Consider the following 144179-nt stretch of genomic DNA (forward strand, 5'->3'; position numbering starts at 1 on the left):
CTTACGCTTCTCACTCAGGGGTTACCAATTTTAACTAAGTGCCAGTTTCTTATTGACATTTAAGTTAATTCCTTGTTTACAATCTGGAATCTACTATCGTCACCAACTTTTCTTCTTTAGCGCTCCTTTTTTCGTCGGTGACAAAGTAAATTAATAGGGTATTTCACGGCGATGTTTCAGCTATATGATAATCAATATAATTAGTGACAGTGACATAATTTGGCGAGAGGAGACAAATGATTCGCCATAATATTACCTGCCATATCACGAAGCCATGAAAATTCGTCATATTTACTTGGAAATTAAGTTTCAAATTGTGACTTCAGAGTTGTATTATTGGTGTGCGACGTACAGCACGCGCAGACTGGGTGTCGGCAAAATGATTAAGAAAGATTGAAAAGGTTCGGTCCTCTGTTATGAATTCGGGTTGTCCCTGGCTGAGTTACAGGGGCGGCGTCAGGGAAAAGATGGCAGGAAACACCACGTCCATAGTGCTTTAATAGTACATTATGCAACGAGCCTATAATGATAGTAATAATTAAGAAACGAGTATGGATATTTATGAAACGAGCGCAAGCGAGTTTCATAATTTTCATACGAGCTTCTTAATTACCATTATAGGCTACTGATAAATTGTTTGTGTTTGTAATTTGAAGTAGTTTGCATGATATGTATGATCAATTTCTGTATATCACAACTGGTTGAATTGTTTATGCCTTAAATTTAATTAAATTATTTTGTATTATAATATAGCTCAACTTATGAATGATCGTTTGCGTTTGTAAATTTAATAATCTGATTGACTATGTATTGTATAATTTTAGTAGAGCCATCGATGTAGCTCAGTCGGCAGACTCGCTGGGCTGCTGATCCGGAGCTGCGTTCGGGCTTGGGTTGGATCCCCCTTTGGACTTTGGTTTCTTCGGAGGTTTTCCCCAGCCGTGGGACTGAAGCCGGATGGTCTATGGCGAGTCCTTGGCATCAACCCCTTTGATTTGATTACCCACTTTGATTTGATTACCTGGTTGGGTTTTTCCGAGGTTTCCCCCACCGAAAAGGCAAATGCCGGTTAATATTTTGGCGAATCCTCGGACCTCATCTCAACTCACTACATCTCGCCAAAATGTAAAAAAATTGTACAAAATTGTAAAAATTGTAGAAAATTACTAAATTGTAAAATTATAAAAATTAGTTAAAATTGTAATTGTAATATTGTAAAATGTTGACATGTTCCACATCTTAAAGCTTCATTGCTCATGTAAGATCTACGGAATAAAATAAATGAATGAATGAATGAATTTCATACGACTTTTTATGCTCGACCATATTTCTAACTTGAAATTACCGGTATTCAGATGTAGGCCTATACATTTTATTTGTATCTGACAAGATCGGAAGTGACCTTGTTCTAGGTCGTGAATTGTGAGATGTGCGCAGACGCGAAAGTATTGATTTTTTCCGAGGAACAATAATGTCATTGACCTTGACGTAGTCCCGGTAAACTTGATAATATTATAATATTATAACCTTGATTATTGAATTCGACATTGAAAAACGAGATGACAAATTGAATTTATTTGAATATTATTTACAATTAATGCTAATTATTCTAGTAACAGAACATAACCTTCTGCGACAATATTGGATTTCCAGCCTCCGTGACTTTTCGCTAATTCTCTTTCGATTGCATATCCGAGAATAATGGATACTTGCGGTTTTATAACGGTGCAAAGCTGACTTGTCATTGGCTGAGCACATGTAAGCTGAGTTATCATTGGCTGAAGACCTGTACTTTAATGAGTAGTGTACTTTAATGACATGCATTAAAGGACTGCTACCAGGTGTATAATTAGTACATTTCGGCATGGTCGAGCATAAATCCCTCTTTTGTTGTTGAGAGCAGAGTGGGAAGTCACTAGACGAATAGGGTAATCAATTTCATAAAATGTCAGTAACTTACTGAGAAAAAAAAAAGAAAGGCGATTGCCATGTGTCATTTCCAAACTCTGAGATTTTCAGCTATAGAGTGATAAGCAATTCGTTTGAATTTTATTTTTTCTTCTGCCTTTTTTGAAGGACCACAAGGGCAGACCTCGAGGACCGCAGGTGGTCCGCGGACCATAGTTTGAGAAACGCTGCTCTAGAGCAAAGTTAAAATGTAAAGGTGATAGTGCATCTCCTTGCTTTAGCCCGCAGTGAATTGGAAAAGCTTCAGACAGATACTGGCCCATACGGACTCTGCTGTGACACATTTTAATTCATCGAACTAGTTTGTTGTTGTTTAGTCAATTGTCCGATCACAGGTCTGAACCATACAAGTGATACCAAGAAGATTTCACTTATTAGGCAATTAGGCCAGAAAATAATGAGGTAGAGTGGCCAGTTCCTTTCCCCCTCCATTGCATACATCGCCGACTAGCTACACTAGTCAGACTTCAGATGTTTACAAACAATTTTTCTTCCTCTGACACATATCGTCAAGTGAGATGTACTGTTTGATAATAGATATGCATATCAGCCAGAACCTCGATTGGAGGAACTGATTAGTAAGGAGAGGATTCCTATGTAATTAAATGTTCTTTTTGCGTGTGATAAAATATAATTAACAAAGTTAAAAATTCCGAACATGAAGTTTCAAGTTTAAAATCCGAATTCTATTACACAAAAAAATTATGCAAATACATATTTTCAGGAAATCTATTATAAACACACAAATCTTGGAGTTTTTTTTTACTTTAATTTTTTTACAAGAACTTTTAAATATTTTAAAACTAAATCAATTATATCACTCAGAAGTACGTTATATTTTTTTAAGAATTCTTGGTTGCTTCGTGTTTCTAAGCGCTGTGTGGTGTATCAGTGATCCATTTTCGCAATAGTATTGCCTCAAGTTCTGAGAACTGCTAGGTAGCATATCAGTGTTATTATTAGAGAATAAATTAACATGGACAAGGAGGAGAGAGCTTGCAACACATAATTAGGAATGTTTATTGTTGCTGAAGATGATTTCATTCCACGCTTTGTTTGTGAAACACAACAGATAAGAGCTCGGGTATGAACATTATTTAATTTAAACAAATCTCTCGCCTCTCGCTCGTGCCTATCAAGTAAGGCAATATATCTTGTGATTCCCTGTTATTGTGCTTCGTCAATCGATATCCTTCAAGATATACTGAAAGATGGTTGTTTAAAAAACAAATTTGGCTTTCCTATTAGCAAATCTAAGCTTTTTGTGTGACACCATAAAAAATTCGAAACATCCAAAAACCTGTTGTCTGAAACAGGGAAGTGCGTGCCGTGGAAATTAAACTTGACTCGCTACCAGGTTCAGAAGCACAATTACTAAGGGACAAATTCCAGAATGTGTTTGGGAAAAACATTGGATATAATAAAATGTGTAAAGTTGCTCAAGCATTGGAGGATGTGCCTGTAGGTGAAATTGAAGGTGTTCGTGTTTGTGACATTCCTCTCTTTAAATATGCACGTCTGACGTCCTGTGATGTGGAAAGATCGTTTTCACAGTGTAAGTCGTTGTTCAGAGATAATCGGCATGCATTTGTGATGGAGAATTTGGAGATGACCTTTGTTGTTCACTGAAATTCTCGGCCAACTACTAGCACTCTAGTGTGGTTGGTGAGTACCTAGGAACATTTGTTTTCAAGCTAAGTAAGGTATTTTTGTCATATAAAAAAATATATTTTTGTGCGAGATCGTGCGTATTTGCTTGGTTTCCGCACAAAACCAATCCGCAGAAAGTCTAAAATTCCACATTCAGTATTCCCAACCTAACACACATAACAATTTCCCTCTTCTTACCGCTTAAGTAACATATTGATTTTACTGCTTTAGGCGTTTAACATATTATTTTTAGAGACGTTCAATATAGTAATAATTATAAATTGGAAACTTAGGCCAACCACTGCAATTTCACCTAAATTGCACTGTTAATTATTGTTTTGAAATATTTGCAAACATTAAGTAACCTCTACAACTCCACTAAAGTTACTGCATTCGTGATGCAAGTAACATTAAGGAAGCCGTGAAAAAATCAACAAGATTCCAGACTCATCATGGCGGCTACTTTGACCGGCAAAATTAAAATTGCCGATGTTATTACTGCAATATGTTATATAAATATTATTGTTAAAATATTAAAATGAAAAATAAATCATTACATAACCTTACCGTTTGTTTTAAGTTCGCATTTATGGACTGGGCGGGGGGGGGGGGAAGACAGACGTATATCATGGCCTGCTGGAGTATAGTAAATACAGAAAACATTTTAAAGCAACAATGTTGAAGATAGATATTTTTGTTTTGCAAATTTGCCGTCATTGAACAGAAACCAAGATGGAGATTTCATTGCAACTAATTAGATATTCCTCTTTCAGGTATGTAATAAACGATCTTCGTACAAAATAATGTACGATACACGAGCGGTATGTTTTCTTTCAATTCTCGGAAATTAAAAAAGCTCATCTACGTCTCGCTTTTTCAAACTTTTCCTCGAACACGAAAACTTCGACATACCGCTCTTGTAACGCATATTACTATTTTATTTTTAGCAAATATTTTCATACTTTTTAGCACAAAAAGTAAATATATTTAAATTTTTTAGAACATAAAAATCCGCTCCCTACTGATTAGAATTTCAAACAACTCATTGGCGTCATATTAATGTGCGAATAGTTTCGACTATCAATTGTTTTGTTGCCTGGAGACTGGGAGTCATGGAATGAGGAAGAGATTGTGAAGCAATTAAGATAAGGCTTTGCCTTGTTAAATGAACACAGAAATGAAAAGAAATATCGAACTTTTATTTCAAATCTCAAACGCCCTTACAATCTGAGCCATGCTCACAATAACAATCACGAACAGCTTCCAGTGATCGCCAAAAGCTGTGTCGCGACACATGCCCCTGTCTCCACTCAAGCGTAACCATGACATCATATCCCCACCCTCTGTTTACAGTCATCACTTCGATATAAGTAAAGATATTTATCAGCAGCGGACGTACGCATGTAATGTTACAAGTGTGTAGGATAATATGTTTCGATGACTTTTCCAAAACAGATAGTAAGTAAAACCTTAATTTTAGGGAGCATGGAAGGAAAAGTATTTATTTTGTGCAGATGGCAAAAATATGAGATACTTAATTTGTTGTAAAATTTTAAATGAAGTATAAAAGAACAATGTATATTGTCATTATTTTTCTTGTTATGAAGACTACCACGCCCTTACCTGTAACTTGAATAATAAACGAACAATAAAAAGTAACGGCTTCTATGTCTTAATCGGGGTAAAATACTTCGACGGTTTTTTCGACGTATGTAGTGTAATTTGTATATTTCATTAATAAACAAACAATAAAAAGCATTGGTTTCTATGTTTTAATCGGTGTAAAATACTTCCACGTTTTTTTCTACATATGAGTGTAATTTGAATATTTCATTAATAAATAAACAATAAAAAAATATCAGCTTCTATGTCTTAATCGGAGTAAAATACTTCAACGTTTTTTTGAAGTATGTAGCGTAATTTACAACTTCGTGACCAGTCTGGTACGTTTTTCTAATTTCAAATTACTGCTGATGTAAAGTACACGCTCTTTCTATGTTAAATAAGGAAATAAATTTATGTTATTTTATTAATAATACAAAATAATTAATAGGAGGATAAAAAATTAACATGGATAAAAGTATGTATAGTTAATAAGTAGAAGAATATTATACTGGGTGTTCATTTCAAAGTGTGTCATGACGTCACTGTTGTGAGTCAGCGATTTGAAGCGAGTTTCAGCTTTTATGTCAGAGAAGTTGCCTATTAATCAAGGCGTTCAATCTGAACTTGAGAACGTGTACGGTATAACGTGAACGTCGTAGCAACAGATGGCGGTCTGTACTGTCTGTGTACTACCATAACCTCTTTCGAACTGTGTTTTGCGCAGGCAAGTCGAACACAGGGTATTTGTTATCATTGGTTGCGTACGCCAACATTTCACAATACAAATCAAATGCTCCGTGTCCATGTTGACCGTCGAAGTTAATGTCAACAAATACGTAAGTTATCGTCTTAACCCTCTCCCCATATCCCGACAGTAAGAAAAAACCCACCTCAGTACATGTTTCCAAACAGTTCACATTCCTGCCACTACCGGCGTTACCATACATATCGGTAAGTACTCTTAGAATGAACGCCGTACTTGGTAGGCAACTTCTCTGACACATAGGTAATATACCTCTGCGGAAGTGTAGGAAGATTGAATTCTCTAGGCTCATCGACTAGCCACATGACGGCATATAGCGAGCCATGACACACTTTGAACTGAACACCCAGTATTGCTTTCGTTTTTTGGTCACAGTCCGTACCTGAGGAGATACCCACTCCACCCCTCTCCCTGCGATAGTAGTGTGCGGGTTGCATTTCTATTACGTCACAATTTCGTGGTGTTTGGCAACCGCTCGCTTAAACGATTCACGATTGTCATACAAGCATATTATGATGAGAACATCAAATAACCTGTATGACGTGGAGATCTAAAATCTAAATAAAGAGGGGCTCCCTGTTACAAGCGTGTGGGCCCAGAGCGGCGCTGTACGTGCCGCTACGCGGGCCTCCTTTAAAAGAAATCGGTGCGACAATGAAGGTGCACGCGTACACGCACGCGTGTCCAGGCGATTAGCGCGTATCTACATGCAGAGAGCAGAGCCGAGGTAGGCTCCAGCCAGGCTGACCCCTCTGAATGGGAAGTTACTCGAGTGAAGTCATCCATCTCGCATTCGAAACGAAGACGCGTACGGTGCGACGGGCCGGGCGTGCGACGACCCGACGGATCACTGCGGCACCCACACCGTCTGCCAGCGTCAAGGTCCCGTGTTCTAATCTCCAACGTGCTACTGCAATTGTGATAAATATGGTGTTGGCAGGTTCTTCGGGGTGATTCAGTTTTAAATCCCGTACGATTAGAGAAAATACGGAAATTTTACTTGAAGCAAGTAAAGAGATAGATTTGGAAGTAAATTCCGAAAAGACTAAGTATATGATTATGTCTCGTGACGAGAATATTGTACGAAATGGAAACAAAAATTGGAGATTTATCCTTTGAAGAGGTGGAAAAATTCGAATAGGCTTACCTGGGAGCAACAGTAACAAATATAAATGATACTCGGGAGGAAATTAAACACAGAATAAATATGGGAAATGCCTGTTATTATTCGGTTGAGAAGCTTTTTTCATCCATAGGCCACTAGAGGTAACCCAAGAGTTGGAACTTAAAACTGAGACGATTCTTCCGACGCCGGGGTGGAATCCGGTGTGGCTTAGTGGATAAAGCGTCAGCACGTAGAGCTGAAAACCCGGGTTCAAATCCCGGCGCCGGAGAGAATTTTTCTCCGTTCCATTACTCTTTCATCGTTTTTTCATCCAGTCTCCTGTCAAAAAGACTGAAAATCATAATTTATGAAACAGTTATATTACCGGTTGTTCTGTATGGTTATGAAACTTGGACTCTCACTTTGAGAGAGGAACAGAGGTTAAGGGTGTTCGAGAATAAGGTGCTTAGGAAAATACTTGGGGCTAAAAGGGATGAAGTTACAGGAGAATGGAGAAAGTTGCATAAGGCAGAACTGCATGCATTGTATTCTTCACCTGACATAATTAGGAACATTAAATCCAGACGTTTGAGATGGACAGGGCATGTAGCACGTGTTAGTTTGGAGGTCAGAGGGAATAAGACGTTTGGGGAGGCCGAGACGTAGATGGAAGGTTAATATTAAAATGAATTATGAGGGAGGTGGGATATGATGTAGACTGGATTAATCTTGGACAGGATAGGGACCGATGGCGGGCTTATGTGAGGGCGGCAATGAACCTCTGGGTTCCTTAAAAGCCGTAAGTAAATAAGTAAGTAATTATTCTGATCCGTTTGAGAAGACATAAAATGAAATGACTATAAAATTTATAATGGGGGTGCTGTAGAATTCATTTCAGTTCCAAAGTGATAATGAAGCACTGGAGTTTGGTATCATCATTGTTACCGCATAAGAAAGAAAAGAAGTCACTCAGCAACGACCAAATAAACACAATGCCGTTTACTGCACAACAACCAGCAAAATGTGTCTTCCATGTCAGTGGGCGAGTATATACCCATAATGCAATCATGTGCGGACGTGAAAATCCGCATGTCTCATATGAATTGGAACGGCCTAGTCCTTGTCTGGTTCGCGGTAAGTCGCTATAATCTGTATGGGTCGTTTATCTTCGCAGAGGAAACAGTTCGATCAGGACCATACCTGGACATGTTGAAAAACTTTTTCGAACCACAACTGCAACAGGAAAACAACATGATGTCCCAACAGGATGGTGCGCGACCACATTGGACAACAGACGTCCGTGATTATCTGGATGACACATTTGGTAACAGCTGGAGCTGATCTGGCCATCCTTCTTCGAATACGAGTATGAGCTATTAAGGTTGAATAACTGTCACGTGTTGTTGGTTATTCCCCGCTTTACGTTCGAAATTAAGACATGCAACAAGATGCTTAATTAATGAAGCAAAACATGCAAGATGCACATCATGTTTGTAGTCCATAAAGCCGAACGATATTGTTTAGGTTGGAAAATTTTGTATTGTTATTAATATTAATATTAATATTATTATTATTATTATTATTATTATTATTATTATTAGTAGTAGTAGTAGTAGTAGCAGTATTAATTAATTTACCCATCCTTTCGTCCGTCCATCCATCCATCCGTCCGTCCATCCATCCATATGTCCATCTATCTATCCATCGATCCATATATCTATCCATCCATCTATTCATCCATCCATCCATATATCTTTCCATCCATATATATATATATATATATATATATATATATATATATATATATCCATCCATGTATCTACCCATATACCCATACATATATCCATATATATATATATATATATATATATATATATATATATATATCCATCCATCCATATATCCATCCATCCATCCATCCATCCATCCATCCATCCATCCATCCCATCCATCCATCCATATATGTATCCATCTATCTATCCATCCATCCATCCATTATATCTATTCATCCATTCATATATCTATCCATCCACCTATATATCTATCCATCCACCCATCCATCCATCCATCCATCCATCCATCCATCCATCCATCCAGCCAGCCATATATCCATCCATTCATATATCTATCCATCCCATCCATCCATATATGTATCCATCCATCCATGCATATATGTATCCATCCATCCATCCATATATCTATCCATCCACCCATATATCCATCCATCCATATATCCATCCATTCATATATCTATCCATCCCATCCATCCATATATGTATCCATCCATCCATCCATATATGTATCCATCCATCCATATATCTATTCATCCATCCATATATCTATCCATCCACCCATATATCTATCCATCCATCCATCCATCCAGCCATATATCCATCCATTCATATACCTATCCATCCGTCCATCCATATATCTATCTATCCATCCATCCAGCTATCCATCCATCCATCCATCCATATATCTATCTATCCATCCATCCATCCATCCATCCATCCATCCATCCATATATCTATCTATCCATCCATCCATCCATCCATCCATCCATCCATATATCCATCCATCCATCCATATATCTATCCATCCATCCATCCATCCATCTATCCATCAATCCAACCATTCATCCATCTATCTATCTTTTAATTAACGAACTAATTCATTCATTCATTCATTCATCTACAGATCTGTGAATGCAATAATGTGCGTTGGTTATAATAGTCTATTGCAGAAAAAATCACAGATATCAATCAATCAATCAATCAATCAATCAATCGTTAAGTCGTCCTTGGTAGCGTAGTTGGTATAGCGCTGGCCTTCTATGCTCGAGGTTGTGGGTTCGATCCCGGCCGAGGTCGATGGCATTTAAGTGCGTTTAAATGCGACAGGCTCATGTCAGTAGATTTATTGGCATGTGAAAGAACTCCTGCGGGACAAAATTCCGGCACACCGGCGACGCTGATATAACCTCTCCAGTTGCGAGCGTCGTTAAATAATCCATAATCTAAAATTAAAAAAAAAAAAATTCAATCGTTTATTAATGTCAAGAGCAACAGTTTGTTACAATCAGGGGCATATTTTGCGGACTACCGGGGCTACCGGCGGTAGCCCAAGGAAATTACAAAAGAAAAAGTTTATAATATAACATAATGTAATAATTTTGTATTATTAGTTTTACCATAGTAATTAAAATTAAAGTAATTGTTAGATTTATATGCGCTCTCTGCTCTCGAAAAGAAACAAGTTGTCAAGGCGGCATCGCTGGAGAAACCGCTTGCTACGTGAGGTAGCCTGTGACCGTTCCGCGCACGCTGTACTGTCCCCCGCTCCCTTCTGTTTCCATCATGCAGTGTAGGCCGGGCGAGTTGTCGCTCTCGTGATCGGTTTCTTCGAAGGCGCGAAGCAACAATACGCTTAGTACGCTAGCTCATGAATGTGATTTTGTTCTTGCAGTGCAGTATTTTATATTTGTGATTTGTTCGAGTGTCTAAGAGTTATATTAATTGTGAATTATTAAGTTTTTAATTTCCCAATTAAGTGATATTGTGAAAAATATGGCAGAACAAGTTTCTGGAGAGGTTTGTGTTGAAAATGACTGTGTAATAGAAGGTTTATTAAAAGTGCCTTTTAACCGTCGTACATAACAACGAGAAAGTTGAAATTGTGAAAATGGAAAGACCAACTCCTGAGTTAAATTTGTCCATGGACGTAAAAGAAAAACAGCGTGAGTACACACGCCATTTCACTTCAACATCATATGGTAAGTGGAATTGGTTGTGTGGTACTTCTAAACTGTCTAAACTATTTTGCTGGCCATGTTTGTTATTTAGCCGCGAAAGTAATGTGTGGTCAAAAGAGGGGTTTTCTAATATGAACTCCCTTAGAACGGCAGTTCTAAATACGACAAATCAAAAGCTCATATTTGTAGTAGCATGAACTTTGCAAACTTTGGGAAGACAAGAATTGATTTACAGCTAGATAAGCAAAAAGCTCTACACATCAACCAACACAATGCTCTTGTGAAAAAAAAAAAATCGGGAGATTTTACTGCGTCTTATTAACGCAGTCTGCTTTCTAGGAAAACAAGAATTGGCTGTTCGGGGTCATAACGAGAGTGTGGAATCAGACAATATAGGAAATTATATTGAATATTTAAGTTCCTTAAGTGAATTTGGCCATTTACTGGCCAATCATCTTGAGAGTTCAACAGTATTTCGTGGTACTTCTCCCGCAATTCAGAATGACTTAATATTTGCTATATGTGGGGTTATGATAAAGAACATAAAACCTTTTGTTGCCATTGTTGTTGATGAAACAAGTTACTGCTCTAATCAGAGTCAATTGTCCACTGTTTTAAGATACGTCGACAGTACTGCCAATGTTCAAGAACGGTTTATAGGATTCACAAATGTCAGTTCGGGCAAAACTGCTGCTGCTTTGTTTCAGCATGTGGAAGGTGTTATAGCAGAATACAATGTCGGCAATAAGTTAATTGCACAGACATACGATGGTGCTTCAGTTATGGCGGGAAATATTAATGGATTAAAAGCAAAAGTTCAAGAAAAGTATCCTCAAGCACTATTTGTCCATTGTTACAGCCATGTTCTCAATTTAGTTTTGCAACAAACTACTTCATCCATTCCAGAATGCCGCATTTTTTTTCAAAACACTGTCGGGTTTAGCTGCATTTTTCTCATCATCCCCTAAAAGATCAGAAAACTCAAGGAATTTATGAACAAGAAACTCCCAAAAGTAGCACCAACTAGATTGAATTTTACATCTCGGCTTGTAAAAACGGACTGCTTTCTTTAAAAATATCATTTGTAATGACTCTGAAGAAAACTGGGATGATGCTGTAATTGTGCAGGCTCAAGGATATTTGAATTTTTTTCACACAGTTTCAGAATATTTTTCTTCTTGAAGTCTATGCTAGAGTGTTCGCACATACAGATGTGCTCTACAATATTCTTCAGACAAAAAGTCTAGACATAGCATACTACTTGCAAGAGGTATCAAAGTTAAAAAAATACTATATCCGAGTTCAGACGTAGTGGGTTTTCGTCCATATGGAGTAATATGGAAAATGAAAATTCTTCAGCCAATACAATGGAACCACCATTAAAGCGAAGAAAAGGAGATGATGAATTGAAATACAGGCAGCTGTACTACAGCATACTAGATCGTATGCACATGGAAATTACTGACAGATTTTCTGATTATGGAAAGCTTCAGTTCACACATCTTCTAGATTCTCAAAAATGTTCTGCTTATAGAGAAAACTTCCCGAATGAGGCACTAAACAAATTATTTGAGTCCTATAACAGTCACTTTGATCAAGTACGTTTTAAAAATGAATTAAGTGTAATATATTCAGCAGAAGTCTTTGATTTTTCTAACAAACCTATCCATGAAATATTATCTGCCATATATGAAAACCAGCTGAACCAAGTTATTCCTGAAGTCCTTAAATTGGCAACATTAATTGTGACAATACCAGCTACGTCAGCATCGGTAGAAAGAACATTTTCTGCGCTGAAGAGAATAAAATCCTACTGTAGATCAACTCTTACACAAGAACGTTTATCCGGCTTGGCACTAATATCCATTGAAAAGTCATTTCTACAGAAACTTTGCAAGTGACCCAACTGTAATTTCAATGACGAAGTCATCAACGTATTTTCGTCCCAATCAAGACGTCTGGAATTCACATAAATATGTAAGGAATTTTATTATAGGGATTTTAAAATATATTTTATGTAATAATAGGGTCAGTGGTAGCCCAAACCACGCCATCAGTATACGCCACTGGTTACAATAGACCTAAAATGTACTAAATTACAAGAGATAGCTACATGAACACATGATTTGGGTTTATTACATAGATCTTGTTGTCTCGTACTACTATTATAAAGATGTAAATCTGTTCGAAAGAGTGCTACACAAGACATTTGAAAAAGTGAATGGAAAAAAAGAGGCGAAATTGGTGAAAGAACACGTCAGAAAATTTACTCCAATGAAAGGGATGCAAATGTGACTACAGAAGTTGAAGCAGTCGACACAGAAATGTATATAAATGTAATAAACATCTCTTTCAGATAGGTCAGGATGTAAATCTCTGAAATTCGTGACCACTTATGTGCAATTTTCGGCTTAGAGTTTTACGTAATGGATCCTGTAATATTAAAAGAGGTGTTGATTATATACTTCTGTGATGCTTGCAATTCATCAACGTCTAATGTGGAGTATGGTAAGAGACAGTAATTGTGTTACAGCAATGCAAACCCTCGCATTCAAGCACCGTATACTGGTATATCAAATGGACATTTTTCATCAGAAAATGAGATGCTGCCTTTGATGTGTTGCATTAAAACATCATTATCTCCTGCTACGCTTGTATCGAACCGGATATGAAATTCGCGAACTTCAAGATTGCGATTTTGAGAAGCATGGTTAATATATTTAATAGCAGGGCGTCTCCTTTGAAATTAGTTACCTTGGCAACGCCTCCACACACTTCATTTTCACAAAATGTTGCTAATTGACACGGATACGTCATTTCATCGTGTAGGCAACTTCAACCGTATTTGTCGTATGGAAATTTCAAGCAATATTTTAACATAAAAGCTTAAGTTCGAATACCATATTTACGTGTCCACATAGACGAGTTGTACCTTCATTTTCATCTGTAAGTGGTGCTTTAAAGTGTACACCTATCTTGATTTATATCATGCTGATAGGAGTTTCCTTCACGCGACACGAAAGTAATGTTTGAACTATCGCCACACGATTTGGTCTCAGTTCTGCTATTTTTGACGCTCTTCGGTACGCGGAATATGGATGGTTATTCTCTTGGAAAAATATCTCCTGAATGTTTTACTCGTATTATCAAAGGCTTTCTGTTATTTTCATTAACTTCTGACAAATAGTTTCTGAGAAAATTGTACTAGACGAAAGAAAAAATTAGAAAATGTCACTCCAGTGTTTAATTGTCAAGTGAAAGAAAATAATCCTAGTTATTTATTGTGGGGTATCAATCAACTTAGCAGTGTTTGTTTTATGATTGGTGAAAATTTTGTCTACCTGCTATAGATCTGGTAGAAATTCGATTTAAATTTATTTAAATTTATAGATTAACAAAAGATATTCCATGATTTAAGGGGTTAGGTATAGCTTACAGCAGTAATTTTTTTTTGGAAATATTCAACATTTTTTTTTCCTTCATTACTGTATCTTGTACAATAATGAAAATTAGTATGTGTAAAACACTGTCCTTCTGATATATATATATATATATATATATATATATATATATATATATATATATATATATATAAAATATTTTAACGATTTCACTCCAGTGTTTAATTGTCACGTGAAAGAAAATAATCCTAGTTATTTATTGTGGGTATCAATCAACTTAGCAGAGTTTGTTTTATGATTGGTGAAAATTTTGTCTATCTGCTATAGATCTGGAAAAAATTCGATTTAAATTTATTTAAATTTATAGATTAACAAAAGATATTCCATAATTTAAGGGGTTAGGTACAGCTTACAGCAGTAAAATTTTTGGAAATATTCAATTCTTTTTCCTCCGTAACTGGATATCTTGTACAATAATGGTATATTCAATACTCAAAATGATGGCAGTTTGCTGTGCAGTAATGAAGCATTTCCCTCATAATTCATAATCTTGTTGAATTTTTCATGTTCTCTCTCTCTTTTATTTTATTGCTGAAACTCATGTTTACAATATTATGCTATTTTCAACTAGGTACATTCCTTAATAAATAATGTTTTTTTTTTATTTTGTATTAGAAGAAAATACTGATATTTGACCATTTTTAAAATGGATTTATTTTTTATCAGACAATCTATTAAAGGTAGAGAAGTGACCTTATTTTGTGTTAGAAGAAAATACTGATATTTGACCATTTTTTTAAAATGAATTTATGTTTTATCATAGAATCTATCAAAGGTAGAGAAGTGATCTTGCATCATATTGTAGATATGACATGCATAAATACAAGCAAATAATTTCACCACAGAATGTTGGATAGTTTTTTAGTTATGTGGAAAACGCTTCATCACTGCACAGTGAACTGAATTTTGAAAAAAATAAAATGTAAATAATTTTTTTAAATCGTAAAAATATTTTTTTCATATAGAAGAAGGACAATGTTTCACACATACTAATTTCCATTATTGTACAAGATACAGTAATGGAGGAAAAAATGTTGTATATTTCCAAAATTTTATTGCTGTAAGCTGTACCTAACCCCTTAATAGAAATTTATATAATAAATAATAATTTTAACTCATGGAATATTTGAAATGTGGATATGAAGAACAATGGAGCGTGTGAATTGAACAGACAGAATAAGAAATGAAGCTGTTTTGGAAAGAGTGGGTGAAGAAAGAATGATGCTGAAACTGATTAGGAAGAGGAAAAGGAATTGGCTGGGTCACTGGCTGAGAAGAAACTGCCTACTAGAGGATGTACTGGAAGGAATGGTGAACGGGAGAAGAGTTCAGGGCAGAAGATATCAGATGATAGACGACATTAAAATATACGGATGATATAAGGAGACGAAAGAGGAAGGCGGAAAATAGGAACGATTGGAGAAAGCTGGGTTTGGAGTGAAATATCTGCCCTTGAGCAGAACAAGGAGTGAATAAATGAAATGGAAGTAATATATATCAAGAATTGGAAATAAAAGACTACCAACAGCAATACAAAAATACAGCCCTAAGGGATACAGAAGTGTAGAGTGTGCAAAGATAAGACGGAATGACCGATAATAGCCTACTCTAATTTTAAACAATAACAGATATCATGATTAACCATGATTAATGTAATTTTAAGGCGGAAGAGACCAAAATGGATGCAAACATTGATCGTTGTTGATGAGGACGAAGGACGAAGGACGACGACTACGACAACGACAACGACGTCAACGACAACGACAACGACGTATGTAAGCATGTATGTATGTATGTATGTATGTATGTATGTATGTATGTATGTATGTATGTATGTATGTATGTATGTATGTATGTATGTATTAACACTACAATTGGGTATACACCCGGTGGCAGTGATATATAATATACAATAATACCATTACAATTATTATACAATAATTACAGCAATAAAAGAAAAAATATATAATAAAATAAACCTAAACTTATTTCTAACTATAAATAAATAGATGCAATAAACCTAGGACTATAAATAAAAACTATTCTATAATAACGCCTAACAATGAGCAAAAGTAAACCTAATTCTCTTTTTTTCGTTGTTGGTAACTCTATAGCATCTATTAGACGCTTTATGGTTGTGCTAACAGATGGAGTTACTTGTCAACAATGTGACGCTGAAACGTGTATTCAGGTTACTGCCCAGCGACAGTCCTGATGTATTTTTATATTGTGATAATTATTAATATTAACCCGGCACACTCAAAATCACACTCATATTCATACAAATTTCCAGACTCTAGACACTCAGGTAATTTTTTCTTCTTCAAGAAAAATTCTAAACCTAACTTATAAGTACTTCTATTTCACCCAACTATTACCAATTTAAGTAATTACATATCACCTTAATTAATTACAAATCAACTTAATTACATATCATCTTAATTAATTACATATCACCTTAATTTATTTTCATATCAACTAAATTACATATCATCTTAATTAATTACATATCAACTTAATTAGTTACATTACAACTTAAATAATTACACTGCACCTACAATTACATTTTCAGTCTAATCTTCTCAACCTTTCCTTGAATGCATTGATTTTGAGAGGACCACCCTGAAAGATTCCGCAGGTAAGCTGTTCCAGTCTACTATTGTGCGGTTAACAAAGGAAAACTTTGCCACGTCCATGATGATGATGGTGATGGAATTCTAATATCTGAATAGATTCGAATGAGCAACCCTTGTGCAGACACGCTCTGCTGTGAGATAGGATTTCGTGGGATGGGAACTCGTCTGTAGGTCAAGAACAGAGAATTCTGTCTCGTTAACAGTCGATGCGGGTCGAAGTCTGCGTCGTATGTATATTTTTACCTTAATAACACGCTGACGACGTGTCAGCACTGAATTATTCATTGTAATAATGGAACTCGTTAACCGTGCATGAAGGAGACCAGTCTGATGATTGCTTGTTCGAGAAGCAATCTAATTACCTAAAATGAGCCTCACGAAAACTTACATACTTTCTCATTATTCGTTTAATTAATTTTTAAATAATTCTGTCCACTTATGTTGTTTCCAATAACATTTCTGTTTACAGTTTTTTTGTTGAACTGGCTATTATAAGAAACATAGGCTACTTTTATGAAACAATTTACAGTGCATTAAAATAATATATTACGGGTACTTTCATTTCGTGTATTGCATACAAAACTACAGTATTTATAATACTAAATACTCCATAAGTCAGCGGTTCTCAAACTGTGGGGCCCGCCCCCTGAGGGGCGCCGTAGCTTGACCGAGTAAGTCAAATACGAACAAGACAAGGATTTTTTTTTTTTGTATTTCATTTTTCAAATTTAAGTTTTGAATTTAAAATTTAATCACAAGAAAGCCATTGCAATAAAACATTTCTAAGACATAGACCTAATGACTAATATGTGTCTGCTTTGAAGTACACAGCCTGTCCAGGTGTGACAAACTCACAACACAGTCGCAATAGGACAACTAACAAGTCGCCCGCAGACGCGTTGCTTTTATAGTCGCATATTTTCAATCCAGAAAATTCGAGACTCATAGGTATCTGCCGCGAATATTAGTGCAACAGGGAATGACGTTACAATACAGCGCGACTGGAATACATCCGCAACGATAGCCAGTGTTGTCAATCGAGTTTAAATTTCTGCGTATTTTGTTATTCTCATCTATCTTTCTATCTTATATTATGGGAGGGGCGGGACACTTATACAAGGTAAAAAAAAAAGTGGCCGCGAAATACGAAAGTTTCAGGACCGCTGTCATAAGTAATGACTGAAACAAAATTATAGGTTTATTATTTAATACAAACCTGAAATAATGCGAGTATATATGAAGAGTCCACTGCAAGAATGATTGATGTCACTTTCTTGTCGAAAATGAACCAAGACTTTCAATGCATAGCTTAAGACATATAGAATGTACATACAGAGTTACAGAGTTACATGGCAATAACACTGATAGTCATTGTCCAGTAATGATCGGAAAATCACAGTTAACCTTTGAGCGCTAAGCATTTCAAACTTTCAATTGCTTCTCCTGCAAAATGTATTCCAAATGATATCCATTCTTGCAGTGAAAAAAAAAAACACACTCACGCACGCACGCACACACACACAGACACAAAAAATCATTCATCACTTGACAGGAGCTATATTTGTTACACAATTGCACTAAAGACGTTAGCAGAAAAGATCGACTATTGAAATGGAAAATGTTAACCCTACACACAAAAAATGCAACCACTTACATTTTGTACAAGTTAATCTACAACACAAGCGCGCAGCAACAACCAACTTGGTCCAACTTATGCAAGACGCTCAAATAGACATTGCTCTTGTGCAGGAGCCGTATAATATCCATAATCATCTTGCCGGAATACCAAAATCCCTTAGAACGTTTGTGAGTGGGAACGGAAGGAAACGATTGGCTTTAATCGTAAATAACAAAGAAGTCGAAGTACTACTCATCACACAATTATCGAATGAAGACTGTATCGTAGCCGAAATAAGCTACAAAAACTGAAATTCTACGGAATATGTTCATATTTCGATATCACATTAGACATCAACATAAACATTAGAGCAGTAGAGCACATTATGCAATTATCAAAGGGACAGGGGCTATTAATAGCAGTTGATAGCAACGCCAGGAATAAAACATGGCATGGCACTGTAACTAACCAACGAGGTAAAACTCTAGAAGATTTTTTGATGATCAGTAACCTACACATCATAAATGAAAGCTCAGAGCCAACGTTTGAAACTATAAGATGCAGTAGTTACGTGGACCTATATATAGTATATTTAGTAGTAATGAAGTGCTAACCAACTTCAACATTAAACATTAAGGGTGGCATTCATAGACATTTCGCAGCACGCGCTACGAGCGTACTAAGCTAGCCCCGGATATCCACTGGTTACTAGTACAGAATTCAAATCATATCCTATCGCTAACACTGGTTTATGAATACGAAAAACGCTGATCATCCACCGAAAGCCCGCGCTAAAAATGTCTATGAATACGGCCCTAAGTGTTAATGAAAATGTGTGTAGTTGAAACTTCGTTATCATATCACACCCTCAAGTAAAGATCATCTTGTCCCCATATTCTTCAAGACCACTTTCCACAACACTTTCTTCAATAATGTCCTTGTAGAATTTGTCCTCACGCAACTCAACACAGAAGTGTTTTTTTTTTTCAGTAGTGCATCAATATCTTTGAGTTTTACCGCTAGGAAGCAGTATTGTCAATTCAGACCTCAAGCTAAAATATAAATTCAACTTAAAATTACATAAAAATACAAAATAAGGTGTTTTTTACTTTAAAATTTCATGCTGATATTGTAGAGTCAGCGATGTCAGACAGGGACTAAACGGACCGGACCGCTCCACTAGACTGGTTTCGTGCTCCGGTGTTTCCACAGCCATAAGCAAGTTCAAGCTCCGATCTAGCTCCACAACCGGTTTTGGAGCTTACAACTCTGACACTACTGTTGTAGAGTTTCTGTGCTGGCATCAGTATGGAATATGAATGTATGAAGTCTTAGAACAAATCGAGTATTTGGGTCATCCAGATAAAAATGTATGACGTTTTGATTCGAAATTTCCATTCTTCACGTATGACGTTTTGAGATAAAATGACAATATCTTGTAAAGTTTTGGAACAAAATTCACATTTTAAATCTAAAAAAGAAAACTCCTAAATAATATTTGACACAAATACTTGTTTTAATATGTTGCAGTGTTATCATCAGAAATTACTGAAATAGATATCTCAATTTTTTTTAATTGTTGCACTTATGAAGCTTTGGAATTCACCGCTTAATAATTTTATCATTTTCATTTATTGTATTCCATAGATCTTCAACTAGCATTGCAGCTTTAAGATGTGGGACAAGTCAAGAGTTTCACAATTCCTTGGTGAGATATGGAAAACCGATGTTAAGGAATTAAATACGCTTTCGAGGGTAAAAAAAGTTGGTTTTTTAATAATTGTCTTATATTAAAGCTAGTTAGGCCGGTGTCTCAAAGCTACATTTTCAGCTGATAGTTATCTAAAAAGCCGATATGACGTCAGAATAATTTAATAAGTATCTTACATAATACATTGGATTTCACACCTTTCAAAATTCGTACAGTCTCTCTTTTCCATTTGGAAGCTCCACTATCACCAGGAAAATGGTCCCAAATTTTGATACCATGCTGTAGATGAGAATTAAAAATGCATAATACGCCATAAGTAACAATTTCTGGCTTACGTGTAATTTTAACTTTCGAAGCAAATAAATATCTCTATAAAAGCTTATAATTTTTTTCATAAATTCCCTGTATGAGCATTCAAAATAATTTTAGTATCCAAATACATATGAAGGGTACACGGGAAAAACGAACAATGTCACATTTTCATTAAGGGTGAGATAATGATCTATTTCAAATATATTACTGCTAAATTTATTGGTGTTTCTACTTGAAATGAAGGAAATGATGGTTGTATCCGTGGTTTTAATTCTCCTTTACCACTTTTGGTAAAAATAACACTAAAGTTTGTAGTAATAGAGTGAATTAGATAATGACATCACCCTTAAGAGCATTGTGATATTGTTCGTTTTTCCCGTGTACCCTTCGTATACTCTTAACAATTCAACCGATTTTATACATTCGTTGTTATTTAAAATAAATGTAATACATTCAGTATTTATATTCTTCACTTTTAATTTATCATAATTCAATCATAAAATTTTGACATACATTTTTGTTACACCCTGTGTGTAAAGTTACTTCCACAAGGAAGTTTTTATGTGACTTGTTAGTGTTACGACCACGACAGATTTAGAAACTCTGTATGGCAAACACCACAGAACATGCGTCGGTTTCCAAGATGCTGACGCTGATACTGGGTGACGTCTTCTTTTCTTGGGAACGTGACGCAAGGGATAGAAGGATCATCTTAATTTTCCTGGCGTTCAGCAACCAATTTGCCGTGAGCGAGTTTTGTAACCCACGCCGTATTTCACAGAGACATTGATGTCGCCCAGTCGACGGGGGCTGCAACTTCCGTCCTCCTCCTACTAATTTATACAGACGGTAATGGCCAATTTGTTTCTTCAGCTTCGTTCTTTTGTACGCACCGTTAGTAGCGACGGCACCGATTTTAGCCTACTTTCCCCCACAACGACGAGATATTCTTGGTACAGTTTGTTTTCCCTCACTTTAAGAAGTATGATGACAAAGAATTGTGTTGTTGCTAAAGCGGGCAATGCAGGCTTTCAATATCTTTGTTACCAAAAAAATGGTTTTCGGCACTCTGTTTTCCATGTGATGAACAGAGCTAAGAATTGTATGCCGTTACATTGTGCTTCATGTTGTCTTTTATTACATATCGGACTCCTGTGAACTAGGCTTAAAATCCTCCTCACGGGCCTCACAACTATTCATCTACACTCTGTGTCATTCTTAACTTTACTTACTTACTTACGGGGTTTTAAGGAACCCAGAGGTTCATTGCCGCCCTCACATAAGCCCGCCATTGGTCCCTATCCAGCAAGATAAATCCAGTCTCTATCACCCTATCCCAACTACCTCGAATCCATTTTAATATTATCTTCCCATCTACGTCTCGGCCTCCCCAAAGGTCTTTTTCCCTCAGGCCTCCCAACTAACACTCTATATGCATTTCTGGATTCGCCCATACGTGCTACATGCCCTGCCCATCTAAAACGTCTGGATTTCATGTTCCTAATTATGTCAGGTAAAAAATACAATGCGTGCAGTTCTGTGTTATGTAACTTTCTCCATTCTCCTGTAACTTCATCTCTCTTAGCCCCAAATATTTTTCTAAGCACCTTATTCTCAAGCACCCTTAACCTATGTTCTTAACTTTCAGCACCTAAAATTCCGTTCTCCACTGATGAGTTACAATGTACAATGAGATATTTTTTAAAGGTGTCGAAAGGAATCTTCTTCTTTCCACGAAAAAATATTTAAATCTTGAAAAACTTCTCTGGATGTCACATGAAGAAATTGGTGCAAATTTAAAACATTGTACATCATTATTCAATAGGCCTATAGGATGCCTATTTTTTTTGCAACCTTGTAAAACATTTCTTATACCACAAATTGCAGAATAACCAGGATTTTCTCTAAGAAAATTTTTTATTTAGGGGAGAGTTGGGTAGTATCGGACATCGGGTAATATCGGACAGTGCGGTTTTTTCATCTACCAACAGATGGTAGTACCTGAATGACATGGTTACGTTTCTGTATGCGACATCACAGAAAAGTAACCATGTCATTCAGATACTATCATCTGTTGATCTAAATGAGGGGTTGGAAAGCAATGGTGGTTTGTTAATGTTTAGGTGAGGGGTTTGGACTTTTTCCATTGCTGGTTGTCACAATAAAAAAATTAAGACACAACGTTTCGAAGGGTGGTTCTCCCTTCGTCTTCAGGTAGAAGGAAGTAGGGAAAGGAAAAAACCTATTGTTGGGATCGTTACGTACAGCTATTCTGTATGACTGAATATACAGAATAGCTGTACGTAACGATCCCAACAATAGGTTTTTTTTCTCTTCCTTACTTCCTTCCACCTAAAGACGAAGGGAGAACCACCCTTCGAAACGTTGTGTCTTAATTTTTTGATTGTGACAACCAGCAATGGAAAAAGTCCAAACCCCTCACCTAAACATACTATCATCTGGTGGAAGATGAAAGAAACTCACTGTCCGATATTACCCGATGTCCGATACTACCCAACTCTCCCCTACGCTGCACTTGTTCTGGAACTGATCCCAAAACTGTTCTCTTCATTTTTACAAACACCTCATGTACAAGTTTTAGGGCATCTAACAGTGGAGTCCACGCCTGCTTTAATTCTGGATCTGTTGTTGTAACATTTTTATTTGATTGAATGTCTTTAATGTTTATAGGTTTTGTTTTTTTTATTTCTTCCACGGATTACACGTAATTATTGGAACAACATTTTTAATAACGTGTTTACTACGACACTTAACCGGAGTAACGGTTAGCGCGTCTGGCCGCGAAACCAAGTGGCCCGGGCTCGATTCCCGGTCGGGGCAAGTTTACCTGGTTGAGGTTTTTTCCGGGGTTTTCCCTCAACCCAGTATGAGCAAATGCTGGGTAACTTTCGGTGTTGGACCCCGGACTCATTTCACCGGCATTATCACCTTCATCTCATTCAGACGCTAAATAACCTTAGATGTTGATGAAACGTCGTAAAATAACCTACTAAAATAAAATAAAAAATCTAACAGTGGAATATTTGTTGATTCCAGTTGAGCAGTAATATTCGATAAAATATAAAAATTATTTGCAACAAATGTAAGATTGTCCTCAAGTTCTTTGGATATGAGGGATTTTGCGTGTTCCATCTCAATAGCACTGCACTACAGGTTAGAAATGGACGCTCTCACTCACTACCTCACTGGACACGTAGCACCACAGTTCAGCACTGTTGCTGTAACCCAGGCATGCCAAAACCCTGCACATTGTGCAGTAGTCTCTGTGCGATGTGCACTTTCTATTCCCCTACCTGGAGGGAGAGACTCGCCTTGGAGGGGAACGCGACAGGGCTATACAGACCTGCAACAGCATATCAGCTTTTGTTTCAGTAACTCTGTTTCAGTACGGGTACTGATTTGGCTGTCTGTGAATGAGTTATGATAAATAAAGTGAGGAGTTCACAGATAACGAAGAATGGAAATTACGAATCATATAACATAATTGCTATAATGTTTTCCTCAGCCAACAATAATTATTTTAAAATGAAAGGTTTTGATCAGCCCATGTCGAGATAATAGTGTTGTGACAGTTTAGATCAGATTAATAAAGTTAATCAGTACTCTTACGGCAAAACGAACTTGACATTGGCGTTGTTTTAGAGTCTGTACTGACAAGGCCATCAAAGATTAGACGACTTACGACTTTCATTTCATAAACTGGTAAGTGATGAGAATATTGTGAGGAATACATTAAGGCTCTTGAGGTTGTAAGGAGCGAAGAAAGCAACTATTTGCAAGGCGGAAAAATTTTCTGAAAAAATATATAATGGCAAATTTTCCATCTCACGTCACTATATTATGCTAATATACTTACATTAATAAATCTTTAAACCTGACATAAATAGAATATCGTCGCTTCACAGCTTGTGAACTACACTTTTAATTTCTTTCAGTAACGCTTCCAACTTGTCAATACTTGCTCTCAACGTTTTCTAAATAAACTACATGTGAATTTAAATTCTAAGCTTAATTTATATAATTTATTAATATTAATGTTAATTTATATTGACATACAGCAAGGAAATTATTTCAGTGTAAAAGCTTCACAATGTCCTACTGCATGTAATTAATTGGGAGTATATTTTCTTTAACATAGGTGTACCAATGGTCCCAATAAATAATAATGCTTGACGAACAATGAAAGAATAGGGTATGTTATTTAAAATAATTAGTACCTACTACGTAAAATGAAATACTGTGTTCGTTTTTTGTTGTTTCGAAATTACTGCAATATTCGTTTTCTTCAAATACTATATGCAAATCATTTTAATAAATTATCCTTTACAAACCACTACTTTGTCAAGTGTAACTGAGTAAGCCTGAAGTTATTTGTACTGCAATTTTCAAATATAGACACTGATGATAACCGTGTTTTTTGCCTTCTGCTAAGTGTGTTTATAATGTCCAAATGCTTATTTAATCAAACCCTAGAAGCGCAGAAATTATTATTATACACCCCTCCAGCTAAGAAATGGTAAGAGCAACCCTTGAATGATGCAGTCCGCACAGACCGGCGATCCGCGCACAAAACTGCACATTCAGAGTCTGATTTCTGACATGCCTGCTGTAACCAGACGGTACAGAAAACAATTGGAAGAGTCCACTGCAAAAAGAGGGAATGTCGTAAATTTGTGAATGAGATCAAGGTTCAGTACTATAGATCAAAGGGAGTAGTAATACACTTTGTTGCAATGCAAGAAAAATGATAGTTCCAGATCTGCATCGTGTTGAAGAATTGGTATGCCACACAAAGAGTGGGAATGTCGAAGTTTAAATTGCATTTCCTGCAAAATGCAATACATTCGACATTCCCCATTTTTGTAGTGGACTCTTCAATTCTAACCCTCTTCCCTCTGACGTCATGTACAATACTCGAGTCTCATATACGCTGGTATTGTGTTTACGAAGGAATTGTTTCATCTCTAATTATAACTAAATCGGAAATCCTGGATTATGCATATATGTTCTTAGGCCTATATGTCTGTGGCCGGGAGGAAAAAGGTCTTAAGTTAAAATTTTATACTTTTCAGGAGAGCAGTAGAAAGACTGAAATTGGTTTCAATCGTAGAGTTTTTTAATTAAGAGGTTTTTCCAGGATATTATTTGTTTATATTTCTTCTAAAATAGGTAATGTTGCTCATTTAACAATTTTCTTGATTATTTCCAAAAATAGCCGCACTTAAGGCCTTTTAAGACTAGAAGCCAAACTGAGTAGAAGGGACTATTTAAACATAAGACCTTTTTCATGTGAAAATAGATGAGAAATATAAATTATTAGGAATGGAAAATGGGTCTTAAACAATTATAGGACTGTTTACCTTGGTGCTTAAAGTTTTAAAAGGAAATGGCATCAGTATGTGATAAAATGGCTAAAATACGATTTAGATCTTTTTATTAGGGAAGCATGGAAAGAAAACATGTGATAGTTTGTAAGGAATAAAGCATTAAATATTCTTAAATCCTTTATTCTGTATGTGCTCGATTCAAAAAGTACTTTGGATATTTGTTAACGCTCTATAAATCCAGTCAGGAGTCTTATTTGACTTTAACCGTTTTCCAGATTGTAAATAAATATAACATATTCCGTGTGATATATGCCCTTATAGTAATTGATAGAAATATCATTTCACATTTTAATTAATTTCTTTCGTGTTTAGACTTTTATTACAATAATGGAGTAAACATTCTAAAGCATCCATTTCAAAGTGGCATTCGTTTTCGGAATTCATACTAATCATTTCACGTGATCAAACAAAATACATTTTTAGGTTAGATCTCGTGATTCGTAAACTGTTTAATCAAAGCAATGAATTTCATGTTGTCAGACAAAATAAATTTTAATATTAGATCACACACTAATCTACTAACTACTAACATAATGTGCGAGAGGTTCAGGAGAAAAATATACTCTTTCACAAATTATTGAACCTTTTAGAAAACACCTCCCCAACATAAAGATGAGATGTGGTAAATAAGCAAGACATTGTTATAGTACATGGCATTGTGTGATTTTATCCTCTTTTGGTGATATCTATTATTAGTTGTCAACACTGAAGAGATGGTCAAGTTAGTCTTTTAGGGCCATATTCATAGACATTCTTAGCGCGGGCTTCCGGTGGATGATCAGTGAACTAACGTTTTTCGTATTCATAAACCAGTGTCAGCGATATGATATGAATCCTGTACAAGCAACCAGTCGATAGCCGGGGCTAGTTTAGCACGCTCGTAGCGCGGGCTAGAGAAATGTCTATGAATAGCACCCTTAGAAATTACTCTTACCTGATCCTCAGTATAACCCTTTTCCCTCTGACGTCATGTACAATACTTGAATCTCATATACATACGCTGGTATCGTGTTTACGAAGGAATTGTTTCATCTCTAATTATAACTGGATTATGCATCTATGTTTTAGGCCTGTATGTAATTCTTAATCGTTTTGAAATTCCTGTAAAATGACAGGAGTAACATGACTTAAGGCTCTATTAATAGACCAGTGCTGTTCGTGGATATCATTACTTTTCAGATATGTGGCATTAACGGTTTTAGTAGCTAAGTGTTCCACAAGCCATTTCAAACTATTTAGGAGTGCATTATTGCCCATAACTCAGAGCTGTAGTCTGAAATATGTTGAGTATTTGGAAGTCAAGTCTCCACTTTCAGATTTGTGTTTTATTTTATGGTGGTCATTAAAAGCACAGATTGCCCTCCGGCGGAGATAAAATGTGTTAGTTATGCTTTACTCAGCTGTCTTTTCGAGAAGAGACTGATGTAATGGAAAACAATCAATCCGCGTCAGAATTACAGTCCAGACCAATTAATCCAGAAGATGGATAACACTCCCTCCTCTGATATGACTTATTTGCCCTCGTGAATGTGTGAATTCATAACCTTCCATGCCATACAAGTGCTCTTGACTCATGGATTGTCGTAGATAAGCCCGTACCTTTCTGGTTCTCAAACACTGAGCACTAACTGCAATGTGTTGATAGTCACGTACAATTCCTGAAATCTACATTCAACGTAAGTCCCTCCCTGCTGATAAGACATCCATAACATATGTCAAGGTTATGTTTGCATTGCAATATTTGACATGTTTTTATGTATTCAGGGTTGTATCTGCAAGAGGCGCCATCGATATAAATTGTAATGTCTGTCTCACATTCTTCTTATGACGTTACGGTCAAAATTATCATTCCGTTGTGGGACAATACATAAAATTAATCATCGTCATCATCATCATCATCATCATCATTATGGATCATCAACAATAGTTTAATAATAATAGTTTTATTTTCCCTGGCAGAGTTAAGGCCATCAGGCCTTCTCTTCCACTCAACCAGGATCAAATCACATACAGAAAAATACATACCGGTATACAAATATTAACTTAAAAATAATAAATAAACATAATTAAGTAAAAAAAAAGGGGATTGAATACATATACACGATCAGTATTAACTTTCAAATAACAATAATAAAAAATATATATAATAAAAAAGAGACTGAATACATAATCACAAACAGAAAAATACATTCTAGTATACAAGTATTAACTTAAAAAAAAAAAGAATTGATACATATGAATATAATCTCAGAACTAAAGGAATAGTACAATCAGTATGATCAGCACAGCACGTGTTACATTGAGACAATGACAATTACCTAGATATTAATGTTAATGGAAAAATAAAGTAATGACTGTGTAAAATAATAATAATAATAATAATAATAATAATAATAATAATAATAATAATAGTAATGATAATAATAAATAAAAATTATACCTAAAAAACTAATTCTGTGCATTTAAAATATTTATGCTCGACCATGCCGAAATGTAGTAATTATACACCTGGTAGTAGCCCTTTAATGCACCTCATTAAAGTACACCTATTCATTATAATTCAGTTGTTCAGCCAATTAGAAATCACCATTGTAGCATTATGAAACTGCAAGTATCGATTATTCTCGGATATGCAATCTAAAGACAATTAGCGAAAAGTCACGGAGGCTGGAAATCCAATACTGTCGCAGAAGGTTATGTTCTGTTACTATAATAGTTAGCGTTAATTGTAAATAATATTCAAATAAATTCAATTTGTCATCTCGTTTTTCAATTCTAAATCAATTTCCAGGTTATATCAAGCCTAATGTTCATATTATTCTCTAGATTATATCAAGGTCAATGACATTCGTGCCTCTGAAAAAATCAATACTTTCGCGTCTACGCACATCTCACAATTCAGGTCAGTTTCGCTCCTCACTTACATAACCATAACATGAATACTTATGAATAATTTCAAGTCAGAAATATGGTCGAGCATAAAAGGTCGTATGAAACTTGCCTATAATGGTAATGAAGACGCTCGTATGAAAATTATGAAACTCGCTTGCGCTCGTTTCATAAACAAACATACTCGCGTCTTAATTACTACCATTATAGGCTCGATGCATAATGTACTATTCTAAACAGCCTAATTTTAAACAACTGAGGACTAAGACTACCCCTGATTTCCAGCGGCAGCGAATTCCATGAGCGGGCCATGGCTATTGAGAAAGAACTTGAGTACAGAGATGTCTGATGACGTGGTATTGAGAGCAACAGATTGTCCTGTGAACATGTATTACGATTATGATGTGAAGCTAGGAGAGTAAACCGAGATGCAAGGTAGTTTGGTGTGGAATCATGTATAATTCGATATAGCAGGCAAAGAGAATGTGTTATGATTATAATTAGAATTGCATATTAGGGTGAACTTCCACTTGTATGGGCAGTAAAAAATCGATCATAGGGAAATGTGTATTTAAAAGTTCGTAATGAATTATAAAAAGTGAATCTGATACGTTGATACAAGTTAATTTTATTTCATATAATATACGAGTTATCTATCTATAGAATACAATAAATATATAGATACATAAATAAATAAGTAAATAATTAATAAATATTACTTAAACTCTCCAGCAATATCTTTAGACTAATATCTACGCCGTTTCCAAGGCGTTGAATAAACTTTGTCAGAAGTACTCAGACGTGAACGTGTTTGTGACATGATGCTTTACCGATATGCGGGAGCTTGGATTCTCATCAAAACAATAGACCACGTTGTGTTGTTTTTCTGCTTTCTTTAGACTCAAACTCATTCTACTAAATAGGTGGAGCTGTGTTATGCACGAAAATATTGTTCACAGCTCTACCCAGTATCCTTAAGTTAACAATTTATTACGTTTTCATTGTGAATGAGGCATTAGAATCGTCTAATCATTATTGAAAGGAATCATCTTCCTGTCCCCTTATTTATCATCTCCACCATAGGCAGAAGTTTAGTGCAGCTTCCTGGGGACCCTCGAAGCAGTCAATATCTACGTCAGCGCATTGGTATCACCATTCAGCGCGGTAATGCAACAAGTATTCTTGCATCCTTCCCCGAGTCCTCTTATTTACTAGGGTTGGATAAAAAGTAATGGCAACAGTTCGGTATTTCTGACATGGCTTTATTCACAGGGGTACAACATTTACGTACCTTCTATATAGTCGCCCCCCTTATTTATTACCTTTTGCCAAATATTTGGAAGGCGTCGTACACCATCAGCGCGACCATCTTTGTTGATGTTCCGTATTGACCGCCCTAAAGCACGGATAAGTTCATCTCTGGTATAGTACCGGGTCCCTCGCAGTGGTTCTTTCACTTTGGTGAAAAGATCGTAATCGCATGGATCATATCGGGTGAGTACGGAGGATGTTCCAGAATCTCCCATTGCCAGCGACGCAAAAGGTCCTTGACAGCAGCAGCGGTATGACTCTTTGCATTATCATGAAGAATGATGGGGTTCTGTACCCCCAAGTGTCGTCATTTTCTCCTGAGGGCTGGACGAAGGTGGTGCTGCAGGAACCTGCAGTAGTAGTCCACGTTTACCATCTGCCTTGGAGGTACAGCGTGGTGCAGTATTACCCCATCAATGTCATACGCCACAATGAACATCACCTTCACAGCACTTCCAACAAGCCCTTCCCGAAACGCTTTAACCCATCGTGCCACTGTGCGATATGGCAACGCTGCATCGCCACATGCTTCACGCAGTCCCTGAAAACATTCTTGTGCACTACGACCTCGTGCCACTTCAATTTTGATCCAGGAACGTTGCTCTAGTTTTGTAAACATGATCTTAGGGCGCTCGCACTACCCCTATGAAAGTCAACGTTCTACACACTGCAGTAGATTGACAGAGTACTGTCGCTGCTGGCTACACTAACTCATCTGACAGTCCTTGTTCAAGTCCATACAGCTGGCAACTCTCGAACGCACCATCGTCACGTGACAGCAGTGTTGTCATTACATTTTATCCAACTTATGTAGATGAAATTTTCTTCCTTTAATTAATCAATTTATTTATATTCTATTATAGTATACATGTTAATCGGGTTATGTGAAAAATCAATATGAATTGTAAATTACTAATTTTATTGTGAGTCACACCAAAATTCTAAGACAATATCTAAATTTATATTTTTAAAATTGTTATTATGTACCGCCTACGTTCGTATTTGTAACTAATATAGATCAGTTATTGTGGTAGAGTGTAGAGTAAGCGAGTGTATTTAATTTGTGTCTTCATTTTGTATTTTTTATTGAATCAGTGAGAATGCCAATATTATGTATTACCATGCCACATGTTAGGTTTAGTTTATAGGTACCAGGGACAGAAACAAATTTGTCTATTTCTGTTTTACCGAATTATTTCATTTCAGGGATATCATTCCTAGATAAATTTACCCGAAGATATATAGGAAATGAATGAGACCCAGTCAATTGTTCAGCAGAAATTGTTTTACACTGCTGAAATCTTATAATGGACATTTTGCAGCATATCGTGGTTCTTTTGTATTCGTCGTAAAATGAAAATAGAAAAATACAAGAAATAAACTATTAACAAAATTCACATAAGAATAAACAAATAATAAACGGAATTTTGCAGTTATAACTTTAACATAAACAAAAGAAAAAGAAAATATTGTTACATCCTTTTAGATGCGGCGTGGACTCGTCTATTTACTGGATTATAACAACCGTCTCGTATTTTAATATTGTGAAACTTCTTGCACAGGCAACTTCCCAGCATAGAACTCTGTGTGTGAGTGTGTGAGAGTGTGAGTGTGTGAGTGTGTGAGTGTGTGAGTGTGTGAGAGTGTGAGAGAGAGAGAGAGAGAGAGAGAGTGTGTGTGTGTGTGTGTGTGTGTGTGCGTGCGTGCGTGCGTGCGTGCGTGCGTGCGTGCGTGCGTGCGTGCGTGCGTGCGTGCGTGCGTGCGTGCGTGCGTGCGTGCGTGCGTGCGTGCGTGCGTGCGTGTGTGCGTGTGTGCGTGTGTGTGTGTGTGTGTGTGTGTGTGTGTAGTACGTTAATTAACGCGGAATGAGCCGAGAACATACGAAGTATAATTCAAAGCATTAAATCCGAGAGGCTGCTTTATGAATAAATAGACATAACTTCTATAAATAAAACCAATAAATACACAAAAAATTCTACCACCTATTATAAATATTCTTTGAGGTCTGGATATGGATTTTTATTTATTACTAATAGCTAGATGCTAGAGTATAATAACAATAAGTAATATGTGTTCAGTATACAGAACGCATACGATGATAGATCTCAAAAGAGATTGCGATGCGGATCATAACTCTTTCTTCTAATGAAAGCGTTTGACTCGGACAATACTTCCATGATTCAAAGAAATCTGCGAACCGAAGCTGCAGTCAACATTTCATTCCGATGTGAAATGAATAAATCAAAGAAGCGGAACTAAATAAAGAGGTGGTACACATAACAAATTTTGTTTTGCATAATATTGCCTTCTAAAATTTTTATACAATTGAGTATGATACCAGAAAGATAATGAACTGAACAGATCCCTTGTAATTGTTTCTAAATTGTTTATAAAAATTATTTTGTTTATAATTTTGACATAAAACTTGAAACATGACATCTCAGGCAGTTTTTAAGATACAGCCGCAGCTTTTTCACTGTTTTATAGCTAAACTAGTATTTATTTATTTATTTATTCGTTCATTCGTTTATTTATTTATTTATTTATTCGTTCATTCGTTCGTTTATTTATTTATTTATTTATTCGTTCATTCGTTCGTTTATTTATTTATTTATTTATTTATTTATTTATTTATTTATTTATTTATTTATTTATTTATTTATTCGTTCATTCGTTCGTTCGTTTATTTATTTATTTATTCGTTCGTTCGTTTATTTATTTATTTATTCGTTCATTCGTTTATTTATTTATTTATTTATTCGTTCATTCGTTTATTTATTTATTTATTTATTTATTTATTCGTTCATTCGTTTATTTATTTATTCGTTCATTCATTCGTTCGTTTATTTATTTATTTATTTATTTATTTATTTATTTATTTATTTATTTATTTATTCATTCCTTCCTTCGTTCGTTGGTTCGTTTGTTCGTTGGTTCGTTTGTTCGTTGGTTCGTTCGTTCATTTATTCATTTATCATTCATTTATTTATTTGTTCATTCATTCATTCATTCATTCATTCATTTATTCATTCATTTATTTGTTTGTTTATTTTGCTTATTTATTTATTTGTTCATTTATTTATTTACTTATTTATTTATTGCTTTGTTTGTTTATTAATTAATTTATTTATTTACTTATTTATTTATTCTGGCGGAGTTAAGGCCATCAGGCCTTCTCTAACACACCACCAGAATACAAAATAGAGATATACAAGAAACACCTGGAGAGAGAGGAAAGAAATAAGAAGTAGAAGTAAAATTGCAGATACTAATATAAAAAGCACTAATGCAAAAAGAATGAGAGAAATAATATATATGTATATATACAGTATATATAATACAGTTTAGTCTGACATAGAGCTACTTTTTATTTTAATTTGCATTAATTAAGTATTACCGTAGGCTATATGTGAAGTATGTTAATATACTTTTTCCCTCGCTGTTATTTATACTCGCTTTAACATCTTTGGTCATATCGCGAGTTAATCTTTTCAGTGAAATCCGAAGGCCTGTGTACTATTGTTGAGACTGGTTCTGTTGTTGTGAACTAGATGGTGACTGTATATGTATTACTGATTTGTTATGAATATGATTTCCGTGATGAATGAGGCCGGTCTTATTCAGGGATGTTGTGGTCCGAATTTCCTGTCATTTGCCTTACGGTTGAGGGAAAACCCTGAAATTCAACCCGACCTGGAATCGGACCCGGGCCCTTTGCGTAAGAGACCAGCATGCTGACCTCTACATCACAGAGGTGGTCACTAATATTTTATGTTCCATAATTATGTTAAAAAATTCATACATAATTATAAACTATGTTAATGTTATTTTACTCATTGTCAGGCACTAGGGGACATTTCAAGCTTCAAAATGACACCAGTATCTTCTTGGTATCACCACATTTGGCTGAGATATCATGTTTCAAAAAATTAATATTCTAAAATTACTATTTACTACAGGAAATAACCCACAAACGTTCAGAGCCTAGAAGCCTCCAGCATCATATGTCACCCCTTCAGCAGCTTCATGTTGGTCCAATTTCAGCTTATTTCTGCCTCTCAAACACCTCCTCCTTGTTTTAACTTCAAGTGTTCAATGTTTTTTGGCACTTTTGTCCTTATTTTCCACCGATGCGACAACTCCTGCGATGGTGTTTGTCTCAGGGTTTACGCCCATCCTCCTCAGAATTTCAATTTCTACTTCTGGACTCTTATTAAAATGACACACAGTATTACTGACCTGTATAAACTTACTTGGGGCACATTTTCCATATTGTTCACACTTTGGGTTTTTGCATGTAATAACCTTGTATGGAAAATTTTATTTATTTATTTATATTTATTTATTTATTTATTTATGGTGATACTAAGAAGATATTGGTGTCATTTTGAAGCTTAAAATGTCCCCTAGTGCATGACAATGAGTAAAATAACATTAGTATAGTTAATAATTATCTATGGATTTTTTACACAATTGTACAACATTAAATATTAGCATATTTTACATATATGGTTAATTTTTAATTAACGCAAATAAAAATAGAATAAAATAATAGCTCTATGTCGGGCACCAAACAATAGTTTTAGCTATAAAACAGTGAATAAACTGTGGCTCTATCTTAAAAACTGCATAAGATATCATGTTTCAAGTTTTACGTCAAAATTATAAACAAAATAAATTCCAAACAGATGATTTTTGTAATGTTTAATTTCTAGTTCACTAGAGCGTGCATCGATTTTGGGACTAGAAAGAAGCATATTTTAGAAGCAATGCTGGACGAGGGGATTGACAGCTGAGGGCATGGCTGATGACGCAGCATCTTGGAAAATGGGACTTATCTGGAAAACCATAAGGCATAAATCGAAAATTCTTGTAACAAATTAAAGGGGAGAAAATTCCCTATTGAAATAGTTATATTTTAAAAGTTCTAATTTTTCATCATTTTTGGGGTTTTGTAGATTCAGGGCTCGTCATACAAATTTTGAAACTTTAGGTCTAATGAGTGACACTCATTAAAAATGTGCCGTTATAATGGTGCCGCGATTCGAAAACTAATACAATATCATTTTCTGTAAATCGACAATTCTGAATTAACAAAGTAAAAGCGCCTTAAAACACTTGAAGATTTACTACTGCGGCCGAGGACAACTTCGGCACTTTGTCTCCTTTGACAGTGCGCACAATTAAGATGTAGGGAAATAGAGTTCCAACTCTTAATTGCAGAATTTTACCTTGGGGGACACTTTTATCGATCACTGCTCTTATCGGGCTCTTGCAATCGCAGTTCTTTTACTTGTTAACGTCTGTTGGAAACTATAAGAGGTAATGAGATAATATGGTTGCTTTAGACAAGGCTAGAGAAAGCAAAGTTGTTTTCTTCTTCTTTCTCTTATATCTTTAGGAGTGGGAACAGCTCGAAAATGCCGTCACTGGCTTGCATAAGCTTACATCAACAACAAGCATCCTCATGGGGGCAGATAAAAAAAGTTATTTCTTTTCTTCCAACGTATTAACAATTTCAAAATAAGTTCTTATACAAATTTTGGCCACTAGAGCGCAATTACAAGGGCCGTCCAGAAAGTAAGTTTCTCTGATGCCGTTTACAAATAGGAAACACAATTTCATGAAAAGATTAATTTGGAACAGATAAAACAATTGTTCAGCTATTTTTCAACATATACTCCACCGGAATTGACACATCTATAGAATTATTTTGACTTATTTACCTAACAATTCCAGCTTAATATCATTCTTGTCCACACCTGTGGAGTAACGGTCAGCGCGTCTGGCCGAGAAACCAGGTGGTCCGGGTTCGAATCCCGGTCGGGACAAGTCGTAAAATAACCCAATAAAATAAAAATAAAAATATCATTCTTCTTACTGCTAAAATTTAACACAAATTTGGAAAATATATTCATTATTTAAAAACATATTTCATTTCATTTCAGTATCACAAATTTCTCAATCTAGTTCCTTACACTATATATATATATCAAGGAGAGTCGGGTAGTATCGGACATCGGGTTATATCGGACAGTGCGTTTCTTTCATCTACCACCATATGGTAGCACCTGAAAGACACGGTTAACGTTTCTCTATGCGACATCACAGAAACGTAACCATGTCAATCAGGTACTATCATCGTGTGGTAGATGAAAGAAACTCACTGTCCGATATTACTCGATGTCCGATACTACCCGACTCTCCCCTATATATACACACAGTATTTGGGCATACAGACAAATTTTCTAGCATTGGCATTAGTGTCAAATTATCAGTAAATTGTATATTGGTAAACTTTTATGGGAAAAAGAATTCATTACAAAAGTTGCTAAATCTTAGTCAAGTCCACACCTGTGGAGTAACGCCGAGCGCGTCTGGCCGCGAAACCATGTGGCCCGGTTTTGATCCCCGGTCGGGGCAAGTTACCTGGTTGAGGTTTTTTTCCGGGGTTTTCCCTCAATCCAATATGAGGAAATGCTGGGTAACTTTCGGTTCTGGACCTCGGACTCATTTCACCGGAATTATTACCTTCATCTCATTCAGAGCTAAATAACCTGATATGTTGATAAAGCGTCGTAAAATAAAAAAAAATCTTAGTCAATTTTAATGTGATTTCAGCCAAGCTTTTATAGGTGATATATTAAACATCTGTGTGTATCGCAATAGCCTTACTTCATTGTTTTGTACAGGGTCATCATTTTATTTTTACTTCAATTTTTATTGTACCTACGTTTCTAAATGTACTTGACTCTCACCCCTTTCACTAATGTCCTTGCTAACGTCAGTCACACAAACTTACGGCCGCAGTGAAATAAACAGTACAGAGTACAGTGTGTTTCACAAATATGTTGCATTTTCTATAGGAGAAAAAGCTTATATTATTGAAGTTTATTTTCACACAGGTATGATGTGTAGCATAACTGAATTTATGTGTGTGGACTGAGCACAAGTGAAGATTAGAGTTACCGAAAGTACGGTACCCTATAATATGGTACGGTACTTAACAGCATTATTTAAACAAAAGTTTTGTTTTACTGTTTGTAGGTATGAAGGACGATGATGGAAACTGGAATTACAATATAACCGAATGTGAACAACAGTTTTTATTTTTCTTTTTTTCTTCACAATTTCCTGATTATATCATTACGGAATATTTTCGTAGAAATGTCATTAATGTGGTAGATAAATTTAGAGCAACAGAGTGCAAGATGGCCAACAAAGGTGACAGAAGATGCTGTAGAAGATGCTAGAGAAAGGATGCAACGAGGTCCTAATAAGTCGGTCAAGAAGTTAGCTGTAGAAATTGGGGTTTCTTACGGAAGTGCTCACAAAATTCTCAGGAATAAATTAGGTTAGTAATATGCTGAATAAAATAGACATTACATAATGTATATAACAACCTGAAGACTAGAGCTTGTGAAAAAAATTGTTACTATTCTACTGTTTTTTGATAAAATACTGTAAAGTAATGACCAAACTGAAAATCGTAATACTATTTTTCCCTGTAACATAAATGGATACACTACTTTTCTCTCCTCCTATAGCTAGTAAAATGATTTGTTTACATATTGTACTAGCAACTCCAAACTTCTGTAATGGAAGGGGGGGTAACAGTGTTTCCGAGTATAGCCAGGTTAATGTTAAAAATGTTAGTAAAAATAAAGTGATGTCCCTGTATAATATGGTTAGATTTATTATTATTATTATTATTATTATTATTATTATTATTATTATTATTATTATTATTAGTATTATTATTATTATTTATTTATTTATTTAATCTGGCGGAGTTAAGGTCATCAGGTCTTCTCTATCACACCACCATACAAAAAACAAATGCAGAGAGAAGTGGTAAATAATAGAAATGTATCAGATTTGCCCTTTAGGCATATCACAGTAGCCAACACAGAGGGGTATTGTGGTACATTGGTTTTGTTTTAATTTTGTCCATTATTAGAAATATAAAATAAATATAACTCCAAATCTTTCATATATGAAGGGGCGAGAATGAGATAGTCCAAAGCCACACTTTTAACGAAAATAGTTTTTTGTGCGAATTCATTTCTTACACATATGGAAAAGCTACTAGTAAAATATTGTAAAAATTACTCAACAAATTATGTAAGTATATGCAGAAGAAATTATGATACCGCACCTAATAGCATTGGACTCTAACCTTTAACATGCTCTCACCCCTTCATATGTCTAAAGTAGCACAGACTTAACTTTCCAAATATAATAATAATAATAATAATAGTAATAATAATAATAATAATAATAATAATAATGATTTATTTAACCTGGCAGAGTTAAGGCCATACGGCCTTCTCTAACACTCAACCAGGAGTAAAGACTGTGTTACAAAAACACCACAAATTTACAAATTACACTACAATTTTACACACAAAACTGAATAAGATAATAATAATAAAAAATAAACAACAAATAAGAAGAAATCAGACATAATATATAACATACAGAAAGAAAGAAAAAAGCATAATAATATGTGAACAGCAGGTCAAAATAAATGAGGCATACAAAAAAAAGACAATTATTCATAATAATAATAATAATAATAATAATAATAATAATAATAATAATAAATAAGAATAGTAGTAATAATGATGATAATAATAATAATAATAATAATAATAATAGTAGTAATAAAATAGTGCAGTACAAAGTATACAGTGAATACAATATTTCTAAGTACACACAATAAGGAAAATTAAGATTATATATAGCTCAAATTATCACATTAGAGATATAACATTATCGGAAAATATGAAAACAAAAATATAAAATAAGTTGAATATCATTAGAACATAAAAAAATGTGAATACGTGGAAACATGCAATACAATACTTGTCATAATAGTAAGTTAGTTTGGCAACTCGTCATAACATAATTTTCTAACTTGGATTTGAAAGAATTCAATGTTCGGCAGCCCTTGAATTCAGGCTGCAGAGAGTTCCAGTGACGAGAGGTAGCAACAGTGAAGGATGAGGAATACAGAGACGATGCGTGAAGTGGAATTTCTAGCGTGTTATCGCGTTGTGATCGAGTATTAATATTATGATAGCGAGAGAGAGTATGAAATCGAGCGAATAAATAATAGGGGGATGAAGAGTGCATAATTCGATATAAGAGAGAAAGTGAGTGCAGATTTCTCCTCTCATGTAACCTAAGCCATGATAACTTCTTGAAAGAAGGTGAGATATGATCATAGTATCGAACATTACAAATGAAGTGGACGCACGTGTTATGAACACGCTGTAGTTTCTGAGCGGAATCAATCCTGAGATCACTGAACAAAACGTCGCAATAATCGAAGTGAGGTAGAATGAGTGTCTGTACCAGCGTCTGTTTTAATTTAGATGGATAATGATACAATCTTTTTAGTGAATGGAGAATAGAGAATGCCTTCTTACATATATATTTAATATGCGTATCCCAATTGAGATTAGATTCGAAATGTATTCCTTGTGCATGCTTTGATATAAAATTTATTACAGCAAAAGATTGATTTTTTGTACCATAATAGCCCTACTTGACCCTGCTGAGTGAATGTAAATTCAGCGCACAAATTTCCAGGATTTTTTTAGTAGGTTATTTTACGACGCTTTATCAACATCTTAGGTTATTTAGCGTCCGAATGAGAGGAAGGTGATAATGCCGGTGAAATGAGTCCGGGGTCCAGCACCGAAAGTTACCCAGCATTTGCTCATATTGGGTTGAGGGAAAACTCCGGAAAAAAACCTCAACCGAGTAACTTGTCCCGACCGGGAATTGAACGCGGGCTATCTAGTTTCGCGGCCAGACGCGCTAACCGTTACTCCACAGGTGTGGACTCCGGGAGTTGTAGAGGACACCCAACTAAACAAAATGGTGAAAAGGCATCGATGCGAAGAAGAGTAACCTGTTCAAAAAATCATTCTGTACAACAGAAATTTAATCTGAATTCGGGCCTACAGACACCCATCCGTTCCCGTTCTAAGAGTCTGTAAGCAGACAAATGTAGCTTCGTGAAGGAAACATCGCAAATATTGCGTATAGTAGCAAGCGCTATGGACGCTTTTGTCTTTCGTCCAAACAACTGCTGTTTTATTTCCACAAAGAATCGTTATGCCCTATATAAATAGTTTTCATTTCGCTCTGCAATACACAAATGTCTGCAAGGATGCCATTGTACTGTCTGCAACTGAAAGCAGACATTCCCATACGGCACCTCTGTGCTGCTTCAGAATACCAACAACACAGTTCATTTCTCCCGTCGCGAGTCAACATTCTGTAGATTTTAACAGACTATAGACTATTTCTTTACTCAAAACAGAGATTGCAAGTCAGGGGAAGCGTTACTCCCAGGTTTTGGTAGCCACGACTCAACTCCATGAGACTCCTTGGATAGTGCAACCGCTTTAAAATGACCTTGTCTTAACTGGGCTAAACAAAATCCTTCCCTAACAATATCTACTTTTGTTCATCGATGGAAGTATCATAGAGCCAATTGGCTAGTATATATCCATCGATTCATAGAGTCATTCAACCTAAGAGCCAACTGGCTAGTCTCTGATATTGAGACAACTCATCCTGCCTAAGGTTTTTCCGTGGTTTTTCTAACGCGCTAAGACAAATGTCGGGATGAGCCCTAAAAGAAATGGGCCACGGACCTGCACTCATATCCCCATTAATCTCCCTAATTACTTAAATTAATCAACTAATTACATCTCTCCCCCTCTTCGTAATTGAGCCATCATATAGCCAAATGGCTTGTCTCAAAATTGAGACGATTCAACAAGGCTCATGACAACAATCACCTCCTACATAATAGCCAAATTGGCTAGTCTCTTATACATGAGACAACTCATCTCGCCTAAGGTATTCCGTGGTTTTCCTCAGGCGTAAGACAAATGTCGGGATGAGCCCTATAAGAAATGGGCCACGGACCTATATGCCCTTCCCCATATATATTCCACCCTTATTATAAACGATGTATGCCCTTGTTCAGATAATATAAATAGTCTATTAAATATACGAGGTCACTCAATAAGTCTCAAATTGAAAGGACAGGGACCTCTCAAATTGCAGATTAGATTTCACGGCACTTCTTCCGACGGCCTTCACATGCTTTGTCATCGAACAACATATGACGGCCTCTTGCCATTCTAACGGCAAACACCAGCCAACTCCTCCTCGCCCCGTTCCGTGATCAATTGATTAATGTCAGCCCCCCTCGCGTACGTGGTATCTAAGAGGTTACGTCCAATTTCGGCTACCCCTTCAAAATTTTCTAGAGCTCCTTCAGGGGAGCAGCGTAACCCGGAGTGAGACTAGTGGCCAACAGGCTTGGAGCTCACATATTTAGTTTTGTACAGCCCCCAACCCACTTGCAAGGACGCGTTTTGCGTACCTTTTAAATTTTCCTCCCAATTCTCCTTCGATTTTTCGATTTTTTTTCGAGGGGAAGCTACGAAAGTCTGGGGATCGTCTCGCAACATCCACTTCGTCGTACAGAACAATTACACTGTACAACATGAAATTTGCCCTTTTTATAAAAATATGTTTATTTGATGTACAGGGACATCATTTTATTTTTACTTGCATTTTTATTGTACCTGCATTTCTGAATGTACTTCACTCTCACCCTTTCACTAATGTCCTTGCTCCCGTCAGACACACAAACTTACGGCCGCTGTTGCATTCGAAGTCTTCAAGCAGTGAAGTAAACACTGCAGTGTACAGTGTGTTTCATAAATATGGTTGCGTTTTCTGTAGAAGAAAGAACCTATATTAATAATATCGTACTAAAAATTATACTCAAGAAACGATAAATTCAATTTCAGAGAATATGCTTCAAAATGTTTTTAATAATATGCGTACTGAATTGAAGCCCCCATTGTAATGAACGGCAACCATTTTCAGCAACTTGTTTAAAAATTCAGATTAGCTTTTTTTGAATTGAGGTGGCTAGAAGCAAAGGAATGCTAGTGACATTTGTAATAACATGAGTTAACTGCATCTAGTGTAAGCAAAAGTATCTAAAATTTTAGTGGCAAAGGGATATTTTAATCGCATCACACATTAAAATTTAAATAAAAAATTTCACCGATTTTACGAAAGCTTAAATATTTAAACCCCATTTTCTCAAAAGTAACAAGTGCACTTACAGCCCTTTACTTATGACCCCCTCAATTTAAATGCACTCTCTATATTGTATGATAACATCAATAATTAATATGCTAAATAAAGTAGACATTACATAACGAACATAGCCGCCTGAAAAGTTGAGTTTTTGAAAAAAAAATGTTACTACTCTACTGTATTTTGATAAATTCCGTAAAAGTGATGATCAAACTGAAAATCGTAATATCGTATTTCCCTACAACATAAATGGATACACTACTTTTCTCTCCTCCTATACCTAATAAAATGATTTGTTTACATATTGCACTAGTAACATCAAACTCCTGTAATGGAAGGGGACAACAGTGTTTCCGAGTATAGCCAGGTTAATGTTAAAAATGTTGGTAAAAATAAAGTGATGTCCCTGTATTTTGTTGTCGCAAAAACGAATCTGCAGTTAGTTCTTTTCCAGCACGTATTCTTTCTCTAAAATAAATATTTATTTAAAGTTAGTGAAATGGTGCACTACTTTCACCTTATGGGATGCAACATGTCACTGAAAGTACACTTTACTGACAGTCACCTGGACTTCTTTCCAAAAAGCCTTGATGCTGTAAGCGATGAACATGGGGAGAGGTTTCATCAAGAAACATCTACCTTCGAAAAGCGCTTCAGTGGAAGGTGGAATGAAAGTATGCTGGCTAAATATTGCTGGTCACTCATCAGAGATCGCAGAAGCTGTCTACAAACGTAAAAGATCAAAAAAGAATTTTTAATATGTGAATTTTGGCCAAACAAAGGTTGCTTCATGTGCTAGTGTAACACATTTGTGTAAATAAGTGAAGTGCGTGTACCATAAAAATAATAATAATAATAACAACAATAATAATAATAATAATAATAATAATAATAATAATTTATTTTAGCTGGCAGAGTAAAGGCCGTAAGGCCTTCTCTTCCACTCAACCAGCAAAATGTGTATATACATATGCATGAACTTACAAAGAATTCAACAATTTGATTTAGATGAGAGTTACATGTATACAAGAGTTATTTACAAATTAAACAACAAAATACTATTAACTATTAATTAAACACTGAAATAAACTGTGTAGCAGAATTAAACTAAAATACATAGAATGTTAATATATTTCAAATAATATTAGATAATAGAAAGAGATTATTATGAGACAACTAAAATACAGCACAATCAGGATGATGTCTAAAGAAAAAAGTAACAATGTAGTCAGTGATATTTTAAATCAGTATGATGGTATGATGGTGTGTGTTAGAAAATTTTGGTTTTCAGAAATGAACTGAGCACTTCTCATTTAGTTAAAATTACATAGCTTCATCTAAAGGACAGAAACAAAGTTTAAATTTGTTGTCCAGTGTTATTGGAAATATGACTATTTTATAAATTCTAACTTTCAGTTTCTTTCAGAGCAGACTGGCTGAGAAAAACTTCTCAAGCGAATAATTACAGACATTTCCCATATTTATTCTGTGCTTAATTTCCTCCCGAGTGTCATGTAGTATTACTGTTGCTCCAAGGTATTTTTTCATTTTTCAATCTCTTCAAAGGGTAAATTAAAAATTTTTATAATTCCACTTCTTACTATTTTCTGGTTATGAGACGGACATAATCATATACTTTGTCTTTCGAGATTTACTTCCAAACCTATCGCTATACTTGCTTCAAGTAAAATTCTCGTGTTTTACCTAATTGTTTGTGGAATTTCTCCTTACATATTCACGTCATCCGCATAGACAAGAAGCTGATGTAATCTGTTCAATTTCAAACCCTCTCTGTTTTCCTGGACTTTCCTAATTGCATATTCTAGAGTAAAGTTAAAAAGTAAAGGCGATATTGCATATCCTTGCTATTGTATTGTATTGTATTGTATTGTATTGTATTGTATTGTATTTATTTACATTCCATGGTATTCGTACATTGCTTCACAACTAGAGCACGGAACATGTCAAACGAAAAAGAAAATCTTAATAGTACTACTTACTTACTTACTAGCTTTTAAGGAACCCGGAGGTTCATTGCCGCCCTCACATAAGCCTGCCATTGGTCCATATCCTGAGCAAGATTAATCCATTCTCTATCATCATACCCCATCTCCTTCAAATCATTTTAATATTATCTTCCCATCTACGTCTCGGCCTTCCTAAAGGTCATTTTCCCTCCGGCCTCCCACTAACACTCTATATGCATTTCTGGATTCGCCCATACGTGCTACATGCCCTGCCCATCTCAAACGTCTGGATTTAATGTTCCCAATTATGTCAGGTGAAGAATACAATGCGTGCAGTTCTGTGTTGTGTAACTTTCTCCATTCTCCTGTAACTTCATCCCTCTTAGCCTCAAATATTTTCCTAAGCACCTTATTCTCAACCACACTTAACCTATGTTCCTCTCTCAAAGTGAGAGTCCAAGTTTCACAACCATAAAGAACAACCGGTAATATAACTGTTCTTACAAAGTCTTAATTATAGTCACTGTATACCATCACGATATATCGCGATATACATGAAACTATCTTTAACTAACGGTAATTTTAATTGTTTAATAAAATTAACTTATCACACAAATTAAATTTCAGAAGAGTGACAATCTTCATAGACAATAGAGAAAAATTACGTACTGTAATAATTTTTGATAAACAGATTGTAATCTATGTACTGTAGGTACCTCAAAGTACGCACATCAACTGACTAGAACAGTGACGTTTGGATATTCAGAGCAGCGTTCATAACTGACAACCGATATAACAGAATTTGATTTTTTTTTACCGGTATACCTCTCTTTGAAGCAATGTTATATCGTATTATGAAAGATAACAGACATGAAGCAAGAATATAAAAAACATTGAAGGCTTGTTTAACATTCATCCTCTCAGAAATGTTACCGTCCACAGGAAGCGTCGCCATGCTAACAGCATTACCTTTGTTGACCCAATCGAGCCACACGCAGCTCCTCCAAATCTTATTAACGGTAACGAACTGCTGCGAACCAAATTTTATTCCGTGTAGCAGACTACGTCGAACAGAGGACGATGAATTTAAATTGGAATCCTTTTCCGTCAAACGATGCAAAGTAATTGGGTCGCTATGTTAGAGTCCATGTAATTTTGAAGATGTCAGTGTATTTCTTGCTCTAAAATAGCATTTCGATGAACTGTTGGTATGGTCAAATGTAAAAGCATCTACTTTTCACGTTTATAGCCAGAAATCCATACGTTTTTTTCCATTAATCTGACGTCCGTAGGTCCATTTATAGCTATTCTAAGTCAATATGTATTCATGAAAATGTTAAATACAGGGACATCATTTTATTTTTACTAACATTTTTAATATTAACCTGGCTATACTTTGTTGAGAACCGAAAACACCGTTTGCTACCCACTTCCACGACTGGAGTTCGATGATACTGGCGTAATATATAAACAAACCACTTTACTAGGTATAGGAGGGAAGAAAAGTAGTTCATCCATTTACGTAAACTACGAAATATCACGCTTTTGAGTTTCATAATTTCCATTAGATTTTTGTTTAATCCAAATGCAGTATAGTATGAACAATAAGTGTTTTTACTCACGAACTGAGCTGTCCATGCGAAAGTATTCAATATGCAGCGTATATTATACAATCTACAGCACATTAGCGTACAATATAGAGAATGAAGTTAAATTGAAAAATAATCATAATATGGATATTTAAACACATTTTTTTAAATGGTGGCCGTTCATTTTAATACAGGCTTCAGGTCTAATGTGCATATTATCGCACTATAGACTATTGTACCTAATCCCAATTACCAGTTTCATCCTTCGTACTAGTAACTCATGTTGAAATAATTCTGTACCTTCTCTATAAAAGAGTACCTTACGTATTGTAAATTCAATCTTCACTTCTGTCCGATCCGAAAAGATAAAATTACTCAGACATGCTATCTACTGTTCGTCCAAGTGGTTATGTCGCAGGGTCGTAGAAAGGGGGGGGGGAATTCACGTGACAGTTAATTACTTAACTATGCCCTTTTATTTAACTTATTTTAAGGAGTTTTATGGGTATAATATTACGTAGATGTCCAATTCCTAACAAAAATTAATGTTCTTAGAAAAGAGCTAAGACAGCCCAGCCACTACCTTTACAAAGAGGCGAATAGAAGCAAGTGGAGGAAACCGGGATGCGACGTAGGCAAATGGACGACAGTACCTGTGCGAAAATGATTCTATATTGGAAGCCCTTTCGTCATTGAAAAACGCGAACAAATTTTTGGAACGTACTGTTTACTATGACCGTATGGCTACTATGACTGTATATGCGGTCTTGGATCTGTATGGAGGACGGCTGAACTTCATTAGTAGAAGGGGTGGGAGTGAAGTACATTAAAAAATTCAGGTACAATAAAAATTGAAGTAAAAATAAAATGATGACCCTGTATATCTTGGCCATAATGTCAGAGTTGGAAGTGTGCGAGTGTTTCTGTAGCCGGCATCCGACGGGATGAGCGCCTTCTTGAATCACTAAATGGTTACTTACGCATATTAAATTATCCCGGCCATTTCCATGGCGCTACAGCCCTGAAGGGCCCAGTCCGAGCAGCCGGCTGCTGGACTCACGCCCACATGCCGAAGCAGAGGTGGACGATCATCCAACCAGAACGGAGGTATTGTGTAGTTAGCACGATGATCCCCCCAGCCGTTATAGCTGGTTTGCTAAACCGGATTTTCGCTACCTATCGTAGCTCCCCAAGTGTATCACGATGCTGGGTGGGCACCGGTCCCATGAGAAAATTTCTTACCCCATGAGGACTCGAACCAGCGCGCATTCCGTAACGTGTCTTAGACCGCGATGCCACGGCGCGGGACATCCCGGCCACTTAGGCCTAGTCACTCGTAATGAGTGCACCTCTGTACTAGTGCGTTGGATATTGTGCCACTGTCACATATTTTGTGACACAGTACATGAGGGTAGGCCATCAAAGGGAAAACTGAACAGTGGCGATTCCTCCATGAAGGATATGAGGATGATCCTACAGTTTAATTTCGTGCCTCTGAGGATAGAGAACATTTTAATTACAGATTTTGATTTTTAATGCGTCCCGACGTAATAGTTTTTTTTTTCAAACTTCCACTCTCTGTCGTGAGTTGTCGCCACTGCGCATCTCAGACCTTAGAAATACTTTCCGAGGAACCATCCAAATATCTTACAGCAAACGGTTTTTTCTAGCAGTGAAGTTATGGACAGGGGAGGGTGCTGAGGGCAGGGCATGGTTTAACTTTAACCTCGTTTGAGGATGTGACCGTATATCCTAATACTACGACCCTTCTTTCCGGGTGGTGGAGACCCTGTTAGAGACTGCAATAAGAATTTTCAAGTACCCTTGTAGCCTTCTTAAATGCATTTCATTGGTCGTTTTAAAAGAACAGAATAAACGAAATAGGCCTAATAAATAATTTAAAATGATACAATACAAAAAATAAAATGAATAAAAACCAAAATTACATAACAATAAATAAAATAAGCTTTAATAAAACACAAGAAGTAACAGGACTTTCAGATGACAGAAATGCCGAAAGAATATCTGAAGTTGTATTTGATTATTTAGAAGAATTTAACTGTAGCAAGAAATTAATTGCGTATGCTCTATTATTCATCTTGATTACACAACTTTTAACATTATATCACTTCGGAATATGTCTTTCTCGTGTTAAAATATATCGTACCTGGTCAACATGTTTCGGTCTATTATCGACCTTCTTCAGAACTGTCTGTTCCTGGTCTTGGCGCCTTTTGTTTTGTTTCCTGTGGGGGTGTGTTTGTGTAGTGTAATGTGGAGTCAAAGAGTGTGTGTTCTGAAATTGAGTTGTGTGTTGAGAATTTCATTTGGGTGTGTTTTTGTGTGTCTGTATATTTCGTTTTGTTCTAGTGTGTTTAGCTTCTGGCTTTTTGTTGGATGTGTAGAATTTCCATGTATGTATTGATGTCTCTGTAGGTGTGGTTAGCATTTGTGATGTGTTCTACATATGTGGAAGTGTTTTGTAATTTTGTTATGGCTGTGATGTGTTCTGTGTAACGTGTTTGAAATGATCTGCCTGTCTGTCCTATGTAGACGTTGTTGCAGGTGTTACAAACTCAAACCAGGTACGAAAGATTTTAACACGAGAAAGACATGTAATACATATTCCGAAGCTCTATTATTATTATTATTATTATTATTATTATTATTATTATTATTATTATTATTAGTTTCTGTCTTGGTCATCAGTCATCAATCTCATATCCTACATACAAAAAATATCACGAGTCGCCACTGAAACTCAGACATATAACTTAAACTGAGGGAATTTGATCCGGCATCGGAACTGGAATCCGGTGTGACTTAGTCAGCACGTAGAGCTGAAGACCCGGGTTCGAGTCCCGGTGCCGGAGAGAATTTTTCTCTGTTCTACCCATCCTTCATCATTTTCTTTTTTATGTTTTTCAGGCCAAAACCACCTATCTTATATTTTAATTTAGAAATTGTTGGCAAAGCGCGAAGTATTCTAGTATATTAAGTAACAGAATGGTATAAAATATCTGTAAGATCAGAATAAAGACGTAATTTTCAAAATTGACTCATATATTTAAAGCCTGCAATTTTTCTCCTTCCTGTAAAAGTAACTGAAATGAAATAGCAGGTTCTGAAAATAAACCATTTGTATATGTACGTTCTTGTAGTCTATATCCGTGTATGAAGCATTTGTTCAAAGCCATTGCATTACTCTTCAGCACACAGCCAGAAGAAATTCCTACATAGAGGTCAAAAAGCGGGTCGAATCCGCAAGTGGCTGGAATTTGCGAGAGTTGAGGCACTCCATTTGTATGACAAATTGCCGAGCGCTTCACCCGTTTGGTATCTGCCCTGCAGTGAGATAGCCCAGTTCCGTCAGATATGAAACTTGACGTGAGCTGATGCACATGTTCAGTGTGGGCGCTCTTTTTGCGAGGGAGACATGGCGCCAGGTCCAAGTACGCAAGCGCGGGGAATTAGTGACGACGTGTTTATCTCAGGTCCACTGGGCATTCATCAAGCATTGATCTTGACGGATGTAGTTAAGTGAGGTGTTATGCAACTTAAACGACCTATTCTGCGGCTTCCCGCAGTAATTTAAGATTGGATTGGATATAATTTGCGTTTTTTTACAATTCTTTCTTATAATAGTCCCATTATAGTAAGCGTATTGGGTAAGAACAGTACGTGCAAAAGTTTCTTTACCCGGAAATCAAGTACGATCTCTATCAATTGACGAAGTGGTTAAAGACTTCGTCATTCTATAAGCTACGGTTCCGCTATGGCGATCATTGCCCAGCGAACAACTTTGACTATCATCGCTCAGCTTTCAACGTCAGCTGAGCGGTTTTCTTTACAGCGAACATCGACGTCTTTGCTGTCGAAAATATTATGCAATTAGAATGTTATTTTTTATTTAACGACGCTCGCAACTGCCGAGGTTATATCAGCGTCGCCGGTGTGCCGGAATTTTGTCCCGCAGGAGTTCTTTTACACGCCAGTAAATCTACTGACATGAGCCAGTCGCATTTAAGCACACTTAAATGCCATCGACCTGGCCCGGGATCGAACCCGCAACCTCGGGCATAGAAGGCCAGCACTATACCAACTGCGCCAACTAGGCCGACATGCAGTAAGCAAAATTGATAGCACTAAAATAAAATTTAATAAACTTTTATACACAAGGTACAACAAGAAACAATCTTTAAAAAAATAATAAAATATCCCACAGAGAAATTTCACGTCAAGACGCAGTTTATGATTTGGGAGAGATGGATTACATTTATATTTATTATTGGATTAATATATTTAATTTCATGCTAAGCTTATAACGTAAATAAATTACACCAGTATATATATATATATACTTATTACTTACTTACTTACTTACTTACTTACTTACTTACTTACTGGCTTTTAAGGAACCCGGAGGTTCAATGCCGCCCTCACATAAGCCCGCCATCGGTCCCTATCCTGAGCAAGATTAATCTAGTCTCTATCATCATACCCCACCTCTCTCAAATTCATTTCAATATTAACCTCCCATCTACGTCTCGGCCTTCCCAAAGGTCTTTTTCCCTCCGACCTCCCAACTAACACTCTATATGCATTTCTGGATTCGCCCATACGTGCTACATGCCCTGCCCATCTCAAACGTCTGGATTTAATATTCCTAATTATGTCAGGTGAAGAATACAATGCGTGCAGTTCTGCGTTGTGTAACTTTCTCCATTCCCCTGTAACTTCATCTCTCTTAGCCCCAAATATTTTCCTAAGAACGTTATTTTCAAACACCCTTAATCTCTGTTCCCCTCTCAAAGTAAGAGTCTAAGTTTCACAACCATAGAGAGCAACCGATAATATAACTGTTTTATAAATTATAACTTTCAGATTTTTGACAGCAGACTAGATGACAAAAGCTTCTCAACCGAATAATAACAGGCATTTCCCATATTTATTCTTCATTTAATTTCCTCCCGAGTGTAATTTATATTTGCTACTGTTGGTCCAAGATATTTGAATTTTTCAAACTCTTCGAAGGATAAATCTCCAATTTCTATGTTTCCATTTCGTACAATATTCTGGTCACGAGACATAATCATATACTTTGTATTCACGTCATCCGCATAGACAAGAAGCTGATGTAACCCGTTCAATTCTAAATCCTCTCTGTTATCCTGAACTTTCCTAATGGCATATTCTACAGCGAAGTTAAAAAGTAAAGGTGATAGTGCATCTCCTTGCTTTAGCCCGCACTGAATTGGAAAATCATCAGATGGATTACATTTACATTTATTACTGGAGAAAAAATATTTCATTTCATCCTAACCTTGTAACATAAATAAATTACACTAGTGTACCTCCTAGAATTATAAGGGATACTAAGTTTGGAAGAATAATTATCTTGGATCATTTAACTTTGGGGATGAGTTCAGGGTTCATTTTATAGTACAAAAGAAACAGCTAAATTGAATAAGTGAGATACATTATTGTACTTCTGGTATTTGTAGCAGTGAACCTACAGTGTAAGCTGCAGTGAATGGAGGGACGCTATAAAAATGGTGGGTAATGTTGCGGCTGTACGCGCTATTCCGGGCAGATCCATGGATAGTAAACTTTGCCGCCACTGCTTGAACGAGATAGAAACTGTCGCTCACGTTCTTGGATCTTGCCCGCATGGTGAGACATTGCGCAATGCCAGGCATCACAAAATCAGGTCCGCAATCGCTCAAGCTCTTCGCGACAAGGGATATACCACCCATGAAGAAATCCCTGGTCTATCGGAAACAGGAAGCTGTCGGCGGGTTGATATATTAGCCTTTAACAACACAACAGGCTATATAATAGATCCTACTATCCGCTTCGAATTGAATACAACTCAACCGGAAGATGACAACAATGAGAAGAATCAAATTTATGGTCCAACTGTTCCTTATTATTTACATATCTATAGGTTACAAACTATTGAAATTATTGGGTTATTAGTGGGTGCTAGAGGCACGATTACAATAAAAAATTATTAATTTCTGCAAAGAGTTCAATCTTGAATCCTCTTTGGCCAAGACTGTTTCTTTGATAGCTCTAAAATATTCAATCTATCTTCTGAGAAATCGCATATATAAAGTAAATTAATAACACAATAATAATAATTATATTTCTCACGAAAACATTTTCATAAAATTGTACGTATTTATTAATACTTATATATTTGTTATACTATGTCCTTCAGGGCAACGTCTATTTTAGTAGAAGTTTGTTTAGATACTTACATAAATTATTTTACAATTAATTACATTGTTCGTTATAAATTTATTATAATTGTAAGAATATTAAAGCTACTGTCCGAAATATTCAACTTGAAAGCAGTTCTAAGAAATACTTTATTAGGATTTTAAAATAATCTCAAGTACACTGGTAAAAAAAGAAGCACATTACAGAATGTTTTATTTCTGAATCAGATGTGCCACAAATTTCTATGCTTTTCCATTATATGTCAATTGCTTAAAGAAAAAAGAAACAAAATAAACTTGTAAACTTCTGACACACATAACGAAAAAAAAAACTGTCTTAATTTGCAAAAAAAAAAAAATCAAATCTCATTGATTTGACAAAACAAAACAAAAACACATCTTGAGTCAATTAAATAATGTGTGTGGCCTCCACGAACTCGTAGAAATTCCTGGATATGACGTGGTATGCTGGAAATGTTCAAAATGTTCTCCTCTTGCTTCCACACACGCATACACTCGTCGGATCATGGAATTCTTGGCAACACGTAGCCTTCTAAGATACAATGGGTGCAACAGCTGACTTGTATCGATAACATCATTCGGTTATCTAACAAAATGAATATTAAGTTATTATCGGTTACAAACTTAAGTTAAGCTGTTGGATTGTACCTCGAAAAGCGTTGAACGTAAACTTTCAATGTTATAAGTTTCTGAATTGATTAAAGTTGCAACACTTGCTATCAAGCTGACAATATCTAACAGATGTTTCATTATGTTCTTTCATTAATAACTAAAAAAAACTAAGAATTTTCAGACATATGTTTATATTAACATTTTTTCTTGTTTTGGTGTGAGGAACATGCCTCCAAGGTTTGTCAAAGTATTTCTGAAACACCCTGTGTAATATGGAACTAGCGTTGGTTTACGAAAATGATAAGGTATTTTTGCGGAATGGATAAAAATTTATAATGAAGGCTGTGCTAGTATCCAAAACACCTATTTCCGAAACTGGGCAACGGTATAACATAACTACATGTAGGCTATACCGCCAATTTTTAAGGAGATAATAATGATGGCTGTGTTGTACGCAGCAGTTAAGGCGCAGTTTCAACGCTTCGCAAAAGTAATGTCATTACAAGTGCACGCTTGTTATTATGTTAGGTTAGGTTTAGGCTTAATGCTGACAGCTATTCGCACGAGTCCCACCATTTGTGACTATGGGCTATCCCATCTCAAATCGACCGAAATATAGAGAAAATTGGCCTTGCAATATTTAAATACAATGAAACTTTTTCTGTCCGTAGACAACTGTGATATAATGCTTTGTGCAAAGTTTGAGGCATCAGAACTTCATAGTGTTTAAATTAATAATATTTAAATTTATCGTATTTTCATAAAATTAGCAACTTTAAACTGTTGTGGCTCTGAAATCCTTTCACCCAATGATCAAAATAATGATTTATTGTGATACTGAGAAGTTAAAGTTTATATTGACATGTAAACAGTTTTTCTTACTGTTTATGGAAATGGAGAAATTTAGATTTTTCTTCATTAAGACGCTTTTGGCCACGAAAAAATATTTTTAAAATATATGGTTAGATTCCGCATTGAAAGTACAAATAAACACATATTTTTTACTGGTGGTACGTTCATAAGAAAGTATTGAAAATATCAAAGAAAGAAAATAAATAGTACGCGCGTGAACTAACCAGCTGACTGTGAGACGGGAGGTAGTCGAGACAAGCAAGGCCAGGAGACATAAACAGGTGATGTTTCGTCTAGTAGCGCATAGCTGGGCTAGCTTTATCATAAGTTTTCATAAACACAGGAGTAAAATGACGCCCAATGCTCGCTTATCTTCAGATCTCAGCCAGTGCGTGCGGTATTGGTGCGGTACTGCGCCGTTAAGTCCAGGCGTGTGAAAATAATTTATTTAATACCCTCGAAACTTATTGCTGAGACACTAAGCAAACAATGCCGAATCCCTCTTAATAATGCAAAGTTTTTTCTCAATATATTTTTTTTTTTTACATTTTTACAAATGGCCAAAAAGCCTAAAAGCAAGTAAAATCAGATTATCTGTCTCTCTGTGTACAATAAAAATAAGGATTACTTCTTAACATAACCTACCAATGTCAGCTTCAAAATAAACTCTCGTTCAGTGTTATGCAGTAAATGGTTCCAGAGTTCTGAGCGGTGAAAGAGGCTTGTCTTTATAAAATACGCTAAATTTGTCGCTCAATAATACGAAAACCGTTTGACTTTCGATAGTATATTTTTGAAAATGCACTCCCTCAGCATCTTGTATAAGTAGGGGAAAAATTAGAGTATAAAAAATGCGAGGTTTTTTACTGATCGATTTCATATGGAATAGCCCGTATGTAAAGTCTAGAAAAAGTTGAGACGTCGAGGCACGACTCATTAAGGGCTGTAGAGCCGAGGAAGAAGGACAAATAATGGACCAAGACTAATAGAAATGCGAGCCAGCGCTTACGTAACGTGATGCAGAAATTGTATCCGTGGCTCCATACATCAACGCCCACTCGAGAAGTCTCCTTGCCTGCTCCGGTGCTCGACGCGGAGGCCACCGCGCATGTGACGAGCTGCACGAGCTCCCTAATTGACGTAAGTGGATTACTTGGCTATCATGAGACTCTGATTGCGGCCTTATCAGTTCCATCTGGGATCCAACAAGCTGTTTAATGATGGGGTAGAGTTAATTCAAATCAATCGCCGCAATCAAGGACGATATAAATCACACGTAGAACGGTCACGTGTTCGAATCCCGCTACGAAAATATAGACTGCGTTGCTAGATAGATAAGATCACACTCGTTGTAAAAACATTTTTTATTTCATTTACAAAGTGGAAAAAGAAAATCTTGTTCTGAAAAAAAAAAAATCAGATGTACTGTATGTCTGTCTGCGACAACGATTGCTCCTAATCTTGAAGTACTGGATATATGAAATCAATCAGTAAAAAGCTCGCATTTTTTTAATACTCTAATTTTTTCCCTATTTATACAAGGTGCTGAGGAGAGTGCATTTTCAAAAATATACTACCGAAAGTCAAACGGTTTTCGTATTGTTGAGCGACAAATTTAGCGTATTTTATAAAAACAAACCTCTTTCAGCGCTCAGAACTCTGGAACCGTTTACTGCAGAACATTGAACGGGAGCTCATTTTGAAGCTGACATTTGGTAGGTTATGATAACAAGTAATGCTTATTTTTATTGCATACAGAGAGACAGATAATCTGATTTTACTTATTTTTAGGCTTTTTACCCATTTGTAAAAATGTAAAAAAATATGGGGAAAAAATCTTGCATTATTAAGAGGGATTCGGCATTGTTTGGTTAGTGGCTCGGCAGTTAGTTTCGAGGGTACTAAATAAATTATTTTCACACGCCTGGACTTGAACGGCGCAGTACCGCACGCACTGGCCGAGAGCTGAAGATAAGGGAGCGTTGGGCGTCATTTTACTCCTGTGTTTATGAAAACTTATGATAAAGCTAGCCTAGCTATGCGCTACTAGACGAAACATCACCTGTTTATGTCTCCTGGCCTTGCTTGCCTTGGCTAGCTCCCGCCTCACAGTCGGCTGGTTAGTTCACGCGCGTACTATTTATTTTCTTTATATGATATTTTCAATACTTTCTTATCAACGGTGCACCAGTAAAAAATATGTTTATTTGTACTTTCAATGCGGAATCTAACCATATATTTTAAACATATTTTTTTCGTGGGCAAAGGCGTCTTAATGAAGAAAAATCTAAATTTCTCCATTTCCATAAAAAGTAAGAAAAACTGTTTACATGTCAATATAAACTTTAATTTCTCAGCATCAAAATAAACCACGATTTTGATCATTGGGTGAAAGCGTTTCGGAGCCACAACAGTTTAAAGTTGCTAATTTTATGAAAATACGATAAATTAAAATATTTTTAATTTAAACACTATGAAGTTCTGATGCCTCAAACTTTGCACAAAGCATTGTATCACAGTTGTCAACGGACAGAAAAAGTTTCATTGTATTTAAACATTGCAAGGTCAATTTTCTCTATATTTCGGTCGATTTGGGATGGAATAGCCCATATGCAGTATCTGAGAGTCAATTCACCAGTGAATAATAAACAGGGTGGAAGTAAAATAACCTTGCAGACTGAAAGAGACGACGGGGTACTATGTAAATGAATAGAAAACCTGCATTACGTTTTATGATTAAATGCACGGTTAATTAGAAAATTAAGTTTGAAGTTTCAGAAGTCCGGCAACATCGCCGCTAAAACACTCTACTCGTATACAGATGTAAGAGGTCAACGAACTCGGTGATTCTCTGTACGTAAGCTGCCAAGACGTTGCCACGCGTTCGCTTCGTGCAATGGTTTGAATTTATAGTCGCGACGCTGTTATTCCCGGCGTGACTAGGAAGTGAAGGCTGTATAAAGTCTAGGTAGGTAGTATCGTTCGCCATTTTTGTTCTTTCGTTGCCGAGCTACCACACGAGGAATCTATTTGCCACACCGTTAAACATTATCATGTCGTAGCTCCTATGATAATAAATCAAACACATTGTAATTCAGCTAATAATTGAGCGGCAAATAACGTTCTCGTGTGCTTTCTGCGAACGCCAACGAAAGAGCCAAAATGGCGGGCGATTATATTAAGTATTTATCCAGCCTTAGGAAATGCATAACGTCTTCATCAGCAAATCACAAGACGCACACGTTTAAATGTAGCCACCTGCAACGCGATTGGCTGCCGGAAATTAGAGCGACGGGACTATAGATTTAGTAATAATTCTCATTAAGCTTCAAAACCAAATATTTTTCAAAAGTTGGCGCCACTGTTAACGGCAATGGAAAGTAAAAATAAACGTAGCACAAACACAGAAGATTGTCATCAGGTTATTTTAATTGGAATGATTCACATAAACAATGACATTAACATTACCGTTGGACGTTAATATGAAGGTTTGCAAACCATAAACTTTCATGTTTATGCTTACGTGATTTTAAAACAACATACAATCACACAGAGCTGAAGTATAATAACTATAAAGCCTATGATGAAATGACGTCGTTACTATGTTTCTATGGTTACCAAGTATCTTCATAGTTATGTTTATGTTTCCATCGTGAATGAAGTCACGATTTTTTAGTTTTAAGGTAACGTTTATATTCTTAAACTAACGGTTACGTTTTCATTACGAATTAGGCGTTACACTGCCCAGAATATGGGCAGACAAAATTAACCAAAATAATGGTTCATTTATTTATAAATAATGCATTATCATTATTATCAAACTTATTGTTGTTTTATTACAAACATTCTTGCGGTGACCTCTTATTGGCTAATTTCTGTTGGTTAATACAATAATATGAATGAATTAATTAATAGTAATAATAATAACTACTATTATTACTATTATCATCATCATTGTTAATGTCTGCTCCTCGCAGACCAGCGGTAGAGTGCTTGTTTAATGATTCAAAGGTTCTGGGTTCGAGCCTCCTTCAAGTTTTCATTTTTATCTCAGTCAATAAATTAGTATTAAATTGTAACAAAACTAACATAATTCAATTTAAATCCTGTCCAAATTCAACGTCGCAAATTTCTAGCGCAATAATTAACAATAGATTCCTATTAGAAACAACAACAACCAAATTTCTTGGCTTAAAAATGGATAATGTGTTAAATTGGAAAAATCATATTAAAGAAATTACCCCCAAACTAAATTCAGCTTGTTTTGCTATTAGATCTATGCAAAAGATAGTAAATATCAATACCTTAAAAACCATATACTTTGCATACTTCCACTCGGTAATGAGTTTTGGAATAATATTCTGGGGAAATTCTACAGATAGTAACAATATATTTCTATTACAAAAAAGAGTAATTAGAATAATAGTAGGTGCCAAATCTAGGGAATCGTGTAGGACTATTTTCAAAAAACTACAAATAATGCCCATGGCTTGTCAGTATATCTTTTCATGAATAGTATGTATGTAATCGTGAAAACTTTGTAACTAATTCAACAGTTCATAGCATAAATACAGTAAAAAAAATGACTTTCTTACTCCATCGGCAAGTCTATCGTGCTATAAAAAAGGAGTGCGTTATATGGCAGTAAAAATTTTTAATAGCCTCCCTATCGATATAAAAAATGAAACTCAAAACATAAAATTATTTAGGGCCAAATTAAAGAAGTACCTAATTTCTCACGCCTTCTATTCTGTTGGTGAATTCATGACATTCAATAACACTTCATGAAATTGATACTAAAACTATGTGTTGTACTAGTAGACTATATTGTAAATCTCGTCTGTATATATTTCATCTAGACTGTGACTATAAAATAAGACTCTATAATAGTATTAAGTTTTTTTGACTTGTTCCATATTCTAGCTGTAAGCATGTATGAATACCATGGAATGTTAATAAATACAATAAAATACAATACAATACAATTGTTATTTTATTGTGTGTTTATATGTTTACATGTGCAACAACTTACATTCTGTTTTTCATTTCAAAACTTCCCATCTTGAATAATTTTAGATATGCAGGGGAGACGATTTTGAGGAAAAATGTCGAGTTAGTTTTCGAGATAAACATTTTTCTGAATTCTGATTAAAATATCTGTGCCAGCCACTTCCTACATCCATCCATCCCTCACTCTTGAATTTCAAATTGCACTCTTATCTTCAAACACATCATTTTAAAGCGGATGATAAACCCTATCTGTACACAAAAAAAAAAGATAATAATAATTTTGTCCATCCAATTTAATAAATTAAAGTTCAGTTGATATTAGACCGTATTATGAAGATATTGTGGTGTTAATGTATGTACTAGAACACAAATCTGTTGCTTGTCTGGTATAACCTGGAGTTCTTGTTGTGGAATGAAAATGTTCTGAGTGTTTTTTTTTTTTGTAAGTTAATTTACATAAACTTTAACATCTTCGGTCATATCGCGTGTATAGAATTTTTTGGTTATTTATTAGTAGGTTGTGAACTATTGTTGCGATTGTTTCTGTTGTCATTTTTTATAAATGGTTTTTATTCATTTTTAACCTCTGTAATCTTAATGTTGTAATTCATTAAATGATACCTTCCTTTTTGGCTGTATCTTAGAAACGGATGGACCGATCTTTTTTCTTTTCTTTTTTTTTCGATCGACGTGTAGGTTTTATCATCCCCTTCAAACTGATGCGTGTGCAATTTGAAATTTATAAGCAGGGTATGATGGGGTGAGGAGTGGAATAGAAAGTTCAATCATCTGTGGTTTTGAACTACTCCTCAAAAACTTAATCGATATGCTTTTCCCAAAATCGTATCCCCTGTACACCCCAAAACTATTTTAGGTGGAAGTTTTGAAGTGAACATATGGCATGTAATATTTACACAAAAATCTTCGAAATTTCAACAAAACTTTCAAATATCCTTAAGAAATTTTAATATCAGCTCTCAATACAAACTGACTACCATTTTCTCGCTAGGCCTACCTCTAGATTTGCTAAATTTCTCTTTTTCTATGAGGGATCAACTATGGCAGTGATGTCAAAGCAAGCGCATTTTTCTGACCTTGACGTCGTGCGCGAGCATCAAGCGCTAGGTATGGAAGGAGGAATAAGCAGCCTGTTGCATTATGAAAACAGTGGTGCACAAACTTCAAACGGAACGTGAAATTTTAAGTCTTTATTTTTATGTGGCCTCTTTCTGTTTGATATTATCTACATTGTCTGTAAAACAAAAGTAGATTACTAACACCAATTTCTTAATATTGCAGTTGTGTTTTAAACGTTAATAACATAATAAAGAGTTAAGAAGGAATATTCACATAAATTCCTTAGCAGTACAACTATACTGGTGAAACACATCTTTCATAAAGAAAGTGATATTCATTTAATGTGACATGATAAGTTGGAATTGATAATGATGGTATCTTTAGCCTTATAAAAGTAATCAATGAACCAATCAAAACAATATTATAGTACAGATCAAAGTTACTTATGTATATGTGTTATGTGTAACTAATATTGCACATCAAAACTCTTATCGCATTCTGCTTTTAAGGTGATATTGGTGAGCAACTTCCTATCATCAGAATATTAAATTATTTTCTCGAAACCTGCTGAAGCTATAGAGCTGACATTTTTACAACACATGGGCGCGTATCTTTTGCTTATGATGTAACAGTAGTTCCTTTGTTAATTCATTTCCTTACAAACATTTTCCATGCGAATATTTTCAAAATTTGTAATACACTTTCTTCAGTAATACGTATTTACAGTATATTACATTTACGAAAACATTGTTTCAGTGCTTGTAAGGCTACTAAATAAATAGATTGAATCAGTGCTGGCCATCCCTGTATACAACTCGACCCAGCTGCATATAACTATCGTTTGTCTCTTTCCTTTCCGCTGTAAAGCGCTCAGGCTCTCTTGAGCTCTAAAGCGCGCGCTTGCGCCTATGGGCATCAATTGACATCACTGAACTATGGTCTGCCCCACTGTAACAGTGTATTGAGATATAGGCATTGCAAATATTGAAATGCCTTATATCAGCATTTCTCCGTCAGCTTAGGAGCCTTTGTACCGACAAACAATTTAATGGAAGATGCATTACTGAGCCAGGTCCCGTCGGTGTGGGGTGCCAATTCACACACTTGGCAGAGCTAGCAGATGATAGCATTTTGCCGCCATGAAGTGCATTGTGTCACTTCACCATCAGGGAAAAGAAACAACACTTCAGCAATTAACGGATGTTTGTGATCGAGTGACAAAGGGAGGATTAGGAACAAGTCGACAAAGAAAACTAAAAATAAACGTTCACAAGTAACTCACAGCGCCTAGTGGGTGGTTTGTGACGTCAGAGCGACTGCTTTATCTAGAGCAGCGAGTTCCCAACCTAGGGGTTCGCGAGTGATTTGAAAGGTGCCCGCGAAACCAGGGTGTTTTTGCAAACGGCATTTTAACTAGATTTACCTTTATCAAGTACTCTGATTTTCATGAACTTGCTGGAATATTTTTTTTTTCGCTTACTTCAGAACTTTGGACACCCAGAGTTGAACAGGAATAAGTTAGTCATATAGATACTATTTCAAATGTTACAATTAATTATATTACAGCTCATCAAAATAAAATATATCCCTATTTATTTTCAGATCATCTGATATCTGTCTTCAGATTTATTTTCGTGTTTTTACAGTTTTCATCCTGTATATATATATATATATATATATATGAAGAGTCCACTGCAAGAATGATGGATGTCACTGTCTTGTCGAAAATGAACCAAGACTGTCAATGCATAGCTTAAGACATATAGAATGTACACAGAGAGTTATATGGCATTAACACTGATAGTCATTGTCCAGTAATGATAGGAAAATCACTGTTAAGCTTTGAGCGCTAAGCATTTCAAACTTTCAATTGTTTCTCCTGCAAAATGTATTCCAAATGACATCCATCATTCTTGCAGTGGACTCTTCATATATATATATATATATATATATATATATATATATATATATATACGGGTGACATCGGACAAGTTCGATAAGTTTCTAACTGCAATTATTATTATCAGTCATTTTTCCTCATTGTCAATGTCAATAAAAACAATACAATACATTCAATGCCACCTGTGATATTACTTAAACTTTTTCTACATTAAATCGTCAAAAAGAGTATGAATGTCAAATATCTTTGATAAATGTGTCAAGAAAATTCGCTGAGCAACCGATTTCAGCTAGAAACTCGCTCGAGGTTTTCGCCTCGAACGAAAATCTCTTCCAGTGTATGAACGTCCGTTTGAATCCATGTTATCAATCTTCGACTTTTCTCGCTACACATTTCTCGCTAGCGAGATCTCTTCAAGTGTGTGACGGGCCTTAGAGAGGGATAGCTGTCCTCCCCGCGAGGGAAAAAAACTTGATTTTACTTGCCCGTACGGGTAAAACGCTCATACGGGAAGCCAATCGCCAGCCCTGCTCAAGAGTTTGGAAACCATTAATCTGGAGCATTTTGGCCAGCTTTCTTAGAATACTCAGAAATCCTTTTAGCACTGAATGAAGTCCCGCCCATCTCAAATCTCTTGCTTCTTTTGTTTCACCTTGACTGTGAAGCGGCTACCGCCAAGCAGAATTCCAACTGTCCAATAATTCTAATTATATGATACATTCTGAAAAAACTGGAATGAAATACAACTTTCGTAATTTAGACTCCAATAAAATAGTATCGACATTCAGCTGCAACAAATTCTGTTTCAGTTATGAACCGAGTGATTTATACAGCGATTGAAATTGCGTAATGGCTTCCCTCTCGCACGGCGCAACTTGACAATGTTAAATTATGTATTTATGAAATTTGTTGAGCATTGTCTCGTTGTCCGCGCCTTATTATTTGTGCGCTATAAATAATCCCTGAATTATTTATGCGCTATAAACCACACAATGTGATCAATGAAATTTGCAGAAGGTTCACATAAAACGTAGTAGAAGCAGCGCTAGATCAGTTTTTGCTCCGAAGGGTTTCCAACACGTGGAGAGATGAATTTGCCATTTGAATGTTAAATTATTCAAAGGGGATCGGACCGGCTCAAGAGAGAATACAACTAATATAATGGTCTACGCCCTTCTATCGGGGCACACAGAACCCAATAGGGTGTTTGGAAATCTGGTTTCATAGGTACCTTACAAACTTGGCGGATACAGGTAGATACCTGCAATAAATTGTGAAACACAGCTAAGTTATGAATTTATTGGAAGTTTATTAAACACCATTTAGTACAAAAAAATAGACCTATATATCATCGCATTCGATTAGATATTGCCGACATACTACGGGACAAAGGTTTCACGGTGTTCCATGGTGTAGAGACAAATGGAAGCCATAGCCGAACTGATGTGCTAGCATAATGAAAAAGATTCTTCTGAAGGTTCACACCCTTGATCCTAATGTTAGACTCTAAGGGCCGTATTCATAGACATTCTTAGCGCGGGCTTTCGGTGGATGATCAGCGAACTAACGTTTTTCGTATTCATAAACCAGTGTCAGCGATATGATATGATATGATATGATATGATATGATATGATATGATATGATATGATATGATATATGATATGATATGATATGATATGATATGATATGATATGATATGATATGATATGATATGATATCATATGATATGATATGATATGATATGATATGATATGATATGATATGATATGATATGATATATGATATGATATGATATGATATGATATGATATGATATGATATGATATGATATGATATGATATGATATGATATGATATGAATCCTGTTTAGCACGCTTGTAGCCCGGGCTAGCGAAATGTCTATGAATAGCACCCTAAGAAAGTAGTGGTTAACCAGAGGAGGTAGATAATGAAAAACGGCAAATATGTGAACCTACAATTTTCCTACCAGGAAAAACACCACCTGAAAAATGTAACTTTTCATTCTGCAAAGGAATTTTAAAAAATTACATTTGTTCGGATCAAATTTCTGCACATTTAGAGAGAAAAAAAAACTAAAATTCTTTCAATCATCCATTATCATTTCTCTTTTAAACTGACTGAGCATAATAGAAATTAAATCAATGGCTTTAAAACAAGCTATGAAATAGTTATATACAATAGAAGTAATATAATACAGTTATATGAACACTGACCCTAGGTCAGTCTTCCTTAAGCTACGTTACGCGGTCGAACATCTGTACCAGCGTCGTGGTACTACCACTGAAGATGGAGCTGCATTCCTCCGAAACATGTATGGTTTTTAACTGATTTTATTAATTTCATTCAATCATTAAAAAGTGTTCATATAACTGTATTATATTACTTCTATTGTATATAACTATCTCACTCATGAACACTGTTGCATCTGACCTAAATTAAAATAAAATTATGTAAATTAAGCTATGAAATGTTTCATGTAAAACAATTTTTATCTCGAAAAGGAAGTAAAACGAGCAAAATTGTATTAAACTTTTTGTTTGAAATATCTCAAAGGATAACCCTTTGAAAATAAAGTCATTACTTACGGTTCTTTCTACATACATACATACATACAGTCCACACCTGTGGAGTAACGGCCAGCGCGTCTGGTCACTAAACCAGGTGGCCCGAGTTCGAATCCCGGTTGGGGCAAGTTACCTGGTTGAGGTTTTTTCCGAGGTTATCCCTCAACCCAACATGAGCAAGTGCTGGGTAACTATCGGTGTTGGACCCCGGACTCATTTCACCGGCATTATCACCTTCACTTCATTCAGACGCTAAATAACCTGAGATGTTGATACAGCGTCGTAAAATAACCTACATATTCGCACACACATAAGCTACATACATACATTCACATACACAGGGTGAACCCTAAGTAACGTCATTAATTTCAAGGGATTAGTCTTTGAGATATTTCGAAGAAAAAAGTTTAATACAATTTAGCTCGTTTTTGCTTCCTTTCGGAGATAAAAATTGTTTTATATGAATTATTTCATAGCGTGTTTTCGGAAAGCCATTGATTGAATTCACAATATCCTCATAAATGATTGAAAGAATTTTGGTTTTGTGCTTTAAAAATGAAGAAATATGATCCAAACAATTGTAACATTGTAAAATTCCTTTGCAGAACGAAAAGTTACATCAGTTCGGGTTAAATTTCTGCACATTTAATGAACAAAACTAATTTTTAAAAATCATTTATTATCATAATACACTGTTTTCTTAATTTACTGAGCATATTGGGAATTAAGATAATGGCTTCCCCCAATTAAACTATGAAATGTTTCATATAAAACAATTTTTATCTCGAAAAGGAAACAAACACGAGCAAAATTATATTAAACTTTTTTGTTTGAAATATCTCAAAGAATAACAACCCGAAATTAAAGACATTACTAATGCTTTATTTTTTATGTATATAAACAAGAATATAAGTAAGAAGATAGAAAGAGCTTGACTGCTAGTTATGGAATACTACCATTATTTAGTCATTCTGTGTACAGATCAATTGAAAAATTAACCTCTAAAAGCCACCAGGTACAGTAGAACAGGAAAAGCTGTAACGAATAATTTTGCTCTCCTTTTTTGCACTCTGACGCTTTGGTACCATTAACAATCGTTGCTCATTTGTTATTATCTGACGCATCTCCTCTGTACGACCGCGAGAGAGTCCTGAAGCAAGCAGATTCTCTTCCTCGCACTAGAAACCGGAAGATACGTTAAGAAAATGATGCAAAGGGAATTCTTTCACGTTTTATGTGTTTGTGCACGTGTGCGCTCGGAATAAATTTTAATTTATAATGTTAGATTTAATCGGGCTTCATATTGTATTCGCGTAATTGTTTTATTGAAGCCGTCTACAGGGAGGGAATCCTGGAATATATATTATGCTTGATAATGATACGTTATTATGAAGAGCGGGCTTGTCCACTATGCCGCATGTGTTAAATGATCCATTTTTATGACAAGGAATGGCATGCCGTAGTAAAATAGGTCCATTAAACTTTCCGATACAGTGTGTTTCGAAATTTATTACTCGCAGATCGAAGATCTGTGGATGATTCTGCTCTTATCATTAGGAACGACATTCTTGAGCTCAGGTCCGTCACGCTGACAACTTCCTATCAAACTGGCTAGAAATCTCTTCCAGTAGACTGTCTGTTGGAAAGATTCATTCTGGATATTTCTCTTGTCTTGTCATATTTTTAACCATCATTCTACTATACTCTGTTAACCCTTATCTACTGTCTTCCTCCGACGAGTTTAGCGCTGGGACCTGAGATATTCTTGCCATCGGTGCGGGGGGGTTGCGGGTAGATTCTTTTGTTGCTACAGCCAAGCCGAGCCGAGCGGAGTGGGAAGTATTAATCGTCCAATAGGGACAACTCTTGTCGGCACCTTTGATGTTGTTGGTACTAAATTCAAGCTCAGTAAGGTCTAGTTCTCAATGAATCCAACTATGTCGCTAGTATCAAACCACTATCAAAATATTAGTAAAATATTTATTTATTTATTTTATGCTCGACCATGCCGAAATGTAGTAATTATACACCTGATAGCAGTCCTTTAATGCATGTCATTAAAGTACATCTACTCATTAAAGTACAGGTGTTCAGCCAATGACAAGTCAGCTTACAGGTGTTCATTTTTATTTTTTTATTTTATTGGGTTATTTTACGACGCTGTATCAACATCTAGGTTATTTAGCGTCTGAATGATATGAAGGTGATAATGCCGGTGAAATGAGTCCGGGGTCCAACACCGAAAGTTACCCAGCATTTGCTCGTATTGGGTTGAGGGAAAACCCCGGAAAAAAAACCTCAACCAGATAACTTGCCCCGACCGGGATTCGAACCCGGGCCACCTGGTTTCGCGGCTAGACGCGCTGACCGTTACTCCACAGGTGTGGACTACAGGTGTTCAGCCAATGACAAGTCAGCTTTGTACCGTTATAAAACCGCAAGTATCGATTATTCTCAGATATGCAATCGAAAGAGAATTAGCGAAAAGTCACGGAGGCTGGAAATCCAATACTCTCGCAGAAGGTTATGTTCTGTTACTATAATAATTAGAGTTAATTGTAAATAATATTCAAATAAATTCAATTTGTCATCTCGTTTTTCAATTCTAAATCAATTTTCAGGTTATACCAGAGTAATGTTCATCTTATTCTGTGCCAAGGTCAATGAAATTCGGCCTCGGAAAAAAATCAATACTTTCGCGTCTGCGCACATCTCACAACTCAGGTCAGTTCGCACATAACCATAATTTTGAATACTTTCAAGTTAGAAATATGGTCGAACGTAAAAAGTCGTATGAAACTTGCCTATAATGATAATTAAGACGCTCGTATGAAAATTATGAAACTCGCTTGCGCTCGTTTAATAAACGATCATACTTGCGTCTTAATTACTACCATTATAGGCTCGTTGCATAATGTACTATTATTGGTCAGTAATGCAAATAATCTTGTATGTATATTATCTATCGTTAATATTATGTCGCTAGCAAGTCAAAATACTTATATCCATTGTTGACGTTCATGTTCGCACCGAGCCCCTACCACGCCGTAGCGGAGAACTGAGAAATATGTTCCCAAATTGAAGCAGCAGAAAGCCGCCATTTGTAGGTAGAAAACGTGCGGGATTTCGAAACCGCTATTTGAATACGTGTCGTGTTGCGTATCCGAAAGCTAAATGGTTTTGTTGAAAGGAACAATACTTTTTTTGCGATACCTTTAATACCGTGTCTCTACTGTCAGCAGAGTTGCTAGGTTTTCTGCGAGGGAAGTCGGGATATCAGAAGCTAACCTAAGACATTAGACTTGTCAACAGTTTAGCCTATCATAAGAGTTATAGCAGTTTTCTGCAGTGTTCGCGTGCTTTTTAATGTAAAACACTAAAATACGAAGGACACACAGTACAGTGAACACTACAATAATTTTTTCTTTTACTAACTACGAATAGCCTATGTTTTAACAATTTGCTAATAAATTAATTTTGGAACCGGTACTGCAACAGTTTTACTATCTGACGATGAATCCATGTTTAAACATAGTTCACTAAACTATAAAACGCAGAAATTGTATGTTTCTGTTATTAGTGTAAAGTACGATATCAAAATCCTATCTTTCTTGCCAGTCAACGCACTTGAGATAGACAATGTTTACATATTGCGAGAACAGCGACTAGGGACCGGAACGGAATAATCAACAATGCGGCAGAACTAGAAGAAGTATTATTTTGCGAATTTAGTTGCCTTACGGCAATCAGCTGGGCTACCTCATAGACTTCCTAAATATCCGCAGGTTATCTCTGTGTTTACAATGTTACCATTTGAGTCAATATATAAATAAAAATATCGGATAATAGGAAATACAGACTAATTTGTTTAAGTATGTTCAAGGCTAATATCTGTAAAATCGGGATTTTTGTCAATCCCGACTCCCTTTAATCGGGACTCAACCAGGAAATTGGGAGAATCCCGCCTAAATTGGGATACCCGACAACCCTGGCTGTCAGACATAGGTACTGTGTTCAGACTTGCATCATTTTCATGGGAACTCTGAATGTGAACATTCATAACCACGGTTAATAAAAGAATTAATATGTCAACTTTTTAATTCAATCTGTAGGTTAAACTGATGTATGAAGTCAAAAAAGTAGTAGCAGCAGTAGCAGGAATAGTAGTAGTAATAACTTAATAGCAGTAGCAGCAGCAATAGCATAAGACAATGTTTCATTAATCCGTAACTAAGACAGGAATTACTTTCAATCAGTTATATATATATATATATATATATATATATATATATATATATATATATATACACATATAATTTATGCAGTTTCTGTATGTTTAAGTTCGGTAAATAATTTTATTATTCATGTATGCACTGAAACAACAGCTGTTTGAAGAAAATGAATGATATAGAGTAAGGACAATAACAGTGTATAATAACGTAGATTGAAAGGTAATTACTATCTTAGAAATGAGTTGAACACACTGAATGATTCAATGTAGGGTAGAAATTCTCTCTGCGGATTGCACCTATCCACTTACGGTTAAGGGAATCTTTACTCAGAGGAAACTTGAAGCATAAAGTGTCACATGGCAAGTACAATAGTTTGTCTTCTGTAACATAATATGGAGAAAAAATCGCCGTAGAAATTAAGGATTAACTAACCAGTGAAATATAACATTCCTTCCTTCTTTACCGTTACATCCGTGTGCATTGCTCCAATAAAAAGCAGCACACGAAAGAACCATACTTATTCAGCTCTACCAAGCAAATGGCCGCTCGTCGACTGTTCAATTTGGGAACATAACACTAGCGCCAGTGAGCGGTCTAGCGGTTATTTAGTAAGTCTATGGTTCGCACTTCACCGCAACGGACGCCATGATATATTATGTTGTACTTGGATCAATTTTACCAACATAAACCTCAAACAGTGACTTGAACGTTAGCGTCAATTAGTGAATATTTTCATGATATTTGCATACGGAAGTAATTATTATTATGGTTATATTGCCATTCCTTTGCCTCATGTCTTTAAAATTGTTAAAAGCTGAGTAATGAATGTTTTCAGTTAATATTAAATTATGCCAGACCTGTCGTAGATGGAGATCCATCTGGTGGAGGTTCCAGATAACACACCCGGTTTCGTGACATGCGCACTCAGAATTTTTTCCCACGAAATGGCTTAGGTGTATTTATTGTATGTTCTCTATACTGTGGTTACACATTAAAATTAGCTTGTTATAATTGTGGAATTTACTAAGGGAGTGCATAAGAAATACTGGAACCCTAGAGAAAAGATTGATAAACATTGCTTTAGGGTATTAAAATTATGTTAACACAACTCAAGTTATAGCTACCTATTTAACAGGATTTCTTAATGGTTTTTAAAGTAGATTTATCATTTGCTCTTTGCTTCTGACTATTACGACGTTAAAACACAACATTCTAGTAATTATGAACACCTTATTCTATCGTTCCCATCTGATTCAAGCTGGTCTAAGTGGGTGTCACTCCTAAGTGATGTGAGTCCCACCCACTGTATCATTTATCCTGATGTTAGTCAACACGTCTCACCCAGAAGGCTTCCGATCTCAATTAAACAAGCGCTCTTAAAAAAAAACAAACAAAAGTGTTAATTGTTCAGCAGAATAACAATCCATTGCTCATGCACGCTGTTAGCAGCGCCACGACCAGACTATATGCAAAACACGCAGCCCGAGGCTTTGGTCTGACGCAGCCAGGAGAGCTAATCGTAACATCTATCAGAACTGCGCAGTCCAATTTAAAAGTGCCAGGTAATGGGTGAGAATAGCTTGTTCTCTAACCTTTAATGAACACAAGTGTAATAAAATATACGAGACTAGAAATAAAGCAATAAACTTGACAGAATGCAGTTAGCAGGGAATCGAATTTAATACTCGTAAATTCTATTTTTAATTTCCTATTACACGAAACGTAGAGAATTATTATTATATTTGTAGCTTGTATAGCAAATGCTGCACACTAAATTCATTAAACATTCAAATAAAAATTTTTCAGATTTATTTTCAATGAAAAAATACCAAATATTTTAAAAGTTATTTGCTTCCATTATGAAAAACATACTGCCTCTGAATGGTTTTTATGCCAAATACTTTTTCTTGAACCTATCCACCTTCAGTTTTTGACTTTGAACGCGAAAACGCAAGTAACAATGTCAAGGCGATCAGTGGGTTTTTCATGTGGGAGTAAAGCAATAGATATTTCAGGTCATTGTGGATTGTAGGTGAAAGTTAAAAAATGTCAGGTTTGCTATGCTTTCGAACAACAGACATAGGATCTTGTTACAGCTGCTGCATATAGACCTTGAAATGTAGAGGGTAAAATCATTTTATCGTGCTAACAGATCTTGCTGAAATTATCGGGAGACTATAAAATTTTGTAGGCCTCTTATTTTATCAGTAAGTAATATCGTATTCCTCAGGAACTGTAATTTTTGCGTTCTCTCGAGCCAATACTGAAGAGAATGACGCATATAAGTATATACACCACACCGCCAGTAAGTATATGAAAAAGATCCAATCCCACTTGATTAATAACTATAAAAATATTTTATTTTTAATAACAACATTATCTTACTCAAGTTTTGTAGTTATATATAAACATCATGGCATTAACTACAATAATATTTCATTTCTAATGGTAATAATGTCATCAAACCATCTCAAGTTTTGTAGATTTTAATATCCAATACACAGCTGTACTCAGAAAATTACACACCGCAGAATCAAACCTGTAAATTATTTTTAGTAAGTCTCGAAGTTTTTAATAACCAATTGAATTTGAACTCTAAATATGTCAGCAATCCTGCAGGTCATGGCCTTCGTGTAATAGCCTATTGTTTATTGTAGTGTGTGTTTTGTTTTATTCTGAAATGCAATTAGTTCGCAAAACTGACGAAAGATGGATTTTGGAAAATAGGAAAATTATGTAGGAAAACTAACGTTTCATTGAAAGTTACTATTTTTCTGAAAATCCTTGAATGCCAAGCTTCAAAATGACGGGTCATTCATTATAATCCGTTCAGCCGTTTTCCCGTATTTTCTATTACCAGTTCAAATTATATATATATCCAAATTTAGTTTCATTATAAGCTTTGTAACTTATTTGAGGTATTCTTACAAAGAAATTCAAGAATAAAATTTTAATATGCTTTATTTATTTATTTATCAGAGCGTCCTCAAATTAGAGGCTACCATTAGACAAAGCATACAAAACAATACAAGAACAAAATAGAAGATGAGAGCTAAAAGAGTAAGAAAAATGGCAAACAAATACACAAACAAACAAAGGCAGTTTACAGAAGAAAAAAAATTTCAAGTAAAGAATCAATGAAAGCTAAGAAGGAAAAAGAAAAATGGTAATTGTGCGTCAATTCTTTTCCATACACTGAATTAGAGTCCATATACGTGGTTCCGTAAGAATTTGACTGACTCTCTAATTATGAGGAGGGCCAGTTCGTTCAGAAAAGATTTATGCAGTCCTAGGGTCTTACAGAATTGAGAAGAGAAGTTGGGTATCGTTCCTCTTGCTCCAAACATCAATCCCGTAACACTGATATCGTGAAGTTAGTATTTATCTTTATAATACGGGATGGTTGGAACGTAGATTGCTCGTTTCTCCTCATGTACGTCTTCGGGCTGTCCTTTGTATATTTCAAACCTGATGGTGGGGTCGATTATCATCCCTGAGACAGGGATTCGCTAATTGCGATTATGTCAATTCGTCTGTTACTGCCATTGTCGGCGGTTCCGTGGATCTCTTCATAGACGGAGTACTTTAGTTTTCTAAGGGCATCGGCCAATTTAGTTCTAATTGCATGGTGCCTATGTATACGCAATGTTTCGCCGTAAGGGCAGGCTCCCAGGACATGTCCAAGGGTTTCTATCTCACTGAGGCATCGCCTGCAGTGGTTGTCCTGAGACCTACCGGGTGTGGCTCTTACAGCGCTTACGTTGGCAGTCATCTTGATAGCCTCCTTCCATTCACCGCTAGTCATTCCATCGGGCTTAGTTATCCATGTGTTAGAGGGAGTGAATTCACTGTACAGAATAACGCCTTTTCCCTTTTGAGTTAAGTTGCACCATGCGTTGTGCTCTCGCTGGCGTAATTCGGTCCTAATTTTTCTGGTGTTTATTACTCCACTCGTAGAAGTTAGGTGTTCGGTTTCATCGATTTGAAGGTTGTTCAAACAATGTTTAGCTTCCTCCATAGACATCTAGTGTTGTTTATGTACATATTATTACACATATTCAACTTCACTTAATTGAAATGTGCAAAAAACACATTCTTTATAATGACAAAAGTGAGATATTTGAATTAATTTATCAGTTTTAAGAACTAAACAAATATAGTGAAAACTAGAAGGTTATATTTAACAAAGAAGAAATTGTAATGGGAAACGTTGAAGCGGAACTGTATGCGAATAAAAGATTGTGCCATTTTCTTGTAATACGGCGAAATCACTGTGGTACCATGGCAACAGAAGTGTAAGTGGTTTTCCATGGGGTCCGTTTCGCTCTATTCTCTATTTAATGTGCCTCCATGTTTTCCACACAATCATTCTCCTGAACCTTCTTGGCAGGAAACACTGAATGTTAATACTTTACAATTCACAGACTTAACAGAGTTTTTACTCACATTTTCTTTGTCAAGACAAATGGTTGTTGCTAAATGTTTATTCGGCAAATATCCGCACAATAATGACGTGATCTGTTGGTTTCCCACGTGTACAACAAAATGGCACTGTACAGATCTCGGATTATATCTTTGCAGGTCAGTGGCCGTTAAATTTCAAATGGCTTATCTTACAACGTGGACGTCAGAGTATTGAAAAGGGTCATTCCATACAAAATTTTAAGAATATAAGAGCGATGTCATGAATTTTTTTTTTTTTTTTTTTGGCTTTTAGTTTAATAATGTTATTATGAAAATAAATTAAACTGCCAACTATGACCGCTATATCATTAATATTTTAGTCATACGGATGACTGAAAAATGGGTGGCAGTTACATGTTATTCATCATTTAAAATATTCTAGACACTCTATGAAGTGTCATCAAAACTAAACAGACGCCATTGTAAACCTGAATAACCATATTTTAATACCTTAAAGACTAATCCGAATAATATTAAGGCATGCTCATAAAAACATCTCATTGGAAAAAATAAATAGTTTTATATTCGAATGCAACAAACTAAATTCATGCGAATTTCATTCGTATTAAAGAAAATCTTATTCCTAATCTATCTCCCAAGTTTTATGACTTTATCTCAAAAAACCTGTGAATAATTAAATTAATAAAATTATTAATTTTTGTTCCGACGGTTGAAAATCGCTTGCTATGTGTGGCGGTCGCAGCGTTCGCGAGACTTCATAACGATGAGTAATCTCAAACGTCCGTCTCCCTGACCTTGATCGCGCAACATTCTGTACGACGGGAGAGCCTACCTGGTGAGCTCCTTTGTTCCGGTGAGTTATTTTTATTAAAAAACTGACATGATATTTAAGTCAACATTCTGAAATTTTCACAGTGGAATCAATATACCCTAAAGAATTAAACACATGTTTTTTCGTCTGTAAAAATGAATTGTATTTTGTGTTACATATTTTTTTAAATTATTTTACGTTGGGCAACTATATAAAAAAATTATATATTTTTTTCATTTTAAGGCCATTTATAAACAAGGCTCTCCTTTTTCGAATTGCATTGAAATCATTTTTCCATCTTCCTTTACATAATAAGAAAACTTCAATGAATGAAACCGTGTTCTTTGTTAAACCAAGATTTTAAATTCTGATTGCTGCCAAACTATGAAAGATATAAATGAATTGTTTCTTTGAGAAACGACACATGTCCATAGCTAAAGCGAAGGACATGTGTTGTTTCTGAACAACTGATTCAAATATAGTACTGCTTGAAGTTCATATTTAGAACATACAAAATAGCCTACTACAATATTTTTAACTTTTGAGACATCATGGTTAAAAAACATACTTTTTTGCATGGAATGACCCAAAACCATTACAACTTTTCTCTCATCCCCTCACTTCCCCAACGCAAATGTGATGTTGCACAGAGGCAGAGATAAAATCCGAGATCTGTACCTTTGTGTATCTAAGAAAAGTGACACGCAGTGTTGCCTAGACTAATTCGCGTGGAAAATAATTTTAATTGATGGGTAGAAAACGACCCACCTGGGCATAAATGGGATATCACAAATATTCTGCCGTTGAAGGAGGTTTTTCTTTAGGGTTCCAGTCCTGCCCCACGTTCCTACTTCATAAATACAGGGACATCATTTTATTTTTATTAACATTTTTAATATTAACTTGGCTATACCTCTGGATCAACGCCGTTTGCTACCCCCTTCCACGACTGGAGTTCGATGATATTGGCGTAATATACAAACAAATCACTTTACTAGGTATAGGAGGGAAGAAAAGTATGTAGTTAATCCATTTACTTATACTGGGAAATATCGCGCTTTTGAGTTTGATAATTTTCATTAGTTTTTTGTTTAATCAAAATACAGTACAGTATTAACAATGAGTGTTTTTACTCACGAACTGAGCTTTCCATTTGGACGTATTCATTATGCAGTGTATATTATACTGTCTACAGCACATTAGCATACAATACAGAGAATGAAGTTAAATTGAAAAATAATCATAATATGGATATTTAAACACATTTTTTTAAAATGATGGCCGTCCATTTCGATACAGGCTTCAGTTCTAATGTGCATATTATCGCACTATAGACTATTGTACCTAATCCCAATTAGCAGTTTCGTCCTTCGTACTAGCAACTCATGTTGAAATAATTCTGTACCTACTCTATAAAAGAGTACCTTACGTACTGTAAATTCAATCTTCACTTCTGCCCGATCCGAAAAATAAAATTACTCACACATAATATCTACTGTCCGTCCAAGTGGTTATGTCATAGGGTCGTAGAAAGGGAGGAAATCACGTGACAGTTAATTGCTTAACGAGGCCCATTTATTTAAGTTATTTTAAAAAGTTGTATAATATTACGTAGACGTCCAATTCCTAATAGAAATTAATGTTCTCAGAAAAGAACTAAGTCTACCCAACCACTAGCTGGCGAATAAAAGCTGGTGGGGGAAACCGGGATACGACGTAGGCAAATGGACGACAGTACCTCTGCGAAAATGATTCAATATTGAAAGCTCTTTCGTCACTGGAAAACGCGAACATATTTTTGGAACGTATTGTTTACTATGACCGTAAGGCTACTATGACTGTATATGCGGTCTTGGACCTGTATGGAGGACAGTTGAACTTCATTAGTAGAAGGGGTGGGAGTGAAGTATATTCAAAAACTCAGGTACAATAAAAATTGAAGTAAAAATAAAATGATGTCCCTTTACAAGGTTTGAAGTGTCTGAACTTTTGGTCCAAAATTCCCTTATTCAATTTTATTGAAGTTATGCATTACTTTTGAAAACCCTTTTATATAATCGCATGTAAGTGATAAAATTTATAATCAATGTTCGAAAAACACAGTTAATAATATTATAATCGTAAATCTTTCTAAGTATAAAGATCAACTATCTTGTGGTTTTACATACACGCATAAATAAAGCCACAGGGACAGCAAGAAACAAAGAAGTAAGAATGGATGGAAAGGACTTGGTGACGCACTCATGCGTGACGTGGAGAACTGAACCAGAGATGGATTTCCAGCGCCTCACAGCACACGTATGCACTTGGCACAGGGCAAGCGCACAGCTGTTGTGCCGTCATTGACACTTATTAGTCACTCAGGCTGTGATTCAGGCGTGCGCCGTGGGCTATTTCTGTTGCCTGCCAGAGCAGTATTGTCGCCGCCGTTCGTGGAACAATCCTTTCTTTCGGGAACTCGCTCACAGATGAGGCTTACCAAACATCCTACTTTTATCTGAAATGTTGTGCATTCCATTCCTTCGTCACCCTGCAAATATTTTATTTATATCAATGACGATATTAATGACAAAGCCTCGTTATGAGGCCATCAAATTTCTTACTTCGTGGACACAAATTCTTCATTTTATAACAAATAAAGTCTAGCTCTCAGCGTCCCGTATCTTTCTTTCACGTACGTATGTCCTGCATGTAACACCTTATGAGAATCAACTGCCGAGCGTTAGTGCGACCATATTACTTGTAATTCTAGTGATGATTTTAATTTTTTAGTTGGTTATTTTACGACGCTTTATCAACTGCTATGGTTATCTAGGATCTGAATGAGATGAAGGTGCTAGCGAGATGAGTCCAGGGTCTAGCGCCGAAAGTTACCCAGTAAGTTTTCTTAATGGGCTGAGGGAAAACTCAGGAAAAAACCCAACTAGGTAACTTGTCCCAACTTTGATTTGAACTCCGTCCAGCTAGTTTCACGATCAGACATGTTAACTGTTACTCTATAGCGGTGGATCTAGTGATGGAAGAGAAAGTCAGAAGGAATCATTTTTCACGAGAAATTGGTGTTCAGAAAAGTATCGTTTAACCGTTATAAGTTATTGAATGAATGAATGAATGAATGAATGAATGAATGAATGAATGAATGAATGAATGAATGAATGAATGAATGAATGAATGAATGAATGCATTCACGAGTCAGTGAGTGAGTGAGTGAATTGATGAATGGATGAATGAATAAATGAATGAATGGATGGATGGATCGATGCATGAATGTAAGAAGGAATGAATGAGCGGTTAAGTGGATTTATGAATGAACGAATGAATGCATTCACGAGTGAGTGAGTGAGTGAGTGAGTAAGTGAGTAAGTGAATGGATGGATGGATGGATGGATGGATGGATGGATGGATGGATGCATAAATGTATGAAGGAATGAATGAGTGGTTAAGTGGATTTATGAATGAATACATGAGTGAGTGAGTGAGTGAGTGAGTGAATTGATGAATGGATGAATGAATAAATGAATGAATGGATGGATGGATCGATGCATGAATGTAAGAAGGAATGAATGAGTGGTTAAGTGGATTTATGAATGAACGAATGAATGCATTCACGAGTGAGTGAGTGAGTGAGTGAGTGAGTGAGTGAGTGAGTGAGTGGATGGATGGATGGATGGATGGATGGATGCATAAATGTATGAAGGAATGAATGAGTGGTTAAGTGGATTTATGAATGAATACATGAGTGAGTGAGTGAGTGAGTGAGTAAGTGAATTGATGGATGGATGAATGAATGAATAAATGAATGAATGGACGGATAAATGAATGGATGGATAGATGCATGAATATATGAAGGAATGAATGAGTGGTTGAGTGGATTTATGAATGAATGAATGAATGAATGCATTCACGAGTGAGTGGATGGGTGAATTTATGTATGGAAAGATGGATTGATGGGTGAATGAATGAATGAATGAATGAATGAATGAATGAATGACTGCATTCACGAGTGAGTGAGTGAGTGAGTGAGTGAGTGAGTGAGTGAGTGAGTGAGTGAGTGAGTGAGTGGGTGGGTGGGTGAATACATGGATGAATGAATGGATAAATGAATGGATGGATGCATGAATGTATGAAGGAATGAATGAGTGGTTGAGTGTATTTATGAATGAATGAATGCATTCACGAGTGAGTGAGTGAATGAATTGATGGATGAATGAATGAATGAATAAATAAATGGATTGATAAATGAATGGATGGATGGATGCATGAATGTATGAAGGAATGAATGAGTGGTTGAGTGTATTTATGAATGAATGAATGAATGCATTCACGAGTGAGTGAGTGAATGAATTGATAGATGAATGAATGAATGAATGAATAAATAAATGGATGGATAAATGAATGGATGGATCGATGCATGAATGTATGAAGGAATGAATAAATGGTTGAGTGGATTTATGAATGAATGAATGAATGAATGAATGAATGAATGAATGAATTGAATGAATGAATGGGGAAATAGGAGGAAAATATTTAAAAGATATGGAAAACGTATCCTTGCAAGGAAGTGTCTATGTGAGCTCGAAGGCTGTTCTCCACTTGTCTTGCTCTGATTTTCGCCGTTCCATATGAAGTAACATTACAACGTTTTGCAAGGGAAAGCTGAAAAATGGACCTAACATAATAGTTACCACCTACAAATTAGTGTAACTCTGAATATATTGAAATTAGGACACATGTTTATATATCTTTTGCTCAGAATATCTTCGGAAATAAGCTCCGTAAGTGACGGTAAATCCTCGTGAATCATCCTGTGTATACTACGAGAGAGATAGTGGTCTACAAGGACAAAAAAGAATTTAAACGCGTCACAAAAAAATGGAGCCTGATAGAGATTTTAACTTCATATTCAGAATCAGCGCATCAAAGAACATAAGAATCGGTGAAAATTATTCCTTTAACAAAGTTATTGTTGACGAGGATCATCTGTCTTCCTTGCAGTTGTTACAAACAATGAACTGAGACATATTAATTTAAATTAAAACATTTACCATAAGTCACGAATGGGATTTCTATTGTTGCATTACTGTAAAGACAGTGCTTGAACGTCCTATATTCCGAAGAAAAATTAATTTCCTTGAGTCATACAGTAAATTTATATATTGTGTGTATGTAGGAGTGTAATTTTAAGGACCGCATTTGTACGCCTATAGACTTACAAACAAGATGCCACAACATTGCCACAAAAACAAGGTTTTGATTGTGTCCTTACAAATACATTATTTATTCGGCAACTCAGAATAACTCATAAATCATCCATACCTTTAATACGGTGTAAGGATACGATGAAACAATGCCTGAACAGAGGTAGACCAATTATTTGTAATTTAAAGATCTCCTTACAAGGAAGTGTTTGGAGGTGCCGTAAACAACGCGGCACCTGAACTAGCGGACGGCGCGGCGGTTGTAATTCAGACTTTCCTGCTCACAGAAGTGCTAAACTCCGAGTTCTTTTTTAAATTTACTAAGCGTTATTTAATTACATGCCTTTTGCATTGGTAATATATATTGATGAAGATATATAGTCCAGTTTGCTGCTGATTAGGAGCTACATTCAAACTTGATTTCTCGACCTTGAGCGGCTCGAAGTTGCGTCATCAAGCACACTTCTGGAAGAGTTGTATTTCGTGTTGTTTACATCCCTTTCGTTATTGCATTCCCAATAGTTTTTTTAAGAAACCAAGTTATGACTGCGTGATCAGTGATCTAGATCAGTGATTCTCAATCCGGGGGCTGCGGCCCGTTAGGATAATAAAATAACAACAACAATAATAATAATAATAATAATAATAATAATAATAATAATAATAATTGGGAATATAAGGGTACAGTGCATCAGTTATTCATAGATTTCAAAAAGACATATGACTCGGTTAAGAGAGAAGTTTTATATGATATTCTTATTTAATTTGGTATTCCCAAGAAACTATTTTTATTTTATTGGGTTATTTTACGACGCTGTATCAACATCTAGGCTATTTAGCGTCTGAATGATATGCATTCTCAATAGTTTTTTTAAGAAACCAAGTTATGACTGCGTGATCAGTGATCTAGATCAGTGATTCTCAATCCGGGGGCTGCGGCCCCTTAGGATAATAAAATAACAATAATAATAATAATAATAATAATAATAATAATAACAATAATAATAATAATAATAATAATAATAATAATAATAATAATAATTGGGAGTATAAGGGTACAGTGCATCAGTTATTCATAGATTTCAAAAAGACATATGACTCGGTTAAGAGAGAAGTTTTATATGATATTCTTATTTAATTTGGTATTCCCAAGAAACTATTTTTATTTTATTGGGTTTTTTTACGACGCTGTATCAACATCTAGGCTATTTAGCGTCTGAATGATATGCATTCCCAATAGTTTTTTTAAGAAACCAAGTTATGACTGCGTGATCAGTGATCTAGATCAGTGATTCTCAATCCGGGGGCTGCGGCCCCTTAGGATAATAAAATAACAATAATAATAATAATAATAATAATAATAATAATAATAACAATAATAATAATAATAATAATAATAATAATAATAATAATAATAATAATAATAATAATTGGGAGTATAAGGGTACAGTGCATCAGTTATTCATAGATTTCAAACAGACATATGACTCGGTTAAGAGAGAAGTTTTATATGATATTCTTATTTAATTTGGTATTCCCAAGAAACTATTTTTATTTTATTGGGTTATTTTACGACGCTGCATCAACATCTAGGCTATTTAGCGTCTGAATGATATGCATTCCCAATAGATTTTTTAAAAGAAACCAAGTTATGACTGCGTGATCAGTGATCTAGATCAGTGATTCTCAATCCGGGGGCTGCGGCCCCTTAGGATAATAAAATAACAATAATAATAATAATAATAATAATAATAATAATAATAACAATAATAATAATTGGGAGTATAAGGGTACAGTGCATCAGTTATTCATAGATTTCGAAAAGACATATGACTCGGTTAAGAGAGAAGTTTTATATGATATTCTTATTTAATTTGGTATTCCCAAGAAACTATTTTTATTTTATTGGGTTATTTTACGACGCTGTATCAACATCTAAGCTATTTAGCGTCTGAATGATATGCATTCCCAATAGTTTTTTTAAGAAACCAAGTTATGACTGCGTGATCAGTGATCTAGATCAGTGATTCTCAATCCGGGGGCTGCGGCCCGTTAGGATAATAAAATAACAACAACAATAATAATAATAATAATAATAATAATAATAATAATAATAATAATAATAATTGGGAGTATAAGGGTACAGTGCATCAGTTATTCATAGATTTCAAAAAGACATATGACTCGGTTAAGAGAGAAGTTTTATATGATATTCTTATTTAATTTGGTATTCCCAAGAAACTATTTTTATTTTATTGGGTTATTTTACGACGCTGTATCAACATCTAGGCTATTTAGCGTCTGAATGATATGCATTCTCAATAGTTTTTTTAAGAAACCAAGTTATGACTGCGTCATCAGTGATCTAGATCAGTGATTCTCAATCCGGGGGCTGCGGCCCCTTAGGATAATAAAATAATAATAATAATAATAATAATAATAATAATAATAACAATAATAATAATAATAATAATAATAATTGGGAGTATAAGGGTACAGTGCATCAGTTATTCATAGATTTCAAAAAGACATATGACTCGGTTAAGAGAGAAGTTTTATATGATATTCTTATTTAATTTGGTATTCCCAAGAAACTATTTTTATTTTATTGGGTTATTTTACGACGCTGTATCAACATCTAGGCTATTTAGCGTCTGAATGATATGCATTCCCAATAGTTTTTTTAAGAAACCAAGTTATGACTGCGTGATCAGTGATCTAGATCAGTGATTCTCAATCCGGGGGCTGCGGCCCCTTAGGATAATAAAATAACAATAATAATAATAATAATAATAATAATAATAATAATAATAATAATAATTGGGAGTATAAGGGTACAGTGCATCAGTTATTCATAGATTTTGAAAAGACATATGACTCGGTTAAGAGAGAAGTTTTATATGATATTCTTATTTAATTTGGTATTCCCAAGAAACTATTTTTATTTTTTATTGGGTTATTTTACGACGCTGTATCAACATCTAAGCTATTTAGCGTCTGAATGATATGCATTCCCAATAGTTTTTTTAAGAAACCAAGTTATGACTGCGTGATCAGTGATCTAGATCAGTGATTCTCAATCCGGGGGCTGCGGCCCCTTAGGATAATAAAATAACAATAATAATAATAATAATAATAATAATAATAATAATAATAATAATTGGGAGTATAAGGGTACAGTGCATCAGTTATTCATAGATTTCAAAAAGACATATGACTCGGTTAAGAGAGAAGTTTTATATGATATTCTTATTTAATTTGGTATTCCCAAAACACTATTTTTATTTTATTGCGTTATTTTACGACGCTGTATCAACATCTAGGTTATTTAGCGTCTGAATGATATGAAGGTGACAATGCCGGTGAAATGAGTCCGGGGTCCAGCACCGAAAATTACCCAGCATTTGCTCGTATTGGGTTGAGGGAAAACCCCGGAAAAAACCTCAACCAGGTAACTTGCCCCGACCGGGATTCGAACCCGGGCCACCTGGTTTCGCAGCCAGACGCGCTGACCGTTACTCCACAGGTGTGGAACCCAAGAAACTAGTTCGATTAATAAAAATAAGGAGAAGTGCGCACAAATGTGCATTAGTTTTGGGCTCTGCCGTATTCCAGCAGCGATTTGCTCTTTAAACACTCACTGAAGTTATTACTTACTTACTTACTGGCGTTTAAGGAACCTGGAGGTTCATTGCCGCCCAAACATAAGCCCGTCATTGGTCCCTATCCTGAACAAAATTAATGCATTCTCTGTCATCATATTCCACCTCCCTCAAATCCATTTTAATATTATCTTCCCATCTACGTCTCGGCCTCCCTAAAGGTCTTTTTCCCTCCGGCCTCCCAACTAACACTCTAAATGCATTTCTGGATTCGCCCATACGTGCTACATGCCCTGCCCACCTCAAACGTCTGGATTTAATGTTCCTAATTATGTCAGGTGAAGAATACAATGCGTGCAGTTCTGTGTTGTGTAACTTTCTCCATTCTCCTGTAACTTCATCCCTCTTAGCCCCAAATATTTCCCTAAGAATCTTATTCTAAAACACCCTTAATCTCTGTTCTTCTCTCAAAGTGAGAGTCCAAGTTTCACAACCATACAGAACAACCGGTAATATAACTGTTTTATAAATTCTAACTTTCAGATTTTTTGACAGCAGACTGGATGATAAAAGTTTCTCAACCGAATAATAACAGGCATTTCCCAAATTTATTCTGTGTTTAATTTCCTCCCGAGTATCATTTATATTTGTTACTGTTGCTCCCAGATATTTGAACTTCTCCACCTCTTCAAAAGATAAATTTCCAATTTTTATATTTCCATTTCGTACAATATTCTGGTCACGAGACATAATCATATACTTTGTATTTTCGGGATTTACTTCCAAGCCTATCTCTTTACTTGCTTCCAGTAAAATTCCCGTGTTTTCCCTAATCGTTTGTGGATTTTCTCCTAACATATTCACGTCATCCGCATAACTGAAGTTATTATGGATTTTATTAATTTGTCCTACAGAATAATCTCTGTAATGTTGACAATTAATATTTGAGGAGAAAAATTCGATCCGGCTCAACATTACAGAGATTATTCTGCAGGACAAATTAATGAAATCCCTAATATTCCCATAGCTAGTAGTGCATCATAACTGCGAAATCCTGGCCAAACAAGTCACTCAACTGAGTGTGCTCCTAGTATAATGGCAGTTGACACTAGACATATACGTCAACATATAAGACTAACTTGGAGTCAGGCCACAAAGGGAAACGCTGAAGGAGGAAGGTTCTATCTGGTGCTGTGGATTGAATTCGGCGTAGCTCAGTGGTCAGAGCGCTTGGTACGTAGAACCAAGGATCCGGGTTCTATTCCTGGCGCCGGATCAAATTTTTCTCCTCAAATATTAACTCACTGAAGTGGTATCTTGCACATGGTTTGTCACACAGTTTACACATGCATTTCGGTGATAGTTCGATTAATTAAAATGTGTCTCAGTGAAACGTACAGCAGAGTCCGTATAGGTCAGTTTCTGTCAGATGCGTTTCCAATTCACTGTGGGCTAAAGCAAGGAGATGCACTATCACTTTTACTTTTTAACTTTGCTCTAGAATATGCCATTAGGAAAGTCCAGGATAACAGAGAGGGTTTGGAATTGAACGGTTTACATCAGCTGCTTGTCTATGCGGATGACGTGAATATATTAGGAGAAAATCCACAAACGATTAGGGAAAATACGGGAATTTTACTTGAAGCAAGTAACGCGGTAGGTTTGGAAGTAAATCCCGAAAAGACAAAGTATATGATTATGTCTCGTGACGAGAATATTGTACCAAATGGAAATATAAAAATTGGAAACTTATCCTTTCAAAAGGTTGAAAAATTCAAATACCTGGGAGCAACAGCAACATATGAATTGCTTCATAAAGGAAGGGCATCAGTCATATTTTTTTTCGAAATTAAGTTAACATTGAATTTCCCACCTTGAATGCTCAACACATCATTTTATCAAGAAAAGAAGCCAGTCCAACATTTCTTTCATCGTGATATTGTGTTCTCAATGTGAGCGTTTTGTAAAGGAAGAAGCATCGGTCCGGACAGTTTTTCTTCATTTCCCACAACTTAGCTAAACTGGACTGAAGCCTTTTCTTTATGAAGCGATTCAAATATAAATGACACTCGGGAGGAAATTAAACACAGAATAAATATGGGAAATGCCTATTATTATTCGGTTGAGAAGATTTTATCATCCAGTCTGCTGTCAAAAAATCTGAAACTTAGAATTTTTAAAACAGTTATAGGCCTATTACCGGTTGTTCTGTATGGTTGTGAAATTTGGACTCCCACTTTGAGAGAGGAACATAGGTTAAGAGTGTTTGAGAATAAGTTGCTTAGGAAAATATTTGGGGCTAAGAGGGATGAAGTTACAGGAGAATGGAAAAAGTTACACAACGTAGAACTGCACGCATTGTATTGATTACGACGAAGTGAAGAAATACAACTAGAAGCATTTGAAATGTAGGTATGGAGAAGAATGGGGCATATGAAATGGACAAATGAAATAAGAAATGAAGCTGTGTTGGAAAGAGAGGATGAAGAAAGCATAATACTGAAACTGGTCAGGAAGAGAAAAATGAACTGACTGGATCACTGACAAAGGAGAAAGTGCCTGCTGAAGGATGCACTGGAAGGAATGGTGTACGGGGAAAAAAAGTCCGGGGCAGAAGATTTCAGCTGGTAGGTAAAATTAAGATATATGGATCGTATGCGGAGACTAAGATAAAGGGGGAAAACAGGGAATATTGAAGAATGCTGGATTTGTAGTGAATAACCTGCCCTTGGGCAGAAAAATATAAATGAATGATATCTTTCGTCATTGATTATAGTTCACGTTAACACTTTGTTTGTTAAAAACATAAAATTGTTTAGTCACGCGTTAAAAAGTGTTAAAATTTTTAAAAAAGGTATACCTTGGACAGACGGCCCGTTTCGACGTGATGTTACGTCTTCATCAGCGTCTCCTGAACTACTGGTGATCTTGAATTCTGCGAAGTGCAGTTGTCGGTTGTAGGGGTGGGGGTGTGTTGCTCTTATGGTGGGGCTGGTTGTTTGTGTGTTATGACGTATCATGACATCGAATAATGTGTGGGTATTGAACTGTATTTGTGTATTAAGTTTATGTTGTAGGTATGTTATTGTATGTTTATATATTTCGTATTGTTCTAAGATGTTTAACTGTGAACTTTTTGGTGTGATGTGTAAAATTTCCATATCTGTTTCTATACTATTGTAATCATGATCATTGTAGATAATGTGTTCTGCGTAATTTGATGTGATGTAAGGTTTGGTTATAGCTTTAATATGTTCATTATATCTTGTATGAAAGGATCTTCCTGTCTGTCCTATTTAAAAATGTGGGCAACTATTGCATTTTAGTTTGTAAACTCCAGTTGAATTATATTTATTTGAATGTTTAATGTGATTATTTAGATATTTCTGTGTTGTATTATTTGTTTTGTATGCTATCTTGTATTTTAGTTTTCTGAATGAAGTTGCAATTTTGTGACTATTGGTATTGTGATATGTTAATGTTATGTATTTATTCTCACGTGGTGTTTGTGTTGGTTTGTTCTGTTTTTGTTTTGCCTTTTTTATTAGTGTGTCTATTATGCTAGGGTTATATCCATTGTCTTGTGCTATATATTTTATTGTGTTTAATTCTTCAGTGTAGTTGTCATTGTTCATTGGTATATTAATTAATCTGTGTGTCATTGTACGGAAAGCTGCACAATTTTATGTTTTTAAATATCTTTCGTATAGTGAAAAATAATAACCTAGCACGCCGAGTATCTGTCCACGAGTTCAAATTCCTCTGTAAACTGTTAAGGCGGAATTTAGTTTGCACTTAATACTCGAGGAACAATTGGAGAACTCTACACATAGCATTATAATTCTTACTCGCCAACTACGCTGAGTCCGTTAAACATTTAAAGCAGGGTAATGAAGATTTCGCCGACTGTGTGGAGTTCGATTACGAATTCTGCAAGGAGAGAGGCGGTGGGTCAATTGGAAAGTATTGCGTCTGCCTGGTTCAATGGACTTGGCTGTAATGAGCCGGGAATTGCCTCGACTGCAGCGAGGGTCGAATTTTTAAACTTTTTATATTCCTCCTCTGCAGCTGCAGTTGACAGCACTGATTGAGAGCGAAATTGGGTTACTCCGCTGGCTAGCAAGCAGTAATTAACCCTAACTTACGATGAACACATTTCGTATTCTCTTCGCTTGCTTGGTAAGTGGGACATGTCATAACTATGGAGGAGCTAACGTACTTCAGAAATGAATTGCACCTTAAGGAGTCAGTCAGTTAATGAATTAATAGACAAATGAATGATGTGGTGATTGAATATGTACGTGATCAATCGGATGACTTAATTAGTCAATTGATTAACTTTCTGGTGGAGTAACGTTACTAATAAGCAAGGGAGTTTATGAATGAGTGAATTTACGGCAAAGATAAGGAGAAAGTGTATCAATTAACCCTCATTAAGGGAATGGAAAAATTAGTTAATGAATAAATGAATGAATAAGTTAGTGAATGAATAAATAAATTAATGAGTAAATGACTGAATTTTATTTACTTATTTATTTATTTATTTATTTATTTATTTATTTATTTATTTATTTATTTATTTATTTATGTGGGTTTGGAATTGAACGGGTTACATCAGCTTCTTGTCTATGCGGATGACGTGAATATGTTAGGAGAAAATACACAAACGATTAGGGAAAAAACAGAAATTTTACTTGAAGCAAGTAAAGCGATCGGTTTGGAAGTAAAACCCGAAAAGACAAAGTATATGATTATATCTCGTGACCAGAATATTGTGCGAAATGGAAATATAAAAATTGGAGATTTATCCTTCGAAGAGGTGGAAAAATTCAAATATATTGGAGCAACAGTAACAAATATAAATGATACTCGGGAGGAAATTAAGCGCAGAATAAATATGGGAAATGCCTGTTATTATTCGGTTGAGAAGCTCTTATCATACAGTCTGCTGTCCAAAAATCTGAAAGTTAGAATTTATAAAACAGTTATATTACCGGTTTTTTTGTATGGTTGTGAAACTTGGACTCTCATTTTGAGAGAGGAACAGAGATTAAGGGTGTTTGAGAATAAGGTTCTTAGGAAAATGTTTGGGGCTAAGAGGGATGAAGTTACAGGAGAATGGAGAAAGTTACACAACACAGAGCTGCACGCATTTTATACTTCACCTGACATAATTAGGAACATTAAATCCAGACGTTTGAAATGGGCAGGACATGTAGTACGTATGGGCGAATCCAGAAATGCACATAGAGTGTTAGTTGGAAGGCCGGAGGGCAAAAGACCTTTGGGGAGGCCGAGACGTAGATGGGAAGATAATATTAAAATGGATTTGAGGGAGGTAAGATATGATGGTAGAGACTGGATATATCTTGCTCAGGATAGGGACCAATGGCGGGCTTATGTGAGGGCGGCAATGAACCTCCGGGTTCCTTAAAAGCCAGTAAGTATTTATTTATTTATTTATTTATTTAATACTTTGCACTTGAGCTACATTAGGAATTGCAGCCCGAAAGAGCAGAAGCTCGTGCTCGGGCGCAGTTCAGATCAGTTATACAAAAATATCAGAAAATTAAAAGAATTCATTGAGCACAATAACATTAATAAATGGTGAAATACATACAGCATGTAATAATATGGTCTATATACAAATATAAAATGAATGAATAAATAAATAAATTAGTAAAACTTGTAACTTACAGGTGTATTACGAAATTACGCTTATGCAATAATTGTAAGTGAAGGAGAAAAAGTACAGGTTATAGGTGAATTTCAGGCATTTTTGTCATCGGTCACAAATGTTTCTTTACAGTTGTGCAAGTCTTATGGTGGGTTGCAAGAATGCATAAATTCCTTCGTTAGCCGCTAACGGACCAATAAGTTCCAAAGACGCGTTGCAAGAAAACTCTTTAATGTTATTGAACCATTAAAGGATTAAGTAGCTTAGAGATCTGATTTCCCTCCTACAGATTATTAATATTTATCCCTCCGTTAGACAGCGAATAGTTTATATATTCTGATTCAGTTTAATGTTACCTTGTGAGATTCAGGAATGCGATATTTTGTATAATTGGCCTATATACACGATATTATAATAATATTGCATATCGATGGCTAAAAATTAATACCTACCTCGTATCTGTATATTTACAGGTAAATAAAAAAACTGCTTTCGAAGTTATTTTCTCAAAATAGACACTTATTTATGTTTCTGCTTTGCAAGATCTTCTATTAGAGAACAAAATATTAGTACATTGTCCAATTTTATGAACATGATAATAATGTAGTTAATCTAAATAATAATAATAATAATAATAATAATAATAATAATAATAATAATATAGTTAAACTAAATTATCGTTTTTGTAGATAGAGCTATCTCTTCTTAACCATCGATATACAGTAATTTGATTATTTATTTATTTATTTATTTATTTATTTATTTATTCCTCGAATAGCGAAGTTATTATTTATTTCTTTATTACAGACTCCAGTTCATCGTCTGACGACGAGGTTATGTGCTCTGGACTGCCTTTTTATTTTCGTGCGCTGTTTCTAACAACAAATACGCATATTTATCTTTCTCACTGAAACTTCTGTTCCTGACTTCTTTCTGGTTCGTATTAGTCTATATTTATTACAAATTTTGACAACAATAAAAGCAATGCCTCACAACAGTCTAGCAGCCGATGTTAACTTCTTATTCATTCACGTGTTATTGCGTCACTTGTGAAATCCAAAGACGCTTTGTAAACGATCCAATGACTAGTGGCCCGTTAAATTCCTCAAATTCCTCTTCAGCAACCCGAAAATCCACCAACTTTAGAGGTCCACTAAATAATGGAGGAGTATATTATTTATAGGTCTGTTTTCTTGTAACCCAGCATAAGGCTATCAGGATAGTGAAAATATTATACAGGGTGTTTCAAAAATACGGGGCATAATTTCAGGTATTTATTTCCCACATGTAGACAATCAAAATAGTTCATTACAACATGTGTCCGGAAATGCTTCATTTCCGAGTTATGGCCTTCACAACATTGAAATTCACCGGAACGTTTTTCTTTCCGCAGGTCCTCGTCATTACAGAAGATGTTCAAAATGTCACCTCCTGCTTCAATACAGACCTCACATCGATGTCTCATTGACCTGCGAACACGATCCCAAACTCCAGGAGTATTGCGTATGCCACAATTCGATTCCGAAGGGATTCCAAATCAGGCACCGGAGACGAATAAACCAATGATTTTAAATGGCCCCACAAGTAGAAATCGAGAGGGTTCAGATCAGGTGAGCGTGGAGGCCAAGCAATTGGGCCATCTCTATCTATCCATCGATCAGGAAACCTTCGATTCAAGTACCGGCGAGCAGTACGACTGAAGTGTCATCATGCAAGAAGTGAATGTGTTGACGATTGATCAGTGGAGTGTCTTCTAAAACATGAGGTATGGTGTTTTCCAGGAAGTTTGTGTACGCCTGCCCCGTAAGTCTGTTTACAAGTACATGGGGTCCAACTAATCGATCACCAATGATACCGGCCCACATGTTGAGGGAGAACCGCACCTGGTGATGAGATGGAACAGTTTCACGTGGGTTTTCATACGCCCATACATGCTGATTGTGGAAATTTGTTATGCCATCTCGTGTGAACTGTGCTTCATCTGTAAATAATACTAAGGCAGGAAAGTTCTGATTTACACCACACTGCTGCAAGAACCACTGACAGAACCTAACTCGTGCAGGGTAATCTGCTGGTGACAGGGCCTGTACACGTTGCAAATGATAAGGATACAATTGATACTCTTTCAACAGTCTCCAGACAGTCGTATGAGGAACATTGACTTGCAACGCTACCCTTCGTATACTCATAGAAGGAGTCATGTTCACAGCCTCCAGAATCTCCTCCTGTACTTCTGGAGTTGTAGATCTTGGTCGTCCCCTTCCCAAACCAGGAGAATTAAATTTTCCATATTCGCACAGACGGTAATGGAGACGTACAAATGTCTTCCGATCTGGACATTGTCGCTGTGGGTACCTCTCCTGGTACAAACGACGAGCCAGCGCAGCATTGCCGTCCGCCTTACCGTACATGAAGTGTATCTCTGCCAGCTATTGATTTGAATACATGTCGCACAGTCTAACGCCTATACAACACTGAATGTAACCTTCGCCTCGGAATGAACTGTCAGAGTGCCCTCTTAATGTCTCCTTTGACGGCAACGACCTGCGGAAAGAAAAATGTTCCGGTGAATTTCAATGTTGTGAAGGTCATAACTCGGAAATTAAGCATTTCCGGACATATGTTGTAATGAACTATTTTGATTGTCTACATGTGGGAAATACATACCTGAAATTATGCCCCGTAGTTTTGAAACACCCTGTATAAATCCTGCCAATCTCTGTTAGTGGGTGGAATATAGTTTATAGGTTATGTTACCTGTAATTAATTACTTTGTCTTATTTTGTAAGCCTTTCAGATACAGCTCCAAACAAAATATTCTTTTTCTCCATAATTTCTTTCATTTTAGAATCCATTTATACGTTAAAATTTACAACAATGGCAATTATTCATAATAATTTGTAACTACCACCCAACCCTGGGCCATAAGCTTGAAACGGTGGAACCAAAAAGGTGTACTAGTATGGCCGTCAAATTACCCATAATTCGTCTCTTTTTCCGGTGTGTTTATCAGCTGTTTTGTTCATATTATTACGATTACAAATTCTGTCGTGTTGTTGTGAATATTTCAAAAGTGTAGTCAAGTTGAGCAGGTGTTATTTTTCATAAATAAGCTAATATTCTGTTCGGCTCAACTGTAAAATATATCCGTTGATATGTCCCCCTGTGCTTTAACATATGAAGGAGTGCCAACATCCATCTTGATAAAAGAAAGAATGTGGAAAAGAAATGTTCAGTCCATGTCACAACCATAACACTTTTAATAAATATACAGTGAAATGTACATTGATATAATAATCTGCTAATACTTCTGTTACGTTCACATCAGAGCCAATCTGGTTCACATCCATTCTAAACCGTTTACGTATGACCGAAACCGATAGTAGCAATTGAATATTTGGCGATTGGCAGTATTTCGCGGAGGGTTATGGGGCACTGAAGGTGTAGTTTAACGTTATATTCGTCTCACCGATTTCAAGCAAATTTGCTTGGAGTCTAAGAAGCTAAGAATCGAAAGAGAATTGGGAGGACAAATTTAAAAGGTACGCAAAACGCGTCCTTGCAAGGGGTTGGGGCTGTAGAAAACTAAATATGTGAGCTCCAAGCCTGTTGGCCATTTGTCTCACTCCGGGTTACGCTGCTCCACTGAAGGAGCTCTAGAAAATTTTGAAGGGGAAGCCGAAATTGGACGTAACCTCTTACGTACCACATACGCGAGGGGGACGGAGATTTGATCAAGTGATCACGGGACGGGGCGAGGAGGAGATGGCTGGTGTTTGCCGTTAGGATGACAAGACGCTGTCATCTGTTGTTCGATGACAAGGCATGTGAAGGCCGTCGGAAGAAGCGCCGTGAAATCTAAATCTGCAATTTGAGAGGTCCCTTCCTTTCAAATTGCGACTAATTGAGTGACCTCGTACATTTAATAGACAATTTATAGGTTCTGAACTAGGGCATACGTCGTTTACAAGAAAAGGGGAATATATATGGGGAAGGGCATATAGGTCTGTCGCCCATTTCTTATAGGGCTCATCCCGACATTTGTCTTACGCCTTAGGAAAGCCACGGAATACCTTAGGCAGGATGAGTTGTGTCATATAAGAGACTAGCCAATTTGGCTATTATGTAGGAGGTGATTGTTGGAGTGCTCCTTCCTTTCTTTTTATCCTCTCAGATATCACCGCACAATTAAGATAGGTAATCCAGAGGGCGGTGGTGTTAACAAAGAAGCATTGCCATGACCCACATTGCAGAAGCCACGGCTTTCTTAAATAGCTTCTTTTCCTTTCAAGTCAACATGTCCTGTACTAAATAAAAAAGAAGACCGTACCCTGTAACTTGCACTTAACAGTGCAGTTTCCTGTGCACTTGTAGACCTGTAACTTGTATTTTCGTAAAAAAAAAGATCCCAGGGGATGGCAGTTCCACCATAACAAGGTCAACAACCGATATCGTTCTGTAGCACCATGGAAGATGTTTTTTACACTTAAGGCCGTAAATCTGCTCCGAGTTTAATGGGAGTAATTTCTATCTTACGCGTTTCAAGAGCACAGCTGAGAGAGCGTTTCCACACAACACGAAGAGAATGCCGCAGCTGAAGATCTAAACAATAATCAGCTCACAGCAATTCATTCCTTCACAAAGGAAATAGGCTCAAGGTTAGAATTGTTGTTTTGTAATGATTCATGAGATTTACGTCATTCTGTTACCAGAAAACGGAAATAGCTGTCAGTCTACTGCTTACGGCCTCGTTCTTCTTTCAACTTTTTGTTACGTTAACGCTCGTATAGCTTCGAGAAATGTGTTATCGAATATTTAGAGCGGCTATTTCATCACTCAAGGTTGCAGAGTTTATATTATTGCAATGAAAATTATTTAACGTCTTCCTTTTACCACGAAGACTATTCGGATACCATCCAGATGATAGCAATGAAGGGGGTGAAGTGTTCAGGAAAGTTATGCAGTCGAAGAAAACTGTCGCACACAAAATATAATTCGGATATGTCGGTTCTTCCTTCACAAGTCTTAAGAGGTTAGGTACAGCTTACAGCAGTAAAATTTTTGGAAATATTCAACATTTTTTTCCTCCATTACTGTATCTTGTACAATAATGAAAATTGATATATCTAAAACACTGTCCTTCTGCTATATTTTTAAGTAGGTTATTTTACGATGCTGTATCAACACTTAGGTTATTTAGCGTCTGAATGAGATGAAGGTGATAATGCTGGTGAAATGAGTCCGGGATCCAGTACCGAAAGTTACCCAGCATTTGCTTAAATTGGTTTGAGGGGAAACCCCGGAAAAAACCTCAACCAGGTACTTGATCCAACCGGGATTCTGTTATATGAAAAAAAAAATAGTTTTTTTACGATTAAAAAAATACTTATATTTTGTTTAATTATAAATGGTGGCAGTTCACTGTGCAGTGATGAAGCATTTCCCTCATAACTCATAAACTTGTTAACTTTTTCATGTTATCTCTCTCCTTTTTTATTTCTGAAACTCATACTTATAATATCATGCTCTTTCAACTACATTCCTTAATAAATAATATTTCTTTTTATTTTGTGTTAGAAGAAAATGTTGGTATTTGACCATTTTTAAACGAATTTATTTTTGATCAAACAATGTATCCAAGGTAGAGAAGTGATCTTACATCATATTGTTGATATGACATGTATAAATACACACAAAAATTTCATCACAGAATGTTGGATAGTTTTTGAGTTACGTGGGAAACGCTTCATCACTGCACAGTGAAATGAATTTTGAAAAAAAAAAAAAAATGTAAATTTTTTTTTAAATCGTAAAAATATTTTTTTCGTATAGCAGAAGGACAGTGTTTTAAACATACCAATTTTCATTATTGTACAAAATACAGTAATGGAGGGAAAAATGTTGAATATTTCCAAACGTTTACTGCTGTAAGCTGTACCTAACTCCTTAAATTGACTCCAAAGTTTATTTACGAAATGAGATGAATCAAGCATTTAAAACGAATGATGTAATAAAAATTACTGCGACTATTTAGCTAATGTACCGATACAGCAATGGAATGTAAGACTATATTGACTTTTAACCAATCAATGCCACCTATCAACTGCAAAACAATCGTGTCGCACCCGATGCGCATTTGTTTTATATCTTATCGCATAAGCCGAGAAAAATGACTTTAAAAATTTCGAACTACTGTATATAGAAGAATGTAAACACATGCAGTTTCTTCTAACTCTAACAGGTGATTGGACAGCTTTATTGGCATGAAAATTGGGAGAGGGCTGTTTTAGATCTGAAACAATTTTTAATTTAGTTACGGAAAATCGTATTTTTTTTAAAGAAAAATGGCAAAATTGCATCTCTATATCTCTTAAATGCACAACCGATGATTTTAATGGTAAATTATATCTCATGCTTTTTCTTTCTGAAGGAAACCGACACGTAGATATTTAAACCGAACAAAACATGTCCAATAATTTAGGTTAAGATGCTATACTTAAGTCGGATAAGCAGTCTATATCTCAAAAATGTTTAATTGAATGCCCTGACATTTGACTAAATACTATGTCTCTCAAATGTCATAAAATATAACATTTTCGGTATAAGGGATGCTGAGAATATGAATCTAAGAAATCGATTTTTCCAAAATAATAGAATGTTCTATTTATACTTCTTGTAGTGGGCAAAAAGTCAATCTAAGATCCTATTCGAGACTGAAATCAAATTTATAAGAAACCTATTTCCTATTATAATTTTCTATCTGTAACATCTGTATTTTTTTTGTTTCTCTAGTGTTCATATTTGTGCATCATGTACCACACCAGTCGCCGTGATGGGACGGCAATTTCTCTAACACTGCTGTATTGTGTACGTGTATAAAGAAACTTTTACAGGCGTTAATTCTGAGTAATTCTTAAAAAGTATTTTTTTTTTATTCTAGTAGGTTATTTTACGACGCTTTATCAACATCTTAGGTTATTTAGCTTCTGAATGAGATGAAGGTGATAATGCCGGTGAAATGAGTCCGGGGTCCAACACCGAAAGTTACCCAGCATTTGCTTATATTGGGTTGAGGGAAAACACCGGAAAAAACCTCAACCAGGTAACTTCCCCGCCCGGGAATCTAACCCGGGTCACCTGGTTTCGCGGCCAGACGCACTAACCGTTACTCCACAGGTGTGGACTTAAAGAGTCTTAAGTTAATAAAAAAATAGTAGTGACTTCATAATACGTGTATTATATCCCAAAATAACAATGTTGTAAACAGAGCGCTGAAGATGAATTTGGTGGAAATATTACCTAGAATATACAGTATTTTAGTAGTTTTGAAAATATATTATATGTAATTTGATAAACATTTATTGTTTAATTTAATATTTTAAATGTTATAGGCCTATTTATACATTGTTCAGTACGATACTGCATATATTATTATTATTATTATTATTATTATTATTATTATTATTATTATTATTATTATTATTATTATTATTACTTACTAGCTTTTAAGGAACGCGGAGGTTCATTGTCGACCTCACATAAGCCCGCCATTGATCCCTATCCTGAGTAAGATTAATCCATTCTCTATCATCATATCCCACCTCCCTCAAATCCATTTTAATATTATCTTCCCATCTACGTCTCGGCCTCCCTAAAGGTCTTTTTCCCTCTGACCTCCCAACTAACACTCTATATGCATTTCTGGATTCGCCCATACGTGCTACATGCCCTGCCCATCTCAAACGTCTGGATTTAATGTTCCTAATTATGTCAGGTGAAGAATTTTACTGCTGATTTTATTCTTTTACTAGCCGTACCCGTGCGCTCCGCTGCACCCGTTAGAAATAAATATAAAGTAATTACATAATTAAAATAGGACATTTGATCCAGGGAATATTCTTGTTTGATAGAAGGATAAATCGTTTAATATCTTACTTAATTTAAATTATATTTAAATAATTACAATGGAATCATTTTGGTCCAGAGAGCACTCATTTGGTGCAATGACAATTCCTTTAACATGTTTCTTAATTTTTATTACATGCATCCATAGTTCAATGAACATTGACATCATTTACATTTAATGTGTATACTTTATTTTACTTGTTATATGTTTCCATTGAATTATGGTAATAACTTAATTTTAACTCTTGTTTTCTACGTATTCAGTAAATGGCGCTTGGCCCACTATGGTTCTGAACCCTTCAAATAACTTAAATAACTTATATTATATTATATTATATTATATTATATTATATTATATTATATTATATTATATTATATTATATTATATTATATTATATAAAAAGTGTGTTGATAACGGATGTACCCCGATAAGTAAGTTTTCAATTTGTTATGGGGGCTCTTGAATCTCTGGAGGACCAAATTTTATTTTACAACAGGGCAACATAATCTGCTTGGCTCATTACCCACATTTTTTGCATTGCATTTAATGCATATGTATTTTATGTATTTTAACTCGATTCAATTGAGCATAGTTAAAATTTGGATTATAAAATAATGAAATGCTAAGTTAACATATTATTACTGCATACTAAATCAATACACTCTCGTTGTTCGTTAATTCTCTGAGATAAACATTATTTTAAGAAATACAGGAAACGAATACACAGAATAGCCTATCAAATTTTCTGTGCATAAGAAGCTATTTTAATCTTACCTGTACTCAATTCACTCAGAAGTTGCTGTAATAACATTATAGCATTATGTCCATCTAGAGAAACTACACTTTCCAATGGTGAAATAATAATTAATTATACAAATCGAATTTAACTTCCGATATTGCTTCATACAAACACAGAAACATTGTCTGTAGGCTATGATTAATAGCTTTAGATTTTTGTTGACCAAGGCCCCTTATAGACGAAGTAATTTTTTATTTCATTACACGGCCTTAGATGGCAGTTATTTTAATTTTAAAACTCATTTATCTCATTAAATGTCAGTCCTATCAAAATTTTTCAAAGAATAAAAGTTATCGGAAATGATGTTTCAAGAAAGTGTTGTTATGTAACATGTTTCATAAAAATCAATAATAAGCGAGATATTTCGATTTATTTAATTCAGAGCCCCTTATAACCCCCCTTTTAAATAATGTATTTTGAATGCCATATAGCTTATAATCTAAGTTACAACGAACTTAATTTATATTCCCATTTTCATCGAAATCTGTTCAGCCATTATCGCGTGAAAAGGTAACAAATATACAGACAGACAGACAGACATACAAACAAAAATTTCAAAAAAGCGATTTTGGGTTTCAGGGTGGTTAATTATATATGTTAGGACCAATTATTTTTGGAAAATCGAAAATTACCAGAAAAATTTCGGCTACAGATTTATTATTAGTATAGATGAATAAAGAATCCCGTTCCTAATTGGTGATTATCGTTTCCTTCCCCATAATACAACAAATAATCTCCTATTTGTGTTATGCCGTTCCCAACTAACCTAACATCCTGTACTCCTACAAAGTCTATTCTATATCTAGCTAGTTATTTTGCTACTAATGTTACCCCTCCTGTTCTATACAGACCTGTAACATTCCAAGTACCAAATCTCAAAACCTTATTCCTTTGCTGTGGTCGTGCCAGAGAATCAGTCCTATTCCGAGGCTTATTTGAAGTATTCGTAACTAGCTGTTTTTTACGGTGATGGGTTGTTAGCCCTTCGCCCAACCCCCAAGCTGGAGGACCATCCCTGATCGGCTGTCCGCGACTGCTTATTCAATATATTCACAGCTACCCTCCATATCTGGAGGCCGTCTCCTCGATCCGCAACCTGAGGACGCGCCATGCCGTGGTGATAGGGACCTACAATTATTATTATTATCATCATCATCATCATCATCATCATCATCATCATAGAGTTGTGGCCTTACAGAATACTTGTCCGGTAGTTGTTGGAAATCATAGTAGAGTTGGTAGCACTGGTCAGAAAATAAACTTCAATGCATGCATAGAAATCGAAGTAGTGCTATGTTTATAATAAAATTAAGGGTTACAGAATCATAAAAAATAACAACGAAATGGCTATTTTTTTTTGTAGGATAATAAAATTTAACTCTCAGTGGGGTATGATTGCTACAGCTGGTGTGAATAGTAATTTTGACGTATGTATAAGATAATATCTTATACATACGTCGAAATTACTCCATATTATGGAGCTGGTATTTACCTAAATGTTCCAGACATGTAGAAAGAATATGTGTCAGTTCTCTTAAACAAATGAAGTCCTCCCCGGAAGAAGAATGTAACACGAAATTAATGAAATATGTAACTTAGGTGAAAAAAAAATAATTTTTAACATTCATTTATAACAATAAATTATTGCATCCAGAAGCTTAATAAACTTGTATCCTTGATTAATCAAATGGTTCTGCTAGTAAATATAAGCCTAACGAAATATTTCCCTCAAATGACTGGTATTTCCCGTACTCCTGATACGTGTATTATAGACTTGCTGATTACATCCTCTTTCCGGGAAGGTCTTCAATTACTGTGATAGATAACATTGCCTGTTGTATATGCAACCGACAAAACTCTTGTGTTGCACTGTACTCTACCAATGCTACTAGGAGAAATGCGATATTCTTCACTGCTATTTCGTATTTTATATGTTAGTCTACAGCAGCTCCACAAAAGGGGCTCATATGAAAATAAACGTAAAGAAAACTAAAGAAATGACACTAAATAGTAAAAAGACAGATACATTTATAATAAATAATAACAACATTGATACTGTTCAAGAATTTAAATATTTGGGTAGTATAATTGACAAGGATGGTGGAGCCTTTGAGGATGTAAAGAATCGAATAAAAAAGACAAACAGTGCATTTGTCCAGTTGTACCCAATATGGAGATCTTATATTATATCTAGATCTACAAAAATTAAAATCTTTAACAGTAATGTGAAATCAGTCTTATTATATGGCTGTGAGACATGGAAAACAAGTAAAATTATACAAAATAAACTGAAAACATTTGTTAATAGCTGTTTACGAAGAATTTTAAAAATTAGATGGCCAGATATAATCATAAACTCAAAATTATGGAAGATAACAAATAAGAAAGAAATCACAATAGAAATCAAAAGACGAAAGTGGAATTGGATAGGGCACACACTCAGGAAAGAAGATGGAGCAGTAGAAAGAATGGCTTTGGATTGGAACCCCCAGAGTAGTAGAACAAGAGGAAGGCCAAAAAATACATGGAAGAGAACAGTTTTGGAGGAAATTGCTAGGGAGGGGAAAACATGGAGCGAAGTGAAGAAGTTGGCTACAAATAGGGTCCGATGGAGGCACTTTGTGAATGCCCTATGCTCCTCATGAGGAGATACACGAGTTTGATTGATTGATTGATTGATTGACAGCAGCTTCACAACTCTCAGATGATAGTTAAGGGCCGTATTCATAGACATTTTTAGCGCGGGTTTCCGGTGGATGATCAGCGTTTTTCGTATTCATAAACCAGTGTTAGCGATAGGATATGATTTGAATTCTGTACAAGTAACCAGTCGATAGCCGGGGCTAGCTTAGTACGCTCGTAGCGCGTGCTGCGAAATGTCTATGAATAGCACCCTTAGTGTCTTGAGCATTAATAACAGTAATGTGTAAAAATGTTACATAGCCTTGAAAGATCTTGTTTCTATCTACAACATTGTACTAATATAAGGCCTTAAGTTGCAGACATGTGAAATTAATAAGAATTTTTGTTCTTTAATTTATAAACGAAGTACACAAAACTCAATATTATTTTCACATTTTAATCATCATTGTTTTCATTCACGATATAGGCTTATTATAGACTCGTTTCAGCCACTTCCAATGCTCATTTAAAGATATTCCTGATTTTCTGCCTCTTGTTCTATAATTTAACACTAATTGAAGAGTCCACTGCAAGAATGATGGATGTCACTTTCATGTCGAAAATGAACCGAGACTGTCAATGCATAGCTTAAGACATATAGAATGTATATAGAGAGTTATATGGCATTAACACTGATAGTCATTGTCCAATAATGATTGGAATATCACAGTTAAGCTTTGAGCGCTAAGCATTTCTAACTTTCAATTACTTCTCCTGAAAAATGTATTCCAAATGACATCCATCATTCTTGCAGTGGACTCTTCAATTGTTTGATATGTCTGTACTTTCATTCCTGCTCATACAACTCTCAGTTTTACTACTATTTATTTACATAATATTATAACCTTAACATTAGTATGATATCTACAAATATAGCTGATATTTTTGTCTCTGTTTTCGTGTTATTATGGCAATGACTTCCAAGCAGTATCTTGTCACTGATTCCTAACGTTTAGCTGAACGGTTCAGCGAGAATGTGAGTTAACAAAACAACATCGCCTTCTGATATAATACTCACAAGTCATACTTTTATTAATTGGATATTTTTAAGGAAAAATAACTGAAAATAACATAATCATATCAAAATACGTGTTATTGTTTTGCGGATGCAACAAAGCTAAGAGAAGGGAGCAGAGTGAGAGTGCAGAAGAGTTGAAGGAACTGAAAAGATAAATAATTTTACTGTGGACTGAAATGTGGAAGCATCATTCCTAACATCAGTAACAGATGGACCCATATACTTGTGGAAGCGCATTACAATTTATTAAGAAACTACTCTTCCCTACAACATGGAGAGTGAACTCCCAGCCAATGACTGAGAATCGGTATTGTTTTTTTGTTTTCTCAAGTATCTCAAGATGGGTTTGAACCTCGTGACACCAATACGGCATCACTCATAATAATAATAATAATAATAATAATAATAATACTAATAATAATAATACTTACTTACTTACTGGCTTTTAAGGAACCCGGAGGTTCATTGCCGCCCTCAAATAAGCCCGCCATTGGTCCCTATCCTGAGCAAGATTAATCAATTCTCTATCATCATATCCCACCTCCCTCAAATCCATTTTAATATTATCTTCCCATCTACGTCTCGGCCTCCCCAAAGGTCTTTTCCCCTCTGGCCTCCCAACTATCACTCTATATGCATTTCTGGATTCGCCCATACGTGATAAATGCCCTGCCCATCTCAAACGTCTGGATTTAATGTTCCTAATTATGTCAGGTGAAGAATACAATGCGTGCAGTTCTGTGTTGTGTAACTTTCTCCATTCTCCTGTAACTTCATCCCTCTTAGCCCCAAATATTTTACTAAGCACCTTATTCTCAAACACCCTGAACCTATGCTCCTCTCTCAAAGTGAGAGTCCAAGTTTCACAGCCATACAGAACAACCGGTAATATAACTGTTCTATAAATTCTAACTTTCAGATTTTTTGACAGCAGACTGGATGACAAAAGCTTCTCAACTGAATAATAACACGCATTTCCCATATTTATTCTGCGTTTAATTTCCTCCCGAGTGTCATTTATATTTGTTACTGTTGCTCCAAGATATTTGAATTTTTCCACCTCTTCGAAGTATAAATCTCCAACTTTTATAGTTCCATTTCGTATAATATTCTGATCACGAGACATAATCATACACTTAGTCTTTTCGGGATTTACTTCCAACCCTATCTCTTTACTTGCTTCAAGTAGAATTTCCGCGTTTTCCCTAATCGTTTCTGGATTTTCTCCTAACATATTCACGTCATCCGCATAGACAAGAAGCTGATGTAACCCGTTCAATTCCAAACTCTCTGTGTTATCCTGAACTTTCCTAATGGCATATTCTAGAACGAAGTTAAAAAGTAAAGGTGATAGTACATCTCCCTGCTTTAGCCCGCAGTGAATTGGAAAAGCATCAGATAGAAACTGACCTATACGGACTCTACTGTAAGTTTCACTAAGACACATTTTAATTAATCGAACTAATTTCTTGGGAATACCAAATTCAATAAGAATATTATATAAAACTTCTCTCTCTCTCTTTTTGAAATCTAATAATAATAATAATAATAATAATAATAATAATAATAATAATAATAATAATAATAATAATAATAATAATAATAATAATAATAATAATTATTATTATTATTATTATTATTATTATTATTATTATTATTATTATTAATTTATTTATTTAATCTGGCAGAGCTAAGGTCAGTAGGCCTTCTCTTCCGCCCAGCCAGACTCTAAATCTAATTGAATACAATTGGTTACATACATATTACATTAATGTGTAGACCATAAAACAACATGAAATAAATAATGAAAGTTGGATAAGTAATGTTAGTGTGACAATAATAAAGAATGGTAAGAAATAGTGATAATAATAATAATAATAATAATAATAATAATAATAATAATAATAATAATAATAATAAGGAGATAATTTAGATATTTATCTGTGATATACATAACCATTAAACATTGAGAAACCTGAAACAGCTATTATTGTTAACAAGAATTGTTAGAAAAATATTTCGTTAGTCTATTCTTAAATTGGTTTGATGTCTGACAGTCCCTGACATTACTCGGTAGGGAATTCCAAAGTCGAGGAACAGCCACAGTGAAAGAAGATGAATATGAGGATGTTCGGTGGGAGGGAATGGATAATATTGAGGAGTGTTGTGATCGTGTGTCTAGGTTATGATGGGTGGATAAATTTTGAAAACGAGACGCAAGATAGACAAGAGTGGAGAAATGCAATATGTGAAAGAGAAGGGAAAGACAGTGGATTTTCCTACGATCTTCTAGACGCAGCCAGGACAACATTTCGAGGGATGATGTTACGTGATCAACCCGGCGAATATTGCAGACGAAACGGACGCACATATTATGAACACGTTGTAGTCTCTGCGCCGAAGTAACGCTTAGGTCAGTAAGCAGAATCACAGTAATCGAAGTGGGGGGCATCACGAGTGTTTGCACTAACATTTTTTTCATGGAAAAGGGTAGAAAATTCTTCCAAGCAAAAATTCTGATGGGGTGCAGATAAAAATGTTAAAATTTTTTCTTTGACCATGTTAATAATATTAAAAGAAGTTATTGCTAAAAGTCATAATAAAAATATATCCAAGGTACTTAAAGATATTAAACTATTTATTCCTATTAAAATTCTGGCTGGTATTCTTGGTTGCTGTATAGGCCTACTATGTAGCGCGGGACCTTGTGTTTATTCTACCTGACATCAACGGATCGAAGTGTCTGGTGACTACGTCCCGTCCATACCTGTGGAGTAACGGTAAGCGCGTCTGGCCGCGAAACCAGATGGTCCGGGTTCGATTCCCGATCGGGGCAATTTTTGCTCAACCCAAGATGAGCAAATGATGGGTAACTTTCGGTGCTGAACCCCGGACTCATTTCCCTTTCATTACCACCTTCACCTCATTTAGACGCTAAATAACCTAAGATGTTGGTAAAGCGTCGTAAAATAACCTACTAAAAATGACTACTTCCGGATTCCAGTGCGGTTACCAGAAATAGTTTCTGTTAAGATTTTTAATATTTATCATGCGTTCATACCAAAGTTCTTTACCATAAGAGTTAAACGATTAATGTAAGACATGTAATGATCGTACGGCACAAAGAATTTCTAAGATTATTATAACATTCTGGGAATTTACATAAGACAAAAGAACTCTCGTATGTCATTAGATTCGTTGTTACACGAAAGGTTGTCGAAATTATAGCGTACGTTATAAGCCCTCCCTTGAACATTATCGACAAAGGGAAATTCCCATGTTTGTCGTGTGTCTAATTCCAGATACTCGGGTCAGTTATACGCGTGAATCATAATTCTAACGAACTAAAGTTAAATAATTAGAAATTTTTCTGAAACGCCAACTCCCTCTGTAACAAAAATGTCATTGAGACTTTCAACAGGAAACACACAGTTTGACCTCAAGCTTTATACAAAGCCTTCTACTTAGCATTCATTTCTCTTAGACATTTGGCGCTTCTTATGATTTAGCTACTCCCCTCTCCTCTTCGTTCCACTCCTCTCTTCCCGATCTTCTCTTATTGTCTCTTAAAATGTTATGTAATCAGTTTATTAAAGTGAATCCATAATTAAATAACCCTATTAATAACATCTTCAAGAAGATAATTAAATATTATACTTATTTAAATTTAAAATTTAAACTGTCCATTACTTAACTTTATGGGTATAGAACGTTATGTTTGATTTAACGACGCTCGCAACTGCAGAGGTTATATCAGCGTCGCCGGATGTGCCGGAATTTTGTCCCGCAGTTCTTTTACATACCAGTAAATCTACTGACATGAATCTGTCGCATTTAAGCACACTTAATGGGAGGTGGTACACCCTATCTCCGCAATGTTAAATTTGCTATCTTTATTTTGGATTTTCTCTAAACTACCAATCCTAGGGCGATGAAATTTGGTACACTTATATATTGATGGTTTCTGTATTGATTGAAATTTTTGTAAATAGATCAGGACACATACACATTATATTTTAACCTGCCATGGTGTACCACCTCCCCTTAAATGCCATCGACCTGGCCCGGGATCGAACCCGCAACCTTGGGCATAGAAGGCCAGCGCTATGTATGTTTTTTTTTCCAGCGAATGTTTTTTTTCTTTCAATTTATACTTAAATTTTGATCATATAACTTAACTTCTAGTATATTATATTATGTAACTGGAAGTGCCTCAAGCACGAGCATTTGCTCTTTTGGATGGAAATTTACTTACTTACTTACTTACTTACTTACTTACTTACTTACTTACTTACTTACTGCTTTTAAGGAACCCGGAGGTTCATTGCCGCCCTCACATAAGTCCCTGTCCTGAGCAAGATTAATTTGTTTTGTTGTTTTTTCAGATAAGTTAGCCTACTATTAAATTAATTATATTAGATTACCGTTCAGTCTACACTTACCACACAAAGAATTATATCATTGAGTTTAAACACATTTTATTTTATTTTATTTTATGACGAGCGCTTTCGCCTTAAGACATCATCAGGTCTCATGAACGTAACAGGGACATATTATAAAGTATCTGGTTAACAAAACATAATATGCATGAATTATAACATTGTAATGGAGACTAGGAACTCTGATGAATATTTTAGGAGCATATCAGAATGCATATGTGATTTATGAGGCATTTGCACATTATTGTTCAATATGGAAGAACCAGAAATATACGATTTTGTGCACAATAGATATGTCTTAAATGTTAGAGAAAATAATTAAAATACAATTAGGCCTAAATTAAAAACAGTTGGAAAAACATATGTTCAATAAATTAATTGCAGTACATAGTTGTTAAAATTACATCTGTGATATATGCTAACAATTGCTGTCAGTTATCTTATCAGAGATCTAATATAGCCTGATGTCGCTATACAGAAACGACCGCACAGTGCCTGGGTTATGATTTGGTGAGCCGTGTCCGGACATGGAATCTGGGTCGTTATTTCGTCGAGGATGCTGCAGAGGATCCAAAAACACTAAACCAGGAACTCTACAGAAATTTCATTATTACCCCATTCATGCGGAATTTGCGCCGTTTTTGTCGCGCCAGAAACTTGCCCCTCCAACGACAATGGATGCAGCAATACGGAGCTACAGCCCACACCGCGAGGGAGTCACTTGCCCTGCATCAACGACACTTTGGAGAACTCTAATATCTCGAGGAGCTCCATTCCCGTAGCCTTCCTGCTCCCCGGATTTCACAATACCGGATGACTACATACGAGGCATGTTGAAAGAATCAGTTTTTAAGACAGATGATCCTTCTACAAATATTTCCGAATTATGCGAGAAGATAACGTATTTTTGTGTCCTTACAGCAATCTTTGTTCATCAACACGTTCAGTAATCTCCAGAAACGTTATGAATAGGGGGCGGATGTTGATGAAAAATCATCATCTTATTTTTCACATTAGGGCGGTGCCTATTAATATAGAAATCCGTTCTATGTTAATATTAACGTAAAAAGTAATTTCTTATATTGCATTTTTTGCAATTTTTTATGTTTTTGAACTAATAGGTCATTTTTATATTTTTTCGGCATTTTTTGGTTAATTTTAATAATTAGAAGAACTATTAGATTATTTGGAATGTATTTTACTTTCGTCTCTAGCGATAGGTCTGTAAAATCATTTTGTAACCTAACAGGTCAGTAGTAATTACCTACTGAATAAGAGAATAACATTGAAGTTTGAGTTTTATAGTATGGAACAGACTCTAAAGTCCATTCCTCATTCCACTGAAGGCTTCACTTCACATAACGGAAGTAATATAAAATTCTTGACAGCAGCTTAGTTTAAGTGAGGACTTTGACCGCAACTTTTCTTTTGTAGGTACGAGAGTGTCTTTAGAATTTATGTTTGGAAGGGAGGAAACTTTCACTATGTCCTGGACAGTGCTGCGCCCACAATTTGTTTTGTCATTCACAATCCCTCATCTGGAAGATCTGGTAACAAAAGTGAAGCCCGGAAGGAGGAGCCGGAGAATGAAGGCACTGACATGGATCACCCCTGATTGAAACACATTCTAAACCTCATTAAAACCTATAGTTTTCCCTTAAAACCTTCATTTTGTTGCATTTTCTTTTCCTTTATCTTAACCAAATTACAGGAAGTTGCCTCTTCTCTCCGAGATTTACAGGGCAGTCATTGGAACAAGGTGACTAATTTTTAAGAAGTTGTGGTGCGAGTGCAGTGAATAATATTTAAATGTCATTTTCTTTTAATTTCATGTCATTTTTCCATTAATTTAAGGGCATTTTAATAATCATTTTAAGTAGATTTTTAGGTCATCAACATTCGTCGCCTAGTTATGAACAATGTGTGACTGGTGACGGTACACATTTTGAACACAAACTGTATCAACGCAATTAAATAACATTTCAGCGTAGTTTGTTTTGTCGCATAATATTGTACAGGGACATAATTTTATTTTTACTAACATTTTTAATATTAACCTGGCTATACCTTTCTATTAACGATTGAAACAGGAAACACCGCTTGCTCCCCCTTCCACGACTGGAGTTCGATGATACTGGCGTAAAATACAAATCACTTTACTAGGTATAGAAGGAAAGAAAAGTAGTTCATCCATTTATGTAAACTAGGAAATATCGCAATTTTGAGTTTGATAATTTTCATTAGGTTTTTGTTTAATCAAAATACAGTACTGTATTAACACTTAGTGTTTTTACACACGAATTGAGCTATCCATTCGGACGTATTAATTATGCAGTGTATATTGTAGTCTACTGTTACAGCACATTAGCGTACAATGTAGAGAATGAAGTTAAATTGAAAAATAATCATAATATGGATATTTAAACACATGTTTGAAAATGGTGGTCGTTCATTTCGATACAGGCTTCAGTTCCTTTGTGCATATTATCGCACTATGGACTATTGTACCTAATTCCAATTACCAGTTTCGTCCTTCGTACGAGTAACTCATGTTGAAATAATACTGTACCTACTCTATAAAAGAGTACCTTACGTACTGTAAATTCAATCTTCATTTCTGCCCGATCCGAAAAGATAAAATTACTCAGAAATGCTATCTACTGTCCGTTCAAGTGGTTTTGTCGTAGGGTCGTAGAAAGGGAGGAAATCACGTGACAGTTAATTACTTTAACGAGGCCCTTTTATTTAAGTTATTTTAAACACTTGTATAATATTACGTAGACGTCCAATTCCCAACAGAAATTAATGTTTTCAGAAAAGAGCTAAGATAGCCCAGCTACTAGACTTAACAGAGGGGCGAACAGAAGCAGGTGGGGGAAACCGGGATGCGACGTAGGGAAACGGACGACAGTACCTGTACGAAAATATGATTCAATATTGAAAGCTCTTTCGTCACTGGAAAACGCGAACATATTTCTGGAACGTACTATACTCACTAACTCAGTACTGCTTACGCGCCCTCGGCTCTGTGTCGTGAACGGTTGGAAGTTTACTAGTAGAGGGGTGGGAGTGAAGTACATTCCAAAACTCAGGTAGAATAAAAATTGAAGTAAAAATAAAATGATGTCCCTGTATATTCGTTAACGGTATATTGCAGGTATGCTCATTCTCTGACTCCCGATTACGTTCTGTAATCACAACCTTCGAATGTAGAGCGTGCTGTTCCCCGTTCGAAGCTCGACGGATGGCTGCAGAAGGCAGTTCAAGTACTTAGAAAACGCACGAACAGTGCGGGACAATGGCACAGTCAAAACCTTCTGTAAGCAAACGATCATTCCGTACAGTGTGGGAGGAAGATTATTTATGTTGTACGTTCGGTGAAAACGGAAATGGATTACTATATTGTAAGGTACTGTCAGAATACTACTGAGCAACATAAAACTACATTATAGGCTCTGCTACTCAGAACATGCGGAAGTGACAGAGAAGCTGTTTTCTGTAATATAGCCTATTTTCATATACCAACGTTATTATTATTATTATTATTATTATTATTACTATTATTATTATTAGACCTATTATTATTATTACTATTATTATTGTTGTTATTGTGGCGATTTTATTCCAGCAGAAATAGATATTTTGATAAAATAATTTTTCAGGGATGCAACGTACACTACAGCTTCAAGAATTGAAAGCACTTCATGAAAGGCCAAACATTGAAGAGAGTCGAATAATTCAGAGTCTATGTTTTGGAGCAAGTTAGCCTATGTAGTATATTGAGAATTAGCTAAGGCACTAAAACCCTTCACGGATGGTGAACTTGTAAAGAGATATATGGTGCCTGAACAAAATATAGTTAATTATGTCTCTGTACTGCAACAGTTCAAATGTGAATTCACAGAACATAGTTTTAGTGATTTTAGACGTATGGAGAGTGATATTAGTATTTTTGTTAATCTTTTATAAATTTAGTACAATCCGTGAGAGTACAGTTCCAGGGCGAGTTAATTTATTTACTAAGTAACGTAGAATCCAGAACTAAATGCAGAGAATATGACTTGACAAGCATAGAATTATTTAAAAAATGAACAAAACTAAATATTACAAGATGAGCTTATTCGTTGCCACTATGTTAGCTACCTTCGCCTCGACAAATGTGTGCGAAGAATTATTTTCGAGAATGAAGGTTGCTGAATCCAAACATAGGTCCCAATTAACAGATGAGCATCTTTAGCGCATTGCAGTAAATTCGTTGGAAATAGATTCCCGATTACTTGCAGAATAGAATGCAGATGTTGAATAGACCGCAAAGTAGACTATACGGTGGAATATGAAAATGTTATTATCTATGATATTATTATATCATAACTATATTAAATATAATACATAATGTAATAACTGAATATTGCAGTGTATACTCTTTCCGTTTTCAAATTCAGTTTATTATCCGTATTTGTAAGAGTGTAAGAACTATGCTACAGGCGGTGCTGCAGTGTAGTTGCGGAGCCCAGTCCGTACGCTGTGTGTGTTATGCAGTGCAGCATCATCCGCGTAATCGGCGCTTTTACAATTTTGAGCATACCTGGTATATTGTATTAAATACGAATAACACAGTAAACGCTCTGGAAATGAAAAGAAGGTCACGCCAAAGACTTGTGAGCACAGATTCAGTTGAACCACGTTAATCTACGAGTCGTAAACGAGAGAGTCCCGGGCCATGCGCAACACGAATGGCAGCGTCAATTACACATTTATCTGGTCATAAAACGGTCGTAAAATTGTCGGAGAAACAAATAAGTATTATCTTTCACTGACTTTGTATTAAAGAAATGATGAGGGAGCTCAAAGCTCGTGGCTTCATTAGCGGAAACTTCCTTCGGCAGAATAATCTTGTGAAATAGTGAAATTAAACCGCCATGCGCCATTCCATTTTCCTTAGCCATGCATTAGCGATTGAATTTGTTGCCTTTGATCATATGCGACACATACCCATAATGCTGAATTTTTCTTCTTTATCACAATTTTTCTTTTACTTAAGTACCCTTAAGGCTATTCGTGATTACATGTTAATTTTAAACAGTAAAAACAGGCCATATAGAATTTTCAGGGACAACTTTCAAGCGATATCACAGACACGTGGACTAACTGCATGGAATGAAATCAGCCACAGTTAAGAGTTGCTATGTGCTATACGATATACTCTTCAGTCCTATTGTAGAGTATACTAGGTCTATACATAATTTTCTTTTAATTTTTTTGCGGTGTCTTGGACACTTTTGAAAATTTTGAAAAATTAAATTTGATAGAAATGAAGAGTATCACATTTGCAACATTTCTATACCAGAATTATAAATTTAATTACTTACTTACTGGCTTTTAAGGAACCCGGAGGTTCATAGCCACCCTCACATAAGCCCGCCATTGGTCCCTATCCTGAGCAAGATTAATCCATTCTCTACCATCATATCCCACCTCCCTCAAATCCATTTTAATATTATCTTCCCATCTACGTCTCGGCCTCCCTAAAGGTCTTTTTCCCTTCGGCCTCCCAACTAACACTCTATATGCATTTCTGGATTCGCCCATACGTGCTACATGTCCTGTCCATCTCAAACGTCTGGATTTAATGTTCCTAATTATGTCAGGTAAAGAATACAATGCGTGCAGTTGTGCGTTGTGTAACTTTCTCCATTCTCCTGTAACTTCATCCCTCTTAGCCCCAACTATTTACCTACGCACCTTATTCTCGAACACCCTTAATCTCTGTTCCTCTCTCAAAGTGAGAGTCCAAGCTTCACAACCATAAAGAACAACCGGTAATATAACTGTTTTATAAATTCTAACTTTCAGATTTTTTGACAGCAGTCTGGATGATATAAGCTTCTCAACCGAATAATAACAGGCATTTCCCATATTTATTCTGTGTTTAATTTCCACCCGAGTATCATTTATATTTGTTACTGTTGCTCCAAGATATTTGAACTTCTCCATCTCTTCAAAAGATAAATTTCCAATTTTTATATTTCCATTTGGTACAACATTCTCGTCACGAGACATAATCATATACTTTGTCTTTTCGGGATTTACTTCCAAACCTATCTCTTTACTTGCTTCCAGTAAAATTCCCGTGTTTTTCCTAATCGTTTGTGGATTTTCTCCTAACATATTCACGTCATCCGCATAGACAAGCAGCAGATGTAACCCGTTCAATTCCAAACCCTCTCTGTTATCCTGCACTTTCCTAATGGCATATTCTAGAGCAAAGTTAAAAGTAAAGGTGATAGTGCATCTCCTTGCTTTAGCCCACAGTGAATTGGAAACGCATCTGACAGAAACTGACCTATACGAACTCTGCTGTTATTAGAATTTAAAATTTGGGGGCACCAAAAGTGAAAATTACTCCAAAATTTGATTTTCTGAGAAGACTTGATTTGGGATTTTTGGAACCTCAGAATGATTATGTGACAGATTTTTTTTCAATTTTTTTTTAATATAAATTCGGGACCGAAGAGGATAATGCGAACACTCAAGATGGGAAGGACGTGATCCAAGGACCTAGCGTACGGATCTCTGTTTTTCGCCTAATGGAATATGGGGCAGTATACTGGGATACATATACAGGGTGATTCATAAAGTTCTCCCTCGGTTTATGGAGGTGATTCCTGAGGTTTATTGAAACAAAAAAAAAATGTAAATAAATTAATGAGATCACATTCATAATTACGGAGTTACGGTAATTTGAAAACGGCAGAAAAACTTTTATTTTAGGGTTTTACTAACAAAAATGCAAAATTAATCAAAAAACAAACAATTGATTGTTTATGTAGTCGGCCTGGTTGGTGTACTCGGTATAGCGATGGTCTTCTGTGCTTGAGACTGCGGGTTCGATTCCGACCCAGGTCGATGGCATTCAAGTGTACTTAAATGCGACAGGCTCATGTCAGTAGATTTACTGGCATGTGAAAGAACTTCTGCGGGACAAAATTCCGACACACCGGTGACGCTGATATAACCTCGGCAGTTGCGAGCGTCGTTAAATAAAACAAAATTTTCATGCTCAGAAATGGCCGAAAAATGTAAACAGATCACTTGCGCTCCAAGCCTAATGTTTGAGACAGAACACGCGCGAGGTTATGTTGATAAGTAAACATGGCCGACCCAGTGGCGGACTGTAGGAACGGAGCTAGTCTTTGCATATTATCTCTTCTGTAAGACAATACATTTAATTAAAACATACAAAAAAAAAACAAATTAATCAAATTGAGAGACATGCAGTGATCAGTGGCGGATACATATTTAGAGTCAAGTCTTCAGCAAGATGAAATATATTATTGTAAAAATTGTTCCAAATCACTCATTTTTAATACAGGACGCACTAAGGTATACCTTATTTTATTTCAAGGAGTGCAGTTAGGTGGCTCCTTTCAACACCCGCTTACAGACTTATGACTTCCTACACAAACAACTCTGACAATTCCATCCTGTCTCCTCGTCCCAACATTGCACAGTTGCCACAATCCTGGTGACTATCGAAGTCAGACTGGCGGGATTCTTGGAATTCGGAAAAGATGCAACAACTCTGCCTCCACGTGGATATGAGGGGAGCCTGTCAATTCTTCTGAACGAAGGTTGTGATTGGTTAATAAGAAGAGAAGACAAGATTTCCGTCACAGTAAGGAAAACATTTATTTATGACAACCAATTAGTATGGGGCAGTAGAAGGTCTGACGGCAAAGTCCTTTCTATGAAACTGCACTCCATGAAATAAAATAAGGTATATCTGAAAGATTTATATGCCTCCCGAAGGGATAGATTTGCGCATACCCTGCAAGGTTGAATCATTATTTCGATTAACTAATGGCAAGAAGAAGGCGAAGATCTGAAAGACCACAGGAAACAGAACTGCAGACCAAAAATTACGACTCCTTAACAAGATGCCACGTTTGGGAAGAGCTTTAGCGTCATCCTGAAGAATATTTAATTAATTCAGTACCACGTCGCTTGACACTGAAATGGTAACACGATTAATTATTAAATAATATGTGAGTGGGAGGATTGAGAAGTTAAATTATTGTTTAGTATCAAATTCAATTGACGTGTCAGGAATAAAATCTCTGATCTGTGGCTTCAAAGAGGCTTTCGTTTTTTTTAACACACTTATAACAACAACAGCAACATGTTTATCATTAGGCCTAATAGTAGTCGTATAAATACAGTAGGTTTACATATGAAACTGAAACTTCATTAATTTGTTATTTGTATGGTTCAAATTTTATGGTAGTACAGAAGAGGTAATACGCAAAGACTAACACCTTTTCTGTTCCAATCTGGCTTTCAGGTATAGTTCCCTGTGAAGCAGACTTGCATAATTTCAAGGGAAAAATTGTTCCGGAGCCGGGTATCGATCCCGGTACCCTTCGCTTGAAATTATTCAAGCCTGCTTCACAGGGATCTATACCTGAAAGCCAGAATTGCATAATATACAGCCTACGTCATTGTAGGTGCGTTAACAGAAAATACAATTCAAGTTTCAGATAGTTTGTGTGCACTCAAAGTTAGGTTTCTGGCGCCTTGTCAGCCCACTTGAGGTGTGTGGATATAATTGAAAAAATTGAGACGGTGTCGGGTGTAGTTCCTGGGTAGCTCAGTCGGTAGAGCATTCGTGCGCTAAGCGAAGGGTCTCGGGATCGATACACAGCCTCGGAACAATTTTTCCATTAAAATTATTCAAGTCTTTTCCTATTTTTTTTCCTCACTGCTATTTATACTCGCTTTAACACACCTTCACTAAATATGCTGTCCTGGGTCCGTCTCAAAGAGCGAAGAAGTATTCACTCTCTCACTTTACTCTTCAATATTCTTCAAAACTCTAACCCTAGCTACTTAGCTTCTCGTTTTCAACATTTGTCCTCATATCACTAAATAGATACTCGCTCACAACACCATATCACACTCTCCATTCCTAAACACAGAACATCCTTCTACTCTTCATCTTTCACCGTCTCTGCAGCTCATCTCTGGAACTCTCTACCACAACATGTCAGAAACTGTCGGACATTGTCTAGTTTCAAAAATAAATTAATATTGCACTTTTTCAACTCAGATTCCTTTCAGTTATAAGCCCTATTCTCTACGATAGTTATGTAAAAATATAGGCTATATAGTTCTTTCCTTCCTTTCCCCTTTTTGTTCCCTTTATCAGCTGACGAATTTATTATCATAGCCTTCTATTGTGAATTTTATTTAATTTTCTTTCTTTCTTTTTTTTTTCTTTTTTATTATTTTATTACATTCCATTTTGTTATATTCTTCCTTACGTTTTCCATATTAACCATTTGTGCTAAATGAGTTGCTTTTGCTATATTCCAATGTATTTTACTTTCTTTTTTTTTCTATTATAGTATTATTTTCATGTTGTTTAGTGTCGATTTTATTATGCTATTATTATTTCTCTTTGTAATATGTTAGTATTCTGTTCTGTAACTTTTTTTGTTAAATTTTAACTGCTTGAATACTTTGAGACCTGGTAGAGTGTAAGAGAAGGCCCTATGGCCTTAACTCTGCCAGTATAAATAAAGAATTATTATTATTATTATTATCAGGGAAAGGATTTATATGTAAATACATATTTACTTATAAAGCTAATATAATTTATATTTTGCATTATCTTTATGTTTCACAATGTGTAGGGTTGAAAAATCCTACTTTTATTTTCCATATTTTTCCATATTTTAGAGTTTAGTACATATTTTCGTTAATTTCCATATATTTTCCATATTTCATATAAAACAGTCCATATTATATTAGGTTTAACAATAAAACAAAACAAAATTCCATTAACTTTTAAAAATACATTTCAACAATAGAGATTTAAACACATGTTCAGTAATCCCTTTAACATCAGAGTTATTTGAAAATTAGCAGTCCTATCAACAATGGGAAAGTAAGTTACAAAACTGTATTAATTTAATTTAAAATTTTTAACAGACTTCAGTTGTGCAGCTCAACAGTTAAATGCCAGTCAGAGTACACATAGGTTCAGTTTTGTAAATCATACTATAAAGACGGTAAATATGCCAAAAGTACGTCATTCAGTCAATTTAAAATCAAAACTAACAAGTTACATTTCAGAATTTAAAGAAGATGGTTTATCAACTGACAATAAAATATTATTTTGTAATTTGTGTCAGTGTGCAGTATCATCTACACAAAAGTTCCTGGTGCAACAACACATTACAACTAGTAAACATCAGGCCAACAAACAACTAAATTCCAAGCAGAGACAATTGTTTTTAACACAACCAACAACATCGAATGTAAGATCTGAGTTTAACATCGACCTGTGCCGTTCTCTCATCTCTGCTGATATTCCTCTCTACAAACTAAAGAATAAGGTCTTCAGGGAATTCCTTGAAAAATATACTCAACATACAATCCCGGATGAGTCAACACTTAGGAAGACGTATGCTCCATCCATCTACGATGAGACAATACAGAAGATAAGAGATGAAATTAAAGATAGTTCAATTTGGGTTTCCATTGATGAGACTCCCGACAAAGAAGGTAGACTTGTTGGTAATGTAGTTATCGGTTTGTTAAGTGAACAATATTCTGAACGAATTCTTTTACATTGTGATGTTCTAGAAAAGTGCAATAACAAAACTATAGTTAAACTGTTCAACGAAGCTATGGGTATCCTGTGGCCAAAGGGTATTATGTACGATAATGTGTTATTCTTTATTAGCGATGCTGCCCCTTATATGGTCAAAGCTGGACAAGCATTATCTGTTGTATATCCTAAATTGACTCATTTTACTTGTGTGGCGCATGCATTTCATCGTGTGGCAGAAGTGGTCAGAGACAATTTCCCTAAAGTAGATTTGTTGATTTCATCAGTGAAAAAAGTATTTCTCAAAGCTCCCAGTAGAGTTAACGTGTTGAAAGAAATGTACCCTGAAATTCCATTGCCACCAAAGCCAATTTTAACTAGATGGGGTACATGGCTAGAAGCAGTTGAATATTATGCCGAACATATAGACTCTATTAACAATGTTCTCCTTGCATTGGACTCTGAAGATGCAGTCTCAATTGATACTGCGAAAACAGTTACCTGTGACATAAGTGTGAAGAATGACTTAGCTCACATTCAGCATACATTTTCATGCATCATAAAAACGCTCAAAAGTCTCCAAAATAGGCACCTTTCACTATCTGAAAGTTTTGAAATTATAAATAGTACTGTGGAACAACTGAATCGTGGTAGAGTTAAAGTTGCAGATGCAGTAAGAGCTAAGGTGGACACTGTACTTTCAAAAAACCCTGGATATGAAGAACTACAAAAGGTTGTTGCTGTGATGAGTGGTGAATCAACAGTGAAGATTAACTTGGACTTATCCCCAGCAGACATTGTGAAATTGAATTATGTACCAGTTACTTCTTGTGACGTCGAACGCTCTTTTAGTCAGTATAAATCTATCCTCAGAGACAATAGAAGAAGATTCACTTTTCAGCACTTGAAAGAAATGTTTGTAACCTATTGTTATGGTAACAGACAATAAAAATTGTGTTTTGTTGAAACTACATTGGAAGATAAGGTACGTCCATTATATTTTTTGTTTAGTTTGATTAAAATGTACCAATATTTAACGTACATAGTCATTTTTTTATAATATTAAGTCCATATTTAATTCCATATTTTGGTAAAAATCCATATTTAATTCCATATTTTGGTAAAAATAACTACATATATATTTACATATTTCATATATTTTTAGTCCATATAAATCCGTTCCCTGATTATTATTAACATCTTTGGTCATATTGCGAGTTAATCTTTGATTGAAATCCGAAGGTCTGTGTACTATTGTTGAGACTGGTTCTATTGTTGTGAACTAGACGGCGACTGTATGTATATATATATATATATTACTGATTTGTTATGAATATGATTTCGGTGATGAATGAGGCCGGTGATTTCCAGGGATGTTATAGCCCGAATTTCCTGGCATTTGCCTTACGGTTGAGGAAAAACCCTGAAAAAACCAGGAACTTCAACCCGACCGGGAATCGAACCCGGGCCCTCTGCGTAAGAGACCAGCATGCTAACCCCTACACCACAGAGATGGTCCTTTTCCTATTGTCCGCCACTGGGTGTGCCGTATTTACTTTTGAGCATAACAGCGGTCGTGTTCTGTGTCAAATAGTAGACTTGGAGCTTAGGCTAAGTGATCTGTTTACATTTTCCGGCCATTTCTGAGCTTGAGAGTACAAATCGTATAGCTGTTTAGCAGTGGCGGTTCCTCGGGGGAGGGAAGGGAGGAACGTCCTCCTCACATTTTCTTCTTTTGAAAGTAAATACCAAATAAAATATGTGCCTTGAAATTCGAGGAAGATTCGATAATTTTTAAGTTCACAGCTATAAGAATAACTCGGTTGATCGAGTTTTAAACGACGCGCGCTCATGTGCTGTAGAAAACTGTGAGAAAGATGCGAGATTTTCTGTGTGGAGGAAAGGCATTCCATTCCTCCTCTACTGCAGTTAATACACATAAACAACAGCGCATTAGCGGCCAGAGAAAGAAGCAGAGTTTTTAAGCAAGTAAATGAACGGAGAGGGAGAACATCCTCCTCTGAATCAGGCATGGGCGGGAAATAGAAACCGACTGGTCGTGCAGCAAGCTCGCTACCGCTGCCACCTAACGATGTTGCATTCAACCGGACTATAACACATCTAGGAGGAGACACAAGAAAAACAGTTTTAACGCAACGCTATGAAAGACACCATGTAAACTTTTTTTAAATTATAAATCAAAAATATTATTCATTGCACTTTATATAGGCTACTATTCAAGGTTTGAAACTTTCGTGGATATTTGAAAGTTAAAGTCGGGTTTATGTAAAACAAAGAGGAAGTAGTTCTACGTAGTTGGCCCCTGAAATTCATTCTATTCATTGTTTACTAGACAGGGCAACAGCCAAGTTGCCAGTTTTGTAGAAATATATTTGAAACTGAAAGTAGGTGCTCCAAACTACATCATTTTTAACTTAAAAAATTAATCGGCCACCTGCAGCTTTGAACAATAATGATAGTATGACTTTACAAGAACTGACATTGTTCTAAAGCATGTGATACTGAACTTGTAAAATGTACATGTGGCAACACAGACCACGTGGGTGGGTGCAGTGTTCTCGCTTTCCTCAGATTATTTCCCATTCTCATTTCAATTTCCATAAAACGGTTCCATTTCCGTGTTAGTAGCTAGTCTCTTCCAACGTGTGTGATGCTGTGGTGTGCTCGAAAAATGCTGCGAGGTTGTGAATTTCCTTGTAATTGTCAATTTGCGCAATTATGCAACAATGAATGGAAGTGAAAACATATTGTATTTTGGACAATTTAGGAAACTCAGTTTACAAGAACAGATTATTGCTATACAGAAGGGAAGGCCAACCCCAACACTACCTGGTCTTACATGTATGCATGTAGGCTAATTTATAGCATGTTTCATTCAAGAAGGTGTCATTTCGTGCTGTTAACTTTTTTCCTCCTCTTAAGAAGTATGCAGGAGCCGCCACTGCTGTTTATAAAACAATTGTTGCCTTTTAGAACAGCCTGTAGTGTTCATGGGCACACGTTGTTACGGTTTAAATATAGCCGCAATTGAATTTTCAAGGATCCTACCAATCGCAAAGATATGGCGGCCAAGATTACAAGTTTTCCGGTAAGATTGAGCAGTGCAGTACGACCGCACAGGACTTCCGGCGTCTGCTGATTACCTTCCGAGCAGCGAACGTCTGTTCATGGCGACGCACACTGCTGTTAATGCGACGAGGTCGATGGACCAATCCGGATCTTTGTGGTTAAGAAATGTAATCGCAGAGCATCTATTGTTTACATGTGAACCTGCAGCTAGCGTGACCACGCATTCACTCATCACCTTATCGCCTCGCCATCAATGGAACTTGCTACCGGCTGCCCCGGAACAACCGTACGACTTCCTCCTCTCCACGGTGGCTGCAAGACAGTTGTGACCGCTGCCATACCTCAAGAATGAGTTAGCGCCAACTGTAAGGCCTCAAATCCTTCCATTAAACATTCACCATTTGGTCGACCTGGTTGGCATAGTTGGTATTACGCTAGCCTTCTATGCCCGAGGTTGCGGGTTCGATCCCGGGCCAGGTCGATGGCATTTAATTGTGCTTAAATGCGACAGGCTCATGTCAGTAGATTTATTGGCATGTAAAAGAACTCCTGCGGGACAAAATTCTGGCACACTGGCGACGCTGATATAACCTCGGCAGTTGCGAGCGTCGTTAAATTAAACATAACATTAACATTCACCATTCACTTCATAACCACGAAGTTAGAAGCTTTCTACCTTCAAGATTTCAACTATAAGTTCGCGTGAAAGCGAATAATTTGATTAATCACAAATTAGGAATGATAACTGCACGCACTGTATTCTTACCTGACGTAATTAGGAACATTAAATCCAGACGTTTGAGATGGGCAGGGCATGTAGCACGCATGGGCGAATCCAGAAATGCATGTAGAGTGTTAGTTGGGAAGCCGGAGGGAAAATGACCTTTGGGGAAGCCGAGACTTAGATGGGAAGATAATATTAATATGGATTTGAGGGAGGTGGGATATGAGGACAGAGAGTGGATTAATCTTGCACAGGATAGGAACCGATGGCGGGCTTATGTGAGGGCGGCAATGAACCTTCGGGTGTGTAGCGGAAAGGTCTTTTTTTTAAGTGGTTACTTAACGACGCTGTATCAACTACTAGATTTTAGCACCGATGGGATTGGTGATACCGAGATGGTATTTAGCTAGATGAGGCCGAGGATTCGCCATAGATTATCTGACATTCGCCTTACGGTTGGGGAAAAACCTTGGAAAAATATCTAACCAGGTAATCAGCCCAAGCGGGAATCGAACCCATGTCCGAACGCAACCGAGGATCGATAGGCAAGCCTCTCAGCCTACTAAGCTACGCCGGTGGTCGAAAAGTTTATTATTATCATGAATAATAATAATAATAATAATAATAATAATAATAATAATAATAATAATAATAATAATAATTAGTGACTGCCATTATACATGCTACTAATCCATACTTATAAAATGCAAAGTTAAGTAAGAAGCAAGTAAGACAATATTATTCCTTTAAAAAGAAAAAAATTAAGAAGTAGGGCGCTCCTAGTTTGCAAAGAAAAGTACCGGAGCGGTGCCCTAGCACGATTACATCCCTGACCATAGTTATAAAGGGTGGTTCAGGAGGAATAGTGAATACTTTAGGAAGTAGTAATATGGACTGTTCTGAGTAAAAGAGTTCACATCAACACCTGTCTAATTTTCTGGAGATGAATCGTGAATTGCAGAAATCTCACATGTCCATTTGAGTAAATTTTTCAGGAGGTACAAAAAACTGATTATCTTCAAAAGCGTTTGGTATTTTGAAGTGTTTTTTATTAAAACATAATAATAATTTATAGTCTTTGACATACATGAACATTAATTTTTTCTTTAGTATTTTCTTTAAAAAGTCTGAATTGGCTGGATATGCGATGTTTCTGCAGTTCACGACTAGTAACTACCATTTTATTTCTTTAAACTATTTTTAGCTGAAAAAGAACAATTTTTTAGCTTATAAATAACTTTGAATATATAGTCCTACTTAAATCAAGAAATTAAAAAAAAAAAGTAAACAACATATAATAATCCAGAAATACGTGAAGAGCATTCTTTAATTCTCCAAATTCCTTTAATCCTACAAAAAACAAAGAAAAGAAATTTGAAAAATTTTTAGTTTCTAATAAAAGAATTTGTGGTACAATCAGCCCAACCCAACCGGGATTCGAACTTGTACCTGAACGCAACCTCAAAATTTCAGTCCAACTTGCTACCATCTGACTTAAGTCGTTGGGTAACTCGAGCCTTTTATAACTTGCAGATCAATTCTATAGCTCAGTAAAATGACTCACTAACATTTCTCTTAAATTTTTTCATGATTGTATCCGTTTAAATTGTTTGAATCAACATACGAACTTATTGAAATAGTTGTTAAGCCATCAGACATACAAATTAACTTCTTCATCAGTCTTAGCACTTAATAAAAAAAAATAGAACCATCGATAATAACAAGCAGATCAATAAGAATACAATGAGATAAATCGACAATCAACAGATCAATTACAATCAAGGAGATAATGAAACAGATGAATTAACAATCGAGGAGGTCAATGAACAGTCAAATAGGTCAACCAAGGAGGTGTATCAACACGCAAACAGATCGATTACCAATTAAGGAAGTAAATCAACAATCAAACAGATCAATTACAATCAAGGAGATTATAAAACAGATGAATTAACAACCGAGGAGGTACATGAACAGTCAAACAGGTTAATCAAGGGGCTGCATCAACACTCAAACAGATCGATTAACAATTAAAGAAGTCAATCAACAATCAAACAGATCAATTACAATCAAGGAGATTATAAAACAGATGAATTAACAAAAGAGGAGGTACATGAACAGTCAAATAGGTTAATCAAGGAGTTGCATCAACACTCAAACAGATCGATTAACAATTAAAGAAGTCAATCAACATTCAAACAGATCAATTACAATCAAGGAGATGATAAAACAAATGAATTAACAACCGAGGAGGTACATGAACAGTCAAATAGGTCAACCAAGGAGGTGCATCCACACTCAAACAGATCGATTAACAATTAAGGAAGTAAATCAACAATCAAACAGATCAATTACAATCAAGGAGATTATAAAACAGATGAATTAACAACCGAGGAGGTACATTGAACAGTCAAATAGGTCAACCAAGTAGGTGCATCCACACTCAAACAGATCGATTAACAATTAAGGAAGTAAATCAACAATCAAACAGATCAATTACAATCAAGGAGATTATAAAACAGATGAATTAACAACCGATGAGGTACATTGAACAGTCAAATAGGTCAACCAAGGAGGTGCATCAACACTCAAACACATCGCTTAACAATTAAGGAAGTAAATCAACAATCAAACAGATCAATTAGAATCAAGGGGATTATAAAACAGATGAATTAACAACCGAGGAGGTAAATGAACAGTCAAATAGGTCAACCAAGGAGGTGCATCAACACTCAAACAGATCGATTAACAATTAAAGAAGTAAATCAACAATCAAACAGATCAATTACAGTCAAGGAGATTATAAAACAGATGAATTAACAACCGAGGAGGTACATGGACAGTCAAATATGTTAATCAAGGAGGTGCATCAACACTCAAACAGATCGATTAACAATTAAGGAAGTAAATCAACAATCAAACAGATCAATTACAATCAAGGAGATGATAAAACAAATGAATTAACAACCGAGGAGGTACATTGAACAGTCAAATAGGTCAACCAAGGAGGTGCATCCACACTCAAACAGATCGATTAACAATTAAGGAAGTAAATCAACAATCAAACAGATCAATTACAATCAAGGAGATTGTAAAACAGATGAATTAACAACCGAGGAGGTACATTGAACAGTCAAATAGGTCAACCAAGGAGGTGCATCAACACTCAAACAGATCGCTTAACAATTAAGGAAGTAAATCAACAATCAAACAGATCAATTAGAATCAAGGGGATTATAAAACAGATGAATTAACAACCGAGGAGGTAAATGAACAGTCAAATAGGTCAACCAAGGTGTTGCATCAACACTCAAACAGATCGATTAACAATTAAGGAAGTAAATCAACAATCAAACAGATCAATTACAGTCAAGAAGATTATAAAACAGATGAATTAACAACAGAGGAGGTACATGGACAGTCAAATATGTTAATCAAGGAGGTGCATCAACACTCAAACAGATCGATTAACAATTAAGGAAGTAAATCCTACAATCAAACAGATCAATTAACAACCAAGGAGGTAAGTTAAAGAGATCAATTAATAAACAAGGAGATTAATAAGCAATTAAGCCTATACATTATCAAGGAGATAAACAATCATACAAATAAATTAACATTCAAGGAGATAAATAAACAATCAAAGAGATTAATTAATAATCAAGGGATAAATCAACAATTAAACACATCACTTAAGAATCAAACAGGTCACTCAATCTATTAATGAGTCAATCAATCGGTGATTTATTTGAGCGCCAATTACGAAACAAATAAATCACGCAATCACTCACTAATTTCCTAACTTATCTGAGATATTAACTGATGTGCATAAATATCTCATTGCCGACACATTAACTCGTAGTCTGTAGTTATTCATTATCTTTCTTAATGAATGAACGCCTTAACTGGCTCGCTCATTGTAAAACTTGTTCATTAATGCTGTTGCGCATTAATTGATGTAACAAAATTAAATGAGAGAAGATACAAAGGAAATTTTATTTGGCCTACAATTTATAGGACTAAAATATTACCCACGATGCAGACATTTAATGTGCGGTTTGTGAAAGAAACGCAGTGTTACGTAATTATGAATCTCTTACAGAACTTTTACAAGATAACCGAGACTGATTTTATGTCTCATTCTCTCATTTAATGAGCTACCACAGCCCGCGTAAACACATAAAAGGACAGGACGGCAAAGTGATAACTTGTCCACATGGAGAGGACTGGTGAAATTGATCGTGATTGCTATAGCGAAGAAGAGGTTTGTGAAAGCCGTAAACTATAGCTGTGAACTCCACCGCCCAGGCTCGAGCGTTTAGCCGCTAAATTGTAAGCAATTAACATCGGTTTTGTGGCCAACACAGTCATTTCCAACCTACGTGTTTCCACACATTACACAGCAGAGGGCTTAATTTGGGTCCACGAGCTTCAGATTCGACTTGTGGAAAAAATTGTCAAAGTGAAGCAGGAAATTTTATATTTATAACTTAATCACACTGTAAACTGGCGTGTTACAGAAATTAAGGCAGCCCACGCGTCGATCTGGTTTCCTGGTCACTTTTTGGCGACAAAATTTGCATTGGGTGGGTGTTCAAGAGACAGCTGCTGCTGCTGCCATTACCATAACTATGTCCTCCTCTGCTCTATACTAACTTCTCTCTTCTTCCAGCCGGGGTTCCTCCCCTTCCCGTGCTTCTTTTTATTATTCTAATTATCTTTTCAGTTTAGTCTTTTTCTGGTCACATTATGCTTTAGTGTTTATTAATGACATTTTTTGAGGACACAGTGAGGTTGATTCTGCAGATGAAGAAGATTTCGTCTTTGAGAGTGATCAACAATGATTGCTTATTGAAAGTGTACTGTATATAAAGTATGTAGTGTTTTTTATAGTCTGAAGATGCCGAACTGCCGAAAACGATAATAATACAGACTATATGACATACCATCAGTATCAGTATCAGTGAAGCGAGGTGAGTCAGTGAAGTTATGGTTTTAAGTGCAGTGAATAGTTCCGATCAGTGACAATTTATAGCTGCAATGAAATGTGTTCTATAGTGTCAGTGAAATGTGTTATAGAGGTCAGTGAAATGTGTGCTAAAGTGTCAGTGAAATGCGTCATAGTGCCACTACAGTGAGTGAGATGAGAGTAAAGTGAAAGACTATTGAAACTTATGTAGGGGCTATACATATGTAGGTTGTATTGTAAAATTAGGTTATTTTATGTTCTATTATTAATTGTAATTATTGTGTTAAATTGTATTGTGTATTCTTATTGTATTGTGTATATAATTGTACTGTGTATTGTATAATTGTATTGTGTATTGTAATTTTATTGTGTATTGTTTATATTGTGTATACCACTGCCACCGGGTGCTTGCCCACTTGCAGTGTAAATAAATACATACATACATACAAATAAACAATATTCTGTTTAACATTTTACATCGTGCTATTTACATTACATTAATATAGTAGTTAACGTTTTGTGTCATGTGTCTTGGTCCAATTAACATCATTCTAATTGGAAGTCATAGTAGACTGTATAAGAAACTTCATTAACAGAATTTGGAGTAATTTCAATTATCCTGGGTTTTTCATAATATAAAACTTTAAAATACAGTTTGAGTTGTTTTCCTTTCGAACTAGCCAGTCTATATATTGTACGCTTTACATTAATTATCTACTTGTCTTGTAATAGGTCCATACTCTCCACTTGTAGACCCAAACAAAATAAAACATTGAAACCAACATATCTGTAGTTTCATTCCCGAAACTGAGTGTCATATTCTACGTGCAATTGTATCCCTGACAAAAAGGAAACACTTTTTTAATAGGACCTACATTTTTCTTATTTGATCACTTGCCTAATATACGCATCCATTTATTAATTTTATTATTTATACCAATAAATATAAACCTATGCCGATACTGAATATGTCCTGTACAAAATTAAATTGAAAACCAAGGGATATTATTAATAAAGCAAATGAAATTCAATAAATCAAGGTGTCAATAGCTTATATTTCAAGCAGGAAAATCAATCAAAATAACAAGTTTAAAATTTTAGTTATTATTAAATTGAACTTCAATGTATAAAATGAGCATAGAAACAAAACTGCAGAAGTCAGAGAGTATAATTTCAGTATCTACCAGTACGTTAATGTTAGAAAACAAGTGTGAGACAGTTTGTACAAATATTTTTGTTCGGTTGCAAATGGAAAATCCATACTGCCGTTGAGGATTACAATGACGGCGCAACATTCGTGTGAAGCAGAGGATTTATCATGATGGAAACAGCTGTATTATAATGCGACACCTCGCGCGATTCCTAAGAGATACAATTGAGTTCCTGTGGTTGTAATTACTTGTCGGTAATGCTATAATTAGACCCTAGACATTTATGCTAATCTTTCTCTCAAGGTCAAACAGTATTCTAATTACTTTTCAGAAGTTTTTTTCTTCCTTAAAGCAATTTCTGCCCGTATTGTAAAATGAGACAAGAACATAAATAATTTTGCAGTGGTAATGAAGTGTATTCCCTCCCTCCCATGTTACGTCGCTCAATTCTGACGATGTTTCTATTTGGTTATATAGGATGTAAATTATATACACTGCCGAAACTATTTATTTACTTTTTTATTTATTTACGTATTTACTTATTAACTACTTATTTATTTATTTATTTATTTATTTATTTATTTATTTATTTATTTATTTATTTATTTATTTATTTATATGCAGAACATATCAGTCTACAGAAGAAATATCTAACGAAATTTAATTATTTCTTATACTTTCATTTTTAATTTGTAAAATTACCATAGTTTAAGATTGATAGTAATTTTATTATTTTTTTACATTTCGACTGAAAGTAAATGTTACTGCCAATGACCTTGCACCCAACACATACCAATACACAACAGAGCAAATTCAAAGGGGGGGGGCCTTTAAAATTGTTGACAATTTACATTAATGACATTAAAAATTTGTATTATTATTATTATTATTATTATTATTATTATTATTATTATTATTATTACTATTATAAATTTTCACTAACCTCGTGACAATCACTGCCCGACTTTTTGCTTAAAAAATTGTAAAATTGAGCTTTGCGTTCGCTTAGACATATCAACGAACCTGGAATGATGATGTGTAGTTTATATTAAAAATACGAACTGTCAAATGCACAAAACGTTAAACGAACAATTCACAATAAAGTCAGAACTCTAATGAACGAGTGAATACCGCTCTTAAATGAGTTTAAAATCGACAATGCAGAATATTTAAAAATATCTGCATTGCAGAACTGTCAAAACAACCTTTTCGATATAGTTTCAAAACAAGTTACATTTAATATTGCGTCAGCTTCATTTTATTACAAGGTCGGCACTAGGCTGTAGATCTCTCTGTAATGAAGATAGCATTGTTATAATTCGAACGTGCCGCATCACCAAGCACAGGGATTACATTGAAAGAGAGGTAGGAAGACTACGCTTATGTCGATGTAGATTTTATTACTCTGGCAGTGAAAAATTAGAGGAGGGGAAACGATAGTCTCATGTAGTCTATGAGAATACATTTCAAAATGATTTCGATTTTTATGTATGAATTTCATTAATCTATAATAATAATAAATCTGTAGCCGAAATTTTTCTGGTAATTTTCGATTTTCCAAAAATAATTGGTCCTAACATATATAATTAACCACCCTGAAACCCAAAACCGCGTTTTTGAAATTTTTGTTTGTATGTCTGTCCGTCTGTATGTTTGTTACTTTTTCACGCGATAATGGCTGAACGGATTTCGATGAAAATTGGAATATAAATTAAGTTCGTTGTAACTTAGATTTTAGGCTATATGGCATTCAAAATACATTATTTAAAAGGGGGGTTATAAGGGGGCCTGAATTAAATAAATCGAAATATCTCGCTTATTATTGATTTTTGTGAAATATGTTACATAACAAAAGTTTCTTTAAAAATAATTTCCTATAAGGTTTATTCCTTGAAAACGTTTGATAGGACTGATATTTAATGAAATAAATGAGTTTTAAAATTAAAATTACTGCCATCTAAGGCCGTGTAATGAATTAAAAAACAAATGACTTCGTCTATAAGGGGCCTTGGACACAACAATCGAAAGCTATGAAGGATAGCCTACAGATAATGTTTCTGTGTTTGTATGAAGTAATATCGGAAGCTAAATTAACCGATTTGTATAATTAATTATTATTTCACCACTGGAAAGTGTAGTTTCTCTAAATGGACATAAAGCTATAATGTTATTACAGTAACTTATGATATGATATAATATAATATAATATAATACAATATAATATAATATAATATAATATAATATAATATAATATAATATAATATAATATGTAATATTATATAATATAATTTAAGTTATTTGAAGGGTTCAGAACCATAGTGGGCCAAGCGCCATTTACTGAATACGTAGAAAACAACAAGGGTTAAAATTAAGTTATTACCATAATTCAATGGAAACCTATAACAAGTAAAATAAAATATACACATTAAATCTAAATGATGTCAATCTTCATTAAACTATAGTTGCATGTAATAAAAATTAATAAACATGTTAAAGGAATTGCCATTGCACCAAATGAGTGTCTCTGGACCAAAATGATCGCATTTTAATTATTTGGATGCAATTTAAATTAAGTAACATATTAAACGATTTATCCTTCTATCAAACACGAATGTTCCCTGGATCAAATGTCCTATTTTAATTATGTAATTACTTTATATTTATTTCTAACGGGTGCAGCGGAGCGCACGGGTACGGCTAGTACATGTAATAAATTTGTCTCATTTTAAGAACATTAAAGCCTAAAAACAATTTCTGAGATGGAAAATCAATGGGTTTATGATAACATATTTTAATTATTTCCTTCTGTAATAAATAAAGTGGATTAAAATTGGTTTTAAATAAGCTACCCCATCCTATAATTTCATACATAATTACCGATTGAAATAAAGTGAAGTATATTGTGCGTAATAAGCTTATTGGCAAGTAATTCCTCAATTAAATTAAATGATATATTATTTTACGTAATTTATTACAAAGGTAATTAATGTGTTGGTTACATTTTACATTACTGTCGAAAATTATGTCTAAATATTTAACTTCAGAGGACTCCTTAATAATCGGACATTTACATTGTATAAGGCTATAATATTAGAGTTGCTTACTTACTTACAAATGGCTTTTAAGGAACCCGGAGGTTCATTGCCGCCCTCACATAAGCCCGCCATCGGTCCCTAACCTGTGCAAGATCAATCCACTATCTAACATCATATCCCACCTCCCTCAAATCCATTTTAATATTATCCTCCCATCTACTTCTCGGTCTCCCCAAAGGTCTTTTTCCTTTCGGTCTCCCAACTAACACTCTATATGCATATCTGCGTTCGCCCATACGTGCTACATGCCCTGCCCATCTCAAAGTCTGGATTTAATGTTCCTAATTATGTCAGGTGAAGAATACAATGCGTGCAGTTCTGCGTTATGTAACTTTCTCCATTCTCCTGTAACTTCATCCCTCTTAGCCTCAAATATTTTCCTAAGAACCTTATTCTCAAACATCCTTAATCTCTGTTCCTCTCTCAAAGTGAGAGTCCAGGTTTCACAACCATACAGAACAACCGGTAATATAACTGTTTTATAAATTCTAACTTTCAGATTTTTTGACATCAGACTAGATGACAAACGTTTCTCAACCGAATAATAACAGGCATTTCCCACAATTATGTAATTTAATACTTAATATAGATGTAGGAGATTTGTTACATTTTTTCAGATAATGAGAATGAAATTATTATGGCTTTATTTTCGTTGATAGAAAGATAATTTAAGTCAAACAATTTGTTTTATTAATTTAAGTCTATTGTTTGAATTATTATATATATATCATACAAGGTTTTTCCACCAAAAAAGTAAAACAGTGTCATCTACATAAGAATAATGAACATTTACCGTTCGTATATTTAATATTTCTCTCGTTTTTAGAAGACATTTACTAGGTCCAGAGTAAACAGAACAGCGAAATGGTGAAAGTAACCTAAAGAAATGAATTAAATTAAATTAAATTAAATGATGAAGTAGCCTAACAGCAGCGATAGCAAGCCATTATTCACATGTCACAGAACATATTTTATTACACTCCGAGTCAGATTATGGATGTCCTCTCCATAGCAGAGATATAATACAATAAATTAAGGAGGCTGATTCCAAGTCCACGGCATACTGGGCGTAGCGTCTGGTAATGAGATTAAAGCACGCAGCACCGGTTAATTTTCACTTGTGGCGACTGGACCACGTTCCTTAAGTACCGTACATGAGATCGCTGCTTCTACACCCAATCAATAATCTACATCTTGATGCGATGCTATCTAAGTGGAGGAACATATTCAGAATGAGGTTGCTGTGACTAATTGAAATAATTTGAAACTTATAAATTTGGTGTATGTGAGCAACAAAATAAGGTCGGGTAGCGCTCTTTTTTTATTATTTATTTGTGTCCAATTATTGTAGCTCACGCAAATGTGATATGCAACGTGTAGTGAAATATTTCACAAATGTTTAACGAGTACCATGCTGTGATATTTCCTAGATATTAAATGTTACTTGTGCGCTTGCATTTATCTTCACATTATTTACACTGCAGTCGTACAAATGAGCTGAGTTTCTAAATGTTGGCTTAACAGCGTTGCTTTAAATCAATCCACGTCATTTTATGTAATGTCTGTTCTTAATTAAGTTCATTTTTAATATACAAACTTTTGAACACTTAACACGAATGTGAATATAACTGGATCTAACTTGAACTCAAATTTAATTTGTATTTAATTTCAAAATCATATCATATCATATCATATCATATCATATCATATCATATCATATCATATCATATCATATCATATCATATCATATCATATCATATCATATCATATCGTATAGTATCATATATCATCATATCATATCATATCATATCATATCATATCATATCATATCATATCATATCATATCATATCATATCATATCATATCATATCATATCATATCATCATATCATATCATATCCATTCCCTCCCACCGAACATCCTCATATTCATCTTCTTTCACTGTGGCTGTTCCTCGACTTTGGAATTCCCTACCGAGTAATGTCAGGGATTGTCAGACATCAAACCAATTTAAGAATAGCCTAACGAGATATTTTTCTAACAATTCTTGTTATCAATAATAGCTGTTTCAGGTTTCTCAATGTTTAATGGTTATATATCACAGATAAATATCTAAATTATCTCATTATTATTATTACTATTATTATTATTATTATTATTACTATTACTATTACTATTATTATTATTATTATTATTATTATTATTATTATTATTATTATTATAACTATTACTTACCAATGTTTATTATTGTCACACTAACATTAGTTATCCAGTTTTCATTATTTACTTTCATGTTGTTTAACGATCTAGATATTAATGTAATAACTATGTAAGCAAATGTATTTAATTAGAATTAGAGTCTGGTTGGGCGGAAGAGAAGGCCTACTGGCCTTAGCTCTGCCAGATTAAATAAATAAATAATAATAATAATAATAATAATAATAATAATAACTATTATTATTATCATCATATCATATCATATCATATCATATCATATCATATCATATCATATCATATCATATCATATCATATCATATCATATCATATCATATCATATCATATCATATCCTATCCTATCCTATCATATCATATCATATACAGTATTGTATGTAACCATAATTAATCATATCATAGATCTATCTTATCATATGATATATACCACATCGTATCATGTAATATCATATCATATTTTATGTGTAAAATGTCAATACTCCAAACTATTATTTTATTTGTTAAGTTAATAATAATAATAATAATAATAATAATAATAATAATAATAATAATAATTATCATCATCATTTATTTTAGCTGGCATAGTTAAGGCCGTACGGCCTTGTCTTCCATTCAACCAGCAAATAGAAAGGATGCAGAAAAGATTTTTACTTTACCCATATTTTAAAAAAACATCACGTATCGTCTTATAAAATGCAAATTTCATATAATCAGTTACTTTTTTAATTTAATTATAAAACTTTAAAATCTAGACGATTAATAAATAGCCAAATTTTACTCTATAAGACTGTTAATGCTATACTGAATAACTGTGACTTTCTTAAATTCCTTCAGTTCAATGTAAAAACAACAGAATTACGTCATAGGCAACCTTTTGTTATTCCAATTGCTAGAACTGTTTTCTTCAAGAACTCTCCATTGTTTGTTAAGTGTAATACTTGCAACTCTGTGTCTTTAAACTGTGATTCTCAATTAGATATCAAGTTATAAATTTAAAAATTTCATACAATTTTAGAAAGAACTATATTTCCTTAGGTATTTCAATTATGAATAAGTGTATTATAATGTTTTTCTTCTAATATTGAAATAATTCTGCATTATTATATTGACATTTGGCACCAATATTAACTGCAGTATTATATTAGAGCATCCATTATCTATCCTTCTTTCTTTCGTTTGTTTTGCTTGTTTTGTTTTTCCACTATTATGTATTTTGTATATAAATTGTATCAATGTAAGCCACCTGTAATTGAAAGGTTGCTTCTGTTAGTGTTGAAGGTTAAATAAATGAATGAATGAATGAATGAATGAATGAATGAATGAATATTTTAAACAAACAAGTGTAAATAAATAAATAAATAAATAAATAATTAAGTAAGTAAATAAGTAAATAAGTAAGTAAATAAATAAATGAGTAAGTATATAAAAAGTAAGTAAATAAGTAAATAAATGAGTAAGTAAATAAGTAAGTAAGTAAGTAAGGAAATAAGTAATTAATAAGTAAGTAAATAAGTATATAAATAAATAAGTAAATAAATAAATAAGAAATAAATAAATTAATTAATCTCTTTTTTCTCTAAATAAATAAATAATCAAATAAGAATATTATGGAAGTAAGTACCTATGTTACGTAATTGATAAAATTAATAGGTTGTTTATCACACAATTTTGAATTGCGGCAATATAAATAAGCCTGATAGAATAATACATAAAATAAATGGAGGTAGCAGTATTGAAACTGTTCAAAAACGAAACCATATGATAAAGAACATTAACGAAGGCGGAAAATAGGGAAGATTGGAGAATGCTGGGTTTGTAAACCCGTAATTGGTACAAAAAACTCGAAAATTTCGCACAATTTTTGGCAACGTGTAAGTCTCATATCTTAAGGAATTACACTCCTTGGATGGCCTTGCCAATTTCAGAAACTTATTGCATTTAAAGTGAGGCTTAAAATTACTTCGAAAGTCTCTACTGAAAACATTTATTCCAGAATTCTGTGCTATCTGTAAAATACATGTAATTCCCATTCTAATCACTGATACTATATGCAGACAACATCTGATGTTGTCTTCAACTTGTTTGCTTTGAAAGTTATGTAGTGTTAACATTCCGGCCGGAGTATTAGGGTATAGACACGTGTGCGGTGAGATTATCTATTTCACTTCAAAAAAATTCTTGTATACATTATCTCAAAATTGCTTAAAGTCAAGACAAGTTTTGTATAAGCTCGCATTACCTTTTATGGATGCTTGTTCCGAAGTCAACTTTTGGCTGACGCGTGAAACCTGTAAGGACATATTTTTTTTCAGTAGGTTATTTTACGACGCTTTATCAACAGCTTAGGTTATTTAGCGTCTGAATGAGATGAAGGTGATAATGCCGGTGAAATGAGTCCGGGGTCCAACACCGAAAGTTACCCAGCATTTGCTCATATTGGGCTGAGGAAAAACCCCGGAAAAAACCTCAACCAGGTAACTTGCCCCGACCGGGAATCGAACCCGGGCCACCTCGTTTCGCGGCTAGACGTCCTAACCGTTACTCCACAGGTGTAGACGTAAGGACATATCTGGGACGGAAATTTTAGCTTAATATCCTGATAGAATTACTCAGTTCTTTTCTATTAATTTATTGTTTCATTTAGACTATACACTTTTTCTAGTACCAGTATCGTTCACAATAATTTTTATTTATAATGAGAGTGTGACTTCATGTGTATTTATTCACACTGCAAATACTTAAACAGCCGGCGGCAGTAGTAACTGATTACTATTATTCACAATGAAAATTAAACATAACCGTAACATGAACACAGAAGTTTGCGCCCAGGCTACCAAATGGGATCATTCACAATGATTCACATAAGCATTGACATAAACATTACCTTAAGACTTTAACATGAAAGTTTGTAAACTCCAAACTTTCATGCTTATGCTTACAGATGCCTCAAACTAGGAAGCTGCCTGGAGAGGGGAAGTAGTAGCGCTAACGGAGGGGGCCCACCTAGGCTCCGATACCCAGGTATAGTCATATTATCTGAAAAGTTGACCTCTTGACAATGTATTCAAGATGTACCCTCCCTATGCAGCCTTCTCAACTGTTATTAGAACTGAGCTGTACCGTTCTAGTCCACAGTGCACAGCAGTAGGCGGGCAGTGGTAGGGGAGATGTGCTCTATGCGCCTGCGCGAACGAGACAGCTTGCTAGTTTGAGGCATCTGTACGTGTTTGCAAACAGTACACAATTGTGGAGCGCTGAAGTATACGACAGAATATAAGGAAATGGCGTCGTTGTTATGTTTCCATGGTTACCAAGTATCTTTGCGGTTATGTTTATGTTCCCATCGTGAATGCTCTTGATTTTACCGTAACGTTTACATTTTTAAGTTAACGCTTACGTTATGTTTAATTTTCATTGTGAATGGGCCTTAAAGGCTCATTCACAATGAAAATTAAACATAACGTAAACATTAACATAAGCACATAAACATATGCCACAAACTTAAGTAGCCAAGGCCCATTCACAATGAAAATTAAACATAACGTAAACATAACACGTGTGTGGAAACAAACATACCGAATCAACAAAACTACAGAATCTATTACATAAAAATGAAGAATTGCACAATGACTGACGATGTAGCTATTCAATTTATGTTTCTAATGACTACAATGACATCAGTATATGGCTTTCAATACTTGAAATCAAAGAAACGGAGATGTAAAATAATCAACTTTTCGTCAAATGATTCCATGTTGCGCGCCTAGCTATCATCACGGCCAATAGATCAAAATATTGCTTGTAGGCAAGCCCATGAGATGTTAAACAAAAAGTGAAACACGCTTTCCGCTTGTGTACTGTTTCCAAATCGCATAAACATAAGCATGAAAGTTTGTAGTTTGCAAACTCTCATGTTAACGGCTTATGATTAAGATTACGTTTATGCTTATGTAATTCATTGTGAATGCTTTCATTAAATAACATGGACACAAGGTTTTATGCTTACGTTATGTTTATGTTTAATTTTCATTGTGAATGGGCCTTAAGGATCGACAGGCACTAAAAACTGAAAAACAGGCAATCAAATTAACCCCAAAAGTAAACAGCATTTAAGTCACTTAGGCCCAGTTGTACAGGGCGAACACAAAGTCTTTCCCCGATTATGAACAACTTTAACTTAAAAACTACCTTAGATCGAAAGACCGGGGACTTTTCCAAGAGTTTTTACGGAAGAGGTCTTGGAGAACCTAAGCCGGATTGGTTCATGATGATGGTAAGCTCTTGTACAAGTACAGCAAGTCGCACCGTGGACTTAACCCGAGCGATTGTATGGATGATGATGATCATAGGTAGGAAGTTAGTACCAAAACTGATTTAAGTTAAGTACAGCGAGGAGTATAGATGTCACCCGCGCCTCGGCCTGCTCCCGCTCGCTACAGACGATACACAGTATGTTCACATAAACAACGCATAGTGGCGTTCTGTGGATCTGTGTAGAGTCGTGAATAATGTGAAGAATATTGTTAATTTATATTAATAGTTTATGTTCTGAACAAAGTGAGCTATTCTGTTATTATTGTATTATTTACGTAATGTTAATATTATGCAGGATTCCAGAAAAGTAAACTCATCTGTTATTAAATAATTATGCAAACAGGAGTGTGTAACACGTTTATTTTTTCCCGGATTATTCGTCGTTAAATGTTAACATCCCGTGCTGCTATGCATTCGGTTGCATTACATTACGGAATTACGATAAGAACTTCCTAGCTGCCATTACAATAGAAATGAAATATTTCCTTGAAAACAATTATGGGTTTCATATTATGTGCCACATACGAGATACACTATTAGATTCACAAAGTAGTTTTTCACATGACGATAGTAAGAAATACTGTATCATATTTCAGATTTTCTCCTGTAACGCCTTGTGACGTAGAACGAATATTTTCAGAGTACAAATATTGTTTTTTTTTTTTTTGTCTGAACATAAAAGGAGTATTTCTTTTGATAAAATGAAAATGTTCATTGTTAACCAATTTTGCTATAATGAGGCTAGAATCATACTTGTATACTTTGTATGTTATTTTTATATGTATGGGTAAATTATTATACATTGGGAGTTATGAAGTTTATAATTACAAATTATTGTTTTTTTGTATTATTCGCTTATTATTTTCTTGTTCTAAGGCCGTGGACGATTGAAGCACAATGTTTGGTTATCACCCGGCTGTACATGTTTGTCGTTCTGGTTCACTGACGATGAGAGCTGCGTTAATACTTTCATTCGGTAGAGATATAGTCCAACCTCACACAACTTAACAGTTTTGGTACCAACTTCCTAACTCTGATGATAATATGTGAATTAATTATGGCGAAATGAGTCCGAGGTTCAACGCCGAAAGTTATCCAGCAATTCTGCTTCAATTGGTTGAGAGAAAACCCCCAACCAGGTAACTTGTCTCAACCAGGATTTGAACCCGGGCTCGCTCGTTTCATGACCAGTGGTGCTAACCATTACTCCACAGTGGTGGACGTGGATGACTTATAAATGTAAAATATCATAAAGAGAACAATGAAATTAAAAATAATTGATGGGTCCAGAAGCATAGTGGGCCAAGCGCCATTTACTAAAACCGTAGAAAACAAGGGTTAAAATGAAGTTATTACCATAATTCAATGGAAACATATAGCAAGTAATATAAAGTATACACATTAAAACTGAATGATATGTCAATCTTCATTAAATTATGGTATTCACTTAACTTTAACCCTTGCTTTCTCCGTTTTTAATAAATGGCGCTTGGCCCACTATGACTCTGACCCTACGATTACGATACGAATTCAATAGCTTTTTACGTTAATTTATAAAAATTAATTTCGTAAATCTACTTAAATTTAAGTCAAATACTTTAGTTCAAGGATTAAATGTGAATAATGTGTGTTGTGTGTGGGATAAAAATAAAGTTCATTCAATTTGAGTGCATGTTAAATTATTTCATGTAAGTATATAAGTTATGTAAGGATGACGTCAATATATTAGAAGAAAATCCACAAACGATTAGGGAAAACACGGGAATTTTACTTGAAGCAAGTAAAGAGATAGGTTTGGAAGTAAATCCCGAAAAGACAAAGTAGGCCTATGTGATTATGTCTCGTGACGAGAATATTGTACGAAATGAAAATATAAAAATTCGAAATTTATCTTTCGAAGAGGTGGAAAAATTCAAATACCTGGGAGCAATAGTAACAAATATAAATGATACTCGGAAGGAAATTAAACACAGAATAAATATGGGAAATGCCTGTTATTATTCGGTTGAGAAGTTTTTATCATCCAATCTGCTGTCAAAAAATCTGAAAGTTAGAATTTATAAAACAGTTATATTACCGGTTGTTCTTTATGGTTGTGAAACTTGGACTCTCACTTTGAGAGAGGAACATAGGTTAAGGGTGTTTGAGAATAAGGTTCTTAGGAAAATATTTGGTGTTAAGAGGAATGAAGTTACAGGAGAATAGACAAAGTTACACAACACAGAACTGCACGCATTGTATTCTCCACCTGACATAATTAGGAACATTAAGTCCACACGTTTGAGACGGGCAGGGCATGTAGCACGTATGGGCGAATCCAGAAGGCCTGAGGGAAAAAGACCTTTGTGGAGGCCGAGACGTAGATGGGAAGATAATATTAAAATGGATTTGAGGGAGGTGGGATATGATAATAGAGACTGGATTAATCTTGGTCAGGATAGGGACCAATGGCGGGCTTATGTGAGAGCGGAAATGAACCTCCGGGTTCCTTAAAAGCCAGTAAGTAAGTAAGAAAGTAAGTAAGTAATTAAGTAAGTATGTCTTCCGATGTTCAAGAATTGAAACCTTCTCAATGCAATTCAATGTATATACAGCCTTAAGGACATGTTTAATAAAAAAGGAAATTTATAGCGGGGGAGGGGGGACGTATACTGCACATAAAAAATCTGATACAGCAGAAGTCAGTTCATGACGCATCGCCCCTTGTCTTCGAGTAAAATCTTAACATAAGCATTAGACACAAACAGGAACTGCCATGACTCAAGAAGAAGCCAACATTGTGACATTTGAATCAGCAAACGAGAAAAGTGCTTCCATTCTTTTTCTTACAAATAGACTAAAAGGGAAGACACTCAAATGTCGTAAACTGCCCCAGACCCCTCTCAGCCACCAACTCCTGTAAAGTTTTTTTTTATGGGGCGGAATAATATAGACCGCTGAGCGTGTGGGTGGTTTGGAAGAGGATCGTGAAGGGTGAAATGAATGGAGCGACGAATACTGGTGGGCGTGTCGCATGTATGCTGTAAGCCAAGGTATAAACGGCCTCCATGTGGGACGAACAATTTCACAAACAAGTGCTTCGGCCCGGATTGACACAGTCGGCGCCATTTGAGTTATGAACTGGGAGTGACGTGTCATCCGATTTTATAACACCCTCTTCTAGGAATGACATCTCTAATTTTAGACTGGTTTTCCAATGTTATAAAATGCTGTCTTGATGGTCATGAGTTAATAATGATAATAAAATATGCAAACCGATCTTCTTCAAACTTGGTTTATATGTAACGAAACTCCTTTCACAATGCACAGTCACTCCAAAAAAGAATGAGACGCTGCAATATTCGAAGTCCCAGATAGACACTGCACATGAAGGAGACTCAGAGTACAGGTACACAAGATAATACGTAATTGAGTAATTTAAATTCACTCTAGTTTGTTGTTAAAACTCGTTCCGAAAGTCACTTGAAAAATGTCAAAGTCCTTATAGTCTTTGTTATTTTTCCATGGTACTTATCGTGGTCTTTTTTTTTATTATTTTTACATTGGGGAATTTAATTGAAGTGAATATATTATGGAAGGTAGAGTAACTATCTCATGCCCCCATGTTTATATTGCTACCAATGCACTTCATTAGAACCAGGTGCCCAGCTTCGAAGCCGTTATCCCTGTGAACTTACAGTATGTTTATTTTCCCTGTTATCATATTATAGGATTATCTAAGAAATTAGCAATTTCTTTGTGATAGTAGAAGAGAAAAGAGTGGGGGAAGGGAAGTGGTCCGTGGCCCATTTCTTTACGGCTCATCACGACATTTGTCTTTCCGTGGTCTTGTCTCTCGTCGTGGTGCTTGTCGTGGTCCATGTCGTGATCCTTATCGCGGTCCTTGTCTTTGTCCTTTTCGTGGTCCTTCTAGTGGCCCTTGTTGTCCTTATAGTGGCATTTGTTATCTTTGTCATGGCCTTTATCGTAGTCTTTGTTGCCTTTGTTATGGTCCTTACCGTAATCCATATCGTGGTCCTTGTCTTTGTCCACGTCGTGGTCCTTATTGTATCTTCATTGTGGTGCTTATCGTGGTCCTTGTCGTTGCTCTTGTATTTGTCTTTGTTCTTGTGGTGGTCCTTATAATAGTCGTTGTCTTAAGCCACCGGCGCGGCGTACCTCTGTCAGCTAAGGCGCTTGTCTGCCGATCCGGAGTTGCGGTCGGGCGCGGGTTCGATTCCCGCTTGGGTCGATTACCTGGTTGGGTTTTTTTTTTCGAGATTTTCCCGAACCGTAAGGCAAATGTCAGGTAATCTATGGCGAATCCTCGGCCTCATCGCTATATAATCTCGTAGTTGATATAGCGTCGTTAAATAACCAAGTAAAAAAGTCGTCTTTGCAGTAGTCCTTATCGTGGTCCTTGTTGTATTTCTCATTGTCCATATTACAGTCCTGGTTCTTATCATGATACTTATCGTGGTCCTTATTTATTTTTTAATGGGTTATTTTACGACGGTGTATCAACATCTAGGTTATTTAGCGTCTGAATGAAATGAAGGTGATAATGCAGGTGAAATGAGTCCGGGGTCCAGCACCGAAAGTTACCCAGCATTTTCTCGTATTGGGTTGAGGGAAAACCCCGGAAAAAACCTCAACCAGGTAACTTGCCCCGACCGGGATTCGAACCCGGGCCACCTGGTTTCGCGGCCAGACGCGCTGACCGTTACTCCACAGGTGTGGGCTTCGTGGACCTTATCTTTGTCTTTTTCGAAGTCTTTGTTAACTTTTTCGTGGTCTTTATAGTAGTTCTTGTTGCTTTGTTATGGTCCTGCATTTGTCATTTCGTAATAAAATTGTTCTCCCCCTTTGGTAAGTGAAACTTTTCTACACGGTTCCTTCCATTCCTTTACATAAGATAAAAATCACGGTCGTAATCAGGGACATATAGCAGAAATTGACAGATAACTGATAACATCTTGACTGGGTGTATGCTTTGGAATAGGGTGAAAATACCCATGGTTACGTCGATATCGTGTGAACCGAACTATAGAACTTACACTTTCGCATCACCAAGAGTGGTCTCAATCTTTTTTCGGGGAGAATGGAATGGAATTTAACTGAAAAGAGCACGGATGGCTCAGCACTGCGACCTGTTGAGAACTATTGCGCTAATCCTCGATGTGGAATGAGTTGCGTGCCACAGATTTCCTACGCGCACCGCCCTAACCATATGTATATATGTATGTATGTATGTATGTATGCATGTATGTATGTATGTATGTATGTATGTACAGTATGCATGTATATATGTGCAGTATGTATGTATGTATGTATGTATGTATATATTTATTCACACTGCAATGGGTATATACCCGGTGGCAGTGGTAACTAATTACACTCAATAATGACAATAATAAACTTATTAATTAAAAATACAATTAATAATAATACTAATAATTAATGCTAACAATAATTTATAATAATAATAATAATAACAACAACAGGGGATACCCTAAATTAAATGAAACGATCACTTAAAATAACATTTGAAATAAATCTAATTTGTATCTTAAACCTAAGATCGAACTAAAACCCACGAGTATGATATGTTCATATCTACACAAGTACCTTTCAACATTACTCGACACTCACTTCGCTGTCAACTCACTCACTGCAATGGAACTGCGACACATTTCACTGATTCTATCCTGATTTCACTAACACTTCAAAAACATTTCACTGTTCAAATACTTTGCACTACCACTATAAACTATAAAGCTTCACTGACAGGAACACGTTTCACTTACACTACACAATTCACTGACACAACACACTTCACTGACACAACATAATTCTTCACTGATACAACACTTCAATAACAACATATCATTTACACCCTTTAAATACTGTGTATAATTACCGTCTGTTAGTAAAGTCCTTAAGCCTATTTTTAAATACATTTTTGGTTGTTGGTAAAGCCTTTAGTAAGTCTGCAGGTAAAGCATTCCAGTCCCTGATAGTACGATTGAGAAAAGAAAACTTTCCAGTGTCCGTCCTCTGTCTTCTTTCCCTCAATTTATATAAGTGGTCGTTCCTTGAAGAGTAATTTGGCGGCTGCAACCTATTTTTTATTTCTCTCCAGGCAGGCTCACTTCTGTATGACTCCCTTAACGACCGGGCCCTACAGCCGACAGAAATCCATATACCATTCCTGCTTCGGCAACTTCCCCCAAAGCTCTCCTGTCGGTCCGAGGGGAAACTCTTCCCCCCGAGTAGGTCCGCCTTGGGTGCCAATGCAGAAGCCATCCAACGTCGCTCAACTACATTCCACGGAAGCCGATCGAGAGAGCCAGTAGCTTCGGGAGGCCGCCTGTAGGGCGATCTGAAAAAACAGAAACGGGGATGATGAGGAAAGGATGATGGAGGAGGAAAGGAAGTGGCGAAGATGAATGGGGTTCCAATCGCCTGATAAAGTTACCTGATATTCATCCATAGGAATGAGAGAAAAACCCGGAAAAAAACCTCACCCGGGCAACTCGTCGTGATCGGGAATCGAACCCGGGACCGCTGAGTTCGGAGTTAGACTAGCTGACCCCTCAGCCACAACGGTGGATCTTTTTTGGGGGGACTGTACGTCAAATAATTTATTATACTTACTTACTTACTTACTTACTTACTGGCTTTTGAGGAACCCGGAGGTTCATTGCCGCCCTCACATAAGCCCGCCTTTGGTCCATATCCTGGGCAAGATTAATCCAGTCTCTACCATCATATCCCACCTCTCTCAAATCCATTTTAATATTATCTTCCCATCTACGTCTCGGCCTCCCCAAAGGCCTTTTTCCCTCCGGCCTCCCAACTAACATTCTTCTGTATATGCAAATAATTTATTATATTAATATAGATATCGAGTCAAAGATATACTATCAAAGTAGGTTGAGAGTGTATAATTTCGTTAATTAAAATTTATTTATTTATTTATCCATTTATTTATTTATTTATTTATTTATTTATTTATTTATTCTGGTATAGTTAAGGCCATCAGGCCTTCTCTTCCACAACACCATGTATAAGGGAAAATCTTTTAGGGATATCCTTTAGAAGGCTGGATAAACGACAATTCTGTGTCGTATATTTGTGACATGGATCCGAAAGGCAGGACCGCGACATCAGAATTTTTATGTTTGCCTTATTTTATATATTTATACATATCAAAGAATATTTTAAATGAAAAAAATTATATGTTCGCTGGTTTATATTTAATCATCCTCTCCCCTCAAATCCCGCATTGGGTATAATAATTTCAGGCTCCACATTTACTGTTCTCTTGACGTGTTCAACAATAATTTAGTAAAGTCAGTCTATATCTACAAACCACACACCAAGCCTGAGACTGCTAATTCTAGAAGATTGAAGGATTTTCTTCTATTTTGCTTTCTTTAAAATGATAAATCTGAGGACAAATATTCGATTACAAAGTCACGCTCCGTGTTTATGGATTTCCACTCAATGTCGGTCCTACCTTCTAGTTCTCCGTGACTAACAACTGTTTGTTCTTTGTAAGCCCAGGGCGTCGAGCCAACATAAGCCGTTTCGCCGATGGCACAAGTCCAAACATCACTGACCTGTCGCTGCTGAAAAGAAACTTCAAGAAAGCATTAATGCTGCTTCAGTGAGAAGCGCCGGCCGCCTGTATGCTGAATGCTGCTCTTTTTATGGCAGTAATATGCAATTGCGGCACTAACATACTTTTATAGCCCTGAATTTCAATGTATTGCAGATAGCGACATGTCATTGAGCACACAAGCTACGATTTTATTTGCAGAATTATGTTTACCAATAACACTATAACTATCATGATAACGACGTAACAGCATAACAAATTCTAACTTTCAATCTTTTCGGAATATGTATGATAAGACTTTCTTGTGTTAAATTTTAACGTACCTTGTTAACATGTTTCGACCTATTTTCGGTCGTCTTCAGAACTGGTCGTTGTAGGTCTTGGCGCCTCGTGTTTCCTGTGAGGGTGCGTTCGTAGTGTAGAGTCAAAGAGTGTATGTGTTTTGAAATTGAGTTGTGTGTTGAGAATTTCATTGGGGTGTGTTTTCGTGTGTCTGTATATTTCAAATTGTTCTAGTGTGTTGAATTTCTGTATTTTTGGTTGGATGTGCAGTATTTCCATGTCTATGTTGATTTCTCTGTAGGTGTGGTTGGCATTTGTGATGTGTTCTGCATATGTGGAGGTGTTTTGTAATTTTGTTATGACTGTGATGTGTTCTTTGTAACGTGTTTGAAATGATCTGCCTGTCTATCCTATGTAGAAGTTGTTGCAGGTGTTACATTTGAGTTTGTATAAGCCTGTGTGGTTGTATTTGTTTGTTTGTGTGTTCAGATGTTTTTGTAGAGTGTTATTTGTTCTGTATGCGATGTTGTAATTTAATTTCTTGAATGAGGTTGCAATTTTATGTATGTTTTTGTTTTCGTATGTTAGTGTGTTTTGTGTTCTTGTGTTTGTGTTGTATTCTTCTGTTCTTTTTTTTTTTGGTTCTGTTTTGTCTTACGTATTATGTTGTCTATTATATTGGGGTTGTATCCATTTTCTTGTGCTATGTATTTGATTGTGTTTAGTTCTTCGTTCATTGGTATGTTGAGTAGTCTGTGTACCATTGTTAGGAATGCAGCTTGTTTGTGTTGTGTGGGGTGGTTGGATGTGTTGTGTATGTGTGTTGTTGTTGTTGGTTTTCTGTATACTTTCTGTATACTTTGAATGTGTGTTTGTTGTCTACTTTTGTTATTGTGATGTCTAGAAAATTTATGGATTTGTTGTTTTCAATTTCTAGTGTGTAGTGTAGCTTTGGGCGTATTTTGTTTATGTGTTGATGTAGGGTTTGGATCTGTCTTTTGTTTCCTTTGTATAGTATTAGTATGTCATCTACGTATCTGTGCCAATATATGATGTTGTCTGCGTGTTTGTTGTTGTCTTTGTTTAGTATGTATGTCTGTTCTCTGTGGTGTAAGAATATTTCTGCTAGTATGCTGGAAATCTTTCTTTCAGCT

This window comes from Periplaneta americana, chromosome 17 (assembly GCF_040183065.1).
Source record: "Periplaneta americana isolate PAMFEO1 chromosome 17, P.americana_PAMFEO1_priV1, whole genome shotgun sequence".
NCBI lineage: Eukaryota > Metazoa > Arthropoda > Insecta > Blattodea > Blattidae > Periplaneta > Periplaneta americana.